This window comes from Lethenteron reissneri, chromosome 9, assembly GCF_015708825.2.
Source record: "Lethenteron reissneri isolate LAM-NWPU_2019-01 chromosome 9, ASM1570882v1, whole genome shotgun sequence".
NCBI classification, from domain to species: Eukaryota; Metazoa; Chordata; class Hyperoartia; order Petromyzontiformes; family Petromyzontidae; genus Lethenteron; species Lethenteron reissneri.
The window spans coordinates 5,107,463-5,239,168 of NC_083787.1; the positions used below are offsets into that span (position 1 = coordinate 5,107,463).

At 45.2% G+C, this 131,706-nt stretch overlaps 3 protein-coding genes across 8 annotated transcripts; 2 read left to right on the forward strand and 1 right to left on the reverse strand.

The window, feature by feature from the left end:
• Window positions 1-937: 937 nt before the first annotated feature.
• Window positions 938-20,572, reverse strand: LOC133340465 (protein disulfide-isomerase TMX3-like). 2 transcript variants are annotated; one of them, XM_061548737.1, is made up of 16 exons: window positions 20,477-20,572; window positions 20,314-20,356; window positions 19,770-19,809; window positions 18,406-18,529; window positions 17,418-17,463; window positions 14,894-14,974; window positions 13,495-13,594; window positions 12,898-12,975; window positions 12,461-12,527; window positions 9,345-9,443; window positions 8,873-8,927; window positions 8,291-8,344; window positions 7,697-7,753; window positions 7,295-7,472; window positions 5,278-5,346; window positions 938-4,138 (listed from the first exon to the last, which is right to left on the reverse strand). In XM_061548737.1, the coding sequence occupies exons 1-16, from the start codon at window positions 20,529-20,531 to the stop codon at window positions 3,563-3,565; spliced, it is 1,722 nt and encodes a 573-aa protein (XP_061404721.1). In that variant the 5' UTR covers window positions 20,532-20,572; the 3' UTR covers window positions 938-3,562. The 2 variants fall into 2 exon arrangements, with proteins under 2 accessions (XP_061404721.1, XP_061404722.1); XM_061548738.1 differs by having other exon boundaries at window positions 940-4,138; window positions 7,343-7,472; window positions 20,477-20,571.
• Window positions 20,573-22,302: 1,730 nt separating this feature from the next.
• Window positions 22,303-28,604, forward strand: PFDN4 (prefoldin subunit 4). The gene is made up of 4 exons (XM_061548739.1): window positions 22,303-22,433; window positions 25,663-25,767; window positions 27,050-27,190; window positions 27,636-28,604. Exons 1-4 carry the CDS (start codon window positions 22,410-22,412, stop codon window positions 27,759-27,761), a joined length of 396 nt encoding a protein of 131 aa, XP_061404723.1. The 5' UTR covers window positions 22,303-22,409; the 3' UTR covers window positions 27,762-28,604.
• Window positions 28,605-30,369: 1,765 nt separating this feature from the next.
• LOC133340481 (broad-complex core protein-like) lies at window positions 30,370-108,504 on the forward strand. Of its 5 annotated transcripts, XM_061548763.1 has the most exons (5): window positions 46,104-46,350; window positions 46,847-46,959; window positions 62,288-63,768; window positions 67,458-67,961; window positions 101,194-108,504. In XM_061548763.1, the coding sequence occupies exons 3-5, from the start codon at window positions 62,482-62,484 to the stop codon at window positions 101,443-101,445; spliced, it is 2,043 nt and encodes a 680-aa protein (XP_061404747.1). In that variant the 5' UTR covers window positions 46,104-46,350; window positions 46,847-46,959; window positions 62,288-62,481; the 3' UTR covers window positions 101,446-108,504. The 5 variants fall into 5 exon arrangements, with proteins under 5 accessions (XP_061404745.1, XP_061404746.1, XP_061404749.1 ...); XM_061548761.1 differs by lacking the exons at window positions 46,104-46,350; window positions 46,847-46,959 and adding an exon at window positions 30,370-30,703; XM_061548762.1 differs by lacking the exons at window positions 46,104-46,350; window positions 46,847-46,959 and adding an exon at window positions 32,826-33,060.
• Window positions 108,505-131,706: the final 23,202 nt, after the last annotated feature.

Sequence of the window (131,706 nt, forward strand, 5' to 3'; positions counted from 1 at the left end):
GGACAAAGGCCTCCTAGGGCTGGTGGCATTGTGTATGGGGCTTGTGCCAAATGTCTTAACGTTCTTCCCCAGCTGTCTCTGATTTCCCCCCTTAAATAGGTCGGTTACCAGCCTGTAGAGTTCAAAGGCTGCCGTTTCCCAGACAGTTTTCTTCTTGCTTGTCACAAGAGCGATGTCTTCCGTTTCTTCGTCTTTTCCACGTCTGAAAATATGAACACTGCAATGCTGACATTGCCTTTTGTAGCTGTACAAATGTGCGGACTCCCGGGACTCAAAAGGATGAATCAGCAGCCATTTGGGTTGCAGAGATTGAGCACTTTTCCACGCGTGTTTTTGTCTGTTATGCAACATTCATACACACAGTGGGCTTTTGTGTTGTTGATTTTTGTCCACAATTTGTACATTTACAAAAGTGCATGTAAGTGCATCCCTGAAATAAATTGCTCATGCACGCCGCCTGCAGAACCTCCATTAGAGGGAGTTCTAGTGATCCTCTGTAGATTGTATTTGGCCTACTCTTCTAACCCGGCCAGACGTATTAGAAGAACCCACATGCTACCTCAGCCACACGATCTGTTGTACCTGTTTATACTGATGGGGTGGATGGAAGCCAAGAGGAACTAAGAAACTTACACCACGAGATGAAATCAAACCGGCGACACCTGGATTGCAACTGGGAGTACAGTGTGCAAACTATTACACCACGGAAGCTCTCTTAATTTCTCAGTTTAATATGTAAATATGTTGTTCTCTGAAAGACATACATGTGAGCCGCTGAGGTCTTGATGGATTTAATATGCCTCTGAACCGCTCCCGTTCTGCTATTATGCGCAGCACCGACGCCTACTTTATTGAAGGAGATATTGGCACATAAAATAAAGATTGATATATGTCCACGGCAAACCCTTAACCATTTTTCGTGCAGTTCCTGATAATGCGAAAAAAACACTTTCGGGTTAGCTTAAGATACAACATAACGTTCAATGTGACTCTGTGTGTACCTACAGCAACCCCCGCCCTGCAAAGCAAAAGACCTTTACAGCGAGCCATAATGCCAAAAAAGAAACGGTCTTGCAGCACATGGAAACCGAGCGTGTCTTAATTTGTCTCCGCGGCGACACGGGCTCTGGCAATGCTTGCGGATAAAAAACGATCTGAGCGGGTCGCTCTCTCTGAGACAGACGCTCTTCTGAGGCCACTCGCTGTTTATCCTCGGCTGACAAACCTCCCCCGGTTAGTGTTTGGGAAACGTTACAATGCGGGGCTGAAGGTGGTTGGTGGCGGCTGTGTGCCAATGTGCTCCATCTCCTCCTCTCCTCGTGTATTTGCCAAGGCTTGTACCGTTTCCACCGCGCGGGGCCTTCTCGCATGAGCTAGCCCCAGGGAATGCTTGTTTGAAGGTGGAATCCAAACAACGACTTGCCGTCATTTCACTATAGATGTTACACTAAAGTGGAGAGGACAAAGCTGTGCTTTGTCTGCGGCGTTTCCAACCGTCTAAACTGGAGGGCAACACACTGGAAGGTATTGCGAGCCAATGTCTGGATGGTGAGACACCCTGCGGCACATAATACACAAAACATACATGAGTAAAAATCCGGACAGTATTAAAAGGGCTGAAGGAGCTTACTGGGATGCACTTGTCAACATCTCGAAAATAAATATCAGTTTTAAAAAAGGAACACCGCAAACCCATCCCAAAAATTGGCACGTACACACTATTGATGGCTTATTCAGATACTTGCGCTATTTCAATGGGAATATTACACTTTTTAGTCGGTCATATCACATAATTTAAATTAATCTACATTTTTCTACTCCAGCGATTGCCCAATAACATTAATGTATGTGGGAAAAAGACACTCAATATCGTTAGATGGAGAGGGTAGACAGGGAGGCTCAGGGGTACAAGAGCTCAGCTCGCACTAATGAGGTCCTGGATTAAAATTCACACTGGCACTTGTGATTAAACCGGGTTATTAACTGTAGCACAGCCGAAGGGCTCGTCCCGGTAACAGTGACTGCACGAAAACAACCCAAAGAGATGTTTCTTTCTGTACCCTATTCGAATTAATTTGCTAAATAGGTTTGACTTTCATGCAAAGAACATTTATCCGTAAAAGAGCATACGGGAAAGTCCACTCCTATTGTGTGAATTAAAAGAAGTCACTTGAAGGGTCCTCAGGATTTCCATGAAAACTTGCGCAGGCCAAATTGTAACATATGGTCTGTTCTCATCGATGTGTCCCTACCCCCAAAAATTCCTTTATGAACTATAAGTAAAGTGCATTATTTTCTACTCATTCTATTACGTTTAAATGTATTTGAAGGTTAATTATTTTTACCATCTGGAATGCCGAATAGAGAAATTCCTGAGAGTTTGACGTGCAAAAACATGTCAGTATTCAGAGCCATTTTTTGTAATACTTGCAAACATAAACACATCTAACGTGGCGCAGAGGGGGGGGGGGGGGAGTGAATATAATCACTATTAAGACGCTACAAAAAATGTGCCTGCAGTAGCAGAGCTAGCTCGTTAATTCGAACCCAGCCGTAATATTTTCCACAGAAGCCTTCCAACTCCCAACATCAAAAACCTACACGGAAAGACACTTTCGCGACTTGCGCAATAACATTCACAGCGCAGCCTCAAGGGACAATTGGGCTGAACATTGGAGTGCATCTATTCTAAATCTGCTTGCAGTAGAGATAACTAGTTTGGCCAGCAATTTATAGCTGTGCGTTGCTTCGGGTAGACTTACTAGAGTGAGTTTTTGGTGCTCATTGAGTTAATGGTAGATTGCTGCCTAATAAGATTGCCAAATAAAAAAGCAAAAGGGACATGTGTTTACATAATCTATAGAATTGTAATTTTGCCAAGCGATTGGAATGTAGTGCATGAGTTATAAACATTACTCTGTAAGTATGCACAGATCATGCCAATATCTCTATTCATGCCTGTTTATAGAATAAGCCATATACGTTATGTAACAAAGTTTAAACCCAGATTAAACATTTAAATTAATTTAAAGACAAACACGCTAAAACAAAGTAGTCAACAGCTACGCTTAAAACGCATTAATTTAATTTCAATAAATAGCATAAATAATATAGAATACATAATTCAAATGCAATGCAGAGCTCTAAACACCTGTTTTTCACGTCATTAGTCGATTTCAGGGTGCACTCTGAAGATTCCATTTCGATAAAATCATGCATAGCTGTGGCCTTCAACACATGAGTCATCATAGAAATAACACTATAGCGTAATGTTGCAGTGCTACACAAGGCAAATATTGATTGGCATTAACAAACCAGAGTGACCTCAACTTTACCCATGTTCATTTAACAGTTTATATACCACCGTTACGTTATTTAATTGCAATAACTGCATGCAAAGCATCCACCAAACTCTAAAAAATTGCTTCACAAAAAAAACCGCATGCATTTCACCTGGATGAACAGCATGTTGGTGACGCACTAGCATGCTATGACAAACGAGCACACATTTTCACCTCCATAAATTAAAACGCCTGGAGAGCACAACAGTTGCGAAGTCCCGCTAGTCAACATTACTCTCGTTTTCATGCATGATGACTGCTGTTTCAACCAGAGGCCTCGGTGGCCCCTGAAGCGCCAACTTGTGCACATTCCCGTCCTTATCTTCCTCGCAGCCCACATTGCCACCATCATCATAGCCGTCATCTTCATCCTCGTCATCATCCTCGTCAGATCCAGTATAGCTCTCGTCGTCGTCATCGTCGTCGTCATCATCCATGTCCTCGTCCATTTCTTCCTCATCCGTGAGTGTGGCATCTTGTCCGCCCGTGCCGCTCGGCTCGTACGCGAGATGCTGCTTCAAAGCCGCCACCTCGTCACCGTCGCCATCAACACCACCCGCCTTCCTGAGACGCAGCCCGTCCCCGCCACCCCGGGCACTATTCCATGCGTTCCCCGCCACCACCACGGTGCCATCACCATCATCCCCGTCGCCAGCCACCTGTCTGTCACGCGACGATGCCGGTCGAGGAAGAGGGTGGCCACGGACCCACAAGCGGCTGTAGCAGATGAGGGTGAAAACCACCACGGGCGTGCCGTACAGGAAGAGGCCGAGCAGCACAGACTGCTGGAACACAGCCTGCAAGCATCAGCAGCACGCAGTTAAGTCATGCTGGTACGCAAGACAAATGATACAAATATTTAATTGTACTTAACAGGCGACGTATGTTATCTACACACCTGCTGCCATAATTTCTGATGAACAAATCGTGCAGAATGTGCCCGATGTCATCAGATTTTTGAAGCTAAGCAGGGTTGGGCGAGCACCATGCAACATGTTATTGGTTGTTGCGGGAGTGTGTTGTGGGCAGTGGAGCGCCGTGCAATAAAATCCAGTTGTACTAAACTGTGTACTTTACTCCATATCAATGTTTCCCACCTTCAACCCACACTGACCAATGGCGTAGAGAGGCCTTCACCCAGCAATGGATTGAAAAAAGGATCTCTGTGTACGTTAACATAATTGTCCTTTTATCATTGTGTGAGACAGCATTTTGAGACGCAGTTTCATTTAGATGCTTTGTATTTCATTGCATATTTTTAGTATAAATTACTGTAATAAATCAAGGTTACTTTTAAAAGTGCGATAGAATATGCATGATTAATTTCTATTCTTAACCACATGGGGTGTGAGATGGATGTCAAACCCCTCATCTTGGACTATTTTTTTTGCAGGCAGTAACAATGTATATGATTGTTCCGCTGGCTTATTAAGCACAATTCTGAATTATTTTTGACGAAGTCTATTGACATACTTTAAATTGAGTATTTTACACAAAGGTAAATACGCTCCTGTGAGGTTGCATCAACAGTACTCACAACGATGTATCAAATGAATGACTTCCCTTCTTTTGCAAGAACGTAAGACCATTTGACTGCAGCATCAAATGATAACTTGTGAATTTAGAAACATCTTTACAACAATTGGTCACGTACAAATAAAGCAGTGCTTTGTAATAAGCACACAGCATGTTTTTTGACCGGCATGCTTATCGCCTTGCAGTTGTGTTGTTTGAAAACCCCAGAAAAAGACTACTTGAAAGACAAGATAAGCATGTTTTAAATTACATCGCCATGATCGCGGAACTGAGGGTCGCACGGGTTAATACCAACTTCAACGGAGTTCAGTTAAAAAGGTGCTCAGGATTAAGCAGAATGAACAGCCTAGATGTAACGGAACTCCACGGTTTCCAGTTGCCGCGAGCGTCAATCTCTCACCGATATCACCGTGGAAGCGTCGTAGAGCAGCCTCTTGATTCGGAAGTAGGGACTGTTCCCTCCGTGAGCCTACGGAAGAGTTGGACGTAAGAACACATGAACCTTATGGTGGGACCCCGGGTCCCATAAGCCCCTGGCTCTCGCATAAACATTATATTATAATGTAAACAAAAACTTTGCTCTTTTTCACCAATGGGTTTGAAGGATGGTGGCAAGTGTTGTCTTGTTAAACTATGCCTTTAAAACTGAAAACTACTTACCCGCAGTACCTCTATTTAAATACACTATCAAAAAAATTCTTTACATCCCCCTGTCAATCATCGTGTTTCTCAGTGTGGATTTGTGAACACACTTTGTAAACAGTACATAAAATAGAATGCTTTTTCAATGCGCTGTTCATATTGTAACAAGCGTTTATACCAATGTTACTCTACAGAGTAGTGAGTCGCCGCTCCCCTTATCCGCATTCATACGAGCGGTATGTGGGGACTATGGCTTAACCGCAAAAAAAAACCTATCTGCACAGAGGCATACGGACAAGAGAAGTATTATCAAACAGGAGGAATTAACGGTGCAACGCATCTCATCTGTTAAATATCTGCAGGTAATAGGATTGTCATCGATTTATCCTGCCTGCAGACATTGGTAGGTCACAAATAATAATAATGAAGATATAGAAAGCCGTTTCACTGTTTTACGCATACCGTTATGAAAAATAAAGGACTTAAGTCGTCGTGTAGGCAGTTTGAGCAGCTTTGGATAAGACTTATGATCCTGCCCATGCCCGAGCATGGCGTGCATTCGCTTGTTCAGCTCTTCTGCGTTGCGCTTGGACGACACGACAACAGAATGATCCGCGCCAGGTGGGTCGCGGCCAAAAATAAATGTATTAATTACGATTTTTACTTCCATTTATTCGGGACCCCGGGGTCCCGCCATAAGGTTCATATGTCCATGTGCTTCCAAGCGTTACAAGTGTAAGGATAATTAGAAGGCACATGTGTATGTTTTACATACACATTGCTGTATGTACATCTACATTTCAACGATGAAGAAAATTAACTGGCTATGAAAACCAAAATAGTAATGAACCATTTTCATTCCTCTAACACATGTGCATATACTATGCACAAGTCTTAACAAAACAATATTTTCCCTTTCGCCTGGAATAAACAGTTGACGCAAGTGCTGTAAGCAAGCGCTTTATATATATATCCTTCTACATATTGGAATGTAACAAAGAGAAGAGGGGTCACCAGACTGCTGCTGAGGTTTATCAATTCAAGAGTCAAGGGTTTTTACATACGCTTACACATGTACACAGCATAATCAAATTCACACGAAATATACATTTCAAATGATGCTGGACAGGGCAAATTAACTCGCTGTGAAAACAAAAATGAATACAAGTTGTTTTCCTTCCCCTAGCACTTCACTCCTACAAAACACGCAGAGCTGTCAACAGCTAAGCGGCGTAGGGGAGGGCAGCCGCACTGATCGATGTCACATTGTTAGGGCCGCGCGTGAAAGAGGCGTGCCTTTCCTGTGTTTTTTATAGTGTTCCGAGCCACTCGCTCATGTTTTGCCCAAATACTCTCACCCCGAGCAGCATGAGGAACATCTGATGGGGGGAGAAGAGGTGGTAGAGGTGGGGGGGGCTACTTATAGAGATGTGGAAGCAAAGGTTTTTTTAAAGTCAGGTTGAAAGGTGAATGTGGGGTAAAAAGTTGATGCCCAGGGTGAGAGAGAACACCACAGGTGCAGCACTGTCTAACAACGCCATGTTAACTCCACATTCTACTAGATGCTATAAATACGACGAAAACAGTAATTGTCACCATAATCATCCTTATCTCAAGTTCTGCCTTTGGCAGTTTTTGTCCCCACACCAACCAGTCCCCCAGAGCGCTCACTGCAGTGGAGTTTAGCCATGCCAAGTGCTTATTGAAGGACAAAGCGGTCGTTTATTGATTGGAAGTAATTACCCAAGCCTGTCCCCCAGCACCCAATGACCTACTTTATCTTGGTTTAGTGCTAGGAGAGACGCTTCCCCCAGAGGTCTGACCTCCAGTTTCCCAGCCAGGTTGCTCGTGATGAAGGTGAAGAGGTCCTTGGCGGAGCGGAGGTCACCCTCGGGCAAAAAGAACTGCTGGGATGAGGTGTTGACAAGAATCACGCTTGGGACGTCCACCACGCTTGCGACCACATGGGAAGAGGAGAGGAGGGGACAGAGGTACAATTTTTTTGTGTTTTCCGTCAAGCATCATCTACAAAACATGTGTTTTGTGTTTTTTTTATCACAATCACATTTTTGTCATAAACATTTCAACCATGCGATTGGGCCTGGATGGAATTAGGACTCTGGTTTACATTTACTTTGTGAGCTTACTGTTACATCGTATGATGTGGTTGGCCTTACCTCATGATCAGGTCATTGATGTGAATGTTGCCATCTGTGTATCCGAACTGAAATTGCCTGCAGTGGCATATGGGGTGGGGGGGGGGAGGTGGTGGAGAGTCAGGATTCGAAGATGTTCAACAGGGAGTGTGCGGACAAGATAACAATGCATGAGAGAGCCAGTCAACAGACGAGACCGTGTGTCAAGTGCCCCACCCCTGTATATTGAGACCCAGCGGAGCAGGGTATAAAGCGGTCGAGGTAAGTGTGAATCTTCTTCTTGGTTCTCTCGGTAAAGTCACGTAGAATGGAAATAATAAAATAGCAAAAATAAAACATAATAAAATAATTCTCACGACGTTTCGGCCACAACACAAGCAGCTGTCCTCAGGTGAAGAACAGGTCTGTCAGAAAGACAGACCTGTTCTTCAGAAAGACAGACCTGTTCTTCACCTGAGGACGGCTGCTTGCGTTGTGGCCGAAACGTCGTGAGAATTATTTTATTGTTTTATTTTTTATTATTTTATTATTTCCATTCTACGTGACTTTACCGAAAGAACCAAGAATCTGTTCATTGTGAAGGTGCATGTTGAGCGCAGTGTGTCTATGACTCACTTGTGAAAGTTCCTTCTGTAATTTTTTGACACTTCTTCCACCATATATTTGAGCCTGTTTCAAACAACATTAAGGCATCAATTCATCAGCCTGAGGCCAATAGTTGCTTGTCGGTAGCGCGTCTACTCAAAAAGAGACCATGAAGCAATTATCACCCTGCACAACTTAACACCACCGTTTCTGGTAATTACTGTAGAGTATATTGTTTTTATATAGCGACTTATTTTGATAATTATTAGTAGTAACATTTCACTTTTTCATTATCGATTTTCCATTCAATGTGCTCTCAAAAGGCTTGCTCATTCTTAAGAGCGATTTTATTTGATCTTGTGGCCGACGCTTTATCCGTAGGAACGCATCTCCAATGTTATAATGGAAGTCAATGGGAAAATAGGGTTTAGAGACAGAATTTCACTTTACAGACAACTTTTCAGGAACGTAACTGTTCTGTATATTGAGGGATGCCCGTATTTACGTCTCTATTGTGAAAATGTGCATGCACCGTGAGCTTAAGAATCACTTTTAATCAATGAATCGATCCATCCTTACACTGCTGCTCAACATTAAGTGGTAAAATTGTACCTGTTGTCATGTTTAATGTTAGTTCCACTCAAGACTGCAAGGACCAATGATTTTCCTGCAAGAAATAAAAATGATCATTCACATCACTCGGTTAAAATCGTAAGGTGAATCATAGCATACATGCAAACCAAGCTCCATTTACTGTAATTTTGTGGTGAATTGTTGAATAAAATAAATACTTTGAAATGCATTTATTATTTGTTTATTAGTCAACCCCATCAGACGATCAGTGTGTGCATTGTTAAATGCAATGAGACTGAACAAACCAGATCTTAAGTTTACACTTGCAATGTTACAGGAAATACACAGTCACAATGCGTTGGGTTAGGGCATGACTGCATCGACCAATCCTAAGACTCATTCCTCCCATGGCCTCTCTGCTCACCTAGACTGTAGCAGCTGCAAATACACAAGCCCCCTTGTCAGTGGATCTATCCCCCTGGGCTCGATGCCAAAAAATGCACCCGTGTACCTGTGTCAGCCAGGTCATGCAGAGTGATACTGTCGATGAACAGGAATTCTGGGAACCTCTCCCTGTTCACCCACTCCTCCAAGCTTCCGTCTTCAAACTCTGTAGTGGTAACAAAAGTATATTTCTTCTATTTTTTTTCAAGCAATTACAATTGTGTTGTTTATCTCATTTATAAGATGAAGAATCCATTAAAATGCATGGAGAAATAATTCCTTTTGTATCAGAGAATGCAAGAGATTTTTTTCACAGAAATTCAGAAAAATCCTTCCAATGGCTTTTATATATATCAAAATTACACAGTAGGGGGTGTACTTCCCTACAAGCTCTGCTAAATTGTCACATGAAAGTTAATCCCAAAAGTATTTATATTCACTCCGAGTTGAAATTTTGCCAAATCAAGTTGAAAATCAAATTTCACGTGATATAGTTACCAGTGACCATCAAATGGCACAACGCTTGTTGCTGCCTGGTTTCCAACCCAGGAACTGGTGCTGACTCAGTCCGCTGACCTTAGGCCAGCTGGTCACTTGCAGCTAAAGTATGTTATACTTGCTCCCAAATTTTTTGAAATGTCACCATGTGATCACCAACAAATGTGAATATAAAAACATTAAAGTACCAAGAAACTAAGGAGAAAGCAATGGGGATGTTTATGCAGTTAAGTTGGTTCAGCAAAGTTTTGGAAGGCCATTAACTTTGATGCAATTTTGTTCAAAGTAACACATTCCAGAGTGGTATTTCAGTAATCCTGAGAAGGCTGCAATTTCTTTCGGGATTTCTCAATCTTATATATTTTCTGCAAGAATTTCCTACAATTTTTATGATTGAAGAGGCTTTTCATTTTTCCAGGAGAGATTTTTTGTATTCAAGAAAGTACATGCTGTTAATTAGGGGTTACGTCTGCATGAAACATGCACAAGAGTTGTATCAAGGTAATGGTTGAAATTTACTGAACCAAACTTCTATAACATGTATTGCTTGAAAAACACTTGGTAATGACTACCATTTCAGCAACTAAAAACTACGCGCTGTGTTATAACGTATACAGATTTGAGACCACCTTAAAAAAAACTTCCAACTTGACTGCTAAATCTGAAAAACATTTCAAAACCACAACAAAACAATTGAAAACATGACCTAAAAGCAAAAATGTTTAAGCCATATGCATCATATTTGGCCTTTTAGGAGTACATACAATGACACGTTTTCAAGAATTCATTCTATTGAATACCAATGAAAATAAATCATCGGTATTTTTGGTTCCATGCAAAAACACTTTCAATTACTTCAAAATAAGAGTCTTAAGATATTGTTTCATGACAAAGACAACAGTTAAACCTCGGTTTCTTATATAATTTTAATGCTTTGCAATTAAATGTCTATGGGACCTCAGTGGACAATATGACCTCTCAATAACCCTCACGTCCCTCTGCTTCAAGACCTCTCCAGCTTCTTAACCCGAACAGGTGTCAGAGTCCATAATTAACTTAAGGCTCCATAATTATCTTAGCCACATCTGCTGGCGCTTCGGTTTGTGTTGAGATATGCCATTTAAAAAGGGAGCTCTGCATGCCATAGGTTAGGTGGGGTCCAAAAGATGATGTCTATTCTAACGTTTAAACGTGAAGGTTTTTTTCAAAGGGATGTAATGTCTGAAACCGTGTTGTTGATGCAAAAAAGTGTTCGTGAAATAGTGGGTTTTTAAATGCATATTTCTCAGAAACAGGAAAAGTTCCAATTCAGCCCAGAAATGTACCATATAAAACATTTGGTCTTTGAGTAATTGGTTCTCTTCCAATTGGATTGAACAAAGTAAAAAAAGAAGTAAACTGTCAAAAAGACTAGAATGTCTACTCTCAGTACAGTATAAGTAAAATGCAACTTTGCGGATCATGCAGTTTCAATGTGTTTTTTGCTAAAAATGGAAAAGCGAATGAATGTCTAATTACTGTATCTAACACAAGTGCACTTGGCTGTAGACAAAGATACTTGCCTGTTCTCAATAAGTTTGAACAAACAGCGCCTCCCAGTGTCAGACTGCGGCCATCTCAGCGATTCAAATTCGATCTCATTTAAAGTGAAAATAAGAGCTCTCTGTGCAATGTCATACTCGTTTAAACCTAATTTTAGTCTTACGACGACACATTTCATTTTTAGATGCAATTGAGGTAAGTACAATAAACTCGAATTTTTACTCTAAAATTCACTCCGATTAATTATATTCTATTCTCCCATCTTCCAGAGCTAACCAATCATGTCATCCATCCGACGCCGAGTTCCAGTAGCTGTGATTTAGATGGCGATTGGCCATGTGGTTCCTGGAAAGCTATACGGTCAAGGGTTAATTACTGTTGGGAATTAAGTGGCAACAGGAGTGTAGGTCTGTTCATACAAATGAGTGATCTACTCTTGGCGTTTGCAAAAGTCACACAACAGCTGTGGCTGGGTAATTGATGAGGATCCACTTGTTAAAGCAGTAACACAATATGTCCCTCAACACAGGGCCTCTGTTTTTACCTTGAATTATAGGGACAAAGCAAGTTTAAGTTGAGCATAATGTATTTAGATTACTACTTAATTATCTTTGGTTATAGTTTGTTATTCTTGAGTATTAAAACACGGGCTATCAAACTTTTATTGGCAGACGATGTGCACAAACAGGCGGCTAGACTCTACAGAACGGTTAAGCAGAGCCTTTCATGATGGCCAATCCGGGAAGCCTCTTGGGCATTCTGGGAGCCTAGAGAGGGGCTGCATGCCACATGTGGGGAACCCCTGAGATACAGCACAAACAACCATTATGTTGGCTACATGACCTGGCACATCCGCAGTGCCACTGACCCCATTCTTAAAACACAAGGCTGTGGACTGCATTTTAAAAGGCATGGGGCTTCAAAGGGATGGGAAATAATGTAATGGGATGGGGTGGGATAAAACGGGACATCATGGGATGACTGCGGATACACCAGAATGAAATTGTACAAGAGTGGAATGTGATTGGAGATATAGTGTGATGGGAAACAACATCATGGTATAGAAATGCAGGGATGTTGAATAAATAAAATCAATTAAGAGGTGCAATGACTCTTGTGCTCTTGCACGAGCTGTAAATGTACCATCGAAGACGTAAAATGTTTCATCCTTGAATACCAGAACAGCCGGCAGCTCGTACAGAACTACGTCCTATTGAAACAGAGACACGCCATACTGGTACTGTCATTTGCACCCTATTAGCCTCGACTTATCTGTACATGTAAAACTACTTGTTATAATGCACAACCATATTTAGCAACACATTTGAAATGAAATCATTCAAGACATCACAAACTTAAATGTGGTACAATTCTATTGTTCATGTTGTAGTTATCAAGCAGTACATGTGTGTAAACTATAAATACGGTAGAAATTAACTAATTAACTCTCACATCTATATAAGGCTGTTTTTTTTAAAAGAGAAAGCTATAGTTTGTTGAATATTATTTCTAGGTTTGTACGAAGTTCGACTGAGTCAATTTTAGCGTGCAGTTTATACACAACACTAATGTGCTCTAACCTCAGGAAGTGCTTCCTTGGTTGCAGAATAGAAGTATGTGTAGACGATCAATTCGGTGGCAACTTCAAGGTATTTCTCCTGAACGGCAGAATGGAGCAATAAACAAATTGGGTCAAAGGCACCATGACCTTACCTCTCCAATTCCAAAATATACCTTAATAGCTCTACCACGTTCATTGTTGGTACATTTCCGTATATATATTTAAGCATAGACAAAGACAAAAATCTCATGTATAGCCTTAGCAGACTTTTGGGACAAGTGTTATTATTAAGTAGCACCTATGATAGGGGTGAGTGGGTGGCCAACACCATGCCTGGACGCTTTTGTCTCCCCAGTGGTGATGGTTACACACAGCACCAGGTACTAATTTTAGGCTGAGTCAACCTAGGGGAGGCCCAGAACCGGTTCAGATAATCGTCACTGGTGATGGCCATGAGCGGGAATTGAACTCTGGTCGCCAGGCTTGTAGCGCAGCACGCTAACCATTGCACTAACGCTCCCCAAAAGACAAAGACACACTCACAAGCATACACAGCGATGCCAACTCCCCCCAAGTATTGTTTTATTTTAATATTCTCATTTGGAGAGTGGTTTACCTTCAATGGAGACTCTCCACCCACATATACAAAACACGTGTCGTGGGCCTTCTGTGCTTTCTCAAATGCTTCAGGGCTGGACAGGGAAAGCACAGTTGGCCTGAAGAAACAAAACAAATTGTTCTTACATGGGAGAACATATTTTAGACAACAAAACACACGCAACAATTTCGGATATTCTCCCACATGGTGCATATCTATTGCATTGTGTAGATCACATGTGTAGAGTAATAGCGCTGGCTGCTGACGGAAAGTGGTACCTGCAGTGTATGGCAGTACACACGTCAGCAGGCGACAGTAATATACGGGAAAAAAGAGAACTCAGGGGAAGTTCATTAAGGGGTCCATCTAGAAGCCCTGGGAACCTGCTAGTAGGTTTCAGAAGAGAGGCGTAGGCCAGGGCGGAGCAAGGCCACGCCGGCAGCATACGAGGGAGCTCTGAGCGAGAGCTCGGGGTTGTTACTGGAAGTGGATCTCCTCGCCGTGCTGCTGTTCGCCACCATCGTTGCCGCCGTCTTCACCATCACGGGGCGCCGCTAGTTAGACAGCCTGCCAACAGTTCCGGCTAGATATTGCCGCCGACAATAGACGGTTGTGTATATAGTATCTGTAAAATAGTGTGCACCCACGTAGGATGTGTAGAGTCCCGATTGTGTGCGAGAATAAAGGAAGGTGCCTCCAAGTATTTCTGTCTTCGAACTGCGTCACTACACATGCTTGACAAATCTTGATTAAGAGCATCAGCATCATGAGAATCAATGCATTGCCGCGATATAAAACCGAAATAGAATAGACTTTTTTAAGACTGTAAACAAGGGAAATAAACAATCCTTTGGATTAGAACCCAGTTTGTCAAACATAATGGCTCAGTGCTCTGGCATTGTCTTTAGCTGTGTCAAACCCTCAGCAATCAGGAATGCTAGCTAGACAATTTCAGTGAGCTTAATGGTTAAAGTTGTTTTTTATTGTTTGGCCTTTTATTTACACAGACCATGGATCAAACACCAAAAAGTGTACAAAAATTATCAGGACGTGCACATTTGGAATTACATCGAGACAGAAAGAGGAACATGTGGATCAGAGAACACAAAGTGAAGACATATCGACTGTTAAGAAAAGTAAGTGGGCTTTGGTAAGACATATCGTTTGAAGGGATTAGGGCCGATGGATCAGATTGGGGATGGAATGATATCAAAAGGAGGCAACACACACCCAGGAATGTATCAACCACAAAGATGGAGCAATGAGAGTTACTAATTATTATTACTAATGTGCATAAGCAATCCATTACGGTGATGTGCAGAGGTCTTCATCCAGCAGTGGATATATCATGACCGATTATGATGAGCAGCAATTCAAATAAAATGTAAAACGCTTGGCTTTTTTGGGCATAACTTACCCAGACACTCTGTTGGCAAATTCTATAATCTTCTCTTTGCTGTGTGGCCCTCTGTAGTTATAAGCCAAGTCGCCCTTTATCCTGGCAAAGGAAACAAACAATTAACTACTTTACAATTATGTATTTGTGTAATGATTTATATTGGTGCCGAAACATTTTTAATAATAGGTGTGCATCGATTAATATAAACTCCTAAGCACACAACATCCTTAAAACTGCTGAAGTATTGTTTATTAAGTCGTATAAGGTGTATGTAATGGGTGCATGTGATCCCTTTAGGTACTAAAGCTGGTACATTTACCACAAGTTAAAAATAATCGAGTCATATCAAATGATAATACTCTGAAGTGTAAAATGGTCAAATCCTCACACTCTTACTTTGAATTAACATTAGATAGATAGATAGATCGTTTATTGTCATTGTCACCAGTACAACGAAATTTAAAATGCTCACCAGTCAGGGCCTCATTCATAAATTTAAATTAAATAAAACAAGAAAATAAAAATAAAATTAGACATATGAGTCGTGAAGATGCTTAATCTTTAAGCCCAAATATGTAACATCAATTTTTTCCAATTTGTATATGAATAGGCCAATAGGTTGCTAATCCAAAATACTGTACCCAACGTTGCAAGGAAATTGGACCATGACCCCCAATGGAATGGGCACAAGGACAGTTTTATCTGTCTAGGAGCGGTGGAAAAATAAATAACAGAAAGGCATTCAAGCACTGACGCCAAGAAGCCCTGCTGCCCTTAAGATGCGGTCATCTTTCCCTAAGTGACGTTATTCGTGGCATCGTATTCTGGAGGGCTGGTGCACTTGAGTGGGTTTAAGCTATGTAAACCCATCTGGGAATGTACTCTGTCAGCCGTCTAAAAGTCCCCTTGATAATATATCAGAAGCATCACCTTACAATTTGTTTTACAGATCTGAAAGATTCTCTAACGGCTGTGGAAAAAATATACCTTTGTGTGTCAGTATTTGTTCATGGTAACATTCCTCAATAATTTTCATTTATGAGCAGGATATGAGTCTATAGAGACAAAATTCTGTCTTTTTGAAAGGAGACATGATGTCTATCAATTGTACAATATAAATTGTACAATACGAGTATGTAAAATAAGCAGGTGATAAGCAAAATAAATGAGACCTTCATACCTCCAGCCTAGATGCAGCAGTTAAATGCTACCATTTTATGTGGCGTATTCAGTTTAACTAGCCTATAACCGCATCACCAGATCTCAGAAGCCAAGCAGGATCCTGCTCGTATACAACTTGGATGGGTGACCACTATGCACACCTGGTTATATAGGCCACTACGGGGCTATGTAATGGGTAACAGAAGGAATTACAGAAAAATACATTGTTGTATTGTACTTTCTATGCCCCACATATGTGCTTGTCACCTTCACTAATCGGCACTTGACCAGCATAGTGAAACCATCACCCAGCAGTGGTTTAAAAAAGGTTTGTCCATTCACATGCAGTATGTTATTTAACGTTAGTATTGGCAAATACATTTAACAAACCAGGAGTTCAAGCTGTCATTCCACAATAACATAAGTAAAATATATTGAACCTTCTAAAGTAGTTATGGTTTGTGCACTGTAAATCATAAATAATGTCAAGTTTTCAGGTATTATGAAACATGACATGAAAATTCTTTATCTGAGCACTGCTGGAATAAAGTGTAGCTTAAACTTTACGTTTGTATTATATCCTAAGAGTATTATATCCTTTTCACAGGTGTTTACGGTACTCAGTGATGATTTCATCTTAAATGGCAACAGCTGTTGAGATCACATAGGGATTCACAGGTTGTTTAACGGATGTCTACATTATTTAAAACTTCCACTCACAAATCCCACTGCATTACCACTTCGAGTCGCTTGTTAATCTCTCCGAGTGCCCGGACCGCCATCCACATGGTCAGCGTGTAATCACTGGATTCCTTCATCGCTTAGTGACGGCTCATTTTCCAGAAAGGACCTCAGGCAAATGTGTCAAACACATTATGATGTGGATGCTATACATATAACCGTTTGGTATATTTTCTGAGATATTTCCTGTTTAAGTAATTAATTGAGAATACACGAATTGCAGGATATTTACAGATTATATGTATGCACATGTGTTTGTTTAAATATAGTTATATATGACTAATTATAAGCAATTGTGGCAAACTTGTAATTAAAATGATCCAAAGTGCCATCTTTCCATGACAATATCATATAGGTGAATGGAGAAGGCTGACTGATGTGGAATTACACTGTAAGTTGTCCATCTCTGATAAACCAAGAACAGTCCCTTTAAGTTTGAGACAGCTTACTGGCTCAATAGGAATCCACCCCCCTCTTGAGCTTACTAACAGAGTGGGTCCAATGTTAAATACCGCAAGGTTTTGTGGTTTACCACTGTCTAAGAGTACACAGAGTGGCGTGACTAATGCAGAGCTTTAAAGGACCAAGGGGAAATCCCATGCGGAGCGCGTTCATGACCAAGTGGGAAGCACACACTCACAGTTTGATGCTTGGGAATCCTCTTGCCCCAAACTCTGAAGCCAAGGCTTCAGAATGCAACACAACAGCAACATTATTTTAGTGTCACGATCGAAAACAAGTGTACCATTACCACCACTATTATTAAAAGTCACTTATTTAGATCTCACTGAGTCTCAAGACTTTATCAGGAGGGTCCTGCTTGCATTGGGCTGTTTGGCCAATTTCACATACAGTAAAACCTCGGATTGCGAGTAACTTGGTCTGCCAGTGTTTTGCAAGAGGAGCAAATTTTTTAAATAAATATTAATTTTATAAACAAGCGAGGTCTTGCAATACGAATAGGACGATTTCGCTTTGTCTGCCGAGCGTCACGTGATCACAACTGATATACGAGTGCTTTGGATTACAAACACGTTTCCGGAACGAATTATGCTCGCAATCCAAGGTTTTACTGTAAATGTTTTTTTATATTGATGGAGGATTCGGAGTTCATGGAGAAAACCCTTGCATATGAAGGGCACACACTCAAAAGTTCCACACCGATGGGTTCACGACCCATTTGGTGTGCAGCCATCTTCTGGCCACCTCATAGTCGAGTAGGTTTGGAGCTTCACAAATCTATGTGATTTACCAACTCTTGCCATCAAAGTGCTGAATTTCAGGTATGTGCAACCCTACTCTGATTCATAGTTTCTGGAAAGGGAGACATTTAGCCACACCAACAGTTCTTTAGATCAACACGGGTGACACAGAGGTCAGTGCACAACCGACAATCAGAAGGTTGCAAGTTAAAATTATGGTCGGAGGTTGATACAGCCCCCAAAAGTTAAATTCCCTTGGTGGGCCACCACAAGGCAAGGAACATCCGAGTTAATCTGAGCCCTGTTGGCACATCACATATTTAGCCGATGTGGATAATGGATAAACACTCAACCCATGGACCCTTGGGGTTAGATGTAACCAGCAGCTCTGAAAGCTCAGGTTAAAGCTTTACAATGACCGCTCACATGAATGCTTGATGGCGTCCATCTTCCCGACTCGCACAGGCGAGCCTGCCTCGTGTAAGCCCAATGCTACCTCCCTCCAAACAGGGTCCAGCTTTTTGCAATGGCTGCACCATGGTGCGTAAAACTGCAAAGAGAAAAAAACCCATGTCAGAATACACCGTCCTCGAAATAAAAACACCTGCAGAGTGCAAACACGGATCCATTGCTGGCCTCAATGTTTAGACCAGGGATAACTGTTATTATTCCATCTCTATGTTTCATTATATACGTTGATTAATATATAATGGAAATCGTGAATGCAGATTTTTTTTTACCATTTTAAAATGCAGGTAACTAAAGAAACTGCTTCCAAATGTAATAGCCGTTGAACTGTTATCCTTAGCCAATTGGCTGGCTTCATATTCAAGCATTGAAACGTTAAAATGTATGTAACACCCATGGATGAAGAATAATAACAATGTCTTACTATTTTGGTTTTCTAAGTATATTTTTTGTTAGTCATTAAACTTCTTTTGAATTGTTGTTCTTCTGCACGAACATTTTGTACCATAATATTATTTGCATGGATCTTCCTTGCAAAACGAACTTGACTCGCTCGGCTCTCATCTAGTTATAAGCTTATCATCAGTAGTAGTATGTTCTATTCATCACCATATTAAGGCATCCCCACCGCCATCCTTCATGGACCTGCATGCCACAATCTATCTCTTGTCCACACATGAGATAATATCATATCCAAGGAGGTTGCCCTCTCAAATGTGTTATTTCCCTTTGGCTGTTATCCATTCACCAGCCTCAGTCACTGGCCATCATCCCTCTTATCAATGTGTTTGGCTGAGGCTCATTTTGAACAGTACTAAGAGTCTACACTCGTCTCTTAAAGAAAGTGTTAAATTAAAGAATACAACGAAATCAAATTAAGATAACAAATGCGGAGAGGTAGCACAATGTCTAACACACTACGCGATGAACCAGCGACCGCAAGTCTGATTCTTGGTCATGGTGAACATCATTGATAAGTAGTATGACCTTTAACCAACCACACCAACCTGGTTGGGTTAAGTATGGTTAAACAATGATAATTGCTTTTTACCCTTTTATCTGGCAACAAAACTGACACCTTTTTGTTACAAGGAGTCATGTTTGCATTGACCACAATATCTGCGGTCGGAATGCAAACAAAAAACACAACAAAAAGGTGTCAGTTTTTTGCCAGATAAAAGGGTAAAAAGCAATTATCATATTTTGCTACTGGCAAAGGAGGTTCCAATTGTGTATGGTTAAACAACCCTCGTAATCTACTTTTATCTAAGAGTGCCTTTAGGGGCTGTACATTATGGCTCCTTCGATATCCTGAAACTCACATTCACAAGCCAGGGTTCTTGTTGTCTCAGATCATGTAACCTGCAATGAAAGGGAGACAGTTAAAACACTTGAATATTAATACACTTTGTAACCACAGGGTCCAGCATTAAACAATCTGTCCCAACGTTAAGTATTTTGTTTTATTAATAATGGAATGCTACAATTTAACTTGTGAGCAGCAGAGGGCGGTGTACGACACGACACAGTATTTGTTACTGTATGTCAAATGTAGGTTTTAAATCTGCTTGGTTTTCGAATACACTAAACCAGTTAATGTTGCCGATAATTGAGAATACAAGTGCCAAGAATTAAACATTTTTAAAAACAAATCAAACGTAGCCACAAATACGCCAATCGCAGTGCAACGAAATCCATTGTTTTGTTGTTTACCACATTACACATCCCTCTTTCATGACCACTTCCACAAAGGTCCATCCAGCAGTGGATTGACGCAAAGATCTTGTGCGTGAGCCCCGTGTAGGAGGTAAAACAATGTTTATTGAATTACAACATTTAAACCCCCCCCACCCCACATCAACTCACGTTGACGTCAATTCGACAATTTCGCCTCCCGCATTCGCCAGCACTGAGGGGGGAGATAACAAAACAACCACCGTCACACAAACACACACAGCTCACGATAACCTCTTGTGAAATGTATAAGCAGCGAGTTAGCGAGTGAAATGTCGTGGTGGTCGTGACTTGCCGAGGAGACACGCGATCGCCACCGCAGCAGCTGCCGCAGCAGCAGCGGCAGACATCGCCTCGTGTCAATCACGCGCCGGGGGGCGGAGGGGAGGGGCCTCGGGCACGGGCACGTGACACGGGCTGAAGACGGTCGGGGTCGCCATGTTGGGTAAGGGGTTTGGGTGGGCGGTTGGCGGTTGGGTGGGGGTTTGGGTGGGGGTGGGCGGTTGGGTGGGCAGTTGGGTGGGCGGTTGGGTGGGCAGTTGGGTGGGGGTTTGGGTGGGGGTGGGCGGTTGGGTGGGCAGTTGGGTGGGCGGTTGGGTGGGCAGTTGGGTGGGGGTTTGGGTGGGGGTGGGCGGTTGGGTGGGCAGTTGGGTGGGGGGGTTGGGTGGCAGTGGGCGGTTGGGGGGGTTTGGGTGGGGGTGGGCAGTTCGGTGGGGGTTTGGGGGGTGGGCGGTTGGGTGGGGGTTGGGTGGGGTGGGCAGTTGGGTGGGGGGGTTGGTGGCGTGGGCGTTGGGTGGGGGTTTGGGTGGGGGTGGGCGGTTGGGTGGGCAGTTGGGTGGGGGGGTTGGGTGGCAGTGGGCGGTTGGGTGGGGGTTTGGGTGGGGGTGGGCAGTTCGGTGGGGGGTTTGGGTGGGGGTGGGCGGTTGGGTGGGGGTTTGGGTGGGGGTGGGCAGTTGGGTGGGGGGGTTGGGTGGCAGTGGGCGGTTGGGTGGGGGTTTGGGTGGGGGTGGGCGGTTGGGTGGGCAGTTGGGTGGGGGGGTTGGGTGGCAGTGGGCGGTTGGGTGGGGGTTTGGGTGGGGGTGGGCAGTTCGGTGGGGGTTTGGGTGGGGGTGGGCGGTTGGGTGGGGGTTTGGGTGGGGGTGGGCAGTTGGGTGGGGGGGTTGGGTGGCAGTGGGCGGTTGGGTGGGGGGTTTGGTGGGCAGTTGGGTGGGGGGGTGGGCGGTTGGGAGGTTGGGTGGGGGCGGTTATTGGGGAGGGGTGCGGCATGTGGAGTGCGCGACCTTGTACTTTCGTGCAAATTTCCACGCGGGCATGAATATTAATGAAGAGGGGGGGGGGGGGCTCTTTTGCAGTGACGTCACACACGGATGTAGCACTGTGCTGCGTATATTTATTTTTTACCGTCACTTTCTGTAACTAAACGTCATATTTGAAGCGACTTTGCGTAATATATTTTTTAAATTTAGCTCGACCTTCCTCTGCGTTACTGTAAAAATCCACCCACTCATGAATATTAATGAGGGGGGGGTGAGCCTCATGGGGAGTGACGTCACGCGGGGGGGGGCTCATGTGGAGTGACGTCACGCGGGGGGCCTCATGTGGAGTGACGTCACGCGGGGGGGTGAACCTCATGTGGAGTGACGTCACGCGCGGGACGGACATACATTTCTGGGTGATTATAGGATTCTATATTGATTATAGGAGGTAATATTTCCTTTAAATGCATTGGTGTTATCGAGTTTGTTTTGAGTTGGGGCCCTGGACATCTGCGAGAGAGAAAAGAGCTTTACAGCTAGTCGGATTCCATCCGCATGGAGACTGTGATGACGTCACGGCGGATGACGTCACGGCGGATGACGTCACGGCATCTCCCCCACCCAACATGGCGATTGCAACACGCGCACACTCACCCACACAACGGGCAGGGGGTTCATATCGGAAGACGCCGATTCGTCTAACACCACACACATACACGCAAATATTAAACTTGAGACCAAACATTTAAAACCACTAGCGCGTTGCGAATTAATACTTTTATAATTTTGTCTTGACTGACGTTAACAGGTTCATTTGTTTTATTTTTTGACCACGTTTCATTTCTTTTCTTTTCTTCTTTCTCCTGTCAGGTAATGCGCGCGCGTGTGCCGATTCGTCGTTCGTTCGCCTCGCGAATCGCCAGTTGAGTTTTACCGCGGCGAGCACGTGGGGCGTGGTGGTGTCGAGGGGACATGGCGGCCACTGTTACCAAGGGGGTGAGTTGTGGGGATCGCGAATTGCTGACACCCGTGGCTCTCTGTGTGTCAAACACTCGCGCCGGTCTACACCCCGTCGTCTTGTTTATTGCAACAGGGACATCGAGTTGTCGGGGCCATGCGGCGTACGGTCGTTTAAATACGGGCAAAACATCCCATGTTTTGTCTATGTGTTTGTGTTTCTCCTTGTGATGGGACTTTGTCGGATGAACGTTGATAGTTATATGGGGCACGGGGTGACTAATAAGGTCTGAATCGGCCGTGATAAGGTGGGGCACTGATGATGGGTTGACGGATATGGTAACGAGACAGAGCTGCTGCTGCTGCTACTACTAATGTAGGTGTTTTGGGGTGGGTTAGATCAAGTAAATATAAATGTGTCGTTAAACCCGCCACCACCCGACACAGCCAGTTGGTAAGATGTCACGTAGACATGGCAATTCGTTACCACACCATGCGGCCTGACTTCAATTCACATCTTAACGATTTGTCGTTCCAACATTCGATCCGGAATCATTTAAATGTTTGTCTTGCGCGTACTATGTCTCGAAGTCTGTGTCTCTTTCTATCGCTTTCCTGCCGTTTAAAGCCATATGTTAACCTCGCGTGATGATTGCGATTGTATAATGTTGGTGAAAAAGATTAATGTTCCAAACGCAATTGTTGTATTTTTACACTCGAGAATCGAAACGTTGTGGTCGTACCCGAGTTTAATCGACAAGCCGAGCGGTTGGGCCTCCTCAGGGCCCATTCTTTCTAGATTTGAAGCTTTCGTGACTGCAAGGATTCATACTCTTAGGTTTTTTCGGTAAAGTCACGTAGATAAAACAATAAAATAAAAATTATAGGCCCATTGTGGAGACGCGCAGAGTTGCTGCTCCAACCGAGCTTGTAGAACTAATGACAGGTTGATTCAAATCGTAGCTGCAGTTATACTTCTTCTTGGTTCTTTCGGTAAAGTCACGTAGAAAGAACCAGGAAGAACCAAGAAGATGAATCCCTGCAGTCACGAAAGCTTTAAATCGAAATGCAGTGATACTGTCACGAAGTATTGGCTGTACCCGTCCTTGTTTACAAACTTTTGAAGGTTTTTTTTATATATAGCGAGCGATTGTTGTATAAATATAACTGGGGCGGAGCAGAGTTGGCGTATTTGGTTAACCCTACAGCATCTTCATCGCCACGAGAGGCCTGGCCATCGGTGTTCAGTCAGCTCCCACACACGGCTAACGTCAGTGGCGAATGCGAAATTGTAGTTGTTGCTCTGAATCTACATCAGCCGTCCGAAATTAGAAGTGGTGGCGAACGATATCTGAATCGGTCTCAGGCTTACCTCACTGCAGGAATCCACCCCTAATGGGCGTTTGCGAAAGAACTTCATAGCTCATCGGATTTATCCGGGATCAATAAAGATACTGATTCTGACCAACCTGGCACTGTATGTCAATCAACCATCGTCGCTCTTGGGTGGAGCCCTTCATCCAGAGTGGTTTGACGAGGTGTTGCACATCGTTATGCTGTATTATTGTGTTGTCATCTAAGCTCGACAATATAATTCAGGAGAGGATGTTTGGCCAATTCCATTTCGTGTTTAAATGTTTGGTGGGATGCTGTAAATGGCTGTGAATCGATTCGTTCTTAAATGTATATTCTTCAGCTCATTATGCGTGCGTTAATTTGCACCTGTGTAATTTTCCTAAATGCAGATATTGATGGGACGGTAAAAAAAATTAGGAGTTGCAAAGTTTACAATTGAGACGGCGCAGGCAATACAAGCAATACTATACATATGAGGAGACGATACAAATCTGATAATATAAACAAGACGATGTAATTGGTTCCAGAAACGAATTGGTTCTGGTTGTGGCAGTTCATCTTAAATATGCAGAGGGGTGGGTCATTGTTGCTTTTTGACCTGCGGATAACAATCGGCAAGAGGGTGGCGATTATTGTCTGATCAGGTTGGGAAATAAGTACGATTGGAGTACCTTGAGTCCGCGTGAAAGCCTTTGTGTTTTGAGAATGATCCACGAAAACAGATATCAAAGAGCTACCATCAAACGATGATGGCTGATGGATTACTTTCTCGTGGTGGAATAGCAACAAAGCAGAGAACACGCATGAGATGATTACTCCCAACAGAACAGGAGTGATGAGAGTCTAGCTCATACACAGGACAAGGTTTCAGTTTTCAGTTTCATTTATTTGGTATAGCCCTGTGAGCCATTCGGCTCTTGAATCGGGTGCAACCGCAACAAACAAAAAACATGAACAAAAAAACATCTTAAAGTGACTAAGCGCGAACAGAAAAATCCAGGAAAAAACAGCAAAAAATCTTCCAGAAAAAAGCACCAACGCTCTGTGCAAAAATCCCAGTGGGATGCAAGTCAAACAACAAACAACCACAAGACAACTTAGATCAAAGCCATCATTCTAACTCCGCACTACAACAAACAAACATGGCCAAACCCCAAAGCTTTTCGAAACACCAAAATAAAGCCATAAAAGCAATGCAACAGCCATAAGAACTGTGACCGAAATTTCACAATAAACGACATAACAACATGTACCACCAAACCCTGTAGCCATAGCTGGCTGCATGAGTTACTCCACAACAGTAGGAGCATCAGTATGAGTATAACAAAATTTCAATGCACCTTTAAAGATTAGCACACTAGGTAGACTATAGCATCCCAGGACAGTGTGGTATAGCGACGGTGTGGTGAGCTGTACGTCAGCAGTTGATATAAATTGACTGATGAATGTGAAATAATGTATTTATTAATATTTAATTATTGTGGTGCCTTTAATGCTTTAATGCATTTGAATTGACTGCATACTCTGTATTGATAGATGGATGGGGCAGTGTTGTAAGTGCCCCTTTCATATTGAAGAGGATTGTCTAATTTTATCAGCATCATCCAATACTGGCTTGGCATCAAGTGGACATTACGTATTCCTTTGGCAGGACCTCGTTTTTTTCTTCTTCACAAAACACACATTGTTGACCTCCCACGAAGTGGTGGAAACTCTGTATTGCAATGGTAGGAGAGAATGTGGGCACATGCAAATGAGAGCTGTAATGAAATTACGAACACGTGATTTAACAATTGTGCAAAGTCCGAAGCATCACTACAGAGAGAGCTTTGCATCAACAAAAGATTGGGCAGTGAAGCCGCATGGCGTATGTTGTCCCGGGAGTGTTGATGGTCTTGAGCAATCTTTGCAGGTGGAGGACGTCAACGTGACGTTTGAAGATCAACAGCAGATCAACAAGTTCGCAAGAAATAACACGAGGCTAGTTGACCTGAAGGATGAAATAGAACTTAAGAAGGTAATGCGGGAAATTCACCTCACCCAGCTTTTGTAAGAATAATGTGTTAATGTGTGTTAATGTAGTCATTTTGGTGCAGTTTTCAGCAAGGTCGCGTGATCTTGCTGAAAACCACACCACGAGTGTGTGAAACGTTATTTACTCAAATATGATGTTCTTTTTACACTATTCACATGTATTTCTTGAAGAGTGCTTTCTGGAAAAGTGGTATATATGGCGGTATTGGGAAAAAGTTACAGTTTTAATTGGTTTGCGTATGATTTTATCTATTCAAATTACAGTGCTTCTATACTACGTAAGCTAGGCAATTCCATAAAAGACAAAAAAATAAGGTTTCCAACATTGTTTTATTTTAAAAAGGGGTTTATTTGAGAAATTTGCTGTAACGCCTTGATGCACTTTTGAAACATTGAATATGATTGTGCAATTTTTTGTATCATTTGATTTTTCAATCAATTAATAAAATTTCTCTCTGCCCAAAGTATCTATCTTTTATGCGCTTGCTCTTTGATGTGGCTGGCTTGCCAGATGTGGTGAATGCTGAGAGTAAATGACCTTTGCCAATTGCTGCAAGCTGCCGAAATATGCAGCAAAAACAGAAGCGAAAATTGAAGTTACAGCTCTGTAGAGGTAGCTGGAACTCTTTGAAGAATTGTCAACTTCACCATTGGTTTTAATTTTGATATACACTACAAGTACAGGTTTGTACTTTACTTACGATAGAGATGCGTTACGACGACCCCATCGTAAGTCGAAGATGGCCTAGCCTACCCAGGAGTCTTAAAGAATGGTGATGATTTAGCAAAACAGAGCAATTTACAGTACCATACTGTATAAACTATATATTGTATTTATTTATGAATTATACAATACTGTATTGCACAGTAAAATGTAAAGTAAAATAACAAGGTAAATTCTTAGCCTACCTATATGAACTGCACTTTAATAAAAAAAATTCAGGAAACAATCCTATCTGCTATAAAAACTTTAAACATGCATTGGACATATCGTATCGTGGTAACCTTAAAATGAAATCGCTAAAGCTACGTATCATACATGCATTGAACGTATCGTAACGTATCATATTGTACTGTACTCACCAAGATTCTGTCCGTCGTCTGCATACTTGAACGATGTTAGGTTGTTGATGGCAATTTTGTCGTATCGCCATCGTAAGATGGAAATATCTTAAGTCGGACCGTCGTAACTTGGGGACTGCCTGTATGTTATGTTAAATTGTCATTTCTCCCTTGCGGTGGCTCTTTTCCTTTCTTTTGATCAGAAAGAGCTACAGAATCTGCAGGATGCGGCTGATGATCTCATGATGCTGGACGATGACTCGATGCTCATCCCATACCACATTGGGGAGGTGTTCATTTGCCACAGCCAGGAAGAGACTCAGGAGATGTTGGAAGCTGCGAAGGTGTTCTCCCCACACGAGTCAAAAGCAGTAACCAATCATGTGACGTTATGAGAGTTTGAGATTGGGTTCTAAGAGTTATGCATCAGCTTGTATGCAATTTATTTGCATGATTCATCTCCAATGTAATGCAGACCTCAGTGACTTTGCTTTCATCATATCTATGTACTTTAAAATAGCATTGAGGCAGATGCATTCTTTTATTGAGAGATTGTGCCGATCAACTGACAACCTAGCATTCTTTCAGAATTTCCTGTCTTCCATGTTGAAATGGTATTGTGCAATAATGTATTATGCCCATAGTTATGAGTTGTCTTCAAACAGTAAGTTGCCGTAAAATGTAGCAATAGCACTGTCTTGCGTGCTTTGCCGTTGCATTGTAAGTCACATATCGGGGTAAGTTTCTGAGTTAACGTGGCTATCTATAGTGGATGTTCGTGCGCAACAGAAAAGCATGGAGGAGGAAATTGCTGCATTGGAAGCTCGCGCCGTCACCATCAAGAAGCTGCTGTCGGAGCTCAAGGTGCAACTCTACGCCAAGTTTGGCACCAACATCAACTTAGGAGGCAGATGAGGAGTGACCAGTCCGGCCGCGATTCACGTCAGAGGCATCGAGGAAGCAGCGCCATTTGATTTTGGGGGCAAAGGAATCCAAAGCGACCACCCGCAAATCGTGTGCATTGCGAGTCGATGACTTGTGCTCTAGCCATGCTACAAAGTCGGGGTGGAGGAATAAGTTGGTTTTCAAATGGAGGCAGGCAAACCCCGCATATTTGCCTAACGGTGGTTCCCATACTTCACTTTTTGTTCTCTCCTCTACCCCAACGTCAACAGATTGTCAATCATAAGTTGAACGAGATCGATCGGTGGATGGTGTACAGCTGTGTGATGGTGTCTGACGCTTTTTTATTTTTACATCCATTCAATTAAGTTACAAAATGGTTCGAAAAGCTCTCTTGTAGAGACTTGAATCACCAATAACTGCACATAAATCTACTTAAAGTGTGTATGTACACATAGGTGAAGTGCTTGCATTTTTAATAATTTTATTCAAATGGAAACATGAGTATCTTATTGCCAATGCATGCCAGTACTAATATACACGAATGTTCACATATGTGTGTGTACTCTTAGTTTAAGTACTTTGGTTTAGTGTCATACTTTGAGTTGCCGAAATGTATACTAAATCGTTTGGATATTTAAATAGCATTCTATTCTATTTAAATGAATAACTTCAACCTAACGAGACATCAACAGTTGGTAAAACTAAACCAAACATGCAACTTGTTCACATTAACTTCTGTTTTGGTTACCTGACATTTTTGTTGATTAAATTATTGACTTTAAAGAGGAGTACTGTATTTCACATGTGTTTTTCTTTTGGAAATAAAACAATGATGCTATATATGGTACAGTGGGAGTTGTGTTAATGTGGTTCTTGGCAAGCTGTCACAAATCTGTGTGGTGTTCCGTTGTGCTGTCTTCTTGTGTAACATTGCTGACACCATCCTGAAAAAAAGTATTGCTTATAATTATTTGATTGTAGCTCTGTAAGAAACACGGTTATTGGTGTGTGGGTGTAGGCAATGTGTTATTAAGAGTCGTGACTGAAACTGCATGCGTTGCTTGCGACGCAAACCATTTCAATATGGAAGCACCCTGAAATTAAATTACATCCTGAGCAAGCCATTTATTATTTGTGAAATGTAAGCACATGCAATTTTAAACAGTACCACAATTGTAATATGTTTTCCTTCCCCAAGGTTTGGCGATGTTGGGCAAGTATGTTTAAAATATTGGGTAAAGAATTACCCTTTGTCTAAAATCACATGTCTAAGTTATCTGGAGAGTATTAAAGAAGCGTTCACAGCCCATTGCATATTGAGAAGTAGACAGTCGACTTTGTTCGGAAATTTCTAACACCGACACTTGACCCAGCTAAACCTGCCAAGCAGATGTGAATCTTCAACCGTTGTCTCTTACCAACAGCGCAACGGGCTGTCTTGACAAATTAAAGATAGGTGTAAAATAAGCTTGACTGAAGTATAGAATTCAAATTAAGAACAGATTGCTGAAAAGTAATTGATGCCCACAGCGCTGGAAGAAAGTAACACAATCAAACGTGTGGGCAGTGGTCAAAATGAGAATGTACGGCGGTATAACATTTTGTTATTTTATGAAACACCAAAAGTATACTAGACCGGTTCCTATTCCTATATGAGGATGTTTCCAAAGAGGGGGGGGGGGCGTAAGTAAACATGGTCTGCAGGTTTCATGTCGCAACTTCTATATTTTCGTGTTGACTACTGCCTGAAAGTCATTTCAGCTGAGAAGTGGCATCTAAAACAGGCAGTGAATGGAACTTTTCATAACACATCAACAGGCTCTTGCTATAATATTCTGTCCAGTGGCTTGTCAGGCTCAAACTCCATCTCCTGTTCAATCTTGAGCCCCGTACCTTCCTTCAAGTCGCCAATCAGTAGCCTTGTAAAACTAAACATTTTTTTTTATTTTACCAGGTAAGGCCCACTGAACTATGCAGCTCTTTTTTAAGAAGCTACCTGCCCACAAATGATAGCTCAACGAAGCGGCTCATCACGTGGAAATGTATAGCAGCCAAATACTCTAAACGCACGTGGGTTATACATGTGGAGGGAAAACCCGGAGGACTCGGAGAAAAATCCACGCTACCATTGTGAGAACATGCAAACTCCAAATATACAGCAGCAGGCGTCAGGGTCGGGATCGAACCTACGACCTCCTGTACACCAGGCGAGGTTGTTAACATCTCGCCACAGTGATGATGATGGTGAGAGAGAGACACGCAAACTACAAATATACAGCAGCAGGCGTCAGGGTTGGTGATCGAACCCACGACCTCCTGTGTACCAGGCGAGGTTGTTAACATCTCCTAGCCACCCTGGCGCCTCCTGATCTTTCCCAACACGCTCAACGTCAATCTTTTCCCAATGACAGCCGTCAACAAACCCAGTGCTCACTCACTGCAAGCATAAGCGTTCACAGCCAGCAGATGTCGTGGTTTATCCTCTGCACGACGCATACAATCACCACGTCTATGGCAGCATTGCTCGGCACCCCAACCATCATCCCACCCTCCTCCCCCACGCCACCACCATCATCATCATAAACCACCACCCCCCCCCAACCAGCGCCGACTGCTTTAAGCGCTTCCTCTTGCGAGAGGAAACGAACGAAGTTTTGGATGCTGCTGCTGCTGCTCCTGTTGGCGGTGCAGTGGCCGGCTTTGTGCTGTGGAAGTCGTCGCCTCCTCTTCGTCAGCTGCTTGAGTGCCCGCAGTTCAAGGGGTGCTGAGAATTCCGCACCGAGGAATCGTGCAAATAGTGGGGGGGCATCTTGAGTGATGCCCCATCACCAACATCACCACCATCAACTTCAGCAGCAAGCAGCATCACCATCTCAATAGCCCACTTGATGGACATCTGCAGCCAAGACAACGATCCTTGCACATAACGCTGGGAGATTTGGCATCGTGATGTGAGTGGCGTCATCATTTTTTTTATTGATTGTAATGTATGGTACTATGTGTTTCTAATAGAATATACTATGCTTGGGGCTGTGTATATTTTATAATAGGTGCTGTGTATATGTTATAATAGGATATGTTATGCCTGGTACTGTGTATATTTTATAATAGGTGATGTGTATATGTTATAATATGATATACTATGCTTGGTGTTGTGTATATGTTATAATAGGATAAACTATGCCTGGTGCTGTGTATATGTTATAATAGGATATACTATGCCTGGTGCTGTGTATATGTTATAATAGGATATACTATGCCTGGTGCTGTGTATATGTTATAATAGGATAGATTATCCTCGTGTATGTCTTGGAGAGGTTTGAATAGGCTCGGCTAAAAAACCCCAGTTCTGTCGAGTGTTTCGTGTGTGTGTGTGTTTTAAAGATGCTCAGATGATCTGGCTTATCTGTCGCATTCGGTTCAATGGCAAAGCGTAAAGAGAGCGACTCACGTCTGTCAGTGGAGCGTGCGAGTGAGCACACATCCACGGTGGTGTCATTGAATACACAAGGCACTTGACATGCGTGCATACACGAGCGATGGCACACTGCGGGGATGCAACGCAATGTTGCAGGTGCTGTCAGCCTTTTACTGATTTAAAATTATCAATGGGGTTTCACGTCGGTCAGTTAACAAGCCTGTTGGAAGACGGATCAATGTTGTCCGATAGCTTTGCGTAATTAAGGAGCGTTGGTTGCATTGGCAAGGTGGGTGGTTCGCTCGGCAAGAGGGTGTCAGCTGACAAACGTGTGACTACTATTCACAGTGGAGTGGTTGTTCTTGGTTCTTTCGGTAAAGTCACGTAGAAGGGAAATAATAAAATAATACAAATAAAACTATAACATTTTCACGACAAGCAATTATCATCAGGTGTGAAATTCACAGCAAGAAATTGTTTTTCAATTTTTTTTTCACATTTTATTGCTGTGGGGTTCACACCTGATGATGATTGCTTGTGTTGCAGTCGAAACGTCGTGAGCATTTTTATTGTTTTATATTTGTATTATTTTATTGTTTCCCTTCTACGTGACTTTACCGAAAGAACCAAGAATATGAATCCCTGCAGTCACGAAAGCTTTAAATCGAAAAGTCGTGTAGTTGTTCTGCACAGCCTATAAAAAATAATACCGCCGTACAAATAATATGCAATCTTGATTTGAAGCTTTCGGTAAAATACCTACGTGACTTTACCGAAATAACCAAATAATATGCGGTTGTCGCTATTCGTTCGTGAGATTGTAATTCATTACGAAGCCAGCAATATATCTCACCAATTGCAGTGCCCATGATGTTTAAAACGTACAACTGAAAATAAGTTAAACAGCAATCACGGATCTTTGCGAGAGGTGCACGCTTGCGATTACGTTGAGCTACAGAAGCAGGGAACACTTGGATTAGAGAACACACGTGTGTATGTTGAACTTCTTTCGCACCGTACGTAGCCAGCCATGCTAATCGGAGGATGCGAGTCAAGAGCAACGAAACTAAACACACAGAGACGTCCTAAAGAAATACGCAGGTGTGGCGGCATCACGCAACTGTTATGAAATGTAAGTGTGGCTTGGGCAGGACGGGTTGATGGCCGGTGGTCAAAAATAGCGATCGAGTGACTGCCAAGGCATGCGGCTTATAGAACACGACAGACCGACAGACAGACAGGGACATCCGTCGTGGAGATGGAGCTATAACATGAGCACGTGCGCGGGTGCTGGTTGGATCGTTACGTCGCAGGAGCGTGGAGAGGTCCTGGCGACGGATTAGCGAGTCAGAATCGACCAGAATCTGAATTTAGACTGGAGGAATCCGAAGAGCAATGAAGCTCGTTTTCACGGATGTCCCAGAAGGAGGCTCTAATCCAGCAGTGGGTTAACCACGGCGATGAATTTAGGGGCATTGCCGTCACTGGCTCGCCGTCTTACAAATCGCGCGTTTCCACGTCGCCACGTACATGACCGTCACCGAAGGAACTGAGATTTAAGCAACAACCAAAACCACCACCCCCGCCGTGGAACAGACGCTGGACCGGTTCAACCGGATCTCAACTTTGGGTCGAGTCGTACGATTCTCTCTCTCACCACCACCACCACTGCTGTTGCCAATTTCCCAGCGTCGCGTAGCAATGAATACCATTGAGCTCATGACGCTAATCAGCGCGTGATTAACTCGTAGCATTTAATTTGTTCCTAAGAGCGACTAAATGCTGTAAGTGAACTGGCCAAAACCGTCTCAAGAAGGGACCTTGACAAACAAGACGAGTTTTAAGGCGAGAATCGGGGTGACGCTTCCTTGGGTTAACTTTCCGGCACAGGTAAGTGTCACGTAGTCTAACACCTTGTGTATCCGATCGTTCAGAATTGTAAGTACGTCACTTTACCCGGTAATTGTTTTAATTGGTGTTTGATTATGTAACACTGCAGTGTTATTGGCAATGTCGTGGGGGAGGTCTGAGTGGTTGTTATCGGTGGTGGTCGTCAGCGCACTGCGCTTTCAACCCGAGCACATGCGTTCAATTCCCTGCCACGGCTAACATCAGTGGCGAGTGATGTGCCCCCCCCCCCCATCCATTCACTCACCTAACACTGGTGAAGTATGGTCAATCAACCCCAACGACTGGGGGATGCTGTGGAGGAGATCTTTAGCCAGCAATGGATTGACAAAGGGCTGTGAGTCATTTGGTAGTTATTATATCGGAAGTGAAAGAGACATGCATAATTGTTTGGTCATTGGAATTTCAGAACAACGTTGCGAAACACCACCAGTACATTACCTATATGCCAACGGTCGGGAGCCTATGGCTCGCGAGCCATATATGGCTCTTCCGGTGACGGCATATGGCTCCCAGACACACACACAGACATACCTACATGCGTTACGCAGCATGCATTGCCTTGCGGCAGTTTTCAACAAATCGTCGACAGTGCACGTTGCATGATTCAACAAACTTTACCTTTGCGAGGCATGAGCAATCGCCTAAAATAGGTACGTATCGTGATGTACACCCGATAAACACACCCACACACACACATAGTTACGCAGATTGTTGATGCTTGCAGTAACTTATTGGAGTGTGCTATGCATTTTTTGTTTAAGTTATTGACCCAAATATCAAATGCTGTAATGTAAATATATTGCGTGCGAGTATCATCCACACCACGTGGGTCGTGGGGGTTATTTGACCAAACCTCACCACGATGCCCGGTGTCACTTCTTGAGCAGAGCCATTTGGAGAGTAGTTACATCTAAATGTGTCCTTATAAATACACTGTAAACTATTCCTATGCAACCGTTGCGGTCGAGATGAGCCCCATAGACATCGATGCCTACTCACCTGATTAAAGCGATGGCAATTATTGCACTGAGCGTGCTTTCCAGTGCCAACCACGCGTTTTGCTTGCACCCCAAGTACACACAGACGTTGATCGTCAGAAACATACGCACACAACCACACAGATGGGCATCAACATATCCAGCATGTGTCCTATTAACACGGTGAATACATACAAAACGGGGGGCAAGGGTGGCGAGGGCTTCCCTGTGTAGATATTGTGTGTACACTCCTTGGTTTTTTCGGTAAAGTCACGTAGGTAGAAAAATAACCAAATCAAGATTATTGTGTGTATGTTGAACTTCTTGCACACCGTACGTAGCCCAAACGTGCTAATCGGATACCCATAAAGGTATCGTGAAAAATGCTGAGCGGAGACATGGATGACAATGCCGACGGATAGCCACGGCAGGCGTGTGATGCTCTATCAGGTGACTGCAAGATGGCATTGGTGTCTTTTTCTTTCACATGGTGGGAGAGTAGATGAGCGACGTTGTTCTATTCGTGTCGGGGTTGGTGAGTGAGCCAGTGAGCGGCTCGAGGAAGTGGCCTGGCGAATATCTTAAACTTTGCCGGTGAACGATCGAAGCGGGACCAGTGGCGATACGCAGTGGTCCAATGGTTTGAGTTTGCCTTGATGAGGCTTGCTGTGGTGCCCAGCCCCGCTATTGTGATCGATGGTGCATCGGGATGTGACCCCCTGCCAGGGGGCAGACTTGTTGGGGTCCCAACTGTGAGCAGCACATGAAAGGGGGCTCCTGGCACCGTGCTTAACCGAGCATGCTTTTTTTACACGTGTCAACCGATTTTTTTCCCCCTTTCCTTAATAAAACTGCATGTGGCCTTAAAAATGAGTATATAATAGGTGACGTTTCGGTCAATGGCCCTTCTTTACAGCACATAGAGGGGCCGGAGATCTATAGCTAGTTCGATAGACTTTACAACTTAACATTGTACGCATTGATGCGTGTCTCGGTAACATGCTGTCGCGATAAATCTCGAACAGATGATCGAATATTAATTAAACGCAAGTTGAAGGTTTGTGTTGCTATCAATAACTTACGCTGTCACTCGCCAAGTATGCGCCTCGTCTATTCTCTTGTGTGACGCCACCTCCATGTGCAGTTCAGGAATAGAAATGTTATTGCTGCTAAACTAAGAATTCCGAGGACAGGGTTGGGGAGGCGTTACGGAATTCATGATCATGCTTTTCATTTTCTCGTTCTTGCATTCAAGGCTTCGCAGACTGGAGCGAGACCTGAAAATGTCATGCCAGGAGCCAGTGGGTAGGGTCAGTTGTGGAAGCAAGCTCTCCTTTAGTAAGACACAAACTATGCATGGCGTAGTGAGGGTGTATTAAGGCGGTCCGGCGTGGTGCTGGCCACCCACCCCCTCGTGTACCGTGCCAGCCTTCATAGGTGTTCGCTAACAGCGCTTGCTCCTACAGTCTATTACAGGCGATACGGGGGATATTAATATCCTTGCAGTCACGAAAGCTTCAAATCTAGAATTATACGGGGGATGTTTGTCTTTGTAACAATCCTATTTGTCAATCCACTGCTGAAATAAAGGGGGCTCTCCAGACCGTGCGGCCCGTGGGAGTTTTTGAGACCATACTTCGCCATGCTGGTCAGTGCCGGTTGGTGAGGGTATACAGCAAAGACGTGGGGGCATAGAAAGTAGAACGCAGTCGTGGATGTTTGCTGCCAACGTCCTCTGCTGCCCACCACGGAGCTTGCCAGCCCCCTTATGGCAACCTGTGCATGGTGGCCACCAACTCAAGCCCTGATCCAGGCTCGCTTTTCTGCCATCTGATAATATTGGGGGGCACATTGTCGGTGATCAGGTCACGTGGGCAATAGTGAACACTGCATCTTCAATCTGGGGTGCCTCGAATTGTATTCAGACGGGGGGGCGGGAGAAGGCAGCCAGCCAGCCGGCCAGCCGTCGGTCCCCTTGATAGAAAGCTGCTTCTTGTTCCCATCATGCCATCCCCACACAAGGCTGGGGTTTGAACTCTAACCGTACGACGGCTGATGAGCCCCGATGCTGGAGCACTGGCACTCTGTTCCAGAGCCATCATCACAGAGAGGTAATATGGAAATAAAAGAAAAATACCAAAATATGATAGGTCTGCCACTTCAACCCAGAGGGTAGAGTCCGCCCCTTGAGTGTTTTCACAGCTGGGCCCAGGCTGGGTTGGAGTCTTGAGTGAAATAAAAGCCCCCTTTGGAACATTGATTTACAACATATTGAGCCGTGCCCCTCCCAGGGTGGAGTGTGGCCAATAGCACTAATGCCAATTGACAAACATCAATCAAGCCACGGCAGCAAGGGTTTACGTGAGCACTTAGGAAAATAATTTACTTGCTAATCGAAGCGTAATTTATGTTGGTGTCAATTTCATTACAATCTTGATAGTTTTTTTAATCTCTTGTCATAAGAAAATACATCCAGTGTTTCGTGGAGTGCAGTCCTGCGCTAAAGTATGTGGTATGATAATGAGAGAGTGCTGTTGGGTTTGTTTGTAAAATAAACTCACATATGGAGAATGCTACAGTATTTACATGCAAAAACCAGCACTTCTGACAGTACACACACACGGAGCCATTGTAATGTCACTTCGAACACATGGACCTTGTAAGCTGGAGGAGCTGGGTTCAATCCCAGGTCAAGGCAGGTTTCTAGAGCAACTGCTACCTTTGCCCACCCAGCAGTAAGACCGGCACGTTGATACAAGTCAATTGATGGATTTTCATATGGTGGGGTAAATGTGGTTATCTCACCCCTCCCCCACATCTCCAAGAACACCCTTCTGACCAACATAGGAGGGGAGTATATACATTTACATAAAGGAGGATTAACACATTCTTGGTTCTTTCGGTAAAGTCACGTAGAAGGGAAGTAATACAATAATTATTTTATTATGTTTTATTTTTATTATTTTATTACTTCCCTTCTACGTGAATTTACCGAAAGAACCAAGAAGATGAATCCCTGCAGTCACGAAAGCTTTAAATCGAGAATTAACACCTTAAATTGCACATCTCATTGTGAAGAGTGAACTCTTACGTGGCCTGTGTAAACTAGCACTGTAGTCTACCAGCTGGCAGATTACTTCTCAAGAAAAAGCAATGGATCTTAACCTTGCATACTTTTGGCCAGATGACCAAAATAAAACCTGTTTAGCTACTTAGGTTTAGGCCAAGTGAATGGGTCTTAATCATTAACCCTGTAATCAATTGTATCGGAATGACCTAATTGAGAGTGATTATGTGAGTGGGAATCAATTGGCTCTGCTGTATTATCTCATAAGCCTACACGCAGCTGTTAGTTGTAAAGAAATGTCAAGGTCTCTCTCTCGTGCTGTCTTAAGCATCATGCTGTTTGCTCAAAGGCTCAGAAACCCACTTTGTATCCAGGATAAGCAATAAGCACTCGTATTAATGCTGTTTACCATTGCAGATGTGCAGATGCTGGTGGGTTTGGTGCACCAAACATTCTTGGGCCAAATGCCAATCCAGAAAAAAAGACGACTCGGTTAGTCTGCCAGTTTCTGTTTAGCCCGAATGCAAATTAATAACAAACCAAAAAAAAATGAAACTCGTTCGGAGAAAAGTTTTCATCGTTCGGCAATGTTTACTTTCCACGGCATTGGACGGGTGCTTGATTCGTGCGTGGACGGTCTGCATTCCCCGGGTGAGCTTCCCTTAGAGGCTCTTCCCCCTGCTACTCCCACCTCCCCTCCACCTGGCTCTCTCTCTCTGGAGTATTTTTAGCGAAATGCAAGTCGCAGTCAGAGCGTGAGAATCTCGCACGACTCTGAGTCTTGACCCTGCGGGAGAGACGCGCGGGGGGAGGGGGGGGTGAGGTTTGGGGTAGAGAACTGAAGAGTTTGGGGTCGTTGGAGTGTGGGCGGGATTCCTGTCCGTCATGACCTTCTCTGCTCATGGCAAATCACTCAGGAAGGTGCCACTTGAGACCTCTTATCGCCTCGGCGGCAACAGCAAGAGGCGGCAGCAGTGGCATTGCTGCCACGCAAGGAGCAATTTTTCCTTATCTCCGGACACGCCTCCCTAATTACAGCGCCACTGTTCCGTGGACACGCGGTGCAGTCACAACATGCTCCGGCTGATCGTTTCATCGTGCATCGGTTGCCCCCTCGCCTTGTCAGAGCGACGGATCGTTCACGCCGTGCCTCTGACGACGACCCGCACACCTCCACAAAACGAGCTCATTGTCCGCGAGATTTTTTTTTTGTTGTTCCAGGTTTTTTTTAAAATCCTTTATTAAATCCTTTATATTAAGTTCACTTGCTTGCTTGCTTGCGCGCTTACGACCGTGCAAATCTTTCGGTCGTTTTTTTTAACCCACTTCCCGTGATCCAATCGAGCTGACATTTTGCACACAGACTCGTTGTGCGTGACAATTTATTTTCGTGAAAAAAAATTCCTACATTTTTTACTTTTTAGGAATGTTTTTTCATATTTAATTTAAAATACCAATGTGATAAAAATGAAACTCTTACTCAAGAAAAACATAAATGAATAATACAATAAAACCGATGCCACGCATATAAAGGATTTATAGTGAAAAACTTAGTTTTTACGGGTTAATTTTTTCTTCATGTTAAATTACATTCAAAGTCCGTATTTGCGGGCGGGGGGTGGGGGGATGGGTTTTGGTGTGTTCGGCACCTGACTGTGAGATGCTGAACTGAGCGCTCGAATCGATGGATTTGTTTTGAGTGCGGAGAGGTTGATGGGAGCTCGTGTGAAACGGCGCTCTCCATTTGCTCTCATCCACAACTCCTCTAATTTGCCGTGGCAGCCGTGCTGTCTCAGTACTCGGAACGCCACGAGTTTTAAGTGAAGTGGAGGGTGGTTTGTTGTTGTTGTTGCTGTTGTTCCTTCAAATGACTGTGCGCTTCATCGCAGAAGGCGACAGACACCTGTAGCATTACTTCAAGTGAGGGTCAAGATCGGCTTTAGCCTCGGAGGCAAGCGTGTTATCATTTCGCCGTGAAACCACTGCGGGTTGTAAACTGACGGCTTGAGAAGGAATAAAAAAAATTGACAGCGCAGCTGCGTGATCTGATAATTGTGGATTTTCAATTGTATAACGCACAGGGGCAGAATATACGGCGTGCCTTTGTATACCATTATCCGGCAGAGTTATTATCTGGATTTGTTTAATCCTCTGTAATCATATCACACGTGACACGAAGAAGGTTTGAGTTAAGAATGAGGCTTAGCATTGACGGAAGTGTAAATGTCAGTGAATTCACGCGGGCCTTTAGTGACTTAACCGGGGCACCAATTGCGTTGCTGCGGTAATAAATTTACAAAATAAAAAAAATGATGTCCTGGAAAGTTAAATTAACCATGACGTGTTCCATCGTCGTGAATTTAGACACGGTATACTCGGTTTAATGTTTTATGGGCAATGCGTTATTTATTTTTGATTGTTACATCGCGTAATTCCATCATCATTATCCATTGTCTATGCACTGCTGGATGAAGGCCTCTTTCCTACTGTTTACATGCCTCATAGGTATAATTTAGGTGGATAAAATGAGACAAATATTGAATCGGAGAAGAGCAAAATTGATAACGTTGCAGGAAAACACGTATATCATAGACTCGCATACAGATTGATTGCACAGACTATACTGACACTTAATTCATTACGTATATGTTAATTAATCACAGTTCCTGGGCACAGGCCCAAAGGCCTATAATGAACTTGGCCATCTACTAAGAGCACTAATCATAGCATAGCTGATAAGAACTGACATGCTTCTTGCATTGAACATCATAAACGAGTGGGGTAGAGTTCTAATTTCAAGCAGTACGAGGAAGAATATACATTTCAGTATGGTAGATTGTGGAGGAGCGGTGATACAGTGGTTAGCACATCGCGCTACGGACCTGGTGGCCTGAGTTCAATTCCCAGCCATGGCTAGCATCAGTGGTGAGCGACATCAGAACTGGTCCTTCCCTCCCTTCTTCCCAAACCTGCCACTGACCAGCATGGTGAAGTACGGTCAATTAACCCCCAAGCCCCGCACAGCTGTGGAAGGCCCTGATCCAACAGTAGATCGACTCAGGGATGCACATGTGTAGCTAACCATTGCCAATACAGCACTGTTTATTCTTTGGTTCTTTCGGTAAAGTAACTGTTTATGTTTTAGTATTCATGTGATGGACGCTTTGGGTGGCAGATTTGTGCAATGCAACGCAAGGTGCCACGTGTGAAAGCGAAACAATAAAAAATGTACTTGACTGGTCACAGAAACCTTCACAATTCCATGAGGCAGCCAAAGTAACAGCAACCCCCCCCACCCCAAATTGGGAGCGATGCGCTCGTTTGGATAATCTGGCGCCTGCATTGCGGGCGTCGTCACACACACACAGAGAGCCTGGGTCCGGGACCGAAGCTGGGTCACAGAGCAAAATCAGCACATGCTGCTCAGCGCCCCCACCACCACCACTCCGGCCACCCATCCGCCATTTAAGCGATTCGCTTACAGCCTTACAGCTCATTACACAGAGGCTTTGTTTGTTTTCATTGAGCTCTTTGTGTGGACTGAGCTCATATACACTGAATACATTTTGTTAACCAGACGGCAGTTTAGGGTTGTTTTGTGTGTGTGTGTCAGTGGTGCATTGTGTGTGTGTCAGTGGTGCATTGTGTGTGTGTGTTTGCTTTTATCGCTCGTCCGTTAATGTTGCCCCTGGCAAGTCGTCGTGAAATGGACGCACACTATTCCACCACGCGCACCAAGTGGCTAAAACTACCGTCGTGTTAAAAAAAAATTGCATTGATCCCCCGGGTTTATTTGCACGCAATCATCCGAACGCCACTGGGCGTTCCACTATTTATCCAAGAAAGGCAATTTATTTAGTTTTTAAATACGCGTTTCCCCGCTTTATTGTTACCACTGATGACATTTTCAGGGCAATTCCCGAGTTCTTCAAAGCGACCCTAAAAGATCGAGCGTTGTCGCTCCTTTCTCAAGAGCTTCGCACAATCGAAAGACTCTTTACATTCTGTGATGGAAATAATTTAAGAAAAACTGCTCCCCCTCCCCACTAACTAACGTGCCGTTTTCCATTACTCTGCCAAATGTTGCCACCCCTTAAGCCCTATTAGCCACCACCCCAGCCACTCCCCCACAGCCAGCCTTGCCCCAGGGAACCCGAGCCCCATTACATCGGGCGATGTCGATTAAAGCGCTTGTGATTGGTGTAAACACGTGCAGGCCCCGTATTTACAATAGGGCAAAACAACCGTGCGATTTATGATCGGGCCAATCGTGTGTGAGCTGGACTGACACAAACTTAAAATGAAAATGCTGCTTGCGCAGTCTTCAAAATGCGACTTTGCCAGACTGCTGAGGTTATTGGGGGCATCCGTGGCAAAGCGTCCATGTGTGTGTTGGATGGTGGTGGGGGGGGGTTTGGTTTTGTCCGCGTGTGTGAGTGAGTGCATAAGCATGTGTGCGTGTGCGTGACCATGTGCAGAGAGAAGAGGGCAGCGGGTGGGTGGCAAGAGCAGCGAACGTCGGGAAGGCAGTGCCACGTGGTACGGCATTCATCCCAGCTGTTGTGCTTCCAAGAGACGTGCCTCGACCTGCAGAGCACGTTTCTAAACGTGGCTTGGCAGGGCCAGGCACGATCACACACAAGGCATTGTGCGCGCGATATTTAGACTTGGACGGCAGGGAATGTCCAATGCGCACTGAGACCCATGCCCCCTTTGCAGCATTGGTTAGGGTTGCCACCATTGAGGTACAACAACAGTGGGACATATCATGGGAAGAGGAACATTTCACAATACTAAAAGATGGGTGAACTATATGTGAATGCATTGTCTTCAGTGGTATATTATTACACAACTGACAAAAGCTCTGACTTCTAATGTTCTGGGAAAACTTAAAGATTTCTCAGGACAGGCACCTCAACAAGATGCCGATTCGGGGAAACCCAGGACAGGTGGCAACCCAAGCATTGACACATTTGGGAGTTTTTAAATAATTGTTGCTCATAACAATAAATAGTTGACAATTCACACAGAGAATGTACCGTGACCTAATAATGTCATGGGCAGTGTCCCTTCTTGAAGTTAGTAAAGAAAATAAATGTTCCATAAGAAGACCGTCTTAAATTCGTGTGTATTACCTGCCATCATATATGGATTATAAACATGCACTCTGATAAACAAAACATGGAACAAAAGCTGAACAGTGTTTAAATAAACCTGGAGATGTACATCCCTGGAATTATATTGGTAGAGAAAGAGGTACACACTGATAAGAAAACAAGTTAGGGACATTATATTAACTTTCATAATACAGTTCTTTGGGTTAGAGCCCATAAATGTAATTGTGCTGTAAACCCACCTCCACCCGAATACAGCCAATTAGTAAGGTTTGTCACGTGAACAAAATGTGCCAATTAGGTACGACTTCAGCACACCGGTGTGTTGGAGATCAAACCCACGATACAATTAAGTACGGCCAAGATTCATCTGGAAATTTCCAATTTTGGCAATTGGCTGAATCAGACAATTTTGGATATTTCCTGATGAAACTGGTTTTAGTCAATTTAACACGTAGGCTTTCGCGACCAGTATTATTCATAATAAAGGTTTTTGGGTTAGATCGCATGATTATAAATGTGTCACAACCGTCCACCACCCGACACGACCAATCAGTAAAAAATGTGTCACGTTACCAAAACGCCAATTAGTTACTTCTTCAGCTCACCGATTTGTTTGAAGAGTGAATCTTCAACATTTATAATTTGAGTACGACGTTTCGCTGCTAATTACATCCCGCATCTTCGGGCGATTTTCCAGAATAGTTGTAGTCGCCAGAGAAACGCCGTACTCAATTTGTATATGCTGCATGTATGTTTACTGTAAATGTTAGGTAGTCTTTGTAAGTGGGGATATTATTTATAAACATCAGCCAGTTTTACTGCACTACAGAATACTTGTTCCTGACATTTTGTGTGAAGTTAACCATTAAATTGCTTTGATTTTCTGCCTGCAGTGAAACTGGAGAAGGTCATTCGTGAAATATTTGAGCCAAAGTACAGTGTTGTAATATAATTTCGCAATTCTGAGTCCATGTGAGTGAGAGCCCAATGATGTTAAGGACAATGGCCTCATCTAATGGGGAAGGACCGAGCCACCTCTAAAAACCGGAATGACGTCTGCTGTCGGCATTATCAATTATTTCCCGTGCCTTGCTGCACAGCGGTGGTCATGGTTATGTCTCCCAAGAGGTATTGATTTGCCTTAGAGAGGCAGTTTGCAAATGTCTCTCTGTAAATTCAAGGAGAAAATAAACTATAAATGTTTCACCGCCCGGAACGGGCGCTGCAGTGCTGACATTATCAAACGGCTCGAAATGGAATGAGATTTCGAGACAATACAAATGAGTTCAACTGGACACCATTTGGTCAGAGTTGGTCTCAGTTTCCTGGGGTTCCTAGTCACAATTATTGTTCAGGCACATAGCCCTTTTATAACTGATTGGCCACTGTGCCAATGTCGTAGCTAATTGTGGAGCATCCCTTAATTGTCTCTTCGTGATTGCTTGTTGAGACTCGATGCCCTTGAGCTGTACTGGGCGTTTCCTCTCCGGAGAGGCTACGTGCAAAACACGGCACAGGCATACACAAGCGTGTTCCTCTACACACCAGCCCTTGGATACACTGCCAGGGGGTCATTGAATCCAGTCAGAGGTGGAAGGCTACCAGCGATTGGTTTGCTCTGAGGCACTCTCCCAGCATCCCTTGGGTGTTTGCTACGGTCTGTAGATAATAGCTGTACTACTGCTGGCAGAGGTGATGACCTGTCTGCCTGCCTGCCTAGCTGCCTGTCAGTCTGTTGTTTTGGAATGATATTTGTGCCGGGCAATTGCTGACAGGAGCATAGAGCCTGTTAATGACATAACAGAGACGAAGATCCCCCGTGTAGCCTTCACAGACTGTTGGGACAATTGCTGTTTGCGAGCGCCTATGAAGGCCGGCGTTGCACACTAGGGGTTGAGTGGCCAGCACCACGCCTGGCTGCCTTTGTCTCCCCAGTGTCGATGTTTACACATTGGATCAGGTACTAATTTGAGGCTGATTCGACCTCGGGATGCCCAGGACCGATTCAGATAATCGACACTGGTGTTGGCTGTAAGCGGGAATAGAACTTGGGTTTGTAGCGCAGCACGCTGACCGTTGCACCACCGCTCCCCACGTAATGACAAAACACACACAAATAAGAATGCGTCGTATAAGTAGTGTGATTCAATAAATGTTTTTTTATTGCACCCTGATTTTTATTTTTAAGCACGGGGTGAAGCTATGGTTAAAGGTTCGTGCTTAGGACTACGGTTTTAAATGTAGCCACCGTGAATGCCACTGCATTTGTTCTCACGCTGCCTGTACAGGAATAGCAAATGACAAAGGACCTCGAACACTCGGGGTGACGTGGCCTGGTAGTATCGCATTTGCCGGCTTGTTGTTGCGGAGGTTCATGGTTCGAATCCAACGGCCGCCCTGATTAATACAATGGGCTTAATGATCATAATCATATATGCCATCTGCTTCACGGTGGACGTAGAGATCCCCTGATGTAATGTGTAAGTCGGTCATTGTGTGCGGGCATCGGGGTCCTAGTTTGCCGTATTTGAAAATTGCTCGCAAATTATTCGGTTGGGATTATACATGCCAATCACTGCCCCCTGCTGGAAAACTTATACCCCAGGTCACTCTTGCAAATGAGACCACCCTTGTCTCTTAAGTTCTTACCTGCTTTAGAATTTTTTTTTTACTTTAAACTAAACTAACAAAAGATTACTATACCTTATTCATAAAACATGTTGACTGCCACTTGCATGCACGAATACATGTGTGCCATTTATAAACATACACATGCATGTGTATACAAATAGATGTGTGCCAATATTATGTACGTGTGCAGTGCTAAATGGATGATTATTGTCGGTACGATCATCGTATAGACAACAATCAATGTACGTGCATGGCAGTATTAAATAGTATTTTGTTGAGTGCTAGCTAGCCTTTCAAGCTAGAAAGCAGAAACGCAAGTGTAATCCTGCAGGGATAAAAGAATTTCTAACGGCATGTACCAAAATGCTACAAAAACACGGGTAACATATTTGGCTAATGTTTTGCAAATGTACGTTTTCTGCTGCAAGAGCCGCCTGCCTTGTGGGCTGTAAGCAATACACGGAGTGGACGTGCAGGACTTTTCACTCCTCTTTTGTCAATGCACTGCTGGATGAGGCCATCCCCCATCCCGTGTGGGTCGTGGCACTTACCTGGTTAATACTTCACCATGCTGGTCAGTGCGAGTTGGTTTGTCCGTCCCCTCCCTCCTCGCACCTCCGATTAGCACAGTTGGCTACGTACGGTGCAAAAGAAGTTCAACATACAAACATAGTATTGACACGTCGGCATAGAATGACGGTACAACAATGGATGTCTGCTGTAATGCCCTCTGCTGACCACAATGTAACCCCGCAGCCACCTATATAAACCAGTTTTGTTCATGTTGGTCACCCATCCAAGTTTTATCCAGGCTCCAACCTGCTTAGCCTTCAAGATCTGGCGAGAGCTGGTGCATTCTGGTTGATGTTTTCGGAGGGGACGCGGGCTCTTTTGTTGCACCGGCCACGCGATTCGCTGATTACCCAGCATCGCAAGATGATAATTACACGAAACAACACGATACGTTTTGAAAAGTATATTTAAAGTAAATATAAACACAGCTGGTAGCACAGTGGATAGTGCGCTGCCCTTTGAACCGGGCGACCCGTGTTCAACCGCTGGCCGTGGATAATACCAGTGGCGAGTGACATGTGAACCGGTGATCAGTGTCCCAAGGATGATCAAACAACAGTCACAGCTTGGAAAGGCCCTCGTCCGGCAGTAGATTGTCAAAAGGGCTTAAATTATCATTACTGTATTCAAAATAACTGCCACATTACAGCGAGCGAATCAAGTGTCAAATGAGTTGTGGGCTGCGCTTACGTCTGTTGGAGGTCCTGTGCAAGTTTTCCTAAATTTCACATTCCTATCGTGAGGACCGAGTCTTTGAATAGAATGGCCGCTGTGGCGTTCCGAGTTACGTGTGGCGCTCACGTAGCGCCACAGAACTCGTCCACACTGAAGTGCTGCGTTGACCCTGACCGGGATTTGAATGTGTGACTCGAGTGGCTGGGAAACACACCTGCTGCTGTACCAGGTGAGCTACGTCTCGGCCACTAGTTACAGCAACATATGACCTCATCGCCGTCTGTCTAAGTGATCCCACCGCGCAACTCCCTTGCTGCTGTATTCCTTCTGCCAGATCCGATCGTTATTGCAGTCAACACCTGGTCTCAAAGGTCCGTTCGTACAGTCCTCAGTATTGCCAACATCTGGCGTTAGATCTTCCCCGAGGTCACAGACCTCTGTAGGTCACTCCCATGCCTGTCTCGGTAACCTTGCCCCATCTCCTCCATCCTACACACGTCCCACATTTTCATCGTTTCTTCTGTCTGAGTACACCTCCTGCACAATGCTTTCTTGCCACATTCTATGAACCCTATTATTTCACAAGCTGTTCAGAATACTCTGCGCCTGCATTCAAAATCGAGAAGCATCCTTGTTTAATTCCAGTATTATAGTGCAGCTTTTTGACTCGACACAAACGTGACTCCAATCACAGTTTTCTTGTTAAATTGTCTTCCCGTGAGCAGGTCTATGGCTCAAGCTTCCTCCATCCCATCAACTCTCACTCCTTGTTCTGCGCCTTGCGACACCGACCTTCGTGCGAGGGTGCTTGAGCCATACCTATGGAGGAATAATTGAGGTGATCTTTTCTTGCTTTCCTCCACTGTTTTTTTTTGGATGATACCATCACCAGATGCAGTTTAACATCATACCACGGACAACACAATACACTACTGTGTATGAAATAAATGCAGATGACATGCCCTTAACTCGGCATTCAATAATACAATTGCCTAATAAATTACAGCAAGTTCCACGACAATATTCCATACATTTCATGACTTTTTCCACCGAGGAAACTTTCCGATTGTATTTTGTTTTGCTGGACCAGCAGTCGGGCGCACATTCCTCTTGCTTAGGCGAGCAGAGAGGCCGGAAACGGTGAAAGTAGGAACCCTTGAGCCCTCTCCACCGTCCGATGCTCCGCGGAGCGGAACATTAAACGCGCCATCTGTGGGATTTCTCCACATCTGCCCAGGGATCGGGTTAGGAGCGTGCCGGCCGTTTCCTGTGTATACAGGGGCACTTGTGTGTGTGGGTGCGCGCGTGCATGTGTGTTGGTGCGCGCGCGCACGTGCGCGTGTGTGTGTGGGTGCGCGCGCGCGTGTATGCGTGTGTGGGTGCGCGCGCGTGTGTGTGTGTGGGTGCGCGCGCGCGTGTATGCGTGTGTGGGTGCGCGCGCGTGTGTGTGTGTGGGTGCGCGCGCGTGTGTGTATGGGCGGTAGTGTAGCGGTTAGCGCGCTGCACTACGAACCTGGCGACCCGAGTTCGATTCCCGCTCACGGCCAACATCGGTGATGATTATCTGAACCGGTCCTGGGGCTCCCTTAGGTCGACTCGGCCTCAAATGAGTACCTGGTGCGGTGTGTAAACATCGCCACTGGGGAGACAAAGGCGGCCGGACGTGGTTCTGGCCACCCCACCCCCTCGTGTGCCGTTCTGGCCTTCATAGGTGCTCGCTAACAGCACTTGCTCCAACAGTCTGCTACAGGCTACACGGGGGGATCTTTGTCTTTTGTACAGGCGTGCGTGATTGCCTGCATGTGCATGCCTTTGTCCACCAAGTATTGACCCCGCTCGTGCTGCCAGGTTTTAAATCGGGTCGGCTTGGCACCCTGCCGCCGCAGAAGGTGTGACTGCACACACCTGCCTTTCACAATAGGTGTGTGTGTGTGTGTGAAGGCACACGTGTTGACCGTGTAGTATTCGTGTCGGATTGCACACTATTGTTTTTCACATGTCGTTCGCTTCCAACGCTTTCACGCGACTAACACCTGCAGCCATGGGGCTCTATCAATTGTGTGCTCGGCTTACGGAGGCCGCGTCCCGACGGACTTTCACCACTTTTATGTTGTTTGTAAACATGCCCACGTGTGTCCCGGGTGCCTCTCTGGGTTTGTCCACGAGCGCTTGTTTTGCTCATCCGTACAAAAGGCCACCACGTACATTTATTGCATTTTATGCGGCGTTGGAATATGGCAAAAATTGAAGTGTAGATATCGAGTATAAATAAGGCGCAATTCACCCCAAGTTGTGATGAATAGTCAAGATAAAAAATATGAATACACCCACCTGCATGTACAAGCTTCCGGCAACGTGGAATGCATTTAGATGCTTTGGGTAAATCCACATTGTATCTGTAATTTATTGCGATTGCAATCAAGGGTCAATCTTTCTTATATATTGCGGTGAATGATAGCCCCTCCGAGTTGCTGCATGGGTGTACATAAAACCATTACATAACAATATACTTGTTAAAAAACGGCAATTTGTGATTCGATGCATGCATGGCGATGATAAGACTCAATATTAATCTATGAATCGATGCTTTGTTCAACTGCTGATGTGTAATACTCTCGTACGCAGTGCAACTCTGCAAGGGATTCTCATAGAATGCTGATGGGTGCAATATTTAATAATAATTTCACCGTGTGTGACGGCGCTTTCAAAGAAAAGTACTGAAGTCAAGAGCCTGTGATTGGTTGGTGCACCAAAAAAAACTTAGTGGAAGAGTGTCGGCTATTCCCCCCCCCAAATTGTATTTAATGCAGCTCGCGCAGTACAGGAAATGAATAAAAACAGTGGCGGGATTTGTCGTAGGGTTGGGGAAGGGTGACTGCAGCTGTTTAAAGTATACGGTAACCTCCCAACATTTGAATAAATATTTTGTTAAACGGCCAGAATGAACAAGAAAAAAAATTCTCATTCTGTAGTCATGGCGATGACCAATAAAAAAAATCCGTCCACCCCCCCCCCCGTTTGAAAAATCTAAAAGTTAGGCTCCTATTTCGGATTTTGTACAAAGTGAAAGTTCGCGCGTTTGTTTGCTTGTGCCGACTGAAGGAAAAAAGAATACCGCTTAAATACAGCACTGCACAGCGAATATCTGGAAAGTGTATATTTATTACGTACTGCTGAGAAATAAAATATTCACTTGAGAGTTTTACCTCGCATTCTTTTGTCTGATGAACGCATCAGTTACGATCTGATTCCTTGCAAGTAGTTGAGTCCATTAATTCACACTTGCGGTGTATATTTCTCGGCTGTTGAAACTGAATTGCCGCAAATACATATGCAACTTTCGCAAATAAAATCGAGCGGTTCCCATGCATTTCTCCCGCTGCCTATATAATGTCATTGCTAAGAGACATGCAGAATGCACTGGGGCATGTGCTTTGTCAGCACTTTCTAAATAAACATCTTTTGTGAGCTTACACTTCAGCATACACGCCTTCTACAAGCGCCGTAAATCTTACAGCGAGTCTTGCTTCGTCGCAAGCTGCAGTGCAATCTTCCAAGCAAATTAAATGCTCTCATGCGTGTGTATATGGTCAAAGTGAAATCTCCTCCACTTGCTCGCTCACGCCCCTGCTGACAGAAGGGCCTCCACTAGAGGGGAGCTCTCAAGAGCCACCCTCTAGAGGAGGGGTATTTGGCCTACTTCTCCACGCTGGCTAGACATCTCAGAAGAGGTGGGAGTTGCTTCCCCCAACCCCCCCCCCCTCCATTTTTACCCCACCACATGTGAGAGCTGCTGACTGACTAACTGTAGAGAAACATGTTTTTTTCTCTGCTGGGTGGAGAGAGGCGGGGTGGGGATTTGAGAAAACTTGCCCCATTGTTTCCGCTGCCATGCCGGGAGATCGAACCGGCGACATCTGGAAGTCCCAGTGTTCTCGACAGCATTGCTGCTTATATGCCATCGGACGTAGTTCCGTTAAAAGTTTCAAATTCTTCAAGGTTTCCGATCTCATTGATTTGTTTCTGATTCATTGTTATTGTTTTCGAGTGAACGTTACACTCCTTGCACGCTCAGTCGTCCATCGATGGAATGCTTTATTTAACCCAGGTGGGAATCCATGGAAAAACAACACATCTCTTGCCCAGGAGGAGGAGGTCTTGATACAACTAAGTATCGTAGTGCTCTCGTTCCTGCCACTTTACTTCACACCATGCTGTGGGACAGAGCCTCACATGCATCAACTCGGCCTGAAATGTTGTCTTGTGTTTAGAGTTTATTGGAATTGTTACGTGGATGGTTCCCGTTTAGCCAGTTGGCCAGATCGTTTACAAGGTGAATCTGTGGTGCTGCGTGACCAAAGCAGCAGCAGTACAATCAAAAGACAAAAAATAGGGTCCTTCAGGAATATCACACAACTAACTAACGAGGTATTTGATGGTCGTTAATGAAACGCAAACACACATAGGCGAGTGAAAAAAAACCACCCAGTGCCAATATAATACGAGGGGCCACAGAGGCGCCAGAGAAAACAAACGATGGCCACATTGATGAAAACCTTCAGTGCGAAACTGCGTGACGTGTGTAAGAGTGTAAGAAAGTGAGAGCGTCGGGGGAGAAGACGGTCGGGCGGGATGTAACGGTGGCCCAGTGCGGTGCCGGCTACCCACAAGGCCACCAACGCACCTTGGCAACGAGCGGTCTTGCGGTTATTGCGCTATCAATCCGTGAGAACGTTGCACGCGGTTATTTATTGACGTTCATTCCATTGTTTCCTCCGTTCATCCGCCACGTTTGGTACATATTGCCGGCCGCTCAATTGAGATGCATTTTGCAGGCCTTGGTGGGGGTGAGGTGGGCAGAAACACGGGAGTGCGATAGATGTTTTTTGCGGTTTTGTCCAGAACCATTCTTCAACGCCATTCTCAAGGTTTAAAATTTTTTTTTATTTCGTGCAATCCCATGCTGTGCACATGCGCCCACAAAAAAACACACGCACATACACCCATGCGTTTACACGCAAAGATTTTAAAAAAATCCCCCGTGTAACTTTAACAGACTGTTGGGGCAAGTGGTCTTGGCTCGCACAAATTAAGGCCAGCACCACGCCCGGCCGCCTTTGTCTCCCGAGTGGCGATGTTTTACACACACCGCACCAGGTACTCATTTAAGGTTGAATCGCACCAGGTACTCGTTTAAGGCTGAGTCGACCTAGGGAGAGGCCCAGAACCGGCTCAGACGATAGTCGTCACTGGCGTCGGCTGTTAAGCGGGAATCGAACTTGGGTCTCCAGGTTCGGAGCTACCACCAACACGCAGAGACAGGAGACACGTGCGACGCGTGAGTCCGTGCGTGCGACGCGTGAGTCCGTGCGTGCGATGCGTGCGCGTGCCCGCGACTCGCTCTCGCGTTCCGGCATCGCCCCGGCTGCTCCGGAACAGCGGCACGACACGCCGAGCAGCGCCGCTGCCGCTGCCGCTCCGCTCACTTTCGGCGCAACATTCGCCGGGCTCCTCTCCGAAAGCCACTCGCAACACGCGGGGGGGGGGGGGGGGGGGGGGGGGGTCAGTGTGGGACGGGGTGCTGCCGCAGAGTCGGTAATGAAACCGGGCGTTTTATGGAGGAAAAAGCACCAAACCGGAAGATTCTGTCACATAAATCACGCTCATTTTTCCAAACGCCTGGCATGTGATATTCAAAAGGAGGCGGTTGTTACTCCCCCCCCCCCACACCGCCGCCCCCCCCCCCGTCCCATCCTCCACACGTGTAATTTAACTCTGCGGCTGGAGCTTGTTGAGGACTCCTGATCATTAACGCTGCAAATTGCCTCCCTTTTTTGCTGGCAAAGAATGTGTTTGGGGATGAAAGGAGGGGGTCCAGGATGTCGGGTGCAACTGGACGAGAGAGGGTGGAAAGCCTTGACCTCCAACGGAGGGTTGACGGAGCTATTCGCGCGCTCTCCTGAATAATGTTCAAAATAAACCTTGGAGCAGATCCGAGCAGAATGGCCCAACACTCTTTGATCTCACTCGCTGTCCTGCCTCTGACTTTAACACGAAGGCTGACCCAGAATTATGACCCAAAGGAAAACTGAACCAATATCTTCTCTACACAATTCCTAGCCTCACTGAACCCTTGGTTCCTGATCTAGCTCGAAACAACCAGGGCCTTGTCAGCACGTTTTGCAAGTTGAAGTTCAACGAGTTTGATATTATTGTTTGCAATTGTCACCGATGATCTATATTCTTGTCAACGTTATAAGAAGCAGAGGTGGAGTTGTCCACCCAACCTTCAACTCCCCTGTCCTCGGCAATACGATGATGTTTTTCGTGATGCATGATCACGATTTAAATCGAGAGTTGACTCATTGCTACCATGGCGGTGAATGGTTGTGTCCTCGTCATGCAGTCTGTCCCCAGGGGCAGTGACCTCCTTTGCATCTAAAGGCGGTAATCCTACGGCAACGCCAGGGTTTGAGTGACACATCCTTCCACAGTGATCACGTGCACAGTGGGCTGAGGGTAACTCCTGAGGTTAACGCCTGAGGTTAACGCCTGACAGTAAGTCATGATGGTAATTATTTAGGGTAACCCCTTAGGGTAACTCCTTAGGGTAACTCGTGAGGGTTACTCCTTAAGGTAAGTCCTGAGGGTAACACCGATTGACACTGTAACCACCACTTCTGACCCTCGTCTCCTGGATTGTTGTTTACCCATTACATAAAACCCACACAAATACGAAAAACATCCATTATTACGCACGCATCGTGGGCTCAAGAAGTGATATTAAACGGGAACAGATGCAGCATTACTCACCCTATTAATCAGAGGTGTGAACTCGAGTCATGTGACTTGGACTCGAGTCAGACTCGAGTCATGAATTTGATGACTTCAGACTCGACTTGGACTTGCATAACAATGACTTTGTCCCACCTCTGAGGTGTGGACTCGAGTCATGTGACTTGGACTCGAGTCAGACTCGAGTCATGAATTTGATGACTTCAGACTCGACTTGGACTTGCATAACAATGACTTTGTCCCACCTCTGAGGTGTGGACTCGAGTCATGTGACTTGGACTCGAGTCAGACTCGAGTCATGAATTTGATGACTTCAGACTCGACTTGGACTTGCATAACAATGACTTTGTCCCACCTCTGCTATTAATGTAATCAGTAATAAATAAATGAGGTGGCATTTCAGAATGCCACCACTCTTTTGTGAGTCAGCGCGTCTTCTTCTCAGGGTTTTTTGACCTCCCTTTGGAACTATAACCCATGGCACCGTAACTCTAAAGACACATCTGTGTGGAAACAAAAACTGTAATCCCGACCCAACGCAACTGCCAACTCTATCCCACGCAGATACAATGGCAGCATTATACTTGACGCCACTTCTGCTGATAACGTGCATTATTCTGATCGGCGTGTGTTTATTATTCATTCAACAGCGACAAAAAAACAGCCGTGCATTGTGTTGTTATTTTAACCCTTGGTGGGTTGCACATATAGCCACGCGGCAGTGCAATTAGAATGAAAGTCTGCGGCTTTGACTGTGGTGCTGTTCTTAAACGTGAATAATTACTGTTTTGGGGGAGTTGTACCAGTTGCCATGAAACAAAATTGACCTCTAACCCAGCGAGCCCGAGCACAAGTTTGGCATGAACGTATTACTACGTGTACAGTACTGGATATATGCACACACGGTGCAGCTTGATTACGTTCAATACACTTGTACTTAACTTTTTTTTCCACGACACCAGTGGCATAGTTTTATTGGCTTGGGTCCCAGTGTCAAAAAAATTAAATGGGGGGCGGGCAGGGAGCCCAGTACAATCTACCCCCTCCCCCCCCCACGCGATTCATAGCCTGGTGCTTGAGTTCTTCCGGCCCGTGGGTCCCGGTGCAATTGCACTGCCTGCACACTCGACAACTGTGTTGCTATTCTAGGGCAGCGCGGTGTCGAGATGTCAACTACTTCGCCTGGTATACGAGAGGTCGTGGGTTCGATCCCGACCCTGCTGTATATTTGTAGTGTTGCACGTTCTCTCCGTGGTTGCGTGGATTTTCCTCCAGTTTCGCCCCCCCCCCCACACACATTTAGGATCAGAGTGCGTTTAGGGTATTTGGCTGCTGTAAATTTCCACGTGACAAGCCACTTCGTTGAGCCATCATTCATGGCCAGGTCGCTTCTGAAAAGTAACTTGTACATCTCGGTGGGCTTTTAGTGTTAGAGGTGTAGTGGCTCAAGCCCGTGCCCCAGCAGTTTTGGAGGCAAGAGTTTATGGATCACAGGTTGACCTGCCAAACCCGCAGATGCGCAAAGAGGGTCACGGGAGATGCCATCGCAGTAAGTGGGTTGTGAACCCGTTCATCCCCTCGTATGCATGGGGGGTTTCTCCTGGGTTGCTCCGCATGCACAGCGCCCATAAAATACGAAACACGCCGTAGCGCGGTTGGCTACGTACGGTGCAAAAGAGGTTGAACATACACGTTGAAAAGAAAAGAAAAACATTGAGGTTCCTCAATAAATACATATTTATGATACATATTTTCTTGTTATTTGCTGCACGTATTGTATATATGCGCATTTCGTGGCTATATCAACATCCTGTAATCTAAACGTAGCGTGAAATAAATGGCCAGCCTTAATCGAGCTTCGGAGGGCCGGTGCCGTTTTTAAATTGTCCGAAACGCGAGGCCCCCCCCCCCCCCGCTGGCCTCGTTAATACGAGCACAGGAGGCACTTGGCGAGGGTCTCCTTTTGAGTTGTTGTCGTTGTCGCTGTTGGGACGACTGCCACGCAATGCAATGAAGTCGCACGGCGGCCACCACGTGTGTTCGCGCTGGGCGGTTCCCTCTCCGCTCCTCCCGCGCGCGATGGAAATTTGGGGGGCCCCCGTTGCATTTAACCCTGGGGGCGGGAGAGGTGGCCGTGGTGGTGGTGGTGGCGGTGGTGGGGGAACTTATACAGTGCCCCGGTATTTATAGCGACCGAGGAGGCCTCGTGCCGTTCTCACAATAGAGAACGGCGGATTGTTGAGGACGAGTTTACAATGGGGGCTTTTGAAAAACACCGCTGCCGTTTCGTCAGCAGCCTCGCTGTTTACGTTCATAAAACAAAAAACGATCCCACGGCTCTGGATTTAGTGTTTGTTGCTACGCTTTTAGACCCAGAACCAAACACAGTGCGCAGTGTGCGCGCACGATGAGCAGTGGCATCGGGAATGGAAAAGGAGAACGTCCACTTTCCTAAAAAGAAATGCAAGTTGGTTACTTGAGAGAATGTGACCCGACACTGATGGATGGCTGAATTATAATATTATTTAATTCAGCATCATGCTCATTGATGTGTTGTCGATTGTCAATGTGTCATTCTGCTTTAACTGGAGAACCAAATGTAAGTGTAGAAGATGTCCAACTGGAAAAGAGCTTCATAGATCATCGGATTCCTCCAGTTCAAATACATTATTTGATTCTGAAATACAAGGATTAGCCCCTGTGTATGGGGCCATGGTCAAAGTGCCACCAAAGCTGCTACCGCACCATCATCAGCTGTTGTTTATCCACTGCTGGATGAAGGTTTCCCCATGCCATCACAGATCCTCATGGACCAGTGCTGCTACTATATATCTCACGCCTGCACATGTTCCAGAACCGTTGAAGATATCATTCGCCACTGGTGTTAGCCTTCATCGGGACTCAAACTCAGGTGACTGAGTAGCAGATCATATTGCGTATATCACCGCACCACCTTTCTATCTATGCGCATGTATACTGTGCGAAAAAAACTGAAACGCATTTCAACACATTAATTATTTAAACACGTTGTGACTGAATTCACGCAAAACGCGCTATTGTTAGTGTAACCAGTGGTGGCAGGTGGCCCATACATTTAGCCACGCGTCTCCCAGTTGCCTACTCAATCTTTTTTTTTCAGTGGCAAAAAACAAATGGCCATTGGGGTTTTTTTTCCTTTCTTCCAGGCGATGCCGCAACCAGTCGAGAAATGCGATTAAGAACGAGACCTGATGCTGCCACACGAGTTACACGGCCTGTTATTTTACAACTTTATTCGTAATGCATTATTTGTTACGTGTCCAAACACGTATATTTAAGTAGCTCCCCGATTGTTTCGTTTTACTCTCCCACCAACCTCGTGCCCCTAGTGCCCTTCTTGCGCGCGGTGAAGAGTTGATCGGCAACGTTTATAACGTGTTCATGTCGGGCAGTGACAGATTATCTCAGTTGCAAAAGTAGCTACATATGCTACGGGCCCCGCACTTTCAAGGGCCCCGCGCTAAATGTTTTCAAGCTATCAATTCCGGTTCAGTGATTCTGCACTTGCTCTATTACTATAGTCCTATACTGCCTTCAACTTTTATGAACGACTGGGTGTTTAAGGTTAGCGATTTGTCGTATTATCTGGCTGTATAGCAAATGAAAAAATACAATTACTTTACTATGCAAGTAAAAATTTGTGTTTTTAATATTTGTATTTTAATTTTTATTTTAGGCACCCTTTATAACATATGCCACACATACCCCGCACTAACTTAATGCGGCACTGATGTCGAGGTCGGTCAGTGAGCCAGCGTGTGGCTCCAGGAGTAGCTGGGTGAATATCTCTAAAGCACTGCCAGAGACGGAGGGAAGCAGGCAGTGGCGTTACTACAGCATGTGGTCAGCAAGTTTGAGACCAGTGACCACCGTTGCAACGTGGGCTGTTCTTAATTTGTCATTGGTATGGAAGAGAGCCACGTATGCCAAGCGATGCAGTGGATACATCCACCTCTTGGTATGATCAGCACATGCCTGTCTAATCCTCAAATGTAGTCTTCCCAACTGGGTGCGAAGATTGCCCTGCTGTTGAGAGTGATGAATCTCCATGGACATACCCAGTGTATGCGTTTTGAAAATAAAATAAACAGATGCCAAAGCATGATAACAAAAAAAACTCGGCTTCTCTCTCTCTCTCTGGCAAGGTAGAACAAACGCAACTTTGGTTGTTTAATTATTGCCGCGGTCGTCACGGCTATCATCACTCTGCCGCCCGTAATTTCGTGGTCTCGTGAATGAGGGCTCCCAAGTAATTGAGGATTTCATCGCAGGGGACCTGCCATGCCTTGCGCAGGCTTTGGCACGGTGTGGTGACATTTCTGATGCGGTTTTCTTTCCACACCATTAGCCCGTCACTCAGCCGCAGCACGAATCAGTGAGAGTTGTCGGACTTGATCGGTAGGTGTGAATGCAACATCTTTATATCGGGCACGGTCGCCCTTTTGTGTTGCTAAGCGAGTAGGACAGTGTCCTGCCGTTTTGAATTTTGTTCTTCAATACAAGATTAATTACATAAAACAATTTTTTTTGCCAAATGCTCAACAAAGATCGTTTGTGTTGTTGGGCTAGTGCCTGGAACTTTGTCCTGGTAAGTCACATGGATAGAATAATTTCTTAAAGTGGATGAGTGTATTTTAATAGTAGTATTGGTGTGTGAGTGTGTGTGTGCGTGGCCATGTGTGTGCAGTCGTGTTGTGAGTGCGTGCATGTGTGTGTGTGTGAAATTCACTGCAAATGCCAAAGGATCACACAGCCAAAATAAAAAAAACCATTACTTGCAAAGCCAACAATGTTACATTGCTCTTCAACAATACACAAAGGCACGGCGGATTACTGCACAATGCAGACCTGTGCTGTAATAATGAAAAGAGGTGTTGACTTGAAGTCTTCACTTGTTTGGATGATTGATTGAATGAGGAATGCTTAGCGGGCCAGCTATAGAGTCCACCATATCCTGGGTAGCCAAGCACACACGTTAGGCATTTGCCGTCGCAAAGAATGTCATCTGACATAAAGGTAAAGAATTCCTAGGCTCGAGTTCTTTTCAAAGCCCAAACATTGTGACATTTAGTTTGGTCATCCACGCTCGTGGCGAGGAGGCTGTTGTTATTGCCTCCATTTTTCATGTGGGAACAAACGCCCCCTTCCATCTCCAACGTCAATTTGCGATCCGGGTCCTCGAATTTTCCGAGGGTCCCAGCTGGCAGACTGATATCTGTCGACGGTGAAGCCCAAAGCCTCGCGTTGCCCATTACGCCAAATATATCGTGTTGTATATCGGGGGACCCACAAACCACACGCCTTCAAGGCTTCCTCACTGCTCACCAGACCAAGACCTTATGAAGCCACCATTCACTTGTAACCTGAGCAGGCAGCTGGCTGCGTGCAAAGCAGGTGCAGACAGCAGGCCCTAATCCTTGTAGTGTGGATTGTGTCCTAAATGTTTGCTTTCACTTGGGAGTCCAGTATCACCTTTATCTCTACCTGGATCATGTGTAATGGTGATTAGGGCCGGATTAACGGAGGGACTTTTAGGGGCTGCAGCCCAGAGTCTTTGATTTTGAGGGCCCTGTAAGAAAGTATACACGGTACCACTTTATAATGGTTGAAAGGCAATCCTGTCATTCAAGCCATCGCATCACGATGTGTATTACTACCAGTTGTGTTGACATTAGAAGAGTTTTGTTCGTTTTAACTTTAACTTAGCTTAAAAATTCGTCATGGGACCTCCTTTGCCAGTACCAAAATATACTAATAGGGATTTTCCCCTTTTTTCTGGCAACAAAACTGACACCTTTTGCAAGGAATCATGCTTACATTAACCACAATACTTGCAGTCAAATGCAAACAAAAAACAATACTCTGATAATTATTGAACAATACTCTGATAATTATTATCAGAGTATTGTTTTTTGTTTGCATTTTACTGCAAGTATTGTGGTTAATGTAAGCATGATTCCTTGCAAAAGGTGTCAGTTTTGTTGCCAGAAAAAAGGGAAAACCCCCTATTAGTTAAAAAAATTCGTGTATCTCACTTAAATATTTGCAACTGAAATAACCGTGTTTGTCATTGAGCATGGGTGATGGTGGAACAGGTCAGGGGGAAAAATCAATAGGCAGAGAGGGGCCCCGAAAAACTATGCCAATCCTGGGTCCCCATCAAACTTGCGCTGGGCCAGGTTGTGATATTTAACACGGCAGGTTTTTCTTCTTGGTTCTTTCGGTAAAGTCACGTAGAAGGGAAATAATAAAAGAATAAAAATAAAACATAATAAAATAGAATTATATTATTTTGTTTTTATTTTATTATGTTTGATTTTTATTATTTTATTATTTCCCTTCTACGTGACTTTACCGAAAGAACCAAGAAGACGAATCCCTGCAGTCACGAAAGCTTTAAATCGAAATATAGCAGTTTTGTTAGAGTGTAACTACCATCCCCTGTGAGCTGCTGCACAAACTAAGACAGGAGGATTTTTTTATTCGGTTTCCTTTATTCGTGGTTTTTATTTGTTAAGGGTTTTATTCAATTGTATTCATTAAGGGGTGTGTCAAGCGTTGGGCTGTGAGCCGTTGTGTGAATGGGCCACTGTATAAAATCAAGTTTTAGTTAGGCAAGAATGTGGGTGATGTGTGACCACAGGACACGTACGTGCCGCGTTCGTGTCTGTGTGTGTGTGTAATGAATTCAACGTGGAGTTTGTCGAGTTGGAATATTTATTTATTTTAGAAATATTTGGTCACTTTACAGCAGTCCTTGGGGTTTTATTGTTGGAGAACCGTTTCAGGCACGATTTTTTTTCTTTCCCAAATCTAAAAAAAAAATAACATGAAATAAATCACGTTTTTTGGGATAAAGGCCAATGTGTATGTTCAGCCAAAGCAACATTTTCCCAGACTTCTTTCCAGTGAGGCCACGGGAGACTTCGCTAGCACACCTACATTACTACTTTGCCATTCCACTTCTCTCACAAGCGTGTTCTGTACTGTAACAAAATGGCAATGGTTCATCGTTAACTGCAGAGGTCACACTGGATTTTCTGTCCGCTGTATAAAAAAAAACGAAATCAACATTTTGTCTGAAAACATTATTGAAAGAGAGAAAACATTGATTATTTTCCCACGAGAAAGCATTACCCAACTGTTGTACTTTCACTTTTCTCCTTTTTACTTGAAATCCAGTTGGAACACAATTTTCTTTAAAAAGTGTTTCGCAGAGTTGGCTTAAAAAAAAAGTCGTTTGCAGCGGTGTAACAGAATCGGCCGTGTTGGCCGTGACAGGCTCTGTAATTTGCCAAGTTCGGTACAGGGTCACTGTGAATGGAGCCTCTTGTGGAATGTGTTCCACAGAACCAGCGCGCTCTGCACCGTAAATGTCCCCAATTTTCTGAAACTCTCAGCTCACTGGAGTATACCTAACTACCCCTAGCTGACGGTTGTATGAAAGCAAATTTAACGCTACACAGGTGTCGGGTGGTGACGGGTTTAACGACAAATTTATATTTACGCGATCTAACCCAACAACAAAAAAACCTGTTATGGACTTACATTGGTATCGATTAAACTTTGTTTTTCTTTCCACCACGTACATTCGGTAGCATGTTTAATACATGTTCACTTAGCTGCTTGTTTTTTTAAGCCAAGATTTCTGCTCGGAGTTTGTGCCGTGGGCCACCGCGTGCACGATCCAACAAGTGTCGTTTGACGTTATAAACAATCGGCCTTTCGGAGTCGTCACCTGGTTTAATGAAGACTTTTGTGACTCGCCTCGAATGCGAGCCTGGGTTTCTGTGCATGGGGCATGCGTCGGGGGGGGGGGGGGGTGAACACGGAACTCGGAGTGGATTCTTGTGAAAAACTATCCGACTCATTCAGTGGCCCATGCGGTGCACACCAGAAAAGGTCGTTTTTCGAAAGCCGGCCGTCTGGTTTAAGTGACGACGGGCCAACAAGGCCGAGCATTGCGGCATCCCTGAACGCAAGGGAGACGTTCAAATGTTCTTCACCGCAAACATTCGGTAACTTCCAGGTGTAAAGCATTTGACCGTGCCATCTTGTTTGTTTGTACATCCTAACACTGCTTATAAACGCATTACCTGGTTTATTAAAAAAAAATACGAATTTCATACCCCAGGAAATATTTAATTGGTGACGATAAACCCATGATACGTGACACGGTTTTGCAAAAATATTTCTGTATATATTTTATACACACTTTGAGAAGAGCTAGAAGCCGTTAGATAAAGTCATTCAGCCGTCCCAGGTGTCCCGGACAGGAGGGGGGGGGGGGGGGCGTGTAGCATTTCCACCGTCGCCGAGAGCACCAAAACCTCCCCCTCCTCGTGTGCGTGCCGGGGGTGACGAGCGCACGTTCATTCAAATATTCATGGCGCCCGCTTGACTCTTTCCTTTCTGTGGCGCGAGCGCGAGAAGTGATCCCGGCGCGTGGCCTCTGAATAATTTAAGGGAACTGCTGCCTCGGGGTGGGCGCGTGGTGTCCGTTACGCCCCAGGCAGTGGGTGGAGAGGGGTGTTTGGTTTGGGAGTGAGCGAGTGGATGCACCTTCGCGTGCGTTTGCATGTGTGTGCCCGCGCGCGCGCGCGTGTGTGTGTGTGTGCCCATGAGGCTTGTGCCAGTTATTAGCGTCTGTTGCGACTTCTTGGCCTTTGTTGGATGTCTCACTTTGCTGCCTCGGTTCAGCCGGAGAGCAGGTTTGCTGCTGCATTAAAAAAAATGTTAAGGATAACTTGGCCAAAACTGTGGTATTGTTTTGTAGGAATTGTGCTGTTCTTCATTGTGTTTTCGTGTTCGTATTGTTTGTGGAAATTTTGGGGGGGGTTTTTTTTCCCTCCAAGGAATTTGTCTTGTTTTGTATACAATGGGTTTGGAGAGAGCGGACAGTTTTTACTAATCTCCGTCAACAATTTACACACGTGTGATAGGAGGCTAATGGGTCCACGTTTCTTCACGTCAGTTTTGTCTTGGATTGAGACGTAATTTGTTACTTGACTATGGTATTTTATAGCCGAGTATGAGTGTAGTTAAATAAATAGTACCACCGTGGTTACATTTCTAATGTGAATACGTTTAGAACTGCGTACGTCAATAATAACCAACGGAGCGTTTTGATTCCAATTTAAAATGAGTAATACATTGTTGAACGAAAATGCATCTTGACGACTTAAATTTTGTCAGCGAAGCTGAGCGACCACAATTTCATTCAGTTTTTTTTTGTCAGGGAACTGTGTATGCTTCTGATGATTCAGCTCTTGGCCTTCCAGGAGCACGCGAGCACACGTGATGACAGCTGTATTTTTCACACTCTCGTGCAGGTGCCGTCGGCCAACATTCGAGCCCGAAAATAATTAACGCCTTGTGAGGACAAGCGCAATTCAAACGGGAAAAGCGGTGAAACAAGGAAAGCCGTTGAGGAGGAGGAGGAGGACGAAAACCAGAGGACGACCCAGCCTCCTTGCGAGACGCCCACTGCGGGCAGGAGTTGAGGCTCCTTCCGTGCATCCCCGAGATGCATCGCTCTGGCGCATCTCGCTCCAAGGAGAGCGGCGCGCCGCCCAAAAAGAGCAGCATGCTCAGCAGCCTCCTGCAGAAGCTGCACCTCGACAACCACGGCTCGTCCTTCAACCGCAGCCGTGGCCAGCAGTCGGGCGGCCTCGGGCGGCAGCTGGACCTGCACCGGGGCCAGGATCCCCCGCCCATCTCGAGCGTGCTCAACCACAACCTCCTCAACCTCAACCAGTTGCAGTCGGGCGCGCTCAACGTGCCGGGGCAACCGGGCAGAGGCGGCGGTGGAGGCGGCGGCGGCGGGGGCGGCGGCGGCGGCGGGGGCGGAAGCGCCGCGGTGATCCAAGGGCACCACCCGCCCTTCTCGTGCCCGCAGACGCAGGCCGGGTACCCGTGGGGGCTCGACGAGTGCTTCGCCGGCGACGTCGCGAGGCCGCGCAGCTTTAGCCAGTCGCGCCAGCGCCTCTGCCAGGTGCAGCCGCTGCCCGACTCTGGCCCCGGCGTGCCGGGGGCTCGGGGTCGGCACCAGCGCTCGCACAGCTCGGGCCAGCCGGTGCAGAACCTTGTGCAGATCCAGCAGAGCAACCAGAGCCTCTTCGGCGGGCCCGCGGTCGCCTCTTGCCAGGGCTCGCAGGCGTTCGTGCAGGGCCACGGCATCCAGTCCAACCAGAACGTGAAAAAGAGCCTGATGCTCCCGCTCGCCGTGAACCTGCAGGGCACGGCCGTCGAGTTTGTCGGCCCGCAGAGGCCGAGCGAGCGCTCCCAGAGCCCCCGGCGCTCCAACCAGAGCCAGAGTCTGCTGAGCCTGCAGCAGCAGCAGTTGCAGCAGCAGCAGTTGCAGCAGCAGCAGCTGGTGCATGGACCTAGGCCCAAAAGCCCTTCGAGTCAGGTGGCGCAGAAGCTGTTTGGCTACGGTGAGGGGAGCGAGCGGCAAATGCTGGACGACGGGGAGGAAGAGGATGACCCGGCGCCGCGAGGCCACGAGGGCTTCCCGCACGAGAACAACAACGGCGAGGAGGCGCGGAGGCAGAGGAGGAGCCCCGGCGAGCAGAGGCCGCGGCGGCTCACGCACGGCCGGGCGAGCGGCGCCACGACCTCTGCGGCGGTGGCGGCCGTGGCGGCCCAGCAGCGGGTGGCCGACGACAAGGAGAGGGAGCGAGAGCGGGAGAGGGAGAAGGAGAGGGAGCGGGAGAAGGAGTTGGAGGAGGCCCGCACGCGCGCCATGCAGATGGAGAAAACCATGCGCTGGTGGTCGGACTGTGCCTCGAGCTGGCGCGAGAAGTGGGGAAAGGTCAGTCGCGTGTTTGTCCGTGGGGTTTTAGTTGGTGCTGCAAGGCTTCTGGGCGGCCTCGTACGCTGTCATTTGGAATTTTAAGGAAGTACAGTCAGTGTCACCACGTTCAAGTAAACATAAGGCTTACCATTTTGGGGAGGGGGGGGGGCGAGATATGTGACCGTACTTCACCACGCCGGTCAACGCGGATTGGTGAAAATACTCACCATGAGACTGAGCGATGGCAATGGCTTGGGGAGACCTTCATCCAGCAGTGGATAGGTCGTAGCTGATGATGATGAGGATAACGATGATCGTGACAGCAGTGGCGGTAGAAGAATATAGAGGCGGCTGGGGAAGTGTGTAGCAGGTATAGCCGGTGTTTACATTGCATAGAGAGAAAACAATTTCTGCTGCACGTCGTGGCTACAGTACTATTCTGGCTGCTGTTGATCTCAGATTGTCTGGAGGTGATGTGTGACAGGGATGGATCGGGGGTTAGGTCTTGCACTGCAGACCACACATTACACTTTTGTCTAAAGACAGTGACTAAATGCTATGTTAGTCAACAAATATGACTAATACCCGGATAATTATGAAGTACGTTCGATCATTATTTGGTCCTGAACGTTTTTGAACTCTTTTTTTTGCGTGCTATTGACGTCATGTCAAAAAATGATGAATCTATTGGGAAATGTCACAGAGGGCTGTGTGCCAGGGAGCGGCCCGCAGAAGACATTATCTCATTAATTCAAAAATATCCTTAAAATAGCCATTTTATTATTTACACAGTCGTGGTTACACCTCCCTACGTGCTCTGCTATGAGCCCGTCGCATGACAGCCAAACCAACGGCATTCTTGCTTGAAATCTCAAAGCTGGGATTTTGCGAAATAATGTGGACATTTATTTTAATGGGATTTTTGTTCGTGCAGTCATCGGCGACCGGGCTGAGGCCATCAACTCGCTGCACTTGAGAAGCCACTTTTAATAACGGGTGGCTGCTTGCCATTGAACCCAGGGTCTCGGCAGTGCAGGATCAGTGGTCTTGACTTCTGAGCAATACAGCCGTCTCTGTATGTCACCCAGAGTATCGATGTGATCCAGAGTGGTGCTGCTGTGCACTGACATTTGGGTACGGAGCCAGAAATGCAAATGCCATATTTCTGTGTTTGGGACAGACACACGCATCCATATATAAAACTAACTAAACAATTTTATTTTATCTTCTTGGTTCTTTTGGTAAAGTCACGTAGAAGGGAAATAATAAAATAATGTTTTATTATTTTAATTTGTATTATTTTATTATTTCCCTTCTATGTGCCTGTACCGAAAGAACCAAGAAGATGAATCCCTGCAGTCACGAAAGCTTTAAATCAATATTTTATTTTATTTAAACTATATTTTATATTTTACTAGGTAAGGCCCAGTGATCTATATTGTTATCTTTTCAAAAGCGACCTGGCCACAGAGAATAGCGCAATTAAGTGGCTTGTCATGTGGAAATTTATATCAGCCAAATACTCTAAACGCTTGTTTCTAAATGTGGAGGGAAAAACCGGAGGACCCGGAGAAATACCTACACGACCAAGGGGAGAACATGCAAACACCAAATATATATGCGTCTGGGTCGGGATCTAACCCACGACATCCTGTATATCAGGTAAGGTAGTTAACATCTTGCCACCATGGTACCTTTATCTCTTCGTAGCGCTGCTACTGTTGACTTCCCACCAGATGATGCGGGACTCGTCAGGCAATCCGCATGTTCCCGGACACGGAGGGATAGTAGTTCTTAGCTTGTAACAATTCACCGCATTTACATTACGTGCGTCAAACAGTGTGTTAATAAATCCATCACTTACGATGCATGGGACAAATATCTAAATATATGCGAGTGCATATATTTAGATACAGACTGGACAGGCCAGACAGAGCAGATGAGACGGACAATCAGACAATACAGATGAGACAGAACAGATGGGACAGAATAGGATTGATTTAATCAATTTAATATTTAGGTGGAGACAGAAAGAATAATTAAGGACCGGTGTGTGCGAGTGAAAAGTAAGGGTATTTAATTGTAAAAGTATTTCCCTTAAGTTGCGAATAGTTTTTTGGATGTAAATGATGTGAATTACAGGAAGAAACCCATCAACAAAAATGTGTTCACCATTATCTAGCTCCGTGTTGCAGTTGAAGTGTAAATGCAAATTGCACGAATTGTGATGCTTCACTGTTCACAAAATGTTGTGTTTACAGCTGACAATTACCCCGAGCAAAAATGTAAACCCACACCCTGGAGACAGCCTCTCCATGTAATTGCTGCGCCTTGATCACGAGCCACATTTTAATTACAGAAAATCGCCTTCTCCAAAAGAAGCGCGAACTGACTTGACGCTAATTTAATAATGACAGTAACCGCAGGGTTTGATTTTTTTTAATTCACACGTGTGCACGGTTTGTGATGGTGTCAGTCTAAACAACGTGTTCGGTCACATCACTTGGATGTGAAGTCTATGAAGTGATTTAAGAATCTGCGTGCGTGTGCATGCTGACTCACACCAACTGGGTCTGTCCCGTGTCCTCCTGCCAGCGAGCCTTCGACACTTCACGTGACCTCAAACGTGCACCTAGCCTGGCACAAGCGCCGTGGTAACACCACCGCCACTTAGGGGCGAATGGCGGTTGTTGACTATATGAATTCAAATTGGTGAGCCTGTGTGGCATTTGTTTGTTGTTGGCACTTTCTCCAATGACATTCCAGTTCTAATCGTTGTCATGTCTTAAGACGCAATAACTTTCTTTCAGAGTTCCCACAGAGAGCGGCACGCCGCCTGGATGTCGGAGCAGTGGCTCCCATCCCCTCTGGGTCTGGGAAACACTGCCAGCCCTCAAATTGTTATTCACAGACCACCGTGCAGTTAACAGCAGTATCCCAGCAAACGTGGATCGTTGGTCCAGTGGTTTTGAAGCACATGGTTAAAGTTGGCCGAATGTTGAACGTTTACTGGGATGGTGTTTTGTGAGACAACGTCATACCTGCACGACGGCCTTGCGGACCGCAGAGAATCGCCCGTGAAGATAACATTCTGAATTCCTTCTGCCTAGCGTCTTCGTTGAATGTCAAAAAACGTTTCAAACTTCAGAGCTAGAAAGAGACAAATGAAAATGAACAACTACTATTTCATACAATGGGACCCTTTATCTTGACTTAAAGCGTTCGTGACTGCAGGAATTCATATTCTTTGGGTCTTTCGGTAAAGTCATGTAGATAGGTTGAAAGAAAATAACAACAAAAATAACTAAAAACTACGACGTTCCGATCACAACACAAGCGATCGTCATTGTCTTTTTTCCTCCTGATGACGATCGCTTGTGTTGTGATGGAAATGTCGTAGTTTTTTGTTATTTTTGTTGTTATTTTCTTTGAACTTATCTACGTGACTTTATCGGAAGACCCAGATAATTTTCAAATGGAACCTTTTGTTTTTGTTGTGGGGTCATTGGTGCCAATGCTGCAACCGTGAACTCACTACGACGTGACGACCCAGTTCAATCACAGCTTTGCCAAAACATAGAATTCGAACCAACTGTCTCTGTAGCGCTTGGCTCGGTGCCCTCACATGAGCACTATCCCCCCCATATACCCCTCCGCCTCGAGCCACATGGCCAGACCTCCATTTGCGTTTCCCTCCACAACCGCAGGCGCGCACGGAGAGAAACGAATCGCGGGACGAGAACCGTCAACTGAAGCAGCGTCTCGACGGCCTGGAGAGGGAGCTCCACCAGATCCAGATGGAAAAGGACCGGGCCGTCGGCGATAACCAGACCCTGCGGGAGCACCTGGAGATGCTGAGGGCCTGCCTCCATCAAGCCGGCGTGCCGGACCCCACGGTGCGCGACGTCGACTCCCCCGCCGACAGGGAGGCGGGCAGAGGCGCGGACGTGGAGCGGGAGAGAGGCAGAGAGCTGGAGAGGCAGCTCCAGGCGGAGATGGAGCTGGAGCTGGAGAGAGAGCGAGCAGATGGCTTCATGAGCAAGTGGGGGCAGGTGCCGGGGTTGGCCCGGAGGCCCAGCTTCGGCGTGGAGAAGGAGGCAGCGCCACGGGACGGCATGCCAGGCGATCACCTGGCGACTCTTCTCTGCCGCGACGTGGGATCCGCCACCGGGGCTCTTCCGGTGCGGCGTCTGTCAGCTGCCCTCGAAATGGTGAGTGTGACAGGGTGAGGCCCACCAGCGTTGCTGACTCTGCGAGATTTTTCCATTGTTTTCTTCTTGTATGTGTGTTGAACTTCTTTCACACCGTACGTAGCCAACAGTGCTAATTGAAGGTGCGGGGGAAGGACAACAAACGAAACTCAAAAAGCATTTCTAAAAAAATCAGTTGTCAGTCTGCACGTGAGCGTTTCCACTCAGTTCTATCTCAGGCTACGTTCCTGGATTGCTAAGAGTTCCAGGTCTGTCCAGCATAAGATGTTGTCCAAACCTCTTGTTCTGGTTTATCCTCTACGTATTGATCTTTGGGGGCACTTGCTTACCATGCCATCCTTTGTGACCATCTACCATCCATCATTGTTCCACGATCAAAGTCATCATCAGCATCATCAGCCATGATCACTGCTGGATGAAGGCCAGTCCCCAAGTTATCGCCCAAGTATTGTACACAACGAGTGTTGTACTTGGTTGTTCCTGGCGCGCCTTGAAAATGCAATGGACGTGAGGTGAGTGTGCGTTGTTACATTGTCTGTGGTCAAGGATGTGTCCCTCAACAATGCTTGAAGTCAGCGGACATGCACCGGTGACTGCCGGGTAGGAATTCACAAAGGTGTTGTATCGTGTTGTTAACGTATATAGCCATATTTCCATATTGATGTCATAGGTCACCAAAATAGATTTCCTTTATTTTGGTGATTGGAAGTTTTTACAAAAGTCACAGAATGAACAGAATTGCTGTGTGTCCTAAACGAGATCCGAATAGATGAAACTCCTGCGCCGTGCTGGCACTGGCGCTGAGATGGAGCGATTAAATCAGGGCACATTGAAAGTATGAGATTCGTCACGGCTGCATTGAATAAAGTATGGTGATGCAAACAAAATGGGGGGGGGGGGGGGGGGCAGGCCTTCGACCGACAGAGACTAAAAGGCCGATCGTTATTCGTATGTGGTTTCATTTGTATTGGGCCACAAATATCTACGAATCGAAATGTATGAGGAGCAGTCTGGATTATCCTAGTAGCAAAAGTAGCTACATGTGTAGTAGCTACAACATGTGTAGTAGCTACATGTGTAGTAGCTACGGGCCCCGCACTTTGAAGGGCCACGCGCTAAATGCTTTCAAGCTATCAAATTCGGTTCAGTGATTCTGCATTTGCTCTATTACTATAGTACTATACTGCCTGCAACTTTTATGAATGACTGGGTGTTGAAGGTTAGCGATTAGTCGTATTATCTGGTTGTATAGCAAAAAAAAATACAATTACTTTACAATGCAAGTAAAATATTCGTGTTTTTTTTTATTTAGGGCCCTTTTATAACACTAGCTTAACCTGGTACTGATGAGGAGGCCCTCGTCCAGAAATGCATTGGTAAGAGGCTGTCCTTTTACATGTGCAGCATTACACGGCGATAATGCAGATTGCATGAACAATGTGTGCAACATGCAAATCAAAATAGGAATCGGATGTGAAGATATCTCTCAGGCATCTCTGCCTTTGCAATGACCTCGTCATTACAACAGTCGATGAAAATGAATTTCCTGGAAACGATTTAAAAGCTTCACTCGGAAGGCTGGAAGGTTTGGCTTAAGATAAAATAAATTAGCAAAAACAAAAGTCACGTACCAACAAGCTTGTAAACACGTTTGTCGAAATAATTAGTGAGGGGTACAATTTGTATTAGGATAATTTTTTTTAAAGAATCAAACAAGATAGGCATTGATAATTGTTTTTTTACCCTTCTATCTGGCAACCCCGAGCTCTTATACTCTGATGGTGCATTGTCTTTGAGTTGTGCGCCTTTTGGCGTCATCTGGTCCAACCCATGTGAGACTAGGCTCTAAGAAAAGCTGTCTCGGGTGTGGACCAATCAACTTCAAGGACAGTGCACATTATCAGAGTTATGTTTTTTGTTTGCATTATGACTGCAGGTATTGTGGTCTATGCAAACATGACTCCTTGTAAAAAAAGGTGTCAGTTTTGTTGCCAGATAGAAGGGTAAAAAAACAATTATCATATTTTTACTGGCAAATGAGGTTCCAAGATAGGCATTGAATGCTTTTGAAAAGCTGTAAATGGTCATGAAAAGCAACATACACCTTGTGCCAGAAGAATGACAGGTTTAGTCATCGCGTATTTCCCGCGATGACATTGAACCGAAACATGAAGACCGACAAAGGAAAATCGAACAAGAGATGAAAAGAGCACCGAGAGGGCACGGGGAGATGCACGATTTGGAATTACACTTTAGAGACTGAAAGAGGGACGCATGGCTCGGGGAACAAAAGCCAATTCGGAGACATCGCCGCTGTGACTGTTAAGGAAATGTAAGTGGGCTTATTCTTAGGTTTTTTCGGTAAAGTCACGTAGGTAAAAAATTCAAATTAATAACAGTAAAATAAAAATGAAATAAAAATCACGACGTTTCGGAGGCAACACAAGCTTCCGTCTTCAGGTGGAACCGTCACAGCACGATAGCTGTATCAAGATAGCTGTATCAAGTAAATGTGTTTACTTGTGTTGCCTCCAAAACGTCGTGATTTTTATTTTACTTTTATTTTACTTTTATTAATTTTAATTTTTTACCTACGTGACTTTACCGAAAAAAACCTAAGAATATGAATACTTGCAGTCACGAAAGCTTCAAATCTAGAAGTAAGTGGGCTTTGGAAGGACGCGTCCCTGGAAGGGATGGAATGGCGGCTGATGGATGAAACCGGTTACAGAATGACAGGCGAAAGATGGAACGAACTTTTTCCCATCGTCGGATGACCACGACGTAAACGGAGCGACGAGGCCGGCTCGCTCGTGGCAGCGAGATGGATTGGGAAACATCGCAGGTTTGCGAGGGACGGCAATGGGAGGTGATCATTTAGTGGTAGATACACAATGGCAGGTGATCATGACAATGAGAGGCGCTGCATGCCCTTGCATGGGGAATCACAAACTGAACAAAATGGTTCGATAAATAAATAAACAGATAAGTCGTTTCGATTTAAATCTTTCGTGACTGCAGGGATTCATCGTCTTGGTTCTTTCGGTAAAGTCACGTAGAAGGGAAATAATAAAATAATAAAAATAAAACATAATAAAATAATTCTCACGACGTTTCGGCCACAACGCAAGCAGCCGTCGTGTAATAAGTTTGAAAAGAGCGTCGTTATTTTTCTTTGTTTCTGTCCAAGCTCTGGTCAGCTCCATTAGACATCAAAACAACTCTTAAAGGGTAATGCCCTGCCTGTTTCACTGTAATATCCACACACTGGGCAACTCCATTGGGGTTCATCGTAGATCAAACCCATATATTCTACCCCTACAATTGCAGGCTGCGGTGAGCTCGTAAATGGTGCGGTATAAAAACGGGCCACACAACAACAAACAGTCAGAGTGGAAACTCTTTCATAATTGAGTTTTCTGCGTGAAACAATAACAGGATATCTGAAAATGAAGCCTTCCCGTCACGATATCGGCCCCTGCGTATCATAAACATTCTTACCCCTCTCGTGTCGCCAAACGAACACAACAATATCACTTAAAAGCCATGGAACCCCCCTCATTGAATTCCACCTGGGACCAGCGTTGCAGCACCGTATCTCAGGTGGCAAGATAAGACACTGGGAAGATCGGATTGACCAATTTGTAAATGTTCTATCGTGGCACGTAAAACGCGAGTGCAGATTGTTTTCTGATAGCGGCTCGGCAAGACTCTTATCGGGGTTCTTCGCTAAACTTGCCGAAGCGAACGAGACGATTGCCAACTGGCGCAGTGTTTGCCGAATAACCGCGTAGAATAGTCGCGTTTGGAACATTTTTTTTAGAGGTTAATTTTATTTTGGTGCTGCGCTTTCGAAGCGTCGTCGCCGCTTCTCTCTCGCGCACCCGCACACAAAGCAAAGTTATATTTAAACAAGTTTGTCTCCTGAACTGGCCCACACGCATGCACGCATGGTTGTAAATCACCGGGACTCATTCTGTGTCAGCTCGCAAATTGAACCTAAATTTGGCCACTCGCATGCTTTGCAAATTTAGCAGCAGCAGCATGAAGAGCGTTGGGAGTGCTCATGATTGTGGCTGTTTTTGTTTGTTTGTCTTATAGCCCTTCCTGTGTACAATACATAATTTACAGACGTGGCTTCACCTTCTAGCCACCACACAATGGCTCGTTGTCGGCCCAAGGAACCCCTCGGAGCCCCCGTAGCTATTCCGCTGGGACATACCAACGGCCAGACTTTAACAATCTGCCTCTAAGTGAACTCTGCTGTCCACAAAATCTGGCAGCTCAGTCGCTGGCTTTAAAAGAGGGATTGCCCTAAGCAAGTGTTCAGCTCAAACATCAAATGGCGCCAACAGGGCCAGCTTTGCCAGGCAGATTGCGCACGTGATGATTTGGTTGAGCAGTACACGCAGGAGTGTGTGCGTGTGTGTGACCGCTCCGTGTCTGTTGTGCATGTCAAGGACTTCCCAAACTCAAATGCTCACAACAACAACACAAACAACCACAATCCTATGTTGTCGTTGTTTTTCTTTCTAACCAAGCGTGCATATCAATGACGAGGTGATATTTTTCTTCTTGGTTCTTTCGGTAAAGTCACGTAGAAGGGAAATAATAAAATAATAAAAATACAACAATTCTCACGACGTTTCGGCTACAACGCAAGCAGCCGTCCTCAGGTGAAGAACAGGTCTGTCGGAAAGACAGCGTCTGAATGAACACCACCAGGCTTGGCAGCGTATATTCAAGCTGGGTTGGAGGGGGAAGAGCGAAAGAACCAAGAAGATGAATCCCTGCAGTCACGAAAGCTTTAAATCGAAAAAGGAAACGGACAAAAATTTCATAAAATCTGGAGCGCGAGGAACGAAGAGGTGTTGAAGCCCCGAGCGAGGTGACGCACGCGGTCCAGCGTGGATCAATCGAGGCTCTTGCGATGTTCGTCATAAGGTCGTAATGTCATCACGGTGTGCGTGTGCGTGCCGGGTTTCATCGTAAACAGATGCGGTGCGTCTTGAACCTCCCCCCCCCCCCGATCTTGTAGAACGCAGCTCGAGGGGGCCACCTTGTGGGAAGTGACTCCGCATCACTCCGGTGTTGGTGCTCGGTTCTTTTTTGTTGTTGTTATCACTGCCGGAGAAGTACTCTCGTGATACATTTAGGTTCAACAGTGGTACACGTCACGTTTGCGTTAGTGCCGTGGCGTTTTTAAAGTGGCAGAAAAAATCGTCACACTTCATTCGAGTGGCTGAGAATCAGGCTGATATCCATCGCACACACACGATAATTTGGTAAACACAAAAAAAACCTGCATTGTGGTTGTGTTCTTCCAGATGAAGAGAGGGCACCATGGGAATATCCCACGATGCCTCGTGTTCCCGCTGCTGTTACGTAACTGTAAATATTTACTCCTCTGCGCCACTCCACTGCTGGATGAAAGCCTACCCATGCCGTGTCATCGTAGGGGCTATTTAACCTTAAATCTTGACTTAAAGCTTTCGTGACTGCAGGAATTCATATTGTTGGGTCTTTCGGTAAAGCCACGTAGATAGGTTCAAAGACGATTGATTGTGTTGCGATCGAAACGTCGTAGATTTTTGGTATTTTGGTTATTTAATAGAATCGTTTCCACCCTTTATATACATTATCCGCAGTTATCAGACACGTGGAGTTTCCCTCTCCGATTGTGAGGGCCTCTACTGCAAGAGAGTTCCAACTCCACTGGAAGACAGAGACAGTAAGTTGTGAAATAACTTTTTTCGAGGGTAAAATACCCGAGCGAACAGACAAGTGCCAATGAAATTAAAGTAGAATCCTGCTCCACAACCCCCCCTATAATCATGCTGTGCTGTGTATTTTTAAGTGTATTCCATCGCTGTCAATGACTTCCAGCGGAGTTGTAAATCTCTTGCAGTGGAGAGGCGCTCGCAAACCGGACAGGAAAACTCCGCATCGTCAATTAAGTCGAATCGCTTGACTGAAATCACTGATCCAAAATACTGTCATCCACCTGCTAATTATTATTCCTCTCATCAGAGCATTTGTGCGGATAAGAGGAGTCACCTAGGATCCACCACTATCGGCCCCCGAGTCAAATCAGGCGAGATGGCATTGCGCCACGCTGGTTGATTCGCGCGGAACGCCGCCGACTTTAAACACTTTTACACGCGTATCGATTTTCAAGTTTCGTCGTACCGCTTTTAAAAACGTGTCCGTGATGCAAGATAGCACTCCGAAATTCCGGCAGAAGAGTGGCCACATTTGGCAGCCTACGACTTAAATCGGTAGGATTGGCAAGTTTAAGACTACATCGACTGGCGGTCAGGATTGGAAGGTGGGTCCTAAGTCTCACCCCGTCACCCGTCACCCTACCCCACAACTGACCCACCAGAGTAATGAAGTACGGTCGAACAGCACCTGATGGACCGACACACAGAGTGGGAAGGGCATTCACACAGCAGTGGACTGATAAAGGGCCTGTAAATTATTATTACTAAAGCACAGTAGTTGCTTAGTGAAGGGTAAATGTTATTCCTGCGCCGAACATTATCTTGCCCCCTACGCGTGACATTGATTTTACCTTGTATGTCAGCAAGCTTGGGCTGGCCCGACGTTCAATGGTTACACGGTGTAATCGCTGTACACTTAGTACAGACAGAGCTGGCACCATCCAGTACGGTATGACCACTGTGAGCTGAGGGTTACTGTCACCCATGTAACGTATTGCAATGCGTGCTCTGTAACAGTATTTAAAGCAGTCACGGCGATGAATAATACTGTTAATGCGAAATAAACGCCAGCAACAAGAGATAAAATAAAAATGTATTTTTATTTTATTAATTTTTATTAATTTTTATTTTTACCTACGTGACTTTACCGAAAAAACCCAAGAATATGAATCCTTGCAGTCACGAAAGCTTCAAATCTAGAAACAACAAGAGACATTTACAATTCGTTTACCCGAGAAAACCTCAACGAGTTTACAGACACTTTCAAGGAAGGTCCTAAACTTGGAATGTAACACAGAGTGCACAGAGAAACCCCGTACAGATTTGAGGCAACAGCACTCAAACGTTCACGTGAATAGGTCAAAAGCAGCACCGTCCATGACTTCAAGCACGTGACCTGTGCATGAGCTACCAATCTGGTCAGCAAATCGCTGGATTCCAGGTGCAGACCAACTTGTCAGGCCTGTGTGTCACATGCCCCCCCCCTCTCCCCTCGTGGGCTGGCAGCACCACCGCCTCATGTCCTCGGCGGCTGAGGCAGCAAGTGCTCTCGGATGCTGCTCGGGGAGCGTGACCAGCGGAGGAAATCCGTGGGGTCTCGTGGGGTCCCGCTTCTCGGAAACGTCCACCGCATTCCTCAACATCTCTTTTCTTTTGCGAATGTTTTCCGACCGCCACCCCCCCCTACACCACCACCACCACCACCAAGGAGTGAGAGTGCACTTGGCGCAGCGAGCAGATGTGTGCGCCCCGCGGTCGGAAATACAAAATGAAACGGGCCCCCGGATGTGTCGTGCTTGCATGACATCCCCCTCCCCCGCTTGCTGCGAAGGTTAAGTTCGGTGAAGGTCTCGTGATTCGTTTTCATTTCCGAGTGCCGCTTGCGGAGGTCAGTGTTTTCCCACTGCGCGCGCGCGTGAGGGCTTTATTCAGATTTTATGAAATTTTTGTCCGTTTCCTTTTTCGATTTAAAGCTTTCGTGACTGCAGGGATTCATCTTCTTGGTTCTTTCGGTAAAGTCACGTAGAAGGGAAATAATAAAATAATACAAGTAAAACATAATAAAAGAATATAATAACATAAAACAAGATTTTATTTTATATTATTATTTCCCTTCTACGTGACTTTACCGAAAGAACCAAGAAAGACGTTTCCTTTTCGTCACTCGTATCAATTACGCAGCGAGGAAACGAAACAAGCTTCTGCTGCTTCTTTAGAGCGCTTTGTGAACGCTTGGCCAGCTTCTACGCGAGTCAAATCCGCCACGAGCCAGTACTTGTTAGGTGAAACATCTTCAATGGGCTTGTCTCTGTCTACCTAAATTCCAGCTCTGAGAAGAATTTTAAAAATCAGGTTGACTGGCCTACGACAAACTCTCAAATCTCTATTGCAGAGCATGGAGACTGATGGCCTTAATCTAAGTTGTCTTGTGGTTGTTGTTGTTGTTTGACTTGCATCCCACTGGGATATTTGCACAGGGTTGGTGTACGGTGATTTTTTCTGCAATATTCTGCTGTCTTTTCTTAGATTTTCTGTTTGCACAAAGTCACTTTAAGATGTTTTCTTGTTCATGTTTTTTGTTTGTTGCGGTTGCACCCGATTCAAGAGCCGAATGGCTCACAGGGACTATACCTAATAAATCAACTTTTAAACTTTGCAGGGGGGGGGGGGGGGGACTATGTCCTGAAGTCCTCCCGTGGCGAGCAGACCTCGACATTGGCATTTAGCTACCGAACATATCGCCATCATATGCAAGATTAGGATTGTGTGGATGTGAAAAACCCCATCTCTTGAAGTAATCTCAGAAGCAGATCTATGATGCCTTCTGCAGGCCATTCTCTCACACAGGGTGTTCGCCGCCCTGTAAAAGTTCTGAATATACATTATTACTATGATTATGACTTTAGATTAAAAAAAAATTGGTATCACAAGGGATTGCCCATTGAGCTTGCAAGCTCTATTTTTTAGGGAGTTCCCCCGGAGGGATAGAATATACATTTTTAATAACTCAACAAAGCACCATTGTTACAACTGTCCAAGTAGGACAATTGTAATGTATGTAGGTTGAACTTCTTTCGCACCGTGCTTAGCCAACCGTGCTAATCGGAGGTGCGGGGGAAGGACAACAAGCTAAACACAAAAGGCAGTTATAAAGAAATCGGTTTTCAATCCGGATGATTTTAAAGTGCATCGCTCCAGTGGATTCCTAACATCGGAAGGAAGATTGTTCCAGACGGCCGCAGAAGCGCATCCGAAAGCTCGCGATGCAGTGACCGTCTTTGTTCGATCGGGGAAAATATTTGTTTCAATGAAAGGTTATTCATTTATTACGCCATTTGTATGTGAACCCTAAACAATTTGTATGGCATTATGATATTTGTCGCGATGTTTGATTTCCTATATACATAAAAAAAAATTACAACATTTAAAACAATTATTTTATATCCTCCATTATTGACAGTGTATTGAGTAACTGAATGAATGTCCTTAATTATCGAAGTCAAATTAAATACAATTCAAATATGAAAGTTGTTGCACATGTTAAAGTAACTAATACATTATACTTTTAATAATCGACCATGTGTAAAGAATCAAACATAGCAACTTATATCATTTCGATTTAAAGCTTTCTTGCTGTGTTTTTCACACCTGATGATGATTGTTTGTGTTGCAATCGAAACGTCGTGAGAATTTTATTGTTCTATTTTTATTATTTTGTTATTTCCCTTCTACGTGACTTTACCGGAAGAACCAAGAATAACTTTTATCATGCCATACATGACATTGCAGCTCTTTCAGCATTCAGTGCCGTCTTTAGTCCTGCACATTGTGTTGTCAACAGCACCACCAGGTGGCACTATCAGATAAGGGCTCTGATGGTTATTCCAGCCAAAATAATAATTACAGCTTATGTAGATAGCGCCTTCCATGTGACAAGCGGGGAAGGATGGGGGTAAGAAGCGACTTCAAGTTAAATAAGAAATGTCTTCTGAAAAAATATAAATTTCTTAAGGCGGAATGACTTTAAGATCCCAGCCGAACCAGACTCCTGGCAACCTTAGTCAGAGAGTTCCACAGTGCGGGTGCCATGGAAGGGAAGGCCGATTGCCCATGAACGTCATGGGGTTTATATATGACCTTTACCCAGTAGGGCCCCATAGAATCGTACAAGGTGCAATACTCAGAGCTCCACACAGTTGGATTCAAGAATCCAATGCTGGTAATATGCCAATCCATCTCAGTATTCACCGGGTACAAATCTGCTAAGCTTCTCATATCTGACGAGATCGGGGCATGTTGAAAGTAATAATAATTACAATGTATAATCCTTCGTCTAGCCACTGTCGTATGAAGGCCTTCCCACGCAGTGTCACTGTTGGGCCGCGTGAATAATAATGTTTTCTGAATATTACACGTGGAAAAAACTACAGTAACTAATTAAGAATGCAGTTTCCACCACAATTAGCAACGTGTTGCTCGTGAGCACTTGGGGGTCGGGGGGGGGGCAGGGGGGGGGGGGGTTCGTCCAAGAAGCAGGGAGGGCTGGCGGGTGGGGGAGCTGGCGTTAGACGCCGCGACACGAGGGGTGTCAGGTTCGGGTTTAGTTCCCTTCGCGCCACCACGCTGAATGAGCGCTTTTACATTTGACCGTTAACGACGTCTTGACCTTTCCCTTTCCCCGTGTGTGAGCAAATGCACTGCATCTGAGGCTATGTGAACGGACAAGTGGCGTGCCCTATGGACCTATGCAAATTCGCTGTGGCATCTGATACCTCGTAGAAGATGGTTCCCTGCCTGAGCTGCTTCTGCGGCACAGCGATGCCTGGAATTGATTCCTCTCTCTCTCTGTCTCGCTTCTATATTTGAGGCAACGGCAGACGTAAGGCAAGGAGTCTTACCCCAACCTTATCAAAGCCATGGTTTTGACATCTGATAAGGTGGAGGTGGTCTGTGATAGTCTGTCGAGCAAAATAAGGGGATCTTTGTGCTTGGCCGTGTGTGTGTGTGTGCGTCTGTGTGCAGAGTGGTAGTGTAGCAGTTAGTGCGCTGCGTTATGAACCCGGCGACCTGGGTTCAAATCCCGCTCACGGCCAACACCAGTGACGATTATCTTTACCAGTCCTGGGCCTTCCCTAGGTCGACTTCGGCCACAAATTAGTAGCTGGTGCGGTGTGTAAACATCACCACTAGGGAGACAAAGGCGGCTGGGCATGGTGCTGACCACCCACCCCCTCGTGTGCCGTGCCATCCTTCGTGGGTGCTCGCTAACAACACTTGCCCCAAAAGTCTGTTGAGGCTATACGGGAGAACTTTGTCTGTGTTTGAAGCGGTGGAGCAGTGGTTAGTGCACGGCACTACAAACCCGGTAACCTGGCTCTGATTCCCAGCCATGGAGACCATCAGTAGCAAGTCGCGTTGGTTTCTATTGGTTGACATGACCTTGCATTAGGATATCCTGTGGTCTGTAAATGTCAGCACTTGGAACAAAAAAAAGGCGGCCAGTCATACAGCTGGCCATACTACCTCCTTGTGCAATATACTGGCGTTGACAGGTCCTCAATAGCAGCACTTGTCCCAACAGCTTGTATGGCTGCAAACAGAAAATCTTTGTGTTAGTTACAGGACCTTTTTTGCCAGTATCAAAGTATGAAAAATATTAATGTTTTTTACACTTTCCGGCAAATAAAACAAGGTGTTAGGATGCTGAGTCTCGCCAGTATCAGACCAGAGAACGCCAAAAGGCGAAACAGCACAAAGACAATGCACGCATCGGAGCATTTCTAGCTCGGGGTGAGCTATAAATGCCATGCCATAAATAAGTTTGTCTCTGGCGTAGACCCATCAGTTTCAAAGACAATGCATCAAATATTATCAGAGCATGTTTTTGTGCATGTTCAGCACAAGTACGTGCGGTTGATGCAGACTTGATTCCTTGCAAAAAGGTTTCTGTTTGGCGTTTGAACATCTTACCAGAAAGAGTCCAAACCAATGTTTATTGTTCATACTTTGTGTTAGTTATTGTGTTTGGATAGGATGGTAACATAGTGGGTTACACACTGGGCTACGCTCGCTGGCCCTGAATGAGCAGCACCTGCGGCCATCATTGTGGTGGTGTGCGTTGCATGCGTGTTCACGTGATGGGCAGCCGTCTTGAGTGGGTCGCATATTTCCACGTGTGTGTGTGTAGTGCGGTGCTACGAATCTGACAACCCTGAGTTTGAATCCCCACTAATGGCCAACGCTGGTGGCAATTTTTTGTATCGGCCCTTCGCCTCGTCTAGGTCGACTAGGCCTCAAATGAGTACCTCGTGCAGTTGTGTAATCATCAACACTGAGGAGACAAATGCGGCCGGTCGTTGCACTTGCCCCAAAAGTCTGTTGAGGCTATATGGGGAGGGGGGGGGATTCTTTGTCTTTGTGCGCACCGTCGCCTTGACACGCGCACTGCCGCCGCACACGATGCCACTGCCACTTAGTGGTGAGTGGAGGCCCGTTTTGTTTGTTTATTGCTGTGTGCATGTTGGTGTCAATGACCATTTCGCTCGTCCGTTTATCTTCATGGCAGTTACGTGGCGGTTGCAGTGGCTCGTGTGCGACGTGCTCTGTACCTGGTGACTCGAATTTAATTGCTGGCCCCCACGGCTAACATCAGTGGTGATTTGACATCTGAACTGGTCCCGGGGGAGCCATCCCTAAATTCATCCAAGCGGCCACCCACCGATGAGGTGAAGGACGATGGAATAACTCCCTTGAGCGACACGCATGAGGATGACTTCGTCCAGCAGTGGATTGACAGAGGGCTGGGAATTATTATCTTGTATAGCAGGATTAAAAAAAAAATTAACCCGTAAAAACAAAGTTTTTCACTATAAATCCTTTATATGCGTGGCGGCTAGAGTCCACTCGTCCTCTGGCTTGAGATGGCTGCCACCTATGGGTCAGATGATTGCCTGCCACCATTAAGCAATTGGTAATTAAATATTAAAAAAAAAATTCTAAAAAGTGTAAATTTTTGGAAAAAAATTTTCACGAAAATAAATTGTCACGCACAACGAGTCTGTGTGCAAAATGTCAGCTCGATTGGATCACGGGAAGTGGGGTAAAAAACGACCGAAAGATTTGCACGGTCGTAAGCGCGCAAGCAAGCAAGCAAGTGAACTTAATATAAAGGATTTAAAAAAACGAAATGATGGGGGGAGAAGGGGACAGAATTTGGTGGATGGGTGCGCGCGCGGGTCACTGCGGGGAGCGCCGTGCAAAGCCGAAGCGTGTGAGATCAAATCCCTTCTTCTGTACATTTTAACACGCCCGCTCTTTTAGCTCCAGCTCGACTGCTAAGTGCATTTTGTGCAGCATCAACTGAACAAACAACTTAGATAAAAAAAAACACGGAGCTATAAAAACTGCGAGGGGCTGGATCCCGGCGATCCCGACTGCACTTTACACGGAACCGGTCTGCCGATTAAAAAAAAAAACCCATCTTAAATGCACATGAAATGGAAAGATATTGTCAAAATAATAGAATAGTTTCTACCCTATGTACTTTGGAAAATGTTACATAAGTTACATAAATGCTTGATAGGATGCGTGAAGGCAATGTATCGTGTTTAAGTATTTTTATTTTTATCTGTATTCCAACACATAAATGTACACCAAAACCTCGCCAATCGCGGGGTTTAAACCGTCGCACATTTAACCATGCGCGCCAAATGTGTTGAAGTCACGGTTCGCCGATCGCCCCCCCCCCCCGTTCAAACCATTCGTGATTGACCGCGAGATTCCTGTACGCATCGTAAAGACGGACAGTACAGATACTCTTAACTGCACTGCTCGCGATGATGCTGCTGAGGAAGAACACACGCGACATCTTTTCTCCATTACGTCTCCATCTCGTCTCCATCTCGTCTCCATCTCGTCTCCATCTCGTCTCCATCTCGTCTCCATCTCGTCTAAATCTCGTCTCAATCTCGTCTCCACCTTGTCTCCATTACGTCTAAATCTCGTCTCCATCTCCTCTCCATCTCGTCTCCATCTCGTCTCCATCTCGTCGCCATCTCGTCTAAATCTCGTCTCCATCTCGTCTCCATCTCGTCTCCATCTCGTCTAAATCTCGTCTCCATCTCGTCTCCACCTTGTCTCCCACGCTGCCCATCGCAGGTACCAGGTCACGCGGCGTTCCCAGCCTCCAGTGAGGAGGCTCAGCCGCATCGCGATTTTTCTGTCTCACTAAACTTTTTTCTCACCATTCTGTACATTTAGCGTGCGAGTTATATTTAACACTGTAGGAGGGAATACCAACATTATTTTACATTCACAACACTTCCCGATTAATGTGTTGTGGTGGAAATCCGGGTAACGTAAAACAAAAGGAGCGGGTGGGTTGTCGTATGACGAAACCGTGAACCAAACCACGTTTCTTTCCCATTTGCCTTCAAATTCGCCGGTCGCGGATTTGCCGATTGCGGCTATTTTCAAGAACGTAACCCCCTCGATGGGCGAGGGTTTGGCGCATATTAAATATAGACACGTACTGCCGAGTACACCTGAAATACACGCGCATGTATGTATTTTTGGGCGCTACGGCAGTGAGATATTAACTACCTTGCCTGGTATGCAGGGAGGTTGTGAGTTCAATCCCGAATGTGACGCCTGTAAAATTTGGAGTCTGCGTGTCTCTCTCCCCGTGGTTGTGTGGATTTTTCTCCGGGTCTTCCAGTTTTTCCCTCCACATTTAGAAACGTGCGCTCAGAGTATTTGGCTGCGATACATTTCCACGTGATAAGCCACTTCGCTGAGCTGTCATTTGTGGCCAGGTCACTCCTAAAAAGAGTAGCTATATAGATCAGTAGGCCTTACCTGGTAAAATTGAAAATATAGTTGAAATCAATTTTTTTTTACATAGATTTTATTGAAATCAATCACGGCTAGTCAAAATGTTCAGCTGGCCAGCACAAGGGTGTTTCTGTATATTAATGTCAAACGCTTACATAATTTTCGTTGCTGAGCTCAGCACCGCCCATTGAGCACCATGGTCATATTTTTCCTGTTAACACAACGTGAAAATAGAAAGGTGGCTGAGCGTGGCGAGGGAGGCGATGGGTGGAGGAGGTTGCGATGGAACGCGTCAAAGGGACAGAGCCGGAGCCCCCCACCCCCACTCTCCGCTCCCCTCCCCAATCCTTGCGAGAGAGAAAAAAAATGGGGTCACAAAGGTTTTACCAAACCCCACAAGGCATTTCCATTATTTAATCCATTACTGGCCTTGGCTTGTCTATAAGCGAAGTTGTGGCTGTCTGTCCTGTAATAGCAATGTGTCAGCTCTGTGTGACTTTAAAAAAATAAGTTAAATTAAATTTTATAATGGATGGGGTGGCTAACGCTGACCTATAGAAGCTCACGTGAATACTGAGATATTTTTTATTTCTTCAGAGTTCAGTGATTCTGGTTTTCATTCGGAACAGTTGAGGATCAGATGTAATACACCATGTCAAAATATTAGATGCATATTTTCCGTTTCATCCTTTGCGATATTCGTTTATTCACTCTTTGCATCTTCAAATCATCAGCGATACGCTCCATTGCCCCTGACGTGGTTATCTGGCTTGACCACCTGAATGTGAAATTTGTAGCTGTTGCTTTGCATTTGCATCTACATCGGCCGTACGAAAGAAGAAGATATTGCAATCGTACGCGTTTTTTACCCTTTAGGGCTGGCAGATATATGCATTTCCGGCCTTACGCTTGTAAATGCCCGTGCTCTTAAGGCGACAGTCGCATTCCACGATTAGAACAAATACAAGATTTGATTTGATTTGGTTAAAAAAACAAGTTAAGTGCCTTTTACATCATTTGTGCGCCGCGTCTAAACTAAAAACCGAAATCCACCGGGGCTCTCATTAGCCACTGGGCCGCCACATGCAGGCGGGGCCCAAACCACGGACGCTCGCTTCGTCGGGTAGGTATGGGTTACGACTGCATAATGAGTGTTGGTAGATTGTGTTCCTGTGTCTAGGCCATGAGAGGCGTCACGTTTCATTGAATGGGGGGGGGGAGGGGGGGGCGTCTTCGAGGGGGCTCAAATCTTTTGCGCGGAAAAATTTTAACGGCGAGATGCGTTTTGTACTCGAGTCGTTTTTGATGATTCGCACATGCGTCGCAGATGCATTCCGCGCGTGCACCGACTTACTTTGTGAACAGGGTGTACGAGGTGTTTGTTGTTTTTAACAAACAAAGTACCGTTACATCGCTGCGTAAGTTTTCTCGGTTGAGATGTGCAGCTCTGGGTCGTGTTTTCTGCGGACACCGCGATGTCGTCGTTCAGCATATGTCGGACGTTTCGCTGGCAGCACGTGCGGCGAAACGTCAGACATCGTGCCGAAGATACACGCGACACAACGCAAACGTTACATTGGAGAGCAATGTGTGGACGTGTGTGTATTAACTTATGTGGGGAGCGGTAGTGTCGTGGTTAGTGCGCTGCGAAACCCGTCGACCCGAGTTCGATTCCCACTCACGGCTACCAACACCGGTGACGATTATCGGAACCAGTCCTGGGCCTCCCCTCGGTCGACTCGGCCTCAAATGAGTACATGGTGCTGTGCATAAAAACATCGCCAGAAGGAAGACAAAGGCGGCCGGGCGTGGTGTTGGCCACCCACCCCCTCCGTGAGTCGTGCTGGCCTTCATAGGTGCTACTCCCTAACAGCACTTGCCCCAACAGTCTGTTACAGGCTATACGGGGTATCTTTGTCTTTGTACGGTATATACTTATGCAATCATAGTTATGTTTTTAATTGAAATATGTAATATATCTGTAATAATTTCCAACTTTTCCCACCCACGTAAGTGATGTGACATAATTAACCAATTCTATCTTGACCATCGCAATGCAATTTACGGTGCGATTTGAATTTGTGAAGCATTTCCAGTAAGTGCAGTGACATCTCAAGATGCTGAATGAAAAAGAGCAAAAACGTGTGCGTTATATAATAAGGATAGACGAGATGATTTTTAAATCCTTTATATTAAGTTCACTTGCGCGCTTGCTTGCTTGCTTACGACCGTGCAAATCTTTCGGTTGTTTTTTAACCCACTTCCCGTGATCCAATCTAGCTGACATTTTTCCAAAATTTTACACTTTTTAGGACAAAAATATTATATTTAATTACCAATTGCTTAATGGTGCCATGCAATCATCTGACCCATAGGTGGCAGCCATCTCAAGCCAGAGAACGAGAGGACTCTAGCCGCCACGCATATAAAGGATTTATAGTGAAAACCTTTGTTTTTACGGGTTATACTTGTTATTACGTAGGTTTTTACTATTAAAGAAAAAGGGGGAGAGTTATGGAGAATGTTACTGTCGGTGTTGTTGAAGACATTTGGACAGATGGAATGGGCGGGTTGGGGGGGGGGGGAGTCCGAGGCAGAGGAGAACAGGACGGTCTTGAGGCCCCGAGTCACCGGTGCGGATAGCAATTGGCAAAGGAAGTTTCCAGGCAGTGAGGACAGCAGTGGAGAAGGAGTGAGAGGTGCAAAACGAATGGAGCATTGACTTTTGTCAGCATTGACTTGATATCTCTTCAATTGTTGCAGCACACAGCAATCGCAAATACGAGTGCTTGGTGAATTATTTTGTTCCCGTGCAATTAATTCCCAAAGCTTTTACAGTGGTCGTGTCTAATGGATTTATAAAAGAAGAACGTTAAGCTCTGGAACTGTGGGAGGAATGGAGGGAGGAATCCCATTCATCAATATTTTAGTTTTTGCAGCTGAACCCTGGTCAGCCCTATAAGCCGATCACTTGACTAACTTGTACAATATTTATTTTTCTTATCTCGTGTTTAATCCCCTCGTATATGTGGGCGATATCTGATTGGGATCCCAGAAGAGGCAGAGAGGTATATTTTGCAAGTGTTTACACAGTCTGCAGATCTGTACGAGATGTGTCTGGCTGATTGGCGCTGGGTCTTGTCAGTAACCCTAGGTCGTTCTGGCAAGGCTATCAAATGTCAAGCACTTTTACATCTCAGACCGAGCAGCGAAGAGCTCTGGTTTTTTTTGTGTTGTAAAAGAGCGAGCGCGTGTTGTTCCATTTTGTTTCTTGCGAATTGTTTTGCCATTGGGCGAGTGGAGCATTACGACGTTTTATTTGCAGCGACGACTTGCGATCTAAGTATATTTTATTATTTAGTTTGACGCGGGAGGAGAGAAATTCTCTATGCGTACATAAATTAATCTTGATTTGAAGCTTTCGTGACTGCAGGAATCCGTACTCTTTTTGGATCTTTCGGTAAAGTCACGACTGCTTGTGTTACGATCAAAACGTCGTGATGTATAATTTATTTATTTTTATTTTATTTATTTTATTTTTCTACCTACGTGACTTTACCAAAAGAACCAACGAGTATACATAAATTAAGTTTGATATTTTTACCATTCCTTTAGCGGCTCCGGTGCGAGACTGTACATTCTGCGGCGTTCCCACACTCGACACACAACGGCACTCGTCAGCTACGACAGGGTGGTGGGTTGGCTGCTATTTCTAGGTGAACGGCGACGGTTTTAACGCCGAATTCAAGCGAGTGGCCACCGCTTTAAAATAGCACCGGTGATTATTCACGCACTCAAGCTCTGACGGTCATTCATCCGTTCATCGCGGTTCATTTCCGGCCAGCTTCACAACATGCAAACCTTGCCAAATTATCTTGATATTTATAACGAGTCCTTTTGTGTTTTTACTCCGTGCTGCGTTTTAGTTTTTATCGAGCCAATAATTTATTTACCCACAACATGAACATTTGTGTGTCACAGACGGGCAGGAATTGGTTTAACGCAACCGCACACATAAATATTACCATGCTCCCAGCCTGTCTTGCCTTGATCAGATTTGCCTCTCAAGATGTAATTTCATACTCTGCCTGCAGTGAGCGCTTTTTTTTCCTTACCTCGGGCGGTGCAGGGACATCGGCTCGTATCCCCAAAACTCCAGGAGCTGTTCACAAGAAAAAAAACCTCGCAGCACTTTGAGGCACGGGTCCCCCGCTAAGTGCCCCGTTCAAAGCTTTAATTATTCTTCTTGGTTCTTTCGGTAAAGTCACGTAGAAGGGAAATAATAAAATAATAGAAATAAAACATAAGATTTTTATTTTTTTTATTTCCCTTCTACGTGACTTTACCGAAAGAACCAAGAAGATGAATCTTCTTGGTTCTTTCGGTAAAGTCACGAAAGCTTTAAATCGAAGCTTTAATTATTATTCGATTTCGCTGCAAAGATTTGTAAACAATTCCCACCGTTCTGGTGGCTCCATTCTTTTCGTCTGTCCGGTGATTCTTAATTTGGTTTTGTTTATTTGTACGTATGCGCGCCGTGTGAAAATCCCTTCTCGCCGTTGTTGCGCAGTACGTTTTGACTCAAGTCTCTAGTTCTGCTGGGTGCAGTTTGAACACTATTTTTAAATGAGCATGTTGGTTAGAGCTTCAGCTTTAGGGAGTGGGGGGGGGGGGGGGTAGCGGGAGTGAAACAGAAGAGTCGCCCACTTCCTCTTGTTATCTCTGCCACTTTCCAGCTTCCATCCTTCAAGAATCCATCCTGCACCCGAGCGGAGAGAGTCTCACCGCGCAGAGCGGCTTTGTCAGCGCGACAGCGTCAGCGCCCTAATCAGAGCGCCTTCGCTCAGACACCCACGCGAAGATGCGTCTGGCTCGAACTTTTCACATCTTCTCAAACGCGCCGCGCGATGCCCACTGCTTTGTGGTGCGTTGCCTAACAGCGAGCTGTCACGTTTGACCGGCGCAGCGGCCCACGTTTGCTTTCTGTGACCTTGAAACCTCGGTTCAGCTTTGCAATTGAGCCCAACTAACCGATGCGCGTGTGCGCGCGTATGACACGTGCTCAACGCCTAGCTGATGTACGTGTGTAGCGCACGGACTGCGATTCAGCGGTAAGCAAACTACAATTATTTTTTTTTGGGGTATAATTGCACGTTGTTTTAATGCCGATGTTTGTGGCTGTGCCTGGAGTGTGCCTCTTGGGTTGACGTGCGTGCCTTAAAACGAGCTGCCAGTGCGGAGTGCGGCACCAGCGCCGGGGAGACAAAGGCAGCCACGTGTGTCACCGGCTCCGCTAGCTCCTCGCTTCATGTGTCGCGATAATAGGCGGTCGCTAACGTTGAGTGAAACACCGCAAGCAAAAAAAAAACATTGCAGGTTAGTTTTTGAAATGTAAAATCGCACACACACTCACATGCACACATGAACACACACAAAGACAAAGCTCCTCTGTATAGCCACCCAAACTGTCAGGACAAGTCCTGTTAGCGAGCACCTATCAGAGCCTGCACAGCCCATGAGGGTTTCGGTGTGACCAGCACGACATACAATTTCCTTTGTCTCACCGGTCGTGATTTCCATGTGTCGCACAAGGTACTCGTTGAAGGCCGACTTCACCAATTGACAGTTACGATTGGTGTTATCTATGGACGGGAATCAAACCTAGGTCACCAGGACAGACACACAGACGTACACCCACAGCATATATATATGCCCTCTGTGTTGTGGTTGTCACTGAAATAAGACACATGTCAATTGCGAAAATAGTTGATGAGGTCCATTGGTAGCGTCGCCAAGATTTTTGCCGTTCTCTGGTTGTCGAAAAGCATTGCGCATGGATGCTTGAAAAACTATATTCTAATATTTATATACACTTCCACACCCATTGCCTTGTTTCATTTTAAAGCCACGTGATTTTCAGAGAGCGCGTTGCCTGTAATATTAAAGCTACATTGTGTTAGCGGAGATACCTGCAAGCTTGTTCCGTGCAAGGAGAATGAATATTAATAGAGTAATAAATAAATAAAAGGGACCTGCGGCGCCAGCTTGACGCTGGCTATTCCTGGGATCTCAGGGAAAATGAAAATACAGCGCACACAGAAAGAGCCTGCAAATGAATTCCATTATGCAGAGTGTGTATGGCTCTGGATATTTCCAGGACAGTATTTCCACAGCCTTTTGCGTGCAATAGAATAAACTCTGACATTGAAATCAGCTCCGAGTGACGTTTTATCCTTGTACTCGTTTCTCTCCCAGAGACATTTTTTGTTATTAGTCGGTTCTTTAAACCTTCTGTTCTGACCAGACGAGAGAGCCCATTGCGACGACGTCTTCTGCCGAGGTGATCTGGGATCTATCGGGAAAATAAATTCAGAAGGACAAAAAAAAACCCCCACAGAACGATAGAAAAATTCAACATCACAACAAGAAAGCGATTTGTGCAGGAGAACACCAACCGCGTGTATTTTTATGGCATTTAACAATTTTACGTTTGTGGCACTTTTGTCGATCCACTGTGTGTGGAGAACGCCTCCCCGCGTCCTGCGGGCCACGAGGTTTATTTGACCATCGTGCACCACGCTGGGCAGTGCCCGTTGGTGAAGGTGTTGAACTTAGACGGGAGAGCATGGAGGTACAGTACTGTATAACAATGCACTGCCCTCTGCTGCTCACCAAGTATCCCCCACGGCCTATAACACCTGTTCTGCACGGTGGTCACTCATATTCTTAGGTTTTTTCGGTAAAGTCACGTAGGTAAAAAATTAGAATCAAAATTAATAAAAGTAAAATAAAAATAAAATAAAAATCACGACGTTTCGGAGGCAACACAAGCTTCCGTCTTCAGGAGGAACTGTCACAGCACGATAGCTGTATCAAGTAAATGTATATTTTAAGTAAATGGATACAGCTATCGTGCTGTGACAGTTCCACCTGAAGACGGAAGCTTGTGTTGCCTCCGAAACGTCGTTATTTTTATTATTATTTTTTTTCTTTATGAATTTTGATTTTAATTTTTTACCTACGTGACTTTACCGAAAAACCCTAATAATATGAATCCTTGCAGTCACGAAAGCTTCAAATCTAGGTGGTCACTCATTCAAGCACTATCCAGGCTAAAACTTATTAGCTTCCGAGATTTGATGAGATCAGACATTCATTAAAAATATAAAACACAATTACCTGCAGTCACACAATTCATGGGCTGTACCACGAGTGTATTTGACTCAAAAAGCAAATAATTGTCTATAAAAAAAAAGTCTTAAAACATTTTTGGTTGTCGTTTTTAATCGCTATTTTTACACAAAGATATTATTTTAGCGCAGGGAAGCGGCGACGTGATTGCGATGAAGTGAGGATAACGCCGTTGCCGTCATCATCACTGTCTTCGTCGCCCTCGTCGTGAGAGTGAGGTTTGCAGCATGGGGCCGCAGCGTGACACCTCGCAGCGCGACTTGCAAATTCGCGCGAGCGAGCGCTATTTGCGCTATTTGCACCGTTCGTTGTTTCCCATTGCGTCCGAGCATCTACCAAAATGTTTGTTTTTCTCTCTCTTAATATAAACCCATGTGATATTTTTCAATAAAAAAGAGCAGAGTGTTGTTGAGGTTACGAGGATGAGAGGAGAGGGGAGGGGGCGGGGAGAAACATCCAGAAAGAGTTTTTCTTTCTCCTGAGTGCCCCATTGTTCCGCCACATAATTGCCCTTGTTTGAGAAAGTGGCAGGACTTCATGTAGGGTCGAGGGGGGGGGAGAGATGAGTGGTAGGGTGCATTTGGGAGCTGGTGGGAGGGGGGGGGGGGTGCTGGTTTGGTTTGTGGCTGAGCAGCCTCTGGGTGTCTGCAGTGTAGGACAACGGCGGTCTCCCGGCTGCTGTCTCACGTCTGTCATTCACCCGCTTCTGTGCGCCCCCCGCTCCTCCTCGTGGCTTTATAAATGGGGGTGCTGTGTGAGCCACAATGGGGGGTATTCATTCATCCCCAATGATTAGCACTCTCCCTGCCGCCCCCGCCAACCAACTCTCCTCCCATCACACAGCTCACCTGCGCTCGCCTCCCGTTAACCTCTTCTCCCGATATCAATTGTCAATCTATCGTCGCTTTATTTATGAGGCAGTTTCTACGTGATTACCGCATAATGGAGCTCGGCGATGAGACTTTGTGTCCTGAATGTGGCTTAATTTGAGGCAGCGTTGCTGTCGTTCATGGCAGAGCCTTGACGTCCCATATGACGAAGACACGGCCCGGGATGGCTTTAACAGAAATGAATGTCCAGCAGACGGAACTTGACAACATTAAAGGACAAGGAACACAACGTCTCTAGCAGGCGCAGAGACTTAAATTGCTCAGGGAATTAATTTATCGCGTATTTTTTTTTACGATGGAAGGAATTGGACCTTCTGCGACATCCGGTGTACGTCAAGATTGAACTTAATTAAAATGTCACGGAACGAAACAATAAAACAAATATTCAGTGCTCCTTTAGAAATGTTTATTTTGGTATTGCCTGAGAGAATAAGCTCGCACAATGCATGGAGTCTCATCGATGGCCATGGAGCTGTACTGAGCTGGCGTTTGGAAATGCGAACCATCTGATTAAAGCATTACCCCTGCAGCCTAGCTTGCAACGCTGTTATTTCCGAATCTGCGCTCGAAAAGAGAGTGAAAGAGGAGAGAGAATACTCACCATCTAATGGAACGTGCCCCTTTGAAACCACGAGGACCTACGCTAAACTTAGATGCTGCAATTTGACCCCGCGCGTCCTCACCAATTATATCAAACATGCAAAATTTAAAATGCGTCGCTGGCCGGGGGAAATGCTGCTGAATAAATGCAATGCTGCTGAATAAATGCAATGCTGCTGAATAAATGCAATGCTGCTGCGGAGAAGGTGTCTTGACTCGCGCGCACAGCGAGAGCCAGATGGCTAATGCGGTAATGCCACATGTCCACAATCGTTTGGCGAGCGCGTCCATTGGCCCCAGGAATGGCCCAAGTTGCGTTCTATAGTGAGCATCATCATGGCCCGCGTCCAAGGCCCCAAACTCGACGTTCCACCAAAGAGATTCCTCTGCCCCCCGCATCCCCTCCCCCCATCCTTACCTTGTAATTAAGCTACCGCAAGCCGTAATCTGTTATTATTGATAATTTTCACTCTGTTCTTACACGGCTGCTTGCGGCTTCCTCTTGGTTGAACTGAGACGTCGCTGCCATCGATTGCACATCCTATGAGCACAATGTAAGGTGGCTATGAATTCAAACATGTGACAACAAGTTGGGGCGAACTGGTCTATGTTTTAATGCGGCTGCTCGAATGTATTCTGGGTTGTTTACATGGCTTTCCCATCCAGTCCCCCCTCCCTTCCTCACCGTGTGATACCTCTGATTTGAACCCATCGCAACTCCGGTACATTTTAAACGAATGCAGACGACGGTCCCCTTAGCGTAGTCAAAACGTCGATTTATTAAAACGTAGGCGTCCTCCAGCTTCTTGTTATGATGGCACGTTCTGTTTCCGTGTCGATCCCATGGCTGATTGAAATGATGGCCCAGGTGAAAGCACACCTCTCAATTTACAAAAGAACAAAGCACTGAGCTCACAAAACCCACTTACTCAGCTCCCTTTTGCCTCTTTATTTTTTCTCCACTGCACAACTGAGCCACTTTGGGGCCGTGCCGAGTTGAACCGTCGACGTCGCACGCAATGAACGAGTCGAGGTGCATGTCGATGCCACAGAGATGCTGAGCGCGTGCACGTTGAACTTCTTTCTCACCGTACGCAGCCAACCGTGCTGATCGGAGGTTCGATGCTGTGCTCTCGCAATGCACCGATTGGCTTCGCACGTAGTGAACGCGTCGTTCATCCCGCCCCTGGTTATGTATCGTGCATTGGATTTCCTGTTCGGCACGGCAAATAGCCGGAGAAAACCACCAGCATTGAGATGGTCTCTGTGTGGCTCGGTTCAGATTTGCCAGCGGAAAAGAGGTGTTCGTGTAAGCTTGGTCCGGTAGGGCTGCTGTGAGAACCCCGGTTGAGTCTGGAAGCCCAGTTTGCGAGTTGAAATGATACACTTCGCAGTAGTCATGGAAACAAGGCATCAGAGTGATGTTGATTGTGGGGCACTTAGATACACAAATGCAATCTTGGCAGGGGTGCCTAATGGCCAGAGCACTTGCCAGTTACCTCTTGACCAGCTTGAGAGGGCTCGGCAATTTGACTCCCGCAGCCACCAGTGTGATGGGGTGGTAAAGGTGCATCCCTGCAATTTCATGCTCACGTCAATGCTGGCAAAAGGGCCTCCGCTACAGAGAAGTGTTGTTAACCCCTCTAGAAACAGTGTTCCTCACTCATTTTAAGAGGCGGGGCCACTTTTTGCCGATACGACATCATTGTGAGGGTCGCCACACATTTGAAACCATTGGGGGTTTGACAGCAGCACGATGATGATGGGTGGGGGGGGGGGGGTCACGTGTTGTTGTGTATTGTCGGGGGCCGCTCGTCAAGGGCCACACTAAAGGCCGCCAGTGGCCCGCAGGCCTTGAATGAAGAACACTTCTCTCTCTTTCTCTCGGGAGGGTATTTGGCCTCCTCTTTCATGTTGGCCACACATCTTGGAAGGGGTGAGAGTAGCCACACTTTACTCCACCAGTGCGTGAGCTGCAGATCCATGAACTGTGGTGTACCCAGGGTGGGGAGACGCTTGTGCCTCATTTCAACTGCCGTGCAATGAGGTCGAACCGGTGATGTCTCGATTGCACGTCCAGTTGTGCTGACCATTCTTAACACCATCATATCACGTGACATTACTAAAATAAACAACCTGACATCATTCACAGGATGAGCACCATGGGTGCTGGTGTCATCTTGTGAGCTAAACAACTGCCTGTAATTTCGTTCAAATGAAAGCAAAAACGCGTGATCGAAAATGAAATTCCCTCGATGCGTTAAGAATCCCGTTGTAGCTCTGCTGTCATCTGTTGCAACTCCGCTCTCTCTTTCTGGGTTTTACTGCTTAACATTTCACCGGATCAACTTTTATTTAACCTATGCACTGTGAACAGTTGCCTCCTTTCCTCGGCTGCCCTCGTCATCTGAAACCAATTATCTCTAAAGCTACTATGCATCTGACTTTAAAACTAGATGTGGCGCTTTGGTTGCTAATTGTCAATTTAAATTAATTAATTCCAGCCATTCTCAATTCACCACTGGATGAAAGGCCTCCCCCACACCATGTCAGTCATGGGGTTCCGTTTTCTCTCTCATCACCATATTTCACCTTCGCTAGTCAGCGCAAGTTTGTGACCGGGGAGGGCAGAGGGAGGGAGAGACGGGTGTGGATATCACTTGCAACTGATGTTAAATTAAACTCGAGATTCTGGGTTCATAACGTTGCTCAACCCCCTACATTTGAATATCCTTTTTATTTGCTTATTATATTTGCCTGGTTGTTATTGTTTGACTTGCATCCCACTGGGATTTTTGCACACAACATTGATATACGGTGCTTTTTGTGGAAGACTTTGCTGTTTTTTCCTGGATTTTTCTGTTTGCGCGTTGTCACTTTAAGATGTTCCTTGTTCATGTTTTTGTTTGTTACGGTTGCACCCGAGTCAAGAGCCGAATGGCTCACCGGGCTATACCAAATAAATGAAACTGAAACTGTATACCTACGGATATACTTGTTTATTGAGTAGGTTTTTTTTTACAGTGGGCATTGAAAACAACAACGAAACTCGTGGCAACGTGGTGAAATTACTTTGTTTATTATTTCCGTTTGATTTAATGTCATGCAAACATAGTGAGAAATAATTGCGAGATTTTTTCCACGGATTATTGAAATGGGTCACCCATTGACTCAGTGTCAAGGTGTTCTGGACATGATGAGCCAAAGAGCCTTTTTTCATGTTTAAAACTCTTTATATTTTATGAGCAGACAAAACACACATCAAATTACCAATACCTCTATGTCTGAAACTCGTGACAGCGAGGAGACGCAAACAGATGTTGCCCGTTAAGAGAGAAAAAAAAACAGCTTCTGCTTCGTAAGCCACTTAGATGTTGGAGGAATTTAAGAGGCTAAACATTTATGAAGTGTTTAGGATTGCTGCCCTGACACGTGCTGTCATGTCGTCGGCTCCGGTAGAATTTCTTTAATATCCTTGGCGCAGGCGAACATTTTCCCTTTCATGTCAGGGGAAGTCAAAAAAAATTGCATAAACTGTGATGTGAACGCGGAGCTGCCATTGGCTCTTAGTTAAACGAGACAAGCTTTGCCCTTTTCATTTCCCGTCTCCCCGAGGGGCCCAACACCAAATATTAACTCCCCTCCCGCCCTCCCCACCTCTGCCGCTGTTTCTGCCCCAGAGCCTCGTGGTGTTTGCATTGCAGAGAGAGGAGCCGTTTGGGGGCGTTTTTTCGCGGCGACGGAACGGAAGGCCGAAAATTAATAGAGCGTTTGTTATTAAACATTGTTGTGCAAAGCGGATAGCCGATTCTTGTTTGTGATTGGGTCGCTTTGAATACCGAACGCACGCTGGCATATGCAATGAAACGCGGGGCAGAATAGCATTGTAGGCCGATAAGAGCGAGCAAAGACGAATTTTAATTCAACATGTGGACCCCCGTGGGTGGAGATTGTTATGAAGCTTGCAGCCGCAATATTATATATGCAATATTATTTATTGCATTTAGTTAAAAACGAAAACAGGTCGTCTATCGTGAGCCTTCAAATGGATTATGTGCAAATGTTGCCGTGTTCAGGATTTAGCAAGTTCGAGCTGGAAGTGACAATTCATTGGATTTTTATTGTCATCATCGCCGCCAACCATTCTCCATACAGGTGGATGAGGGATGTACCATTTAGATACCAATATTTCGGGCATTTAACAAAAAAATCATTATTAAGCTCAAAACATGTTTTGGTAATCTTTTTAACGAAAATCTTGCACAGCTTATAGACTTATATTAAAACATCTAGACCTGGGGTTTTTTTTCCCCATAACAAAATCTCTTAACATGATATCTAATATTTTAGGATGCAAAATATGTTGAGTGATGCTACACTCGTGCAAAATGGGTTAAATTGTTGTGGGTCGGCATTACACTAATCTGCTTATGCTGACCGCAAGCATGGGAAGCAGAGTGCTCATAATACATAATGCATTCCGACTTTGTCTCCAACTCTAGCCGAGGGGAATAGGCTCGGGAAATGTGCTTTATGTATTTATAATTCCAAATTGCTGTGCATCCACATTGATCTGTTGCCGTTGCGGAGGCTCTAAAAGTGTTTAGCAAATTGTCTCGTCATCCCGTGCTGTGGCCAAGATGCTGGCACATGACTCACGAGGTTATGGTCTATGGGAAAGCATGGCTGGATTCATCTTCTTGGTTCTTTCGGTAAAGTCACAGACCTGTTGTCCACCTGAAGACGGCTGCTTGCGTCGTGAGAATTATTTTATGTTTTAGGTGGAGAACAGGTCTGTCGAGAAGGCAGAGTCTGCCTTCTCGACAGACCTGTTCTCCACCTGAAGACGGCTGCTTGCGTTGTGGCCGAAACGTCGTGAGAATTATTTTATTGTTTTATTTTTATTATTTTATTATTTTCCTTCTACGTGACTTTACCGAAAGAACCAAGAAGATGAATCCCTGCAGTCACGAAAGCTTTAAAATCGAAATTCATGGCTGGATTTTCAGGGTGGACATTCTAGTCAAACGTAATAGATTTATTTTGTTTTATATATAACAGTTCTAATCATCATTAGTCATGGTCAGTCCACTGCTGGATAAAGGCCTCCCCAATAAGCCCTCTCGCAATCCTGCGAAATGATGGTAAACCTAGCACCTATAGAGGAGTTGATTTCATTGCTGCATCTCCTTTGTGGTTGCCCTCTTGGATGCGTTCCATTCCTTGGAGGCCACTCCATCACGTTCTACATCTTCTGTACTCTTGCTCAAGCCATAAGCTTCCTACTTGTAAATTACTAGTAATGTTACATTCATGTACCATGTGTGTGTCCTGGTATGAGGAGCGGTAGTGTAGCGGTTAGCGCACTGCGCTATAAACCTGGCTAGCTGGGTTCGATTCCCGCTCACGGCCAACACCAGTGACGATTGTCTGAACCGGTCCCGGGCCTCCCCTAGGTCGACTCAGCCTCAAATGAGTACCTGGTGCGGTGTGTAAATATCGCCACTGGGGAGACAAAGGCGGTCGGGCGTGGTGCTGGCCACTCACCCCCTCGTGTGCCTATCCGGCCTTCATAGGTGCTTGCTAACAGCACTTGCCCCTACAGTATGTTAAGGCTATATGGGGGATCTTTGTCTTTGTACCATACTGTATGTATATTATACTGGTAGGAACCTCCTGGTTACACCAGCCCACAGGGGATTATTGTGTCCGTCCGTCCGTCGTGCATCCAAAAATGGGTGGGATGGGTCTGGGTGGGGAGGGGAGGGTGGGGAGGGGCTGGGTGGGGGGTGGGAGGGGTGGGGCTGGGAGGGGCTGGTCACCCCGTGGTGCCCTTATAAAACTCAACGTTTAACCTGCTCATGCCGGCTTGTGCCCGCTCTCACAATCGGCCATATTTGCGGAATACACCACGCCGCCGTTGACCCTGGCCATTGACCGAGCAACCCAACGTTCCTACCAGCTCCCTCCGTAGGAATGTGTTTATTGTTTACCTCCCTTATCTTAGCTTAATATATAAAGCACCTTAACCAAGGAGATTTACAGATATTTAAGAACAGTACAACATCTGAATGTAATGGTGGAGATGAGGCGATTAAAATAGAGAAGAGGAAGCAATGGGGGGCGAATCTGTGATGGGTGAATTCGGTGAAAGCGAAATTGATGACAATAAATGACCATGAATGGATTGAATGACTGGGGAATTAATCAGGAGGGTCCTGCCCAGGTTTCACAGTGGAGGGCGACGTTGCTATATGTACTCCCAATTGAGTCATATTTTCCAGGTACTCTTTAAGCGTTCGAATGTTTGACCAATGCCAGGATTAGCTATGGCAGGAAGCCAGAGAACCCAGAGGGATCTCATGCAGAACTGGGGGAGAATGGACAAATTCCGCACAAAAAGGCACCCGATTCGGCACTGGAACCCAGGGCAATCTCGCTTTGAGGCACGAGTGTTACCATTGCGCTGCCTTATACCCAAGTGTCTTCCCATTGCCGGCGATAAATTACCCTCGCTGACCTGTCACGGGCATGTAGTACAACGTCTGCAAATGCATTTGTGTTTTGATGCCGCGTAAAAGGCAAATTGCATCGCGCTGTAATGTTGTGTCAGTGTGCATCTGTTCATGTGCCTGCTCCTGTCCACCGGTTAATCCCCGTGGATGTTTACGTGTTGAATGTGCGCATGCTGAACTTCTTTCGCACCGTACGTAACCAACCGTGATAATCCGATGTGCATGTGCTGTTGTCTGTGCACATTTGTACATGATTTCCTAAGATGACTCGTTTGTCTGCATATGTTTGTGTGTGTGTGCATATCTGCGGGGAGTGTGAGTTGCAGTGGCTAGTGCACTGCGCTTTGAACCTAGGACACCCGAGTTCGATTCCCGCCCACGGCCAAAACGGTGACGATTGTCTGAACCTGTCCTAGGCCTCTCCTAGGTCGACTCGGCCTCAAATGAGCACCCGGTGTGGTGTGTAGCAAATATCGCCACCGGTGGGAGACAAAGGCGCCCGGGCGTGGTGCTGGACCACCGATTCCGTCGTGTGCCTTTGCCGGTGCTACTCGCTCCAACAGCCCATTTGAGACGACACGGGATGGGGTGGATCTTTGTCTTTGTCGCGTTGTCCGAGTGCGTGTCCGTGTATTTTTTGGGGGAAATGAGAGAGGGGGGAAAGGAGAGCCGTGGGGGGCGGGGGGTGCCGTGACTGAAATGTGAAACGAAAAATGAGGATGGAGGGGAGATTCATTCCCACGATTCTTGTTTGACTCTCTCGACGACGACGACGCCAACACCCAATCTGTCTTTATTTTGCTCGGGTTATGTTGGTTTATTTTTGTTGTTGTTGATGTTGTTGTTGTGCCCTTTATTGTTGTTGGGAGCAGAGAGTTCGCCCGTTGGCGTGCGTCAAAATTTGCGAGCCGTGTGCGCCAGTGCAGGCGACGGCGGGGGAGTCGGTCACACGCACATGTCAATAAATAACAGACGCTCCGAATGCATCCCCATTGTTATTCATCGGTGCGCATTCCACAATGCCGTAGGATGAAGGTCTCTCTGTGGTCTGCAGTCACAGGCGTTCTTATTGAATGCATAGTGTCCCACCAACCTCCCCCCAACCCTCGCTGCGTTAAATATTTTTAGTGCGCTAATAGCCGCGAGTTTGCCGTGTTCCACGTAAGATTGACTTTCCGTTTTCTGTGTACGGATTGATTACACTGTACTGGAGTGAAATGATTATTAATGCGAGAAGAAGTGTGTGTGGGTGTTATGGCGTGTGTTGCTTTCGGTTATATTACATGTACCGGAATAATAAAATAACAATCTTAAATGACGGCACTTTTGATTTAAAGCTTTCGCGACTGCAGAGATTCATATTCTTGGTTATTTCGGTGAAGTCACGTAGAAGGGAAGCAATGAAATAATAAAAATATAAAACAATATAATTCTCACGACGTTTCGACTGCAACACAAGCAATCATCATCAGCTGTGGATTTCACACCTGATGACGATTGCTTGTGTTGCAGTGAAATCCACAGCTGATGATGATTGCTTGTGTTGCAGTCGAAACGTCGTGAGAATTGTATTGTTTTATATTTTTAATATTTTATTGTTTCCCTTCTACGTGACTTTACCGAGAGAACCACGAATATAACGGCACTTTGTCAATTAATGAGCTGTGACTGCCTTCTCAAACTGCCATCAGTCACTCGGGGGGGTTATTTAACCATACTTCACCACCGTCGGTCCGTGTGAGATAAAAGAATTTGGGCTCCAGGATTGTATCAGGCATCACTCGCCACTGATGTTAGCCTTGGCCAGGAGTAGAACTCAGGTCCGCTGCGTTTACAGCACAATTCGTTAACTACGAATAAAACATCTATTGTCGCTACAAACTATAATGCCAATTAATTACGCGGTTATTACCGTGATTTTCTTAATGTAAACCGTGATATTAAGGGAAGAAACATTCGGTCATAAAAATGTTTAGCTCATTTCCATCCAGAAAATGTTACGAGAGTGATTATAAATGACCGATGTTGTTACCTAAAATTACAAGGGAGCTTGAATGTACATTTCTTGATTTTATTCTAAAAAGTCTCTTCTAAAATGTTCTGGTTTTCACAAATATGTATGCATCGGTAATGCATCATACATCAAAACACGTTTTCACAACTTCACGCTGTGTGTGTGTGTGCGATATTCTGGAATGTTCTACAAACATAACAGCTGGGCATGGTGGCGCAAGCCTGTAATCCAGCACATTGATTTGTGACAGATTTCAGATCCATCTGGACTGTACAAAACACCCATCAGGAGGGCATTGGCCAAACATTCCAATGCAGGACCCTCCTCCTGAAAAGGTCTCGAAACTCGTTGAGATTTTCCCTGGATAAATACACGATATAATTATTATTAAATCACTGTTTATGGAATGTGCTTTGTGCTGAAATAAGACTCCTGCATTAAGTGGCGTGGTTGTTATGAGCCCTGCAACCAGGAATGAAATGTGGGGGCCCTGTCCTCTTGCCCTGTACCTGCACCCTTCCGGCCCCTCGGCCCAGGTGCAGTTGCACCGCCTGTGCACTCGATAACTACGCTGCCTCCTACATTCTTGAAGCTTTCGAAAGGCGAGAGAGCGGCATTCGCAGTGGGACCGAGCGCCGGATAAACACACGGCATGAGCATTATTGTTAAATTACATGCTTTCAAAGTGTTCTCAATGTGAGAACACCCCCTGCAATGTCAAATTAATGGAGGTGAGAGTGGCGTTCAGCACGGGGCCTGACCGCGATGGGCGACGCTCGGCGGGGTGACCGCGATCCCCTTTGTCCGTAGAGCGAGCGCTCGAACGCAGCTGAGAGTCGGCGCAGGTGGCCCTTGACCCAATGTTCGACGCACAAAGGAGGGTATCGGTGTGGGTCCAGGGGGAGCCTGAGCTCGCTCGGGATGCCGGCGAGAGAGGGAAGGTCTCGGAGCAAAATGACATCTGTGGCTCGGCAAGCAAAATAGGGCAGCTTATGTAATGCCAAATGGGAGCGTTGTGTTCGGTTTTCTGTGTCGCATCGTGTAGCTCGGTAAATACATCTGTAATTTTTTATTCAATCGTAACCCGTTACTTTGCTGTTGTTATTCACAGAAGTGGTAATGCTGTTGTTAATAATGTCATAAATTACTGGTGCAATGCGTTTACGTCTTGGAGTGGTGCATGAAGTTGATGACACATTGGCCATGAAAAGACGTTTATTGGTTCACAGTAGGAACCAGTGTTCGAAGATTTTTCACATCTCTAACAATTGTGTCGGTGGTACCGACTTAACTTATTGCCCATTTAACCTCCCCTACGACAGGCGATATGCTTCTGTGACACATGGCCTGGCCAATCCGACGACCATTCCATTACAAAGTGGTCACACTCTGAACGGTCGTTCAGACACTGAGTAGCATTTATATCAACTCATCTCGAACTTGTCGTTTTTTTTGTTTTTGTCGCAGGTGTTTCCAACGCCTCCCGAGAATCAGAGCATCGACGATGACGACGACGATGACGACGACGACGATTATAACGAAAATGATGACGAAAACGGCTACGGAGATGACGTCAACGACGACGATTATGACGTTGATAACCACGATCACGACGACAACAAATGTGGCTACGGAGGAAAGAAGAAATACCTGGTGAGTGGCTCGGAGGAGAGCAGCGAGGAAGAGGAGCTGGAGAGCCTCACCATTCGCATCGCTTGAGAGGGGCAGTGGGCCCCGGCCGGTGGTGACGCGACGCCCCGATGCGGGGCAGCGACGCTCCTCTCCCAACGGTGACCCCTCACCCTGGGCCCGCTGTGTAGAGGAAGGTGGCACCGAAGCCTCTCCCATCCCACTGTGATGTCTCCCCCCCACCTCCTCTACTGATGAAGCCTGCTGAACCACAGTCAGCCACGTAGATGCGCTTTCGGGTTGTGCTCCAATGTGCTGGCGGGAACGTCGGGAACGTCGGCTTCCTCGGCTCCCAGGACATGGAGGGAAACGTCGTACGACGCGTCGCGCAACCCGAACACGTCGGAGAGCTGCACAACAAAGACAAAGATCCCCCGTATAGCCTCAACAGACTGTTGGGGCAAGTGCTGTTAGCGAGCACAAAACAACCACGAATACCTGCGGTTGGGCCTTGTTAATCGAAAAGAGGAAGCGGGCAAGTGGATATGGACCTGGGATAAGGCTCACTAGCGCCTCTATTCATGCGTGTTATATCTAAAATAGGACACTTTCTGCAGGCAGCAGCATATGTAACTCTTGTGGAATAATATGTTCAGCTTTGCAGCTTACTTATTTTAAGACTGTTTGACCTTGCATCGAGGGGGTAAACGAATTTGGAGTTCTCGGTCTAATCACATCCTTTTTTTTCGTAACTCGTCGTTTACCCAAGAAAGCCGCAGAGTCCCAAGACTTTTGTTAAGAGGGTCCTGTCAAGTTTTTGTAAGTTGGGGCAATGCTGCTCTGAGCGTAATCCCAAAAAACGTGCATGCAATTCTTCAGCACTGGGATATTTGCTGTTGGATGAAACGGGGATAACGCAGGGGAGAACCCACGCAGAACAGGGGGGGGGGGGGGGGAGGGAGAGCATACAAACTCTGCACAGAAAGACGCCCAGAGTCGGGAATCGATCGCAAGCCCTTCTTTCTTGCTCCAAGGCACAAGTGTTACCAGCTGCGTTTCCCTGCCGCCGATTTAATTGAGCTCGTTTTGTTAAAAGCGTTATAACGGTATTTTTCTATGGTAATCTGTCAAAAAATTTAGACGATGCTAAATTATGTATTTCTTATATGGAAGATCTGGGTGAGTTTAAAACTCAGGACTTTCTGCCTTTCAAAGAAAATATTCGTCCACTCCCCATTTTAACACGAGCTGCATTCAAAGTAAACATTCCTGTTATAAGCAGGTAAGGTAGGCAAGTACACCACTTGCAAACAACCAAGATCTGTAACTTTCTTTGATGGGTAATGAGGGTGCGTTCAAATGTTTGAAAAATAAAAACCGAACGGTTTTTGTTGTTCTCTCAATGTCCCTATAAATATCTTGCAAATAACACGTTTCATAGACAAACGCTAAATGTAATAAAAAAAACGGTCTCCAGGTGCTACCCGCAGCTTTCGCACACATCACTCTTTTGAAATGACCACAAACAGAATATGCACTAATTGCTGGACATGGGTTAATTTTTTTATAATGGTGTGGGATTTACAAAGCTGCGTATCATGTACGTGATGTGTGTCTTACGCAGAGGACATAGTGATGCCATTATTGCCTAGGCGTAGCAGTGTGCTTTGGGAAATGATTGGGAATGCTTAAGCCACACGCGTAATTTTCATTTTCCACTCAATGGCCTTCACAAGTGTAAAGACCCAACATCTCGCAGTGACTGACGTATATACCCCCTCCCCCCTCGTGTTACACCACCGCCCACCCTCTGATGTCACGGACGTTTCTTCTATGGCTCTTGCGTAAAAGGATGAGGAGAGGGCTTATTTTCGTCCAGAGGGGGTGTCTTTTGCGAACGTCCAGAGAATAGCTCCAACTCTCAAGCCTTGCAGTGAAACCCGGTGTGCCGTTTGCACTTCGACGAATTTAACAAAGAAAGTAAAACAATCAGCCCTGCAATTACTCGGCTCCTGCCACCGCTAGTGGAAGGGCCTCCACTGGAAGGGGGCTCCAGAGAGCCCACCCGAGACAGTATTTGGCCTACTCTTCCAAGCTGGCCAGAAAGAGGTCTTCGAAGAGGTTGGGAGTATCCACGCATTTCCCTACCACACACAACCGGCCCGAATGTGTCGCACCCATTTCTATGCTATATGAATGCAAATTGCATTGCATTGTAACGTAATGTTCGCACATTAAGTTATTTTAATTAGCAGAGACATTGTTGTAATTCATTTGGACTTTTCGCAATGTTTTTTTTGTAACTGTATATGTATAAATCTTGACTTAAAAGCTTTCGTGACTGCAGGAATTCATACTCTTTGGGTCACGCAGATAGATAGTTGAAGACGATTGCTTGTGAAGCGATCGAAACGTCGTGATTTGTTTTATTATTTTTTATCTACGTGACTTTACCGAAAGGCCCATAGAGTATGTATATGTATACAATATTGCTTCATATTTAATACCATTTATCGAAGAGCTGTTTGTGTTCTCCATTGATACACTCACATGTGTGCTCCCATGCACACGTGCCATAGGAAAGCCATGACGGCGCTGTAATGGAAGTTTGAATGTATGCTATGCGTGCACGGTAATTTATGCTTGAAAAGTGAAATGGAGGCAACGTATCGTCGTAATCCAGCTTAGCAGTGGCGGTTGATTAACGGACTCTGGAAGTGCTGTAAATTACAGTAATTGAACCGCATTGCCTCCCACAGGGCTAAAGAGTATGTGTGTTGATCAATAATGTTGGGGCTATCTTTGAAAGCAGTAGCGTTTAACTATGGGGGGGTTGGCATGAGTGGAGTATCTAGGGGATGACAAACCACAGAGCAATGTTATTCACTCATCATCACACGCACACTACGCTTGTTTAATAGCACACATGCTCGCCGGTGTACGCTTTCTTAATGTACAATTTTCGGGTATCCAAAAGCAGCACACTTGTCCATGTTATCCTTTTATACCTTTTTTTAAACACCTTACAGTGAATTAAAAAAACACAACAAATTGCAGTGTGCTTTCTGTAGGATCATTAATGTATTTATACGTGTTCATTTTGGTCATCAAGTCAGCAGTTGGTCGAATCGTATTTTTGTTATTAGAAAATGTTAAAGCATCGTTTATTTGCATAATTATACCCACGCATCCGTAAACACCCAGGTCTGTTCTTGGGTTGGTACAAGCGGCAGGGTGAAGACGCCTCTGGAAATTCACGTGATCGTGGGCTCTGACCCCCATCTCCGGGGGAAGGCCCTCCCCTTTAAATGACCTCCACACACGGGACACCCTCTAAATGTCGAATTTGCCTAAATTAACAACGCATTAATCATAATAGTCTGGGCGTCAATCCAGCTCCCAGTGCGACACCGTATTGCCTATTGTTCTAGCTGTCGTTGTAAAGTGGCAAAACAAAGGGAATAGCCTGGGCCACCACCCAGTGGGTGGAATTGACCACACAGGAACCGCACTGGCTCATTCCTAGTTCCAGACTTGGCCAGAGAAGAGCATACGTCCTCACAACAGCTCACATCGACAGCACAGCTTCCAATTCGCAAGTGATGTATATGAACCTTATGGCGGGACCCCGGGGTCCCGAATAAACGAAAGTCAAAATCGTAATTAATTTATTTTTGGCGACTCCGTTCCACCACGCACATAAACGCCGCGAACCACCTGGCGCGGATCATTCTGTTGTCGTGTCGTCCAAGCGCAGCAGCGAGGACGAATGCGCAGAAGAAAAAAATTGTTAAACTTTGATTAGCGCATCGTGTAAAGCTCGTCGAGCGGAATTGATTGCCGTGTCGTTCGCCTTCAACAGACATCAAATGGCGTCGCAACGCAGTTTATGCGAGAGCCGGGGGCTTATGGAACCCCGGGGACCCGCCATAAGGTTCATATATTGATCCGGCTAAATGTGTATCGTTAAGACCCTCCACCACCTGACACAGCCAGAAAAATGTTCAGTTATGACGTGTGCGCAACTGCCGAGTTATTGTTTCAGCTCGGTGGTAAGTTGGCGACTTTCTAAAAACCAAATGTCGTGTCTAGATGTGATGTCACTTCCTAGATTGACGTTTGACCTCGTTTCAAACAGAACGTCGTATTCATTGGCCACATCCGATGTTGTCCCTCAATGTGGTGCCCTGGGGCTGTTCATAGGTCGTTCCTGGTCCAGTAGTCTGGGTCACCAATGGTTTCTGAAATGAGGCATATCACTCCAGGCCAGTGTGTTCCAGAGTTTGTAAACCACACACCCAGGTCCGTTCATGAGCTGTTACATCATTACATTGCAATGTAAAAAAAAGCCTTATTATTCTTACGATGAGATATGTTTATACTGAAATGTAGCATTAAATATACCATGACAATAGTTTGTGGTTATTGTATATAGCTTCTTTATGTTATAAAGATTATTGCTGATCCACCAAAACGTTACTTATTGCGTAGGAGAAGACGAGAGTAATGTCTGCTGTGGAGATGGAACTGATGAAATCACCTCTTGTGCAGGTACTAGTGGTACTAGAGTTAGATGATTCAATCTCAGGATCTTGGGAGATGGCAAGGACTTGGCGGGGTAGCCCTTCATCATAGCTGATAATGAGATTATAATTATGCAAGATTTAACACATAGCAGGCTTTCGCGACCAATATTATTCATAATCAACGTTTTGGGGTTAGATCGCGATATTTTTAAATGTGTCATAACCCTCCACCACCCGACACGGCCAATCAGCAAAAAAGTGTCACGTTGACAAAAAGTTCACTGCTTTAGCCCACCGGTGTGTTGAAGCGTGAAACCACAACATTTACAATTTTTGAGTACGACTTTTCGCTGATAATTGCATCCAGCATTATCGGGCAATTCGCCAGAATGGTGAGGTCTTTGCTAAACCAGTGAACTATTTGTCTTTTGTCAACGTGACACTTTTTAGCTGATTGGTCGGGTGGTGGAGGGTTACGATACATTTATAAATAACGCGATCGAACCCAACAACGTTGATCATGAATAATGCAAGAGTCTACCAACATTCCGTCAACTTATCCGGGTAACGTGGCTCACGTTTTACCCACAGCAGGGGTCGGCCACCAGCGGCTGTGGAGCCGCGTGCATCCCTTTAAGGACCGCTGTTTCGTGACCGTTATTTATTCAGGACGACCGTCTAGTATCCACATTGCATTGCGGCTTTTGAAATATCGAGGGGGGGGGGTTTTTTTTTGTTCTCTCCCGAATTCGAAAACAAATGGCTCTGCTTGTTATTTTTTTTTGTCGACCCCTGCACCACCGGCATCAATAATCTTTATGCTCCCCCATCTCTGTCAGGGATGGAACAGAAAGCTACCGATCAGCTGTAATCAGCCCTGGCCACATCTGCCCTGTGCGTCACGGGACAACACAGGCCTGCTCATTTGGCTGATCGGATTCTGCTTTGTTTAATTCACTGTTAACAAATGATCCTTTCAGGAGGAAATGGACTCGGAGTTCCTCCCCCTCCCTCCCTCCCAAAGAATCGAAGTGCCTAGAACTGAGAATCAGGTGCAAGGTTTGTTGGATGCAGTGATTGTCGAGCAAACACAGGCTCTTCGCGTCCTCCACAACAGAGTGTGTGTGTGTGTGCGTCTTTACAGGTCTGCCAATCTTATCTCAGCCGGGTTGAGCATTGGTGCAGGTGCAGGCCTGTGCAATAAACCCACCCGCAGAGGCAACGGGGGGTGTGGTGTGGGGTGTTTTTTTCCTCTAGAGTTTTATCGTGCAGGACATTGTTATATTTTCGCATGTACGTTACGGGACACACTGCAGCGCGATTGACTGGTAGACACGAGATGTCCTGTGTAATAAGACTTGCGATACCTTTATATGCTGGAATACCAATGTAGTGGCCATGTGCATGGTGTTACCTGTAACCAAATCAACAAGAATGCGTCAGAGTTAAGTCGGGTTGACCTTCGATAGGGCCTTTGATGGGTGACCACAATCCACATACGCTGGACGGAGATTTGTGGGTGCTTCAAAATCCAATGTTGTACTCGTACTTTTATGCTCTCGAGTGTATGCTTCCTGCCTTTACCATCCCACACTGACCAGCGTGGTGAAGTATGGTCGAGCAAATCGACCTGGGAAATCTTGCCCTCATCCAGAGGTGGATTGACAGAAGAGCTTGTGCGGTCGTGTACACGCAATGGAGAGGGCTCCATATCCAACGGACGTGTGAACATACTTGACCTATATCAAGGATGTTCGAACCGATAGTTTCTAACTCCCATCCCCCCCTTTCGTCACGGTGGCGAGATGTTAGCTACCTCGCCTGGTATACAGGAGGTCGTGGGTTAGATCCCGACCCTGAGGCCTGCTGTATATTTGGATTTTGCATGTTCTCCCCGTGGTTGCGTGGGTTTTTTCTCCGGGTCCTCCGGTTTGTACCTCCACATTTAGAAACAATTTGCGTTTCGAGTTATTTGGCTACTGCTATACATTGCCACACGATAAGCCACTTCGTTGAACTATCATTTGTGGCCAGGTCGCTTTTAAAAAATAGCTACATAGTTCAATGGGCCTTACCTGGTAAAATTTAAATCGTTTCTAGTTTTATCTCCCTGCGTGTTCGCCAATGCTTGCCTCGGGTTCATATCCATAGAGCAACTTCTCTAAAACAGTATAAATGCATATTCTGATTTTGAAAACAAAACAACAAAGACTTTTTTTTTTACCTTCGCCATAGTATTGCAATTATATTTTTTACATTTGTTTGCATTTTTATAAAGCCTTTTACACCGCGATAATATATTTCTTAATATCTCATTACTGTGCTGTAATTATAATTTGTATAGCGCGTGTTAAATGTTTGCAGCGTCAATTTGCTGCACAGTATTAAAGTGTTTAACTCTTGTTTATTTTAATTTCTCATTAATAAGGGGCTGGTTACTATTATTATTTAAAATAAATGCAGCCAAAATACATGTTTTAACTGCATATTTCAGTTATTCAATCTGTTGAAACATTTTTATCGGGTGCTTTTAAACATAAAGGATTTTCTTCTTCTTCTTCTCATTTTGTACCGAGGTCGAGTCGTCGATTTTTTGTTTCTCAATAAACAAACATGAATACAACGTGCACTTCGATTTTCCTCGAAAGTTTCGATTCGGTGAGCGGGACCACAATCGAGCGTAAATGATAATCGCGTTAAACAAAGACCCACTCGACAAACGTCATTGCCGTGTTCTGTCCTGCAGAGAAATTAGTTGATTACCTACCTACCCATACTCTTAGTTTTTTCGGTAAAGTCACGTAGGTAAAAAAAAATTTGAAATTTAAATTTATAAAAATAAAATAATAAAAATCACGACGTTTCGGAGGCAACACAAGTCTCCGTCATCAGGTGGGACCGTCACAGCCAGATTTGCTGTATCAAGTGAATACAGCAAATCAAGTGAATACAGCAAATCTGGCTGTGACGGTCCCACCTGATGACGGAGACTTGTGTTGCCTCCGAAACGTCGTGAATTTTATTATTTTATTTGTATTAATTTTAATTTCATTTTTTTAAACCTACGTGACTTTACCGAAAAAACGAAGAGTATGAATCATTGCAGTCACGAAAGCTTCAAATCTATAATTACCTACCTACCCGTCCACTCTCAGAGCATTATGAGCATCCATCCTGCACGTGCCCCTCGTCCCCAAGGCCCGGACGCCAGTAGCGTTGATTCAGGATGCCACTCATCCTTTATTCCCTGTCTCTGGAGTCGAGGGCGAGACACCCATGCAAATTATCCAACCAATTCCAAAAGAATGTAGGACTCTTCCCTTCAGACAGTGATAAAGGTTGTCCTCATTTCATCTGCGCGTACAAATGCATGTTCAAGCATGCACCTGTCCATGCTTCTGTGTGCACTTTTCAGTTTTTTTAAATCTATGTTTCATGAATTATTTTTGAACCATGCATTATAGCAGGTAGTGTATGAGAGTCCAGAAAACGGGGTGTGCATCCATCTGTGTGGGCCTTTCATTGTTATCCCAGACAAAACCCAGGTTTTTTTCTGCAGGTGCTCTAGTTTCCTTCCATACGAACCCCCCCCCCCCCCACTCAAACATTTTTTAATGAAATTGTACAAACATCGCATATAGCAGAATCTTGAAAAATGTCTTGAGACTAGGTATATAGGTATTTCCCTGATGAATACATTTATAAAATAATGTTACTTGTTGAAATCCTGCTTGGCGGTTGTCAACCCATCATCATTTCTAGGCCATTAAAATATGTACCACTTTATGGGGGCGTCGGATAACCCCCCCCCCCCCCCACCAAAGGAATGCAACATTTCCACCACTTGTAAAAGGAAGAAAAGCACTCTCTAAATGAGTATTTTAAGCGTGAAATGTATTTTAAAAATAATTATGTTTCTATTCTCATTAAATGTGAATTGCATTGAATTGACACTGCTAGTAGTGGCGATAGTGGTGGCCACAATAGTGATGTAGTGAGACACAGTAGTGATGTAGTGGGCCACAGTAGTGATGTAGTGGGCCACAGTGGTGATGTAGTGGGTCACAGTAGTAATGAAGCGGCCGCTGCAATGTTACCCACTTGAGTAGCGGTGACATCTCAACGCAATTCTCTGCCTCCATATTTGCCCCCTCAGGTGCGGTCGCCCCCTGTTCACGTCTCTGCCCGCGCCTCCCCGTCTCGGCACGATGAGACGTGGAGGCGGGGAGCCGTGCGTCCGAGATAAGATCCCATAGGCGCCGTCCCCCCCACCTCCCACTTCAACAGCGGACCCGCCTGTATCGCTCTCGCCGTTTAACCAAAACAAAATCCTCTGCCGAGTTCGTTTTTTTTAATTCACGTTTGCCGCACCCGCGAGTTGCTCGGTTGAAGAAGAAGAAGAAGAATGTTTGTCATTTTGCAATTTGAAGCCGATAGCGTCGTGCGAAATGTGCAGCTGTTGCAGGCTTTACGTTGTGAAATGCTGGAATGCTAGGAATTAAACTGACACGTGTATTTCCTTAGGAATGCTATTTTTATTCGAGTACTAGTGTTATGAGCTGGTGTGGTGGCTCACAGTGGTAGAGTGGGCTCGCGATCAGGATGGTGCGAGTTGAAATACTGGTTGGAGGTTGTCAGGCCATCATCCCTCCGGGGTTACTAAAATAGGTACCACTTTGTGGGAACGTCGGACGCACCCATCCCCCCACCGTAGGAATGCAACATGTCCACCACTGACTCGGGGCTGTGAGCAGAAGATGAGGACTTCCTAAATGCGTATTTGAGCATTAAATCACTGACTTATTGACACTTGATTACAGTATTATTATTATTAAATCTCTTGCTAAGTTCCTGATTGGTGAACTACATTTCTGAACCACACTTTAATTAAATGCCGGTGTTTTTTGCAAAGCTAAGTTTAAAATAAAGTAGACATCGGATTAGATCTAATTTTTATCATCTGGTTTTTTGAGCACACGTGGACTTAAGGGTGTATGTAAATGTGCGGATTTTCGGTCTAATCTCTGTGAACCGTTCGAGATGAAATCCACAAACTCAATTTATATCTTGTAACAAATAAATAAGTATGTGTGCGAGGCACGGGGAGGGGGAGGTCTATAGAAGAGTTGGGTGGATTAGAAACTGCTCAGGAATGAGCTCGTTTGGAGGTACATAGGGCCATGGATAAGTGGGGGTCATCATTTGGATTATTTCATTTGGCAGTAGATTTAAATGCATGGTCACCCTGATGATGATTATGGCAACATTCTGTCTGGGCCGATTAAAGATTTATACCAAAAATATATATAATAATAATAAAATGTATCGTTTTTTATATTTATTGATGTGTTCAAATTCTAAACACAGCCACTGTCCAAGTTTTTTTCGTACTATTTCAGTACACGTTTCGGTGCCATATTAGTGACGTCCATTTACTAATTTTGCTCGATTTGGGCATTTAAATTTGTAGCTTAGAGCGAGTAAAAAAATGAGCCACCTCTTCTCCTCCCCTGGAAATTGTTACGTCAAATATCTTGCTGACGCCAGAAACTAACGTTGCTCTCTCTTTGTCTAAATTAAATTTGCATTGCATCCGTATGTATACCGAGTGCAGTTATCGAAAGTGGGACGAAATCAAAGTTCTCAAATGGAGAGGCAAACGGGAGTGATTTTGGAACACTGAACTTCATAATGAAAAGCAATATACCCATGCGCATGGAGGAGAAAACTTTAGTCGATGTTTATTGTGACGTATCGATCAGAAACGTGAACGTTGACAACGCAAGTGCAGTGGCACAAAAGCTGAAAAATGCGAAGAAGCGCGCATGAAATTCTACTGCGAGGCAGAACACGTGGATCAAGACAACATTATGCAAGTTATAGATGGCGTAATGATATTATTGTTAAGAACAGTGATTGAGCTTGGGTAAGACACCGCAAGGAGGGTTGATGGCTGGTGGTAATAATGGCAGTGAAGGAGAGAACACGATCGAGCGATGAAGTGATGAAAGCATCTGCTGTTCAGGAGCAATACGGATAGCTGGATCGCAAGACCAGGTGAGATAACCAATGGCATGAGGTGGCCGTCATCCAGCAGTGGATAGAGGATATCGAATTATGTTGACGATGGTGATGACGTGGGTACCACAAAGCAAGGCACTGATTGACTCTAGCCACTCGAAACCATTCCCAGGCCATTCCCAGAGGCGCAGACACGAGGCATGACTGCCAAACGTGCTGCTCTATGTTGCTGTCAGCATAAACACAAATGCCTACTCTAAATATTAATATTTAATGGGGTGCATGAGTCCCATCAGAATACCAGATTGGGTGGGATTTTTTTTTCACTGGTGTGAAAGGGTATGTATTTATGTGTCCTCGCATTATCCTCGCACTGATGCATTCAAATGTATTTGTCAAGCAGATTTAGCGTTCTGTGCGTGTCTGGCAGAGTTATTGTTTTAGTGAGAAAGAATGTATATTTTTCGCATCAATGTGTGCTACTCGTCATGCTATGACATGGTTCAGAAACGTGGTTATTAACAACAAGATGAACAAAAAGTGAAAAGTGCGCAAATAAGCGTGAATAGAAGCACGCCTCGAAATAGCATTGAGAGACAGGAGCGCAAGGATGGGTGAAAAGACGCCGGATAATGGCAGCATTCTAACTGTGAAGGAATTCTAAAAGTGGCTTGGACAGGAGAAATGATGGCCGATGATGAAGAAGAGTGACCGGGGTGGCAGCACAGCAGTGGAATTCGCCCGACGGGAACTTCCATCCTGGGAGATGGAGCGAGCGATGCAATCAGGTGGTGCGGCAGCCACTACGAGTGGTTTGTTATATCACGGGATCGCGTACGGAGGCCTTCATCCAGCAGATGATTGACCATGGCTGGTGATGATAATTACTATGACCTGTAGTCATACACTCTTAAAGTTTATGAAGAACAGGCTTTGTTTAACGCTATTATCAGAATGCTGTACATTGTTTTGTTTTTGCCCCTTTTTTAATCTTCAGGAATGTTAAATTTCGATTTAAAGCTTTCGTGACTGCAGGGATTCATCTTCTTGGTTCTTTCGGTAAAGTCACGTAGAAGGGAAATAATAAAATAATACAAATAAAACATACTAAAATAATTCTCACGACGTTTCGGCCACAACGCAAGCAGCCGTCCTCAGGTGAAGAACAGGTCTGTCTTTCCGACAGAAGCCGTCCTCAGGTGAAGAACAGGTCTGTCTTTCCGACAGACCTGTTCTTCACCTGAGGACGGCTGCTTGCGTTGTGGCCTGAAACGTCGTGAGAATTATTTTATAAAGTTTTATTTTTAAATCCTTTATATTAAGTTCGCTTGCTTGCTTAGGACCGTGCAAATCTTTCGCTCGTTTTTTAACCCACTTCCCGTGATCCAATCGAGCTGACATTTTCCACACAGACTCGTTGTGTGTGACAATTAATTTTCGTGAAATTTTTTTCTCCAAAATTTTACACTGTTTAGGGAAAACTAATTAAATATTTAATTACCAATTGCTTAATACTGGCAGACAATCATCTGACCCATAGATTGCAGCCATCTCAAGCCAGAGGACGAGAGAACTCTAGCCGCCACGCATATAAAGGATTTAGAGTGAAAAACTTTGTTTTTACGGGTTTACTTGTTTATTATTTTATTATTTCCCTTCTACGTGACTTTACCGAAAGAACCAAGAAGAGTTCAGGAATGTTATTGATTTGTCACGGGTGTCGGCCAGTCTGGGTCTGGTACCAGTCGCGCGATCATTTTGCCAAGCAGAGATGAGTGTCGGGGAATCATCCGCACCGCATGGAGTGACCGTCGGTTGAACGCGCCCTTTGAAATGGCTTCGCCTTCCTTTCCAGATGAACTGCGGGCGTTGGGACGAGAATCGGGGGACGCTGTGAGCGGAGTCTTTCCCTTTGGGCGAGAACTCCTAGGGCTCCTGCGGAGCTGTAGGAAGCGGGGTGACAGCTCTTCAGAAATAAAATTCTCCGTGAATTATTAATGCAATTGCAATTCTCTTTAACGATGAATTATTTACGGAGGTTTGAAGAGGGGGGTATTAATGTGGTATTTTTGAAGAGCCCTTGGGAAGTTTTTTTTCTTTCCGAATGAACGTGAAAGTAACAACTGCGGTTTAATTCTAGATTTGAAGCTTTCGTGACTGCAAAGATTCATATTCTTAGGTGTTTTCGGTAAAGTCACGTAGGTAAAACATTAAAATTAATACAAGTAAAATAAAATAATATAAAATAACTGCGGTTTATTTACGTTTTTCCGAAATAGTAACATAAGGTACAATTCTGGTCCTCAACACCCTGTGGGGTCCATGTATCGTTTCGTGCATCTTGAATATATATTGCATCATAATAATACAAAATATTTCATGTTCGTGTTCACTACATGCGATGTACAGTATTGCATGTTTGCTTGTGTGGTTGCATCCGTAACGAAGTGGTGGCATCATGGTTAGCGCACATCGCTGCAATCTCCGTCACTCGGAAGCCACCTTGTGACCACGATCACAAGGGGGCTATGAGGATATACGGATACACGGAAGGTTTCTTGCATTGAATGTGAAATGTAAGTTCGCATTCGTACGTGCAAGGAGTGTGTGTCCGTCGAATTGCACGCGTGAACGCGGTGCCACTGGCGCGCGCGTGCGCATGCGTGAGCCTTCGACACTTCACGTGAGAGCCTCAAAGTGCACCTAGCCTGGCACAGGCGCCGTGGTGACGTCACCGTCACTTAGTGGCGAACCCGGCCACCCGAGTTCGATTCCCGCTCACGACAAACACCAGTGACGGTTGTCTGAACCGGTCCTGGGCCTCCCCGAGGTCGACTCGGCCTCAAATGAGTACCTGGTGGGGTGTGTAGTAAACATCGCCACTGTGGGAGACAAAGGCGGCCGGCCGTGGTGCTGGCCACCCTATAACACGGTGTGTGTGTGTGTGACCAGATTTTGTATAACTTTAGTGAAACGTGGTTCGAGTTTGTGGTTTGTATTTCTTTCCGGAACATCTTATGATCTCGGGAATGCGGTATTCACTTGCTCTATAAATATTTGCAGTGGCTGATTTTGTGGTGGACAAGCAAGAGTCTTGCAGAGCACATTCGCATATCCGCTCAAGTATGCCACAAAGTCATGCTATTGGGCAGCCTATCCCGTATTCGGACTTTTTCCCAAATAAAAGCTCATAACGTACCTGATTCATCATCATTTCCTAACTCCGGTAACTTTATATATTTTTTGTAAAGCAAAGAGGCCACCCTCCTCGGACATGGAGCGATCACGTGAGCTTCTGTGCTGCTTTGCAGCATCGCGAGGGAGATAGCCGCGACTTTGGAAGGAGCCCTTCGTCCAACAGTGGATTAATCACGGCTGATGATCACCGTGACGATGACCTATCGAAACCTCCTCCAAAATGCAAGCGCCTTCTGCGCACACTGCACTTAACCCTCTACCCAGTGCCGGATTATCCTAGGAGCAAAAGTAGCTACATATGTAGCAGCTACGGGCCCCGCACTTTCAAGGGCCCCCCGCTAAATGCTTTCAAGCTGTCAATTCCGGTTCAGTGATTCTGCACTTGCTCTATTACTATAGTACTAAACTGCCTTCGACCTTTATGAATGACTGGGTGTTTAAGGTGAGCGATGTGTCGTATTATCTGGCTGTATAGCAAATGAAAAAATACAATTACTTTACTGTGCATGTTAAAAATGTATGTGTTTTAATATTTACGTGTTTTTTTTATTTTAATTTAGGGCCCCTTTATAACATATGCTACAGGCCCCGCACTCGCTTAATCCGGCACTGCCTCTACCGCTGCTCATTTCACCCGGTTCCCTGATTCCGCTTTGCTCTCAGCCGCATCCCGATGTTGAGAGCATGCCATGCAAGGAACGTCCCAAACAAGTTGGAGCCCGTCCCTCATGGGGTATACAACAACGTCTCCTACTCTTAGTTCTTTCGGTAAAGTCACGTAGGTAAAAAATGAAATTAATAAAAATAAAATAATAAAATCACGACGTTTCGGAGGCAACACAAGTCTCCGTCATCAGGTGGGACCGTCACAGCCAGATTTGCTGCATCAAGTGAGGCAGGGATGCAGCAAATCTGGCTGTGACGGTCCCACCTGATGACGGAGACTTATGTTGCCTCTGAAACGTCGTGATTTTATTATTTTATTTTTATTAATTTTAATTTCATTTTTTTACCTACGTGACTTTACCGAAAGAATCCTTGCAGTCACGAAAGCTTCAAATCTAGAATTAACAACGCCTCCCTTTGCCTTTCATGTGTCTCCGTCTGGTCTCCATTAGCGGCGCTGGAGCCAAGCCCCACAATTACGCGGGATCTCCCCCACCTCACCCCACCGCACCACCCTCCCAACTCTCCCTCCCAGCGTCTCTCTGCTTCCTCGTGAGCCACGGACCATTTCTGTCGCTGCAAGCTTCTGCCCGAAAGGAAAATGTTGTGATGTAATGTGACCTAATAGCTGACTAATGCGTTACGGATTTTACTGCTGTCAAGGCTAAACTTTTGCATCGGCCCGAAGACGTTTGCATTTCTGTTGTTGCAATGCCACGTTTAATCTCAAGCACTTGCTCATAGTGAATACATACACGTATCGTTTGGATCACAGTACTGTACTGAAATATGCGTGTAAGTATGGATGCATGCAACAATTATTTTAATGTGACATTTTCAAAATTACTCGGTTAGGAACATGTACTGTACACAATAATATACAGGAAACATGAAACATGCATGCTTGCTTCACTTAATCCTAAATACACACATGCATATGCAGTATGAACGTAATTATACGCACTCATGTATCCGCATATGCAATCACGGTAATGACCAGACCGCAGGCTCATCCTTGCAGATTTTAAATGAATGGGCAGATTCCTTAGGCGGGGTGCACATAATTGGGCTAAGCGTATGGTTCGGATTAAATTTGGGGGTGAAGGGTTAGGATTTGGGATTATAATCCTAAAACGGAATGCTAACTCAAGCCCAAAAAGTTTTTTTTTTTTACTGGAACGGTGGCCCATTTACGGTTTCCCCTAATAATAATAATGGTCGTACAGCCTTTGGAGTCTACGCCCTGCGAACAGCGAGCCCGTATTTCAGGCTTTAATGACCTCGCTTCGGAGAAAAGTTACGGGCAGCTCGTTTCCGTTCCCAAAAAGACCGCAACATCAAAACCAACCCCTTGCCTCTGAGTGGACTCTCAGATTCACAGCCATCTCGTACAAAGCATTAACTGGTGACTGACAACGTTGCCGTTTGTCGAATTGACTATTGATGTTTCATTTTGGCATTCGATGCTGTTTCGCTGAGCCACGCACCTACGTGCAGCACGGCGAGTGATCTTCATTTGCAACGAAAGGTCCTTTTGGCACCATGGCTGTCCTCCAGGGGGCCCAGCAGCGGCTGTCTCGAGGTGGGAATCTCTGCCGGGAACTTTTGAGATCTGGGAGAAAAGACGGAGGCTTGAACAAGTGGTCGAGCATTCATTCGTCCCTCTGCGAGAGAAATGCGTTATCTTACGAGCGCCTGAATGTTTACACAATCCCAATCGGGGTTTGGTCAACATATTAAAGTGACTTCTTTCACCTTCATGGGATTTAGGTCACGTATGTACGGCCAAGTATTATCGTACGAATTTGGTGTGCTAATGGATATTTTAAGATGTATATACACAATGTGTATACATACTACAGAACTGTGGACATGCATCGACACCGACAGAAGCCACGGAGTTTATACACGCGGGGATTTGTCAGTAATTTGTTTTATTTCTCTAGCCACACGTGCCAGGATTTTAGGTCAGGCGAGGGTGTGAATTGTGTACGCATTTGGTCACATGCATGTTTTATTGTGCATGTGACAGCGTTGATTGTTCCTTGCCAATGTTTATCGTCTCTATGTTTGTCCACTGCACCATCACTGTGCATGAATGTTTCATTGTATGCCTTTCTCTATCTGCGTGCGTGCGTGTGCGTGCGCGTGTGTACGTGCTTTGTGGGTATAAAACTGTCCGGCCATTCGGTGGAGTTATTCACGAGCAAGACGATAAAGGTGCACGAGAGGCCACTAAGGAGAACACCTCGCCAGATATCTTGAAAGAGGTTGGAGTGCCCATACTTTACCTAACCGCACGCGATCTGCCGATCGACTAACTAACGAACTAACTAACTAACTGCCCTGCATATATGCCTACTGCTGGGTGGACAGAGGCAGGGATAGCTAAGAAATTTGACCCCATTGTTTCAACTGACACGCAAGGAAATCGAACCGGCGACCTCGAGATTGCAAGCTGCTAAATATTACACCACGACAGCATTCCTTTTTCGCGAGTAGTAAAGCGATATGTTTCAGCACTCCTCCGTACCATGTAAGAGGACACACTTTGTACAAATGTAACCAAACCTTATGTTTGGTCAATGCACAGCTGCACCTCGCTGATGAGAACCCAAACACAATCCTGCAGTTGCTGCTCCGAGCTTCGAGCCTTTTAACGCTGACTTATGTGTTTTCTTCTCTGCATGTTGGTCTTAATAGGGGCCTGCTAGCAGCGTTAGACCAACACGCTATAAGGACACACACAGGGTGTCTTTGTCCTTGCAGTGTAAGTCACAGTCAACTGGTGTGCACACACAGCAGTGTCAGTTGACACACGTGGAAAAATGTTGACTTTAAGATTCACGCTGGAAGTGATGGCATGTTTTTTTTCGTCTGAGCCAAATTGGCAGGGACACAGGCATTCATAACTTTGCCTCCTTCAGTTACAGTTTGCATGCATTGTGATCACAACCCAAAATGGTTCTCTGAGAAACAAAAAACCTTACTCTACAGAACAAAGTGAAATGACATATTCTATCATTGCTTCAGAGACGATCCAATGCTGAAATATGACAGATTAAACCAGCGCGCCTCTTTAAAGGGAAACAACCCACATGAAAAGCCACAGACATCAAAGATCGTTGAACTTACTTCAGGCTACGAGGCCACAATGTCCTCATGTCGTATGCACACCCATAAAATATAAAGCTGCCCTTCACAGTTACCAACATCGCCAAGATAAAAGCTCTTCCTAGAATTGAACGTTGCTCAGCTGAGTCGCTTCGCAAAGAAAAATGAATCAAACAAAAAATAGACTTCACGAACGCCCTCAATACGCAGACTGCCACTCGGAGTAAAACGTGGTTATGTAGCAGCTGGAATTACAGTATTGTGGCTATCGCTAACATGAGTCAAAACAGCTGTGGAAATTTGAGATTGCGACGTGGATTCGTTTCCGCAAATAAGTAACACTAAAGAGGGTGTAAGTCAGGCAGCTGTGTAGTGTGTGATCAGAATGCCCACCCCTATGCCAATTTGCACAGTTGGAATTCCACCCCCTGGTCTGGTTAGGAGGGTCATAGAAGAGTAAGTTCAAACCTTTGGCTGTAAAGTGTGCAGAAATTATCTCAAGATATCAAATTATATACACTTTTCATATTGGAGCACGCTCCTTAAAATATGCCATCTTAATTTTTTGGGCAAATATGCCTAATCTTATTTTCCTCTGTTGAGTATGCATGCAAATGATATGCAACGTTTCTCAGTGGATCTATGAAAAAACAAAAAAAATCAAGTAAGTAGAAAGGTATAACTTCAAGATTTATCACACGCAATGTTTAAAATTAATTCCAATATTCACGACGAATATCTTGATTCAAAAACGTTAAGTTTTCATCTCGAAAGAGTTTCGATCGGTATGTTTATCTTGTTTTGTAAGTACTGTACAGTAATGAGTCAATCAAGTTCAGAATATCTGAAATCTTATGAAGACAGGTCAAGTGGCATATATGTGTTTGTGAGGGCACGGCATTTCCTCCACTCCTCGCATAGATGTTGCAACTCTGTCGGATATAATAACATTACAGAGGGCTGTGAAAATAAGCGCTGCAATAAATAATATATATATACATTTAAGTATCGTGGTGTGAAAGGGCAGAGTCAGCAAAGGGCATGTTATTCCAGCTTAACAACACTTCAGGGCAGTTAAGTAATGCAAGCAAATGGGGATATGTGTGTGTGCGTGCATGTGTTTTTTTTATCTTACAGTGTGCTCGTCCACAACAGATGTTCGTTTTCAATGGCGAGCATACCAATTACGTTGAGCTACAGACGGACACTGCATGAACGGCTATCGTTAGCGCTTTAATTGTGTTTTTGTCGCTACAAACGGTTGAAGCGTTTATGCATTATCTCTGTCCGTCCATCTGTCTGTATCGAGGAGGCGGGAGGGGGAGGGCCACGATAACTTTCGTGGACGTGGGTCAATGTCAATTATGCTTCGGTTGAAAGTCACGTTGCCGTGAAGAACATACCCCGGAAGAACAAAAAAACGCCCCAAAAGTATCGTAGAGTTGCCTAAAAGTCGGTCCTAATCGAGGTAATGGACGTTCATGTATTTTGTTTATCATATTCTACACAACGACAATGATTAGCGCGCGTTATGTGCTTTATAATTCGGCGTTGAACTCGGACTCTAGAACATCTGGAAATTAACCAGTATTGATTGAAGCCATCGTGACTAAAGAATGAACCTATACTTGATAACATCCCACATCATCCATGATACAGGTTTTTTTTGGGTTAGATCGCGTAAATATATAAATGTGTCGTTAAACCCGCCACCACCCGACACAGCCAATTAGTAAGGTTTGTCACGTAAACAGAACGTGCCAATTCGTTACTAGTACAGCACACCGGTGTGTTGGAGAGCATATCCACAACATTTACAATCTGAGTACGACGTTTCGCCAGTAATTACAACTGGCATCATCAGGCAACAGCCAGATTTGTGGAGAAATTTTCCTGTTTCGTTCCTTAAATAGAGGCGTAGATGTGATGACGTCACTTGCAAGCCCTTCTTGTGCGGAGTAGTATGAATGATATTGGTCGTGAAATCACACGTGTTATAATCCCACATTATATGAACCTTATGGCGGGACCCCAGGGTCCCATAAGCTCCTGGCTCTCGCATAAACACATTATAATGTAAACAAAAAATTGCTCTTTTTCACCAATGGGTTTGAAGGATGGTGGCAAGTGTTGTCTTGTTAAACGATGCCTTTAAAACTGAAAGCTACTCACCTCTATTTAAATACACTATCGAAAAAATAAATAACACCCCTCTGTCAATCATCGTGTTTCTCAGTGCGGATTTGTGAACACACTTTCTAAACAGTACATTAAATAGAATGCGTTTTCAATGCGTTGTTCATATTGTAACAAACGTTTATACCAATGTTACTCTACAGAGTAGTGGGTCGCCGCTCCTCTTATCCGCATTCATACGAGCGGTATGTGGGGACTATGGCTTAGCCGCAAAAAAACCTATCTGCACAGAGGCATACGAACAAGAGAAGTTTTATCAAACAGGAGGAATTAACGGTGCAACGCATCTCATCTGTTAAATATCTGCAGGTAATAGGATTGTCATCAATTGATCCTGGCTGCAGACATTGGTAGGTCACAAATAATTATGAAGATAAGAGAGGATATTATACCCATCTTCCAGTGAACTGAAACACGTACACCAAGCTCTCAAGATGAATGGATATTCAGACTCCACAATCCGTAAAGCTATCACCCCAACCGTTGGGAAAGAACTATATGAGGACCCAATCAAAACCATCACCTTGCCATACACAGCAGGGGTCACCAAAAAGATCTCCAAAATCATGAGCAAACACAAGATCAAGGTTCGATTTAACACAGTACATAAAATTCGTGATCTGATCCCATCTGTAAAGGATGTGATCCCTGACATGCAATACCCCGGAGTCTACAAACTAAGCTGTGTCTGCGGCAGTAGTTACATCGGGGAAACTAAGCGACATGTCTCGGACCGTGTTCGTGAACATAAGGCAGATCTGACACACGGTAGGACCAATACCTCGGCCGTGGCTGATCATTGTTTCAATGCGGTGGGCTCACACGAAATTGATTTCTCTAAGACGAATGTACTTTTCAAGCCCACTGGCTATCAACAAAGGTTCGTTCATGAAGCCATCCACATATACAGACACAGACACAACTTCAATCGAGAAGATGGGTATAAACTGAGCAATCATTGGAAGGACTTTATCAACCAGTTTAAGTCATAACTGGCTGTGATGTTCCCATCCTACCACCTTCCGATGTTAGTTGTTCTTTTCGGCTCTCTGATTTTTCATTAAGAGGTTAAATTTCCCACACTAACACAGTCACCTCGCTCGCCTAGCTTGACGTTGCTGCTCTGCGATTTGCCATTAACATGCTCATCTCTCACATTGACATGCTCATCTCTCACATTAACATGCTAATCTATCTCATTAACATAGCCACCTCCGCGCCCTCGTCGTGGAGGCCACTCTCTGATCTCACATTAACATGCTAATCTCTCACATTAACATGCTCATCTCTCACATTAACATGCTCATCTCTCACATTAACATGCTCATATCTCACATTAACATGCTAATTTCTCACATTAACATCACTAGCCTCGCCCACTTTGTTCATGACCCTTGGGTTGCAACCATTTTAAACCTTTTAAACAGCCTGCCTCAGCAGCTTTCCCCCTCTTTTTTCCTCCTACTGATGACGACCGCTTGTGTTGCGATCGAAACGTCGTAGTTTTTTGTTATTTTCTTTGAACCTATCTACGTGACTTTACCGAAAGACCCAAAGAATATGAATTCCTGTAGTCACGAAAGCTTTAAGTCAAGAGATAAGAGAGCAGTTTCACTGTATTATGCATAACGTTATGACAAATAAAGGACTTAAGTGGTGTAGGCAGTTTGAGCAGCTTTGGATGAGACTTATCATCCTGCCCATACGCGAGCATGGAGTGCAGCATTCGCTTGTTCAGCTCTTCTGCGCATTCGTCCTTCGCTGCTGCGCTGGGACACGACATGACAACAGAACGATCCGCGCCAGGTGGGTCGCGGCGTTCATGTGCACGATGGAAAGGAGTCGCCAAAAATACATTAATTAATGACGATTTCGACTTTTATTCGGGACCCCGTCATAAGGTTCAATGCATGCCTCCGCTCACCATAACGCGCCCACGCGTTATGTCATTTCGGTGTGCGAAATGACATCACGTAACGTCATTGCTAATTAAACGCATTTGATGACAACCGTGCGTTAACGACATTACATAATCATCGCGTATGCATGATTTTTCAAAGCGTTTTTTTTACTACCACGCCTCCAGAGACGCACAACTGCATGTGGAGCTCTGTCTGAGAAGTGCATCCTCAAATGGGCATGCCAACGTTGCCCTGACGTTCCGTGTTTGCCGAGTTAAAAACCTGCCACCACCGAGAATCGAACGCGGTGCTCGTGAGTTGTGAGCTGCAAGTGCTGAAACGCGCAGAGTACCTACCGAATCGAGCGACGGTCCGTGATGATTTATTTTATTCATTATGTTCTACTACCACAACAATGCTAGTGGATATGTTGAGTGATGTGTAGTGACGTATACTGAGTCACTATAGCGTTCGCAGCCAGCCACTGAGAGAAGAGTCTAACTGTGCATCTTAGAGCCTCTCTCTGTAACTAGAGTACGTATGGCATACGGGACAGTCTAAGTGAACCCAAGAGGGCACATGACCAGCAGAGGATAAGGACGGGGGCCAGAAGAGGACCGAGGGGATATGTTATGTAAGGTTCCAGAACCTTCTGGGAAGATCCTAAAGAGGGCGTGGCCGAGGGCAGAGCGAGGCCACGCTCAGGAGGATAAAGGGGAGGTCCCAGGAGCGTTCTGGGCTGTCTTCTGGAATCAACCCGCCGTGCTTCGCTTCAGTTATTACACTCGACATCAGGCAGTACTTTACTGACCTGACCCGTTTATATAGTGACCTTGTTGAGGTCTAGCTCCGTGGTAGTTACCACAGTCGTTATCCCGAGTGTTTATGTAGTTTATCTAGTTACCCTGTTGGGGTGTATAATAAACGTGTTGCCTCCAAGTTACAAGTGTCTGCCTCCGTGGGACCCACTACAGATGTGTTACAATATAATTTGGCGTAGAACTCGGACCCTTATCTTAAAGAGGAGGGTCTTTTGCCCGTAATATCTGGCAGTTCACCAGGATTGATTCATGCAAGGCTGACTTGCTTATGCGACACCGCCATGATGAGACACTCGGAACCAACGTTTGCTTGTATCGAATCAAAGCATGCTCAGAAGGCCGTGTGGCCGATGGGATATATAAAATAAATTAATGTTTTCATGTGGAAGAGGCAGATATGTGAAGGAGACACATCGTCTGCGTATGTATTACGGTCCCATTAAGGCCACTAAGTGTGGCAATGAAATCGCAATTAAATTGACCGCAGAGTGTTGAAGAGGATGCTACTCCGGGGTGCTTCAGTGCATCCGCGGTTTGGTCAAATCCCTTTAGGTCAGTGCAAGTTTTTTTTCGCGAGAAATTTAAGTGTTGCTTGGGGGCCAGTAATATCAATTGGATTACTCTCGAATGCATTGTCAGCGATTTTTTTATATTTAAATTTGATAGAACACAAAAAAATCTAATATCGAAATTAATTAATCGATGTAATTGGCAACGATACAGCCCTGCAATTGCATGCTCATCACTCTGCTGGCTATGAAGGGGCCTCCGCCCGAGGGAGTTCTAGACAGCCGCTCCGGAGGATATGTTGGCCTAATATTCTTTGGTTATTTTGGTAAAGTCACGTAGGTAAAAATAATAATAATACAAATGTTCTTGGTTCTTTCGGTAAAGTCACGTAGAAGGGAAGTAGTAAAATAATTATTTTATTATGTTTCATTTTTATTATTATTTTTATTATTGTATTACTTCCCTTCTACGTGACTTTACCGAAAGAACCAAGAAGATGAATCCCTGCAGTCACGAAAGCTTTAAATCGAAAAATTATACAAATGAAAAAAAAGATTGAAAATAACTTAATTAAATCACGACGTTTCGGAAGCAACACATGCCTCTGTCATCAGGTGGGACAGCCACAGCAAGAAAGAAAAAAAATCTTGCTGTAGCTGTCGTACCTGATGACGGAGGCTTGTGTTGCTTCCGAAACGTCGTGATTTTAATTAGTTGTTTTTATTTAATTCTTATTATTTTAAATTTCACCTACGTGACTTTACCGAAAGAACCAAAGAGTATGGATCATTGCAGTCACGAAAACTTCAAATCTAGGATAAGTTGGCATACTCTTCACGCTTGGCCAGACTACTTGAACGAAGTGGGAGTACCGACACTATAACCCCACCACGTACGACCAGGGGATCGACTAACTGTGGGCGTGCACATTTATACTTCTGGGTGGACGGCGGCGAGAGATTTCAGAAAGGTCCCCATGGTTTCAGCTACTGAGTTTGCCATGACAACACAGCAGCAGTCATCACAAATACATTGTACTGCATTAAATTGCTACGTTTGTGATGATGATTATTATTGCTTCAAACTGGTATGCAGTGGATTTGAGGTTGAAGGAAGAAACAACTTTGGTGTGCGTTGTCTGCATGTTGTTGTTTAAGTTCTGATAAGCATTTTAAAGGGGCATAAGCAAAGATCCCCCGTATAGCCTTAAACAGACTGTTGGGGCAAGTGCTGTTAGCGAGTACCTCCTATGAAGGCCGCCACGACACACGAGGGGGTGAGTGACCATACCACGCCTGGCTGTCTTTGTCTTCCCAGTGCTGATGATTACACACCGCACCAGGTACTTGTTTTGGCTGAGTCTACCTAGGGGAGGCCCAGGGCCGGTGTAAATAGACACACATGCACACGCGCGAACTATACAGTACCTACTTTTGATTTGGCTGTGTGAAAAAAATGCAAGATATTTGAATCGCCAAATAAACAGGACGCCCCATTACAATTAACAGGAAGTATTAACAATGCAACAATGGAGTGCGAGCAGGTACTTGTTGAGTGTAAACAACAGTGATTATACTTCACAAGCACGCCTTGTGTGTGTGTATAGGTCAGAGGTAGTGCATAATCCACCACTCAGGGAGGCAAAGGTGGCCGGGCGTGGTGCTGGACACCCGGCCCATTACGTGTCATACCCGCGGCCTTCATTCGGTGCTGGCTAACAGCACTTGCCCCAACAGTCTGTAAAAGGCTATACTGGACGGGGGCATCTTTGTCTTTGTATAGTTCAGAGGGTTGGGGGGAGTGAACCAGGCTCATAAAAGGGTTGCAGGTGTTTCCCCTTCGTAGTTCACAACCAACAATGAACATAGAATATAGAGGGGAGGGGTTCTTTAATGTAGATCTCATTATTGACGGCGTTCTCTCACGTTCAATAATACTGGTAGGAACCTCCTGGCTACACCAGCCCACAGGGGATTATTGTGTCCGTCCGTCCGTCGTGCAGGGAGGGGCTGGGTGGGGAGGGAGGGGCTGGGTGGGGAGGGGAGGGTGGTGCGGGGCTGGCTTGGGAGGGTGGGGCCGGGTGAGGAGGGGAGGGTGGGGAGGGGCTGGGTGGGGAGGGTGGGGAGGGGCTGGGTGGCGAGGGTGGGGCTGGGTGGGAGGGAGGGGTGGGGCTGGGTGGGGAGGGGCTGGTCACCCCGTGGTGCCCTTATAAAACTCAACGTTTAACCTACTCACGCCGGCTTGTGCCCGCCCTCACAGTCGGGTATATTTGCGGAATACACCACGCCGCCGTTGACCCTGGCCATTGACCGAGCAACCCAACGTTCCTACCAGCTCCCTGTGTGTGACTACGTGTTAAACTGATTTCTGTAAACGTCGCCTACTTTATAACATATATTCCTTTTAAGTTTGTAAAAAAAACATAATTTGCAAGCCAAACGCATTCCTTTAATTAGTACAATAGTTTTTTGTTTGTTTTATATGTTCCAATATTGAGTACCCCTATCATGGATTGAGTACATTTACTATGAGTATTATTTTTGAATCCACAATAGACTAGACCCAATTGGGGTACAGCTTGTTCCATTTGTAAGGGAGATGTGTAACAAAAACAGGAGGTTTAGGTTTTTTTTACCCTTTCCGGCACATAACAAAGGAAGGTGTTAAGATGTTCAAACTCCAAATAGACACCCCTATTGCAAGGGCATCAAGTCTGCATTAACGCACACACATGCGTGTGGTCAAACATGCACAACAAATGTGTTCCGATAATATTATGCATTGTTGTGGAAACTGGTCGGCCGACACCAGAGAATAATGCATACATTATTATCGAAGCATGTTTCTTTTGGCATATTTGACCACAATCACGTGTGTTTGATGCAGACTTGATGCCTTGCAAAAGTTGTCTATTTGGTGTTTGATTATCTTAACATCTATGTTATTGCCGGAAAGGGTTAAACGGGTTGTTATCATCTTGATGCCGGCAAAAATGGTCTCATATATAGTTGTCAGTTTTGTTGCCAGATAAAAGGGTAAAAAAACAATTATCATATTTTTTCTTCTGGCAAATGAGGTTCCAGTGGTGTAAATGCTTACCCCGAGCTCTCATACTCTGATGGTGCATTGTCTTTGAGTTGTGCGCCTTTTGGCGTCATCTGGTCCAACACCATGTAAGACTAGGCTCTAAGGAAAGCTGTCTCGGGTGTGGACCAATCAACTTCAAGGACAGTGCATACATTATCAGAGTTGTGTTTTTTGTTTGCATTATGACTGCAGGTATTGTGGTCTTTGCAAACATGACTCCTTGTAAAAAAAGGTGTCAGTTTTGTTGCCAGATAAAAGGGTAAAAAACCAATTATCAGATAGAGACCTGTCAAGTACATTTGATAAAACGCATGACCTATGTACATATCCATAAAATTATTTAAATGCTGTAATCACAGTTGCAGGTAACCCCCTTGCGGTAGTGAGCTTGAAATAAGCCGTGTGTGGGCGATTTCCGAATATGGAGATTCAGAAATATGTGGAAGCTTTGGCCTCTGCGCGAAATGTCATTCCACTCCTACTCAGTGATACAGGGAGGTTTCAATGCCTTTGAAAAATCATTGAAGCCTTACAAGATAATAATTGTTGGCCCCAGGTGGCCTCTGGGATTTATAAAAGCTTGATATTTTATGGCATTGATAACCGTTGTTCCGATTCACATTTTTACAAAACATTGCAGTGTTATTAGAATGCATGAAAAAGCACAGGAAAATAGCTTTGTTGATGGGAAAGTGCAAGGTACCGCTACCCTGGGGGATAAGCAAAAATTAATGTAAAATACAAGAATATCACAAAAACAACGGTGTTGATGTTGATTGCAACAATCACTGGAATAGCATTGTTGTGGTGTATTTTAACATGGGCTGTGTAGGATGTCACTGAGTGACACTTTAGACAGACGATGACAATCAGTTTTGTGGTTACGTTAAACTCAAAATAATTATCTGTGTGGCCATATGTTTCGGTCTAATTAATGCAGTGATGTATATTTGTTGGTCAACTCCCATTACATTTTCCGCGTTATCATTTTTTTTGGTGTTGAGTATTTTTTGCCGAATAAGCCAAAAACCTTCGCTTAATGTCGGACGCTGAAAAAGTACGCCGCACGCCGCCGTGAATTTCCATCACACTTCGCGCGTGCAAGCCCACGGCATTAAACGGCGTCTCGCTCGGACAGCTTACACGGAACAAGACAATGAGTGGGAGCGAAGAGGGCGGGTTGAGGGTAAAGAGTGGGGATCCATCTTCTTGGTTCTTTCGGTAAAGTCACGTAGAAGGGAAGTAATAAAATAATAAAAATAAAACATAAAATAATTCTCACGACGTTTCGGCCACAACGCAAGCAGCCGTCCTCACTGCTGCTTGCGTTGTGGCCGAAACGTCGTGAGAATTATTTTATTATGTTTTATTTTTATTATTTTATTACTTCCCTTCTACGTGACTTTACCGAAAGAACCAAGAAGATAAATCCCTGCAGTCACGAAAGCTTTAAATCGAAATTTAAGGGGGGGTCCCTTAACGTGCACATGGCCTGGCACAAGCGCCGTGGTGACGTCCCCGCCACTCAGTGGCGAATGTCGGTTGTTGTTGTTGTTGTTGGAGATGAAGGTTGAGTCGGAAGGAGGTGCTGAGGGTTGGAGGTGGGAGGCAATGGCTTGAGGCCACAGCGAGTGGTCACGGCGCTGGAATGTTTCGAGGTTGGGCGCAGCGAGCCGGTGGGAGAGGGAGGCCTAGATTTGAAGCTTTCGTGACTGCAAGGATTCATACTTTTAGTTCTTTCGGTAAAGTCACGTAGGTAAAAAAATAAATTAAAATTAATAAAAAATAAAAATAAAAAAATATTTTATTTTTATTAATTTTAATTTAATTTCTTACCTACGTGACTTTACCGAAAGAACTAAGAGTATAGAGAGAGGCCTCTTGGCTTGGCTCACACGTTTTGGGGTTTGCAGAGCCAGATGATTCTCTTTCACGAGATCTGCCTTCGTGTATGCAGTAGGGCTGGCGCGACAATCAGTTGCACGCCGAGCGAAGCCACCAACCACCTCCCATGTGTTGTATATTTGGAGTTTGCGTGTCTCTCTCTCTCTGCGGGTTTTTCCCGTCCACATTTAGAAACATGCGCTTCGAGTAATTTGGCTGCTATACATTTCCACATGATGATACGTCGCTTCGTTGAGCTCTCATTTGTGGGCAGATCGCTTCTGAAAAAGGGCTCTATAGCTCAGTGGGCCTTACCTGGTAAAATAAAAAATAGTTTTTATAGTGTCACCAAACGAGGCACAATGCGGCCAGGCAGACACAGAGACGCTCATGCCGCCCCTCCCCACCACTGTTTGCTACCAAAAAGAAATTGGGATACGTTGATGTCATGAAATACAATTGGTTGTTCTATCTCTGTAAACTGTTATTTGCGTGTGAAGGCTTGTACCGTGTTGGCAATAAGCGTGGAGTTCTAGCTTGTAGATGCTTACTGTAGTAATTTTTTTTTAAAATGCTGTCGTCAAATCACTTTGTTGGAAAGGCAGTGATAAACACTAGTCGTGTTGCAGAGAAAATACAATTGATGTATTGCACAAAAGTATATAGTGTGTAGTACCATGGATTAAAGAAACATATCAGTGTGGTGGATGTCGAGGAAACGTGTACAATTTTATTTGGACGTAGAATATAAAAAAAATTGAATTCTTAACTTGAATTGTCAGAATTTGTTTTATTAAATAAGAAAAAAATGCTTGCTTGTGCCTGAGGGGTAAAGGTTTTAGCGGTTGAAAATCCACCCAGCATAGTTTCATTTTATTTGAAACATCTTAAACCACAAGAAGAAGAAGAAGAAAAAACTCTTCTGCCGGTGGCATTTGATTAATTATTGCAAGGCAATTACATCAAAGTTTGTGATAGTAAGACACTGGAATTCATAACAACAATTAGAGGAAATGGCCGAATGTACTCTACTGCAGCCTTAGTCGGACCTCCAATCCACAAGTCGTTGGTTTGATCCCCTTGCTGCGACAGATTAAACATTGGGCAAGTTTCATAAATCTACCCCCCTCCCTCCCGTCAACCCCTGTCCACCACAGTCAATCGGCAAGTCGTCTGTGGTGGGTTAAAGTGCGGGTCCTCTCGCCTCTCCAAAGTAGACTGACCAGCGTGGAAAGAAGGCCAAAACACCTTGCAGAGGGGATCTCTAGAGCTCTCTCAGTTGGAGGTCCCTTCCACCAACAGTGGTGTGAGCAAGCAATTGCAGGGCTGCTCCTTTGCCTTTAACTTTCAAATGATGCACAAGCCAGGACAGAGACTTGAAGGGGGAGGTTGGCCTCCCTGAACATCTGCATACACGAATGACCCCATCAGTGGCAGAGGAAGGACAAAAAGAGTTTCACCGTCACGGTTCAATGTGTTTTCTGTGATTTCTTAAGTCACAGCTTCACAAACTATTACAAGCCCTTTCCCTGTGAGCAGACCGGTCTGTAGCCGAGTTGCAGTCTGTGGCGCAATGCCTTTCAACAACGGCGCACAATTAAACACACGGGGGCTGCGTTTTAATCAAGAAAGTATGCGGCTTAATGGGTGCAACTCCGAGAAAAGCGATTTAATTCAGAATAAAGGCTCTCATTGTGAGGGATTAGCTTGCAGTTTAATGGAGCCCCACTTGTATAGAGTTCTTCAAATACATTTTGATAAACATCGCGAGAAAATGTAATAATGTAATGTACGCACGAACACATTAGCCAACAAATAAATGCATTTATTCATTAAGCACTGTATGACATTTTAAAATAAGAAGACGGCGCTGTAGAACATAAAAAATATATATAATTGGACGGAAAATGTTGCTGTCATGACAAAATAAATCCTGGTAATGAATGCGTGGCCTCTTGCAATGACCCTAGAGGCTTGAGGGAGCGTGCCGCATGGGCCGCAGTGGAAACACCCCTCGAGTCGGAGTACGAATTCAACCGCCAAGCAACCAACCACGCAACCTCCAACCGTGTCGTGAAAGCCGTCACTGCAATTTCGAGCTCATTCGGACGCAATTCGTGTTCACCTAGTTGTCCCCGTGGCGTAATCAAAAGGCTATTTAGTTTACTTGTGGACACGATCGGTGACGCTGACATTCGGGCGTAAGCGCGTAGACAATAAACCAAATTTTATACCTTCATTTTTATTCTCACAACATTCGCTTGAATCAGCTACCTCTCACACCAAAGCTGTGTTTAAGTTAGACAGGAGATATTGTCTGTTTGTCGGCAAATATTTATACTGGGCCTGCTCTGTTAAACCACATAAATACACGTGTTTACAAGGGGTTTCTGCTTTGTTTCAGGGAGCACTGCTTATTGTTTGAGT

Bases quoted from the DNA above. Each gene is read 5' to 3' on its own strand.
- LOC133340465 (XM_061548737.1), bottom strand. From the start codon at position 20,531: ATGTCTGCCGCTGCTGCTGCGGCAGCTGCTGCGGTGGCGATCGCGTGT. The intron at 14,975-17,417 runs GTGAGTGTGTGC...TTCCTTTGCCAG, and splicing joins GGATTCCCAAGCATCAAACT to GATAAAGGGCGACTTGGCTT. The intron at 8,928-9,344 runs GTACACGGGTGC...TATTTCTTGCAG, and splicing joins GCATGACCTGGCTGACACAG to GAAAATCATTGGTCCTTGCA.
- PFDN4 (XM_061548739.1), top strand. From the start codon at position 22,410: ATGGCGGCCACTGTTACCAAGGGG. The intron at 25,768-27,049 runs GTAATGCGGGAA...TCTTTTGATCAG, and splicing joins ATGAAATAGAACTTAAGAAG to AAAGAGCTACAGAATCTGCA. The intron at 27,191-27,635 runs GTGTTCTCCCCA...CGTGCGCAACAG, and splicing joins AGATGTTGGAAGCTGCGAAG to AAAAGCATGGAGGAGGAAAT.
- LOC133340481 (XM_061548761.1), top strand. From the start codon at position 62,482: ATGCATCGCTCTGGCGCATCTCGCTCCAAGGAGAGCGGCGCGCCGCCC. The intron at 63,769-67,457 runs GTCAGTCGCGTG...CCACAACCGCAG, and splicing joins GGCGCGAGAAGTGGGGAAAG to GCGCGCACGGAGAGAAACGA. The intron at 67,962-101,193 runs GTGAGTGTGACA...TTTTTGTCGCAG, and splicing joins TGTCAGCTGCCCTCGAAATG to GTGTTTCCAACGCCTCCCGA.